This window comes from Durio zibethinus, chromosome 19 (assembly GCF_047325235.1).
Source record: "Durio zibethinus cultivar Kanyao isolate XHJ-2024 chromosome 19, ASM4732523v1, whole genome shotgun sequence".
NCBI lineage: Eukaryota > Viridiplantae > Streptophyta > Magnoliopsida > Malvales > Malvaceae > Durio > Durio zibethinus.
The window spans coordinates 5,779,975-5,924,153 of record NC_143180.1 but is presented as its reverse complement, the minus strand read 5'-3'; the positions used below and the strand labels follow the sequence as shown (position 1 = coordinate 5,924,153).

The 144,179-nt window shown below is 30.8% G+C and overlaps 6 protein-coding genes, 1 long non-coding RNA gene and 7 pseudogenes across 8 annotated transcripts; 3 read left to right on the top strand and 11 right to left on the bottom strand.

The window, feature by feature from the left end:
• Positions 1–38,813: 38,813 nt before the first annotated feature.
• Positions 38,814–41,291, bottom strand: LOC149513395 (uncharacterized). The gene is made up of 2 exons (XR_016330343.1): positions 40,569–41,291; positions 38,814–40,424 (listed from the first exon to the last, which is right to left on the bottom strand). It is a non-coding gene; the product is annotated as an uncharacterized LOC149513395 (long non-coding RNA).
• A 13,490-nt stretch (positions 41,292–54,781) lies between these two features.
• LOC111309847 (serine/threonine-protein kinase-like protein CCR2) lies at positions 54,782–72,659 on the bottom strand (annotated as a pseudogene).
• A 19,429-nt stretch (positions 72,660–92,088) lies between these two features.
• On the bottom strand, positions 92,089–92,886 carry LOC111309535 (auxin-responsive protein SAUR64 pseudogene; annotated as a pseudogene).
• Positions 92,887–93,611: 725 nt separating this feature from the next.
• On the bottom strand, positions 93,612–94,204 carry LOC149513394 (auxin-responsive protein SAUR68 pseudogene; annotated as a pseudogene).
• A 778-nt stretch (positions 94,205–94,982) lies between these two features.
• LOC111309534 (auxin-responsive protein SAUR64 pseudogene) lies at positions 94,983–95,345 on the bottom strand (annotated as a pseudogene).
• Positions 95,346–96,575: 1,230 nt separating this feature from the next.
• LOC111309533 (auxin-responsive protein SAUR64 pseudogene) lies at positions 96,576–97,086 on the bottom strand (annotated as a pseudogene).
• Positions 97,087–97,986: 900 nt separating this feature from the next.
• LOC149513393 (uncharacterized) lies at positions 97,987–100,662 on the top strand (annotated as a pseudogene).
• A 1,416-nt stretch (positions 100,663–102,078) lies between these two features.
• LHCA1 (chlorophyll a-b binding protein 6) lies at positions 102,079–103,434 on the bottom strand. The gene is made up of 4 exons (XM_022908850.2): positions 103,063–103,434; positions 102,866–102,968; positions 102,478–102,766; positions 102,079–102,351 (listed from the first exon to the last, which is right to left on the bottom strand). The coding sequence occupies exons 1-4, from the start codon at positions 103,257–103,259 to the stop codon at positions 102,200–102,202; spliced, it is 741 nt and encodes a 246-aa protein (XP_022764585.1). The 5' UTR covers positions 103,260–103,434; the 3' UTR covers positions 102,079–102,199.
• Positions 103,435–109,031: 5,597 nt separating this feature from the next.
• Positions 109,032–110,064, top strand: LOC149513392 (uncharacterized; annotated as a pseudogene).
• Positions 110,065–113,588: 3,524 nt separating this feature from the next.
• On the top strand, positions 113,589–118,000 carry LOC111309845 (rhomboid-like protein 19). Its single transcript, XM_089748426.1, has 8 exons — positions 113,589–113,780; positions 113,894–114,018; positions 115,263–115,323; positions 115,420–115,586; positions 115,912–116,017; positions 116,121–116,323; positions 116,418–116,552; positions 117,328–118,000. The coding sequence occupies exons 1-8, from the start codon at positions 113,769–113,771 to the stop codon at positions 117,428–117,430; spliced, it is 912 nt and encodes a 303-aa protein (XP_089604552.1). The 5' UTR covers positions 113,589–113,768; the 3' UTR covers positions 117,431–118,000.
• A 58-nt stretch (positions 118,001–118,058) lies between these two features.
• LOC111310303 (MLO-like protein 12) lies at positions 118,059–122,463 on the bottom strand. Of its 2 annotated transcripts, XM_022909615.2 has the most exons (15): positions 122,172–122,463; positions 121,757–121,814; positions 121,415–121,644; positions 121,145–121,261; positions 120,990–121,050; positions 120,806–120,894; positions 120,537–120,611; positions 120,364–120,458; positions 120,231–120,280; positions 119,862–119,902; positions 119,588–119,761; positions 119,442–119,477; positions 119,280–119,347; positions 119,095–119,155; positions 118,059–118,776 (listed from the first exon to the last, which is right to left on the bottom strand). In XM_022909615.2, exons 1-15 carry the CDS (start codon positions 122,292–122,294, stop codon positions 118,342–118,344), a joined length of 1,713 nt encoding a protein of 570 aa, XP_022765350.1. In that variant the 5' UTR covers positions 122,295–122,463; the 3' UTR covers positions 118,059–118,341. The 2 variants fall into 2 exon arrangements, with proteins under 2 accessions (XP_022765350.1, XP_089604551.1); XM_089748425.1 differs by lacking the exons at positions 118,059–118,776; positions 119,095–119,155 and having other exon boundaries at positions 119,276–119,347; positions 122,172–122,462.
• A 5,254-nt stretch (positions 122,464–127,717) lies between these two features.
• On the bottom strand, positions 127,718–129,632 carry LOC111309844 (tetraspanin-6-like). Its single transcript, XM_022908848.2, has 3 exons — positions 128,859–129,632; positions 128,354–128,670; positions 127,718–127,911 (listed from the first exon to the last, which is right to left on the bottom strand). The coding sequence occupies exons 1-3, from the start codon at positions 129,348–129,350 to the stop codon at positions 127,872–127,874; spliced, it is 849 nt and encodes a 282-aa protein (XP_022764583.1). The 5' UTR covers positions 129,351–129,632; the 3' UTR covers positions 127,718–127,871.
• Positions 129,633–131,593: 1,961 nt separating this feature from the next.
• LOC111309843 (serine carboxypeptidase-like 28) lies at positions 131,594–135,343 on the bottom strand. Its single transcript, XM_022908847.2, has 8 exons — positions 134,859–135,343; positions 134,592–134,687; positions 134,381–134,473; positions 134,167–134,252; positions 133,592–133,855; positions 132,590–132,717; positions 132,342–132,437; positions 131,594–131,975 (listed from the first exon to the last, which is right to left on the bottom strand). Exons 1-8 carry the CDS (start codon positions 135,265–135,267, stop codon positions 131,714–131,716), a joined length of 1,434 nt encoding a protein of 477 aa, XP_022764582.2. The 5' UTR covers positions 135,268–135,343; the 3' UTR covers positions 131,594–131,713.
• Positions 135,344–138,163: 2,820 nt separating this feature from the next.
• LOC111309842 (serine carboxypeptidase-like 27) lies at positions 138,164–143,755 on the bottom strand. Its single transcript, XM_022908845.2, has 9 exons — positions 142,663–143,755; positions 142,485–142,580; positions 142,279–142,371; positions 142,087–142,172; positions 141,742–142,002; positions 140,435–140,562; positions 140,260–140,355; positions 138,904–139,009; positions 138,164–138,632 (listed from the first exon to the last, which is right to left on the bottom strand). The coding sequence occupies exons 1-9, from the start codon at positions 143,024–143,026 to the stop codon at positions 138,492–138,494; spliced, it is 1,371 nt and encodes a 456-aa protein (XP_022764580.2). The 5' UTR covers positions 143,027–143,755; the 3' UTR covers positions 138,164–138,491.
• Positions 143,756–144,179: the final 424 nt, after the last annotated feature.

The following is a 144,179-nucleotide window of genomic DNA, read 5'->3' as shown; positions in this document are numbered from 1 at the left end:
GTTAATTTGATTTAAAATCTAAATTTACACTTTTGTCAAAAATAAAGAAGGATTGAATTCAAACCGGGTTAGGCTTTAAAAATTTCACAACAAATCAAAAATTATCTCGACAAAATTAGATGTCTACAAAAAGTAATTTTTGTTTTTTGTTTTCTTAAAAAAACGTTGAAATGTGCATTTAACACATTCTGAATCATAGAAAATTGTCTAGTGGGTAACCTACACAATTAAAAGTAATTGTTCATTAATTCTTATCGCATGGTGAAAATAAAGTTTAATTTTAATTTTAATTTCTCAACATATTATACCAATAAAATTTGACCAATATCTTATTTTTATTTCATGAAAATAACAAATTTAACTAGTAGCTAAGTTGTTAGACAGCAGCAATTTATATATATTTTATAAAGTCAGACAAAATTCATTGTTATTTATGATATTGATTTGTTGATATATTTACAGCACTTTTCAATTTTCAATTTTTCTCGCATTATTTCTTTTTGGTCTATATATCTATCTATTTATATATATTATATCAAATCATATCATATTATCGTACAAAAAAAAACATTAGTAAGAAATAAAAAACACAAAAAAACCTATATACAGGCTTTAAAATTTAGTATGTAACTTTTTTTTTACTTTAAAATTTCCTCTTAAAAGGGACAAATAGATAAAGTCTAGAATACTATAAAGAGAAAACTTTACATCATGTTCATTATATCCCTGCCTACCATCCAATTTTTGCAGTCATAATTGTGGACATCAAATTTTTTCAAAAAAATATATATTATTATTAAATATGAAATATAAAAAAATACAAAATATAAAATACCAAAAAAAATATAAAATACAAAAAAAAAAATAGAAAAAAAATCAAGGATGGCAGTGGTGCCTTCCCCGGCACCACTGCCACCAAGCCCTACACCCCACCCTTTTGATCACCATACCCTATCCTCCACCCCTCCGATCATTTATCCCACTGATAGCCACTATCCTCACTATCAAATAAGACAAAAACAAATAATAGGGCATGTGGCTCGTGCTTATACCCCATGTCGAACCCTGTGCCCTTCCTCAAGCACACGCACGGTCGGAGCTCTATAAATAGAACTCCTAGCCAAACCAAAAACACACAGAGAATGAGAGACGCTGCAAAAAAAATACTACAAAAAAAATAAAAAAAACAGTCTTTCCCATATGGAGGAACCTCAGTGCCGAAGCTCACTGCAAGAACAAAAAATCATATTAGTTTTCGTTTTATAAAAAAAAAGGAAAACAAAAAACTCAAAAAAGTTTAAACCCCGATCTACATAAATCGGGGCATGTTGTCCCGAAAATAAGGTCGGATCTGTGTTCAAGAAATTGAGGAGAACATTTTGGTGTTTTTTGAAATTTTTTGACCATCGACAATGGTGATCGGTGATCGACAAACGGTGGTGGCATGACCGGTCGGCCACCTGTGTTTGGCCAAAGAAAAAAAAAAGAAGATTTTTTTTTCTTCTGGAAAGAAAAAATGAATGAGAAAAAAAATTTAACTTTTATATAGAAGACTAATAGTCAAAACGATGCCGTTTCAATAAACGCCCAAAACGACGTTGTTTTAAGCACCTAGGATCGACGTGTCAACCCGCGACCAAACCTGAGGTCCGTTCACCCGACCCATGACCTGCTTTTTCATCAACCTCTGACCGATCTGACTAAACTGAAACCGAATCGTTGAACCCGAATTGAATCGATACCGAACTGCTAAACCAACCAGATCGTGCCCAAACCGAGTCGAACCGTCAGACCGAACCGTCGAACCGAAGTACACTTGACCGAACCGTTGACCGGTTTGGTTCAGGTAAAATTTTTTTTTCTTTTTTTAGATTTTTTTAAAATATTATTTTTGTTATTTTAATTATTATTCTTAATATTTATGCATATAAAAAATATTTAAATTTACAAAATAAATCTTTATTGTTTTATAATATTAAATATTAAAAAATAAATAGTAAAATATATGATAAAACTTTTTTTATAATTTTATTAACTTTAAAATAAATCTTTTAAAATAATAGACTAATAAAAAATGTAGGAAAAGGAAATTTTTACTCGACGATGAGATTCAAAGGTATTTCGAGTAGTGATGTTTACGAAATCTTTAGGTGAGAAGATTTTTTTTAAAATACTACCAGTGTATTGGAGTATTTAAAAAAAATTCAATAAAATAAAATTTTTCCTTTTTTTTTGGATTATAAAATAGTAATAAATAAAAATTGATTAATATATTAAAAATATAAGTAACAAAAATGAGAAGAAAAGAAACTTTATCCAATGATGGGATTCTAAAAGTATTCCGAGTAGAAATGCTTTAAGAAATCTCTAGGTGAGAAGATTTTTTGTAAAATATTACCAATATATTGGAATATTTATAGAAAATCTGCAATATAATTAAATTCTTTTTTCTTCAAAATTTCAATTAAAAATAAATATTAATAAAATAATTAATAAAATTTCTAGCAAAGGAGAATAAAATGTGTGCATCAACATGGTAACATTTTGCATTTCATACATAACATTTTTTACGAAAAGTAAATTTGAGCATCTGAGGATAAGATTCTAAGGTATTCCGAGAAGCGATGCCTAAAAAATCTCTAGGTGAAAAAAAGTTCTTCCAATGTTACTAACGTACTGGAACATTTTAAGAATTATTTTAATAAAAAGGTTTTAATTTATTTTTCTCGAAAATAAAAAAATTTTTTCTAATAAAGAAAAAATCAAGGAAATTGTTTTTCGAACATCGAAAATTGGACTATTTTTATCAAAATAAAAGATAACACGTTGTTAATTGGTACCGTTTTTAACGGACGCTGTGGGGGTGCTAATCTTTTTTCATGCGTAACCGACTCTCGAAACCCAGACTGTTTCACAGATCGTAAAATTATCTTTTTAATAAATTTTAATTAATTTTAAAACTTTATTAAAAGGATATATTTTAGTAGGTGGCCAATCGCACCTAGCCAAAAAAAGATTGGTGGCGATTCCGTTATTTTTTATTTCGTTTTTAAATTCGTCGGGTAGATACAAAACCGTTATTATAGCTTGACGACTCCACTGGGGACGTCTTTTATTTTCGAGAGTCAGGCCAAAATTAACTAGTGTTATCCTCAAATTTTGATTTAAATAGTCCTAATCGGTTTCTTAGATTTTTATTTTTCCATTTTAACAATAAAAAAGGTAAAAAAACAACAAACAAAATAAAAAAAAAAATTCAAACACATTTCTTTTACTATGCCTCTTATGTTTTATTTTTCTGCATATATTACTCTCAATAAATTAGGATATATTTGCGCACAATGGCACGATGCATCTCATGCATGAGCTCTATACCCGGGTTCCATCTTTTATAGGAGAAAGTAAAGTACTTATGCTCTTGTGAGATGATAACCTTCGTAATGGCAAGTGAAATACTTCCACTAGAATTGAATCTTTTTCGTTCATAGCCTGTAATGGGTAAGGATCGGGATGCCTTACTAGTCTAATATGAACGACAGTGAGAAATAATTTGGGAACCTTTAGATCCTATTAATCCAAACTCAGCATATAATAAGCCTAAAAAACCAATCTTATGTAGAGCTTCGTCCACTTTCTTGTAGGAAATACCTAAGAATAAAAGTTGTGTATAATACAAAACAAAATAAAACAAACAAAAAAATCTCAAAACAAAAAAAAAAAAACACTAAAAAATAAAAAATATTTTTTTCTTAAACCACATCCTCACACTAACTCAATTTTGTTTCATTTTCTTTTTTTTTTTTTACATTAATCATATCATATAATTTTGCATCGAGATATTTGCTCTAGGACATATTTTTTTCAAAAAGTTTTCATGGATCCCATAGAACTACAGATTTGCTCATCCTCAGTCAGTGTGCCATGTGAGCCGTATAATGAAGTACATGTTTAGTTGAAAGAAGCTCAACAAAAGAATGAAGATTGTTTGCCTACCGATTATATGTCTGAATTATCAGAGAAAGTGCATTTAGATCTTACACAGAATGATTTAAAAGAGTTAGCTGCTACTTGAGGTCAGTTAAGTGAAGAAAGAAAAAAAAGCTTTTGTAAAAAGTATGGGCAGATTGCATCTCTCATTTCAGTAGTGATTGATGAACAACTGATCAAGGTAGCTATACAATTTTGGGATCCATCTTATAGATGCTTCACTTTTAATCAGAAAGATTTGGTGCCAACTATCGATGAGTATTTGATTTTACTCGGGATAGAACTACAATGTCCAGATAAAGTATTTATCCGAAAGCCAAAATCAAGTTATCTAAAAAGTTAGCCAAGTTTATGGAGGTTAAAGTAAAAACCATCGATTCCTTTGTGAAGCTTAAAGGTGAACATCTCGACGTCCGTTGAGACTTTCTTGAAACTTCATTCAGGAGCATTTAAATAATGATAAAGGTATGGTTGTGTTTGCTTTAGCATTGTATGGCATGCTAATCTATCTGAAGACTTTGGGTTACATTGAGATAACTATGGTAGACTTTTTTGAGCAAATTAAAACCCAATCAATTAATCTCACTCCAACAGTCCTAGCTGAAACCATCAGGTAATTGAATTTCTATCGATGAAATGAAAAAAATGATTCATAGGATGTGCATTTCTATTATACGTATGGGTTAGAAGTCATTTCAGGTATGAAAAGAGTGTATTTTTGAAACCATATCTTCAAAATAAAGCACCAATCGAAGAGTTTTGTAAAAGTCAATGGCCGACATTGAAGACTAAGGAAGAGTGGGTCCTTTTCTTGCAAAAGCTTACTGGGGATGAAATCGAATGGATGGTGCCTTGGATACCTCATGTGCCCTTATTGTGTCATGGAAAAAATGAGTCATGGATACCGTTATTAGGGCTATAGGGCGTTATAAGTTATGCTCCATTAATAGTGTTTAGGTAATTTGGTGCAAAGCAGTTTGTTCCTACTACTAATGACTTGATCTAAGTAGAATTCATTTATGGGGAACGAATCTATCAAGAACCTTGAAACAATTTATCCAAGCATGGAAGAGAACACGAAGAATAAGGTTAGGGCTTCTCATCGATAAAGTCACTTCTGATTACCAGATTTGGAAAGTAAGGTGACCTAAAGACATAGTACTCCCCTCTGATGACAGCTTATATTAATTGGTTAATCTTTCAGAAGTGGTGCAATTATTAGAAGTTGAGCTTATCAAAAAAGAATTAGAAGCTGAAAAAAAAAATAAGAAGAGAAAATTTGAGACTTCGTGAGAAAGTAGGGCAATTGAAATATGAAACAGAGATATAAGGGAGCAAATTAAAAAAAGTCATAAAAAAATGAGATCAGTCAATAGTAATTTGAAGGATCTACACCAAGAAAATAAGAGGTTACGAGTTCAATTCAAAACTAAAAAAGTCATTAAGTCTTACCTTAGTCGACAACGTGAAATGGATGAGCTCCGAGAGGAAATAAACCAATGGAATGGCAAAGCTCAAGAAAAGTAAGAGGAGACCACCAGAATTTTTCAAGAATGTTAGATTAGAAGGGATTATGCTCTACAACTTCAGCAAGATTGGTGAAATGCCAAAATGAAAAGGAAATGTTGAAAGTTATGTTCGTAAAAGAGAGAAAAAAGCACTTTAAGTACTAAATGAAAAAGAATCACTTCACTAGGTGATCTAGGGGTTAGAGATACAACTATAAGACCACAAGAGCCATATTTTAGCAATAATAGATGACTGGCATAGAAGGAAAAAAGATTAAATCTTCATATATGATTCAGAAAGAGATGCTTACATGAGATGGAAGGTAAAAAGCTTAGGGAGGTAACAGTACATAGAACACTTGACTAATCAAGTTTGTAAGGCAATAAAGAAAGCATGTGAGATGGTTGAAAAGGTAGAAGCATTAAGAAGAAAAGTCAATCCCATAGGGGAATATGGACAGCGCTTAGTGAACATTCTAGATAAGATGAAAGACTATTATGAGTAAGTCAAACACTTCTATGGATATAATTCTAGGATGATAAATCTCATATAATAAAGTTGTATGGAATCAATAAAAATTTTTAATGTTAAAATTTGTCAAAGAGCAAATATCTTCCACTTGTATTAATGCATCATATGCATCATTTTCATAAAATAAGTAAAAATAAAATTTTCAACACATATATTCTAATTTTTTTTTCTTTTTTTTTTTAAAATTTTTAAAAAAAATTGTGATAATAAAGGTTCAAGAATAGCTCGCCCATAAAAAATTTTGACCCAACGTACTCGTCATTCATACAATACTAGGACTCAGATAAGAATCATGGAGCAAGAGCAGGCCAGTTGATTTGAGAGAATAGAAAAAGTTTAAAAAGAACTAAGAGAGGATTTCAGTATAATAATGGATATGCTCAGAAAACTTGATAAAGGAAAAGCGGTGGAAGAAAATCTTAGCTTTTAAGAGTAATCGTTAGATATGGTAGATCCTGTCTTTCCTTCAGAGTTTGAGTGATGATCGACCCAACCTTCTCAAGGAACTAGAGTACCAATTCTTACTCCTGGTGGATATCCCAATCCTTATCCAGGAATGACATCCACACTTGCTCCAAGACAATTTCAAAATTTTGTTAATCCCATTATGATGGAAAAACCACTTGCGCCAATCTTAGTTCCTGATTTGGATGATCTCAAGGAAAGAGAAAAGTTAAGGATGCAGACACCTAAAAAAGTGAAAAATACCAGTGCCCGAGAAAAGATGAAGTTATTAGAAGAAAGGCTTCAAGCTATAGAGGGAATGAATTTTTATGGCTCCATAGATGCGGCTGACCTTTGTTTAGTTTCAGATATGGTCATTCTGCCTAAATTTAAAGTCCCTAAATTTGAAGAATATGATGGCACAAAATGCTCGATGACCCATATCATCATGTATTGTCAAACAATGGCAGCACATGCTTGTGATGAGAAGTGGTTAATGCATATATTTGAATATAGTCTTACGGGTTCTGTAGCTAGATGGTATGTTCAATTAGATATGACTCGTATTTATTCTTGGTAAGAGCTTACAAAGGTATTCCTTACATAATATCGATATGTCACAGATTTGGTTCCAGATCGTCTATCACTACAAAGTATGAAAAAAAAAGCAACTGAAAACTTCAAAGAGTATGCACAAAGATGAAGAGATGTAGTTGCACAAGTTTAACCTCATCTCACTGAAAAAGAAACAACTGTTTTATTTGTGAACACCTTGAAAGTATCGTACTATGAGAGATTGATAGGCAATGCAACCAAGAACTTTATATATATAGTGATATCAGGTGAGATCATTGAAAACATCATAAAGAATGATAAGTTCGATACAAGAGAGACAAGTGGAGCAAAAAAAAGTGGAGCTCTTAAAAAAAAAGAGAATGAAGCTCAAGCAGTGAACTATATGAGGTAACAATTCAAAGGTTTCACACCTTATCCTACACCAGTCTACCAAACCCATTATCCTTTCGTAAACCATGTTACATCCATCTCTCATTCATATCAACCGTACCAATCATTACCACAACCAACTTATCCACCCCGTTTTTAGCCATTCTTTCAGACATCATCTACAATCGTCTTACTGCACCTATTAGACTAGAATGGAGACCTAGTCCTAATAGTGGTTTGAGAGCCCTGAAAATACAAAAAAAAAATCACTTTCGATCCCATTCTCATGACGCACGCAGATTTGTATCATCGATTTGTTGAGAAACATCTGCTTGCTCCTGTTATTGTTGAACCCTTGAAACTTTCGTTTCTCAAATGGTATGACCCCAATGCACATTGTGATTATCACTATGGGAATCCAAGTCATTCCATTGAGAACTATACTATTTTAAAGCATAAAGTGCAAGGGTTAATCAATGAAGGGGTATTAAACTTTGATACCAACCAATAAGGGACTCCAAATGTTAATGGAAACCCTCTACCAAATCATACTAGACCATCAAAAATACTTTAATTAATGGGCAAAGAATCCACGTGAAGGAAAAAATAAATGAAGTTAAGACTTCGATGGTTAAGGTATTTGAAGTCTTGGTCAAAGCTAACATGTTAAAGCCAATAAAACCTTAAAATTACTCTGAAGTAATTAACTCAACTGAAAGTTATAATTATCACAGAGGTGTTTTAGGGTATTCTATCAAGAATTATCACCAATTTCATCAAGAGGTATAAAAGTTGATGGATATGGGTTGAATAGAGTTTTACCAAGAGAAAGAAGAGTTGATGAAAGCTGAAGTGTTTACCATTGATTCAAAGAATAAATTTGTATGTAGACCAGTAACTATCTATTATGATGAGAAGCCAACATCAAAGCTAAAAAAGCTTGTCTCTCGACTAGTGGTGACAATTAAAGTTTCTGGCTTTTTTTCATATCAGAATGATAAAGTAGTACCTTAGAAGTATGATTATGATGTCGTAGTTAACTCAGATACTACCAACATAACGTGTGTAAGAGGCATAACTTGAAGTGGGAGGTGTTATACCCCAAAGGTTCTAAAAAAGCTAGAAAAAAGAAAGCCAATGTAGAAGAAAAAAATAAAAATCATAGTGGTCTTGACGCAGCCCCAGAAAAAGAATGTCGAAAGCCAGTATCTGAGAGTAAAGCATGTAAATTTTTAAAGTTGATAAAACATAGCGAGTATAGCGTGGTAGAACAGTTTAACAAGATGCCAGCTAAAATTTTACTATTATCATTATTGCTCAGCTCAGAGTCACATCGTAATACTTTGCTTAAGGTGTTAAATTAAGCATATGTGTTTCATAATGTTTTTGTTGAATATGTGAAATAGCTTGTTAGTAATCTGACAATTTTAAATTATATCTCTTTTAGTGATGAAAAGATTCCTCTTGAAGGTAGAAGAAGTACCAATGCTATTCACATTACTGTGAAATGTAAAGGTCATCTAATGGCTAAGGTTTTGATTGATAATGGCTTATCTATCAATGTTATGCCTGTGACTACTCTGATAAAACTCCTTATTAATGGATCTTATATGAAACTTAGTCATATGATAGTGAGAGCCTTTGATGAAACCGGAAGAGAGGTGCTGGAGATATAAAAGTGTCATTACACATTGGCCCATGCACTTTCAACGTGAAATTTCAAGTTATGGACATCTCTTCTTCATACAGTTATTTATTGGGTAGATCATGATCCATATGGCAAGTGCTGTTCCATCCTCATTATATCAAAAAATTAAATTTATTGTTGAAAAAAAAGTTAACATGTGTGGCAGGAGAAAAAGATTTATTAGTAACTCAACTGATAAATACTCCTTATGTGAAATTAATAGATGAAGCTCTGAAATACTCTTATAGATCTTTCGAGATTGCCAATACAACATATATAGCTAAAAGATCTAACTTGTATTCACCACACTTATCTACGATAACTAAAATAATAGTCAAACAGCTTACTAAGATCAGATGATGAATTGAAGTCAAACTTGAGAAAAACCTACAAGGAATCATGAAGCCATCAACCATATATGAAAAGAGAGACAGATTTGGCTTAGGATATAAGCCAACAAGAGGGGACAGAATAATAATGGTGAATGAGAAAATAGATAAGAGGATAGCTAATCTTAGGAGATATGAGCCGAAGTCAGAGCCTATAGTCATTCTATACCTCTATGATTTTTTTCACTCGAGAGGATATATCTATCCAGATTTATCAAAAGTTCTAAATGCAGGATTCATGAAAAAATTTTTAGAGCTGGCCATTCAAATGGTGGATGATGAAAAAAAAAGAGTCGAAGTGAAGAGCTGTTCATGTACCCTTGTCTTCCAGATGTTGAACTGGATAATTGAAAAGTTACAAAGCTACTTGTTGTTTTTAAAACTTTGAAAAAGTAATGTACTATGAAATTTTAAATTCCTAATTACTTTTTACAAGTATTAGGAGATCTTTTGTGTTGTGTTTATGTTTATTGTTTTAATAAAAGACTTAGAAAATGCATCCGTATTTTTTCTATTATTTTCATCTTTATTTTGCTTTTCATTTTTCACATTTCATCATTTTCTTGCTATTCCATTTTTATGTGCTAGTATTCTCTTCATCTTACCCTTTTCAGGATCCCAAATAATAAACACGAAGATAATCATGACAATAATCTCGAATTTGATTTCAAAAACTTAATTCATGCTGATGAACTTGATAATGAGGAAGATTCAGATAACTACACATCGCGTCTTGATTTGTTAAAATTAATAGAACATGAAGATAAGCCAATTAAACCCCACCAAAAAATTATCGAATTAGTGAATTTGAGAGATGGTGAAAATAGAAAAGAGGTCAAAGTTTACCAACTGAAAGAGATAAGCTAGAAGAGCTACTCCGAAAATATGTAGATCTATTCTCATAGACTTACCAGGATATGCCAAGACTCAGCACTGATATTGTAGAGCATAAGTTACCTTTAAAACTAGGATGTAAGTCGATGCAGCAAAAGTTAAGACGTATGAAATCAGAGATGCTGTTGAAAATTAAAGAGAAAGTGAAGAAGCAATTTGATGTTGGATTTTTAGAAGTGACAAAATATCACGAATGGGTAGCCAACATAGTGTCAGTTCCTAAAAAGGATGGAAAAGTGAGAATGTGTGTCAATTATCGAGATTTGAATAGGAAAAACCCTAAGGATAACTTTCTTCTACCTCACATCGATACTCTAGTGGATAATACTGCTAGGCATTTCATATTTTCCTTTATGAATGGTTTCTCAGGCTATAATCAGATCAAGATGGCTCGAGATGATATGAAAAAAACTATATTTGTGACCATATGAGAGACATTCTATTATAAAGTCATGCCTTTTAGGTTGAAAAATGCTGGTGTCACTTATCAAAGAGCAATAGCGACTCTCTTCCATGATATGATGCATAAAAAAATAGAGGTATATGTGGATGATATGATTACAAAATCTTCTGAATGAAAATATCATATAGTCAATCTCAAAAAGTTATTTGATAGGTTGAAAAAATTTTAGCTGAAGTTGAATTCTGCTAAATGTACATTTGGTGCCAAGTCAGGAAAACTATTAGGCTTTGTGGTCAGTGAAAGAGGAATCAAAGTAAACCCGAATAAGGTACAAGCCATTCGAAACTTATCTCCTCCCCGTACCCAAAAAAAAGTCTGAAGTTTCCTAGGGAGATTGAACTATATTGCTCGTTTCATATCTCAACTCACCTACAAGTGCGATCCTATTTTTAAGCTTCTTAGAAAACATGATCTAGGAGAATGGAATGATGAATGCCAAGAAACTTTTGACAAAATCAAAGAATACTTATCAAATCTACCCATATTGGTACCACCTATTTCAGGAAAGCCATTGATCTTATACTTAACGGTACATGAAAATTTCATGAGATGTGTGCTGAGACAAAGAGATGAAACTGACAGAAAAGAACGAGCAATATACTACTTGAGCAAAAAATTCACTAATTCTGAGTCCAAGTATTCACCATTAGAGAATATATGTTATGCTTTAGCCTGGATAACTAGAAGGCTTAGATAATACATGCTTTATCACACTAATTGGCTCATAGCAAAGCTAGATCCTAGTAAGTATATCTTTAAAAAACCCTCATTGACAAGAAGGATAGCGCGGTGGCAAGTCATGCTTTTAAAATATGATATCATTTATGTGACTCAAAAAGCTATAAAAAAATGTTGTAATCGAGTTTTTTACTGATCGTGTTGTCTAAAATTATGAACCAATGAACCTGAAGTTTCTTGATGAAGATGTGATGGTCATTGAAGAAAATGAACCTGTTGAAGAGTCTTATGGAGCTGCTAATGCTTTGGGTCATGGTATTAGGGTAATTTTAATATCTCTTGATGGGCACTATTATCTAATTATAGCCAAGTTAAATTTTAATTACACAAATAATGTGGTTGAGTATGAGGCTATGTTATAGGTCTGCAAGTAGCAATTGAAAAAAAAATCAAAGTATTATATGTGTTTGGAGATTTAGCTCTAATTATCTATCAGTTGCGAGGAGAATGGGAAACCAGAGATTTCAAGTTGATACGGTACCATAAGCATATTTTTCAGTTGGTCAAAAAATTTGAAGAAGTTTAATTTGAGCATTTGCCTAGAGAGAAAAACCAAATTGCTGATGCACTGGCTATTCTAGCTGTAATGATTAAAATAAATGCAAATACTGAAATCTAACCCATCAAGCTGGATGTGAAAGATGAACTAGCACATTATTCAGGTGTTGAAGAAGAAGTTGATGGGAAGCCATAGTATCATGACATCATACAATACATTAAGCTAGCAATACCCAGAACATATAACAAAAAATGATAAGAGAACTATTAGAAGGTTGGCTATGAGTTTCTTTCTTGATAGAGACGTCCTCTATAAAAAGAGTCGAGATCAAGTACTCTTAAGGTGTGTAAATGTAGCTGAAGCGACGAAGATTATTGAAAAAGTGCATGATGGAGTTTGTGGGGCATATACAAATGGTCATATGATGGCTAGACAAAATATAAGGGCTGGATACTATTGGTTGACAATAGAGAGTAACTATATTGATTATGTTAGAAAATATCATAAGTGTCAGATTTATGCTGACAAGATCTACACTCTTCCAATAGCATTGCATGTTTTGGCTCCTCCATGGCCATTCTCTATGTGAGGTATAGATGTCATCGGTCCCATCATTTCAAAAGCTTCAAATGGACATAGATTCATTTTTATGATGATTGATTACTTCACAAAATGGGTAGAAACCACATCATATGCTAGTGTGACCCGATATATGGTATGTAAATTTATAAAAAGAGAGATAATATGCAGATATGAGCTTCTAGAGATAATTATTTTTGATAATGCTAAAAATTTAAATAGTAAAATGATAAATAAAGTTTACACTCAGTTCAAGGTTCGTCACTGTAATTTGGTACCATATCGTCTAAAGATAAATGGGGCAGTAGAGGTTGCAAACAAGAATATCAAAAGAATCCTAAAAAAAATGACTGATACTTATAAAGATTGGCATGAGAAGTTACCTTTTACTTTGCATGCTTATAAAACATCAGTTCGAACATCTATTGGAACCACTCCGTTCTCTTTGGTATATGAAATAGAAGTTGTGCTACCGGTCGAAGTGAAAATTCCCTCATTAAGAGTCTTGATGAAGGTAGAATTAGAGGAAGCAAAATGGGTTCAAAATTACTACGAGCAGTTAAACCTCATTGAAAAGAAAAGACTTACAGCACTTTGTCATGGTCAATTATATCAAAAGAGGATGATGAGAGCACATGACAAGAAAATTCATCCCCGTTGCTTTAGAGAATGAGATTTAGTGCTGAAAAAGATCTTTCCAAATTAGCATGATAATCGAAAAAAATGGATATCAAATTGAAAAGGCCCGTATGTGGTGAAAAAGGCCTTTTCTGGTGGGACATTAATTTTGGTAGAGATGGACGAAAGTGATTTACCTTTTTCGATAAACTTAGATACTGTGAAGAAATATTTTGCTTAAAAAAAAGAGAAAAAAGTAAAAAATAAAAAATAATGACTCATCTAAGCTGAAAACCTGAAAAAGGCGATTTGGATGTGAAAAAGAAGCATCATTCCATAATACAGGGGTAAGTATAGTTTGATGAACTCTGAAGGATCAAGAAAGTCATCTAATTTAGTTTTAGAAAAAGAATCTGAGAATGTTTTATTTATGATTATCTTATGATCATTATTTGGGCACCTTTGTTTTAACTCAAATACTTTACCATGCACTTGTTACCAGTCTATTAAAATATGTTATCTTTTCTTTGGAAATAACACCTATTTATTCTTTTATTCTCATTTTTGTCTGCCATAAGAATAGGAGAAATGTGTGATTGCATTTTATTGGTCTTGGACTTAAAAGAAAAACAAACTTTAAAGATCTTAGCATTACTTTTTAAAAGTTGACAAAGGCAAATGAAAAAGGATGAGAAAAACATGACAAGACATTGATGTTGCAGACTTTTGAAGAAAAAAAAAATTATGGTCAGATGTTAAGAATAGATTGATCATATAAGAATTCTGATAAAAGAAGCCAAATGTGAGAGATTTTGAGAACCCTTTTACTACAATAAATAATTTTGATTGTATTACATGCATTACATTTATAGCACTCAGTACATTCATCCATGAGCAGTTTTAATAAGGACAGAGACTTTTCATTTCTTGATTAAACAAAAGATTTCAAAAGAGAGAAATTTACTTCTTAAAAGAAAAAAACTCAGTTTTGAAAAAATGTGAGATTTTAAAGTTGTTGAGCCTCTGCTGAGATGAGGTTTTTTCAAGATGAAATTTTTAAAATCGTTAAGCCTTTGCTGAGAGGAGCTTTTTCAAGATGAGATTTTAAAGTTATTGAGCCTCTGTTAAGAGGAGCCTTTTTCAAGATGAGATTTTAAAGTTATTGAGCCTCTACTGAAAAGAGCTTTTTCAAGATGAGATTTTAAAGTTGTTGAGCCTCTGCTGAGAGGAGCCCTTTTCAAGATGATTTTTAAAGTTATTGAGCCTCTGCTGAGAAGAACCTTTTTTTAAGATGAATTTTAAAGTTATTGAGCCTCTGCTGAGAGGAGCTTTTCGAGATGATTTTAAAGTCGTTGAACCTCTACTGAGAGGAGCTTTTTTTAAGATGAAAATTTTTAAAGTTGTTGAGCCTTTACTGAGAGGAGCCCTTTTGAAGATGATTTTTAAAGTCATTGAACCTCTACTGAGATGAGCTTTTTCAAGATGAGATTTTAAAGTTGTTGAGCCTCTCCTGAGAGAAGCTATTTTCAAGATGATTTTTAAAGTTATTGAGCCTCGGGTGAGAGGAGCTTTTCAAGATGATTTTTAAAGTTGTTGAGCCTCTACTGAGAGAAATCCTTTTTCAAGATGGATTTTAAAGTTATTGAGCCTCTGCGGAAAAGAGCTTTTCAAGATGATTTTTAAAGTCGTTGAGCCTATGCTAAGAGGAGCCTTTTTCAAAATGAGAATTTTTAAAGTTGTTGAGCCTTTACTGAGATGAGCTTTTTAAAATAATTTTTAAAGTCATTGAGCCTCTGCTGAGAGGAATTCTTTTCAAGATGAAATTTTTAAAGTTGTTGAGCCTCTGTTGAGAGAAGTCTTTTTTCAGATTTTAAATTTTCAAAAGTTATCGAGCCTCAAGTGAGAGGAGCATTTTCGATTTGAAAAAAGAAAACTTTTTGAGTAGTCTATGTTCAAAAAAAAGAGAAACAAAAAAAAAGAAAAATTCATTTGTATTCTAGGAAAATTTATTATCTTTGCCCTATTACTGATTATCAGTAATGTGCAAAGAGGGATAACTGTGGACATCAAATTTATCCAAACAAAATATTATTATCAAATACAAAATACAAAAAAATACAAAATACAAAATAAACAAAAATACAAAATAATACAAAATACCAATAAAATAAAATAAAAAATAAAAAATAGAACAGAAAAATAAAATTGAGGACGACAGTGGTGCCTTCCCCGGTACCACTACCACCAGGCCTTATACCCTACCCTTTTGATCACCATACCCTACCCTTTACCTCTCTGATCACTCATCCCACTAACAGCCACTACCCTCACTGTCAAATAAGACAGAAACAAATAATAGGGCATAGGGCTCGTGCTTACACCCCATGCTGAGCCCTGTGCCCTTCCCTCAAGCACACGCACGGTCGAAGCTCTATAAATAGAACTCCTAGCCAAACCAAAAACACACAGAGAATGATGGATGTTGTAAAAAAAATACTACAAAAACAAATAAACAAAAAAAACACAGTCCTTCCCGTAGGGAAGAACCTCAGGGCCGAAGCTCCTTGTAAGAACAAAAAATCAGATTAGTCTTCATTTTACAAAAAAAAAAAAAAGGAAACAAAAAACTCAAAAAAGTTCAAACCCCAATCTACGTCAATCGGGACTTATTCTCTCAAAAAGAGGGTCAAATCTGTGTTCAGGGAACCGAGGAAAATATTTTGGTGTTTTTAAAAATTTTCAACCACCGATGACGGCGGTCGGTGATCGACGAATGACGACGACGACGACGGTGGCACGACCGGCCTGCCACCTGTGTTTCGTTGAAGAAAAAAAAAGGAAAAGGATTTTTTTTCTTCTGGAAAGGAAAAATGAATGAGAAATTTTTTTTTAACTTTTATATAGAAAACCAATAGCCAAAACAACGCCGTTTCAATAAACGTCTAAAACAATGCCGTTTTAAGCACCTAAGATCCGCGCGTCAACCCTCAACCCAACCCGGGGTCCGCGCACCCAACCTGCGACCCGCTTTTCCATTAGCCTCTAACGGGTTTGACTAAATTGAAACTGAACCGCTGAACCCGAATCAAACCGGTATCGAACCGCTGAACCAACTAGACCGTGCCCAGACCAAGCCAAACTGCACCCGAACCGTCAGACCGAACTGTCGAACCAAACCGCACGTTGACCAGACTGTTGACCAGTCCGGTTCAGGTAAAAAATTTTTTTTTTTAATTTTTTTAAATATTATTTTTGTTATTTTAATTATTATTCTTAATATTTATGCATGTAAAAAATGTTTAAATTTACCAAAATAAATTTTTATTATTTTATAATATTAAATATTAAAAAATAAATAGTAAAATATATGATAAAACTTTTTTTATAATTTTATTAACTTTAAAATAAATCTTTTAAAATAATAGACTAATAAAAAATGTAGGAAAATAAAATTTTTACCCGACGATGAGATTTAAAGGTATTTCGAGTAGTGATGCCTATAAAATCTCTAGGTGAGAAGATTTTTTTTTAAAATACTACCAGTGTATTGGAGTATTTAAAAAAATTCAATAAAATAAAAATTTTTCTTTTTTTTTTTTGATATAAAATAGTAATAAATAAAAATTGATTAATATATTAAAAATGTAAGTAATAAAAATGAGAAGAAAAAAATTTTATCCGATGATGGGATTCTAAAAGTATTACGAGTAGAGATGCTTTAAGAAATCTCTAGGTGAGAAAATTTTTTGTAAAATATTACTAGTGTATTGGAATGTTTATAGAAAATCTGCAATATAATTAAATTCCTTTTTCTTAAAAATTTCAAATTAAAAATAAATATTAATAAAATAATTAATAAATTTTCTAACAAAAGAGAATAAAATGTGTGTATCAACATGGTAATATTTTGCATTACATACATAACATTTTTTACAAAAAAGTAAATTTGAGCCTCCGAGGATAAGATTTTAAGGTATTTCGAGAAGTGATGCCTAAAAAATATCTAGGTGAGAAAAAGTTATTCTAATGTTACCAACGTACTGAAACATTTTAAGAATTATTTCAATAAAAAAGTTTTAATTTATTTTTCTCGAGAATAAAAATTTTTTTCTAATAAATAAAAAATCAAGAAAATTATTTTTCGAACACTGAAAATTGGACTATTTTTATCAAAATCAAAGGATAACACGTTGTTAATTGGTACTCTTTTTAACGGGTGCTGTGGGGGTACTAATCCTTCCCCACGCGTAATCGACTCTCAAACCCAGACTATTTTGTAGACCGTAAAATTATCTTTTTAATAAATTTTAATTAGTTTTAAAATTTTATTAAAAAAATATATTTTAGTATGTGACCAATCACATCTAATTAAAAAAAAAATTGATGATGACTCCGTTATTTTTTATTTCGTTTTCAAATTTGTCGGGCGGAATAAAATCGTTACGACAATAATTTATAATATTGGATTGAATTTCTTTATTAATAAATTGACTTTTGACTATATTTTACATCACAAAAATGATTTTGCAATTAAGATCACTTATGAGTAAAATCTTTTGAAGGTGAACAAGCCTCTCTCGTGGTATAAATCTTACAATTTTCTTCTCAAGATTCAAACTCAAGATTTTCAAATTAAACTCGTTAAGGATAAGCTTTGTAACAGATAATTGATATGATTGGAAAAGAATAAAATTAATTAAAGATATCATATACCATATTGGAGCAAAGTGAAATAATGAAAATTATGGTTATATAATTTCCATGCATGGAAGCTGCAGGCATGGGAGATGTACAAATCAAACAAGCTGTTGCAGCTTAATCTCAGAGCAAGAAGTGGTTCAATTCCTCACGGTGGGATTGCTATGCGTGCAGGAGAAATGTGGGCTTCGGCCTTACAGCCGAAGGTGATTAAGATGCTGTGCGACGAAATCGACATCCATGATTAGCCGATATCAAACCCGCGGCTCATCACCATTATCATGGATGTTAAAATAGGAAATAGACTTTCCTAATCGCAAATTTTACCAAAATGATAAGCCCTCAGTTGCAAACTACAAAAAAACTAGAATATTACATAGATTTTGCTTAGCTTTGATTTTTTTTTTCTTTTTTAAATTATAACGTTCCGTTGTCATGATTGGTAAAGTAACACGTCTTTTATTTAATAGTAAAAAATAAAAAAGTAATTAAAAAGGTAAGATACGTGAATACTTCTTATTTGTGGACTGTTAGTGTATAAAAAACAAACATTTTTTTCTTTAATTCCAACTCGTGATAGATTAATGTAAATATTAATTTTGGGGGGAAACAAATTAAATATAACGAAGTTAATTTTTGTGGAAAATCACCACCGGATTTTACCTTAATAAATCTTTTTTAATATCCATATGGAAAATATTCTGAGCAACAAGATCCCGGTTCTCTATGCTGTTTCTATATAATTCTATGAATGTTAGTTTTACGATGTTTTTGAATCAGAAAAATAATATTTTATGATTTCTAAGAAAACTGCTTTAAGCCTGATGATTTCAAATCAACCAAATAATATCGTTTTGAAGTTTTCATCATGAAGGAAAATGATGTTTGGATTCTATTGCTTATAGTTTCATAAATAGTTCTATGCTTTTAACTTTTTTAGTTCAAAAAGAGAAACATACATTCCAAGGAGTTAATGTTAATTAAGAATTTATCTTTGATCTGAAAAAAAAAAAAGCATCTTTTGTTTTGAAAATATTTCATTAAAAAAAGCCCTCTGCGCCCTTCCTTTATCTATTTTTTAGTTTTTTAGATTATTATTGGAGTTCAAACTTAAATAACATTTTTTAAATAAAGTTTATGAATTTTTTTATTTTTAAAATTGATTTAATAAAAATTTTAATAAAAAATCTAAACCAACAAATTGATAGAGTTAATGTAAAAATCAATAGTACATTAAAAAATTATTAAAAATGTGGTTAATAATTCAAATTTAATCATTACTTATTCAACTTTAAAAACTTTGTCAAAATTTTTTACTAAAAATATTTATCTAAAAAATATATCAAAATTTATTAAATTTTTTCAAAATTTGAACATTTTATTTATATAATAAGACTTTTTAATCTATTAATTTTTATTTTTGATTTTAAATTTCATTTAATGATTTTTACTTAGAAAATTTCACGAATTTCACTTGAAAATTTTCATTTAAATCTTTTTCCTACGACTCAATCTTTTCCTTTATCCTTAATTATTCTTGATAAATATTTCCTATTATCTAACGAATATATATATATATATGTATATATATATATATATATATATATATATATATACATGAGGGTAAATAGCACCTATAGTCTCTAATTTTGAGTCAAAATCTATTTTAATCTATAATTTTTAAAAAATTATAATTGCATCACTAATTACCTAAAATTATCTTATTTTGATCATTTCGACTATGAAACCATCAAAATTGACTATAAATACCACTTGAAGCCACGTGAATGGCACATGAATGGTGCAATTAGCATTTCATATGATAGATGAAAGATCAAAATAGAATTTTGCTCAACATTTAGAGATCAAGGATGCTATTATTTCAAATTTTTTATATTTTAAATATAATTTATAAAATATTAAATTTAAAATAATATTTTTATATTTTTAATTATAATATAGTTTATTCATTAAGTATTTTTTTTAATAGAAAATAAATTTTCAAAAATTAAAATTAATTAAAAATTTCAAAATCCTTTTGAAAAAATTCCATATCATTTAAAAAAATTAAGTAAACATTTTTATATTGGTTTAAAAAATTACCTAAAAAATTTTGTATCTTGTTAAAATATTAAGTAAAATTTTTCAAATCATTTTAAAAAATTGTTTTATTAATTTATTCATAATATTTTTCTTATTGAAAAAAATATTTTGAATCTATTCTTTATTAAAATTTTATATTTATAGACAATTAAAAAAAAAAGGTAATCAAAATGGCCCTTACCATCTTTGATCCGATAAGCCAAAGATATCCAGTTATTAAAAATAATATTTGTTTTATATAAATATAAAATTTTCATAAAAAACATATTGAAAATAAAATTTTGGGATAGAAAATAATATTTTCAATTATGATTTATTAGAAAAAATATAATATTTTTAATATAAAATATTTTTATTTTTAAAATGATATGAAATTTTTTCAAAACGATTTTAAAATTTTTTAGTTAATTTTAATTTGAGTATCTATTTTTCTATCAAAAATAAAAAAATATTTAACTAATAAATTATATTACAATAAAAATATAAAAACTTTATTTTAAATTTAATATTTTATAAAAATATATTTGAAATAAAAAATTGAGATAGTAGCACTATCGGTCCCTAAATTTCGAACAAATTCTACTTTAATCCCTTCATAAGCCAAGTGAGATGTCAGTTGACACTTAGGTAGCGCAACTTGACATTTACCATCAATTTAGGTGGTTTCATAAAAGAAAATATCAAATTAATGTGGACATCAATTTGTCTAGAAATATAAAATACGAAGTATAAATACAAAATATGAAATACAATAAAAAATATACCAAAACTAATACAAAATACGAAAAGAAAAACACAAAACAGAACAGAAAAATCGAGAATAACAGTGGTGCCGGGGACCAAACCCTACACCCTACCTTTCTGATCACTATACCCTACCCTCCACCCCTCTAATTACTATCCCGTTGACAAATTATCAAATAAGACAAAAACGAATAAAAAATGCATGGGGCTCATGCTTACACCCCATGCCGAGCCCCATCCTTTCCCTTAAGCATACGCAGGTTGGAGCTCTATAAATAGAGCTCTTAGACAAGCCAAAATGAGGGAAAAGAGACAGAGAAAAAACAGAGGGAGATTTTGCCAAAAACAAAAAAAAAACCAAAAAAAAATCAAGTAGTCCTCCCCGTAGGGAGAAACCCAGCGCCTAGCTTCCTGCACGAAGAAGAAAAATAAAAGTCGGTTTAAAAAAAAAGAGTCAGAATGACAAAAAAATATATAGTTTCATCGAAACTTCACCAGCAGATCTTGGGATTTTGGGACTCTTTTTGATGAAAAGGAGGTCAGATTTGTGTTCAGGGGGTCGAGATGAGTTTATGAGAGTTTTTTAAAATTTTTTGACACCGTCAACGATGGCCGGAGCTCGCTGCCTGCAAGGACTACGACGACCGTCACGACGGACGGCCACCGGCCCCAAGTCAGCATGAAAAAAAAATAGAGGAAATAAGGCTTTTTTTTTTTAGGAGGAAAGAATGGCTAAAAAAAATTTTTCTACTCTTTTATATAAATCGTCATAACCAAAAAGACATCGTTTCATTAAAGGCCAAAAACAACGTCGTTTTAGCCTCTGAGGATCTGCGCGTCGACCCGTGACCTGACCTGGGATCCGCGCACCTGACTCGATGACCCATTTCTTCATCAACTTCTAACCAGTTTGACTGGATCAAAATCGAACCGTCCAGACTGAACCGAATCAATATTGAACCACTGAGCCACCTAGACCATGCCCAGATCGAGCCGAACCGATGGACTGAACCGTTGAACCGAACCATGCGTTGATCGGACAGTTGACCGGTTTGGTTCAAGTAAATTTTTTTTTTATTTTTTTTATATTATTTTATTAATATTTATGCATATTAAAATATTTATATTTGTTAGATTAAATGAGAAAATATGTGGTTAAATTTTTTTTAATTTTTTTAATTTTTAAAATAAAACTTAAAAAACAAAATAATATAAAAATAAATTTAATAATAATACTAAACTAATAAAAAATGTAGGCAAAGAAAATTTTTATCCGACGATGAGAGTCAAAGGTATTTCGAGTAATTATGCTTACGAAATCTCTAGGTGAGAAGATTTTTTTAAAAATACTACTAGTATATTGGAGTATTTATAAAAAAAATTTTAATACAGTAAAAATTTTCTTTTTTTTAAAATAATAAATAAAAATTGATTAATATATTAAAAATATAAGTGATAAAAATGAGAAGAAAAGAAATTTTATTTGATGATGAGATTCTAAAAGTATTTTGAGTAGAGATGCTTAAGAAATCTGTAGCTGAGAAGATTTTTTTGTAAAATATTATCAGTATATTGGAATATTTACAGAAAATCTTCAATATAATGAAATTTTTATTTTTCTTCAAAATTTTAAATAAGAATATTAATAAAATAATTAATAAAATTTCTAACAAAGGAGAATATAATGTGTGCATAAACATTTTACATTGCATGCATGACATTTTTTTCACGAAAAATAAATTCGATCCTCCGAGGATGAGATTTTAAAGTATTACGAGAAGCGATGCCTAAGAAATCTTTAGGTGAGAAAAAGTTCTTCTAATATTACCAACGTACTGGAACATTTTAAAAATTATTTCAATAAAAAGGTTTTAATTTATTTTTCTCGAGAATAAATTTTTTTTCTAATAAATAAAAAATCAAAGAAATTATTTTTTCGAACATAAAAAATTAGACTATTTTTATCAAAATCAAAGGATAACACATTGTTAATTGGTACCGTTTTTAATAGGCGTTGTGATGGTGCTAATCATTATCCATACGTAACCGACTCTCGAACCTAGACTGTTTCATAGATCGTAAAATTATCTTTTTAATAAATTTTAATTAATTTTAAAACTTTATTAAAATGATATATTTTAGTAGGTGGCCAATTGAACCTAGCCAAAAAAAGATTGGTGGCGACTATGTTATTTTTATTTCATTTTCAAATTCGTCGGATAGACACAAAATCGTTATGATAGCTTGGCGACTCCACTGGGGATGCCTTTTGTTTTCGAGAGTCAAGCTAAAATTAACTACTTGTTATCTTCAATTTTTGATTTAAACAGTCTTAATCAATTTCTTAAATTTTTATTTTTCTTTTTTAGTAAAAAAGGTAAAAAAAAAAAAACAAAACAAAATAAATAAAAAATAAAAAGCAAAAAAATTCACACACATTTCTTTTACTATGCCTCTTATGTTTTATTTTTTGTATATATTGCTCTTAATAAATTAGGATATATTTACACACAATGGCATGATGCATCTCATGCATGAGTTCTATACCCGGGCTTCGTCTTTTATAAGAGGAAGTAAAGTACCTATGCTCTCTTGAGGTGATAACATTCACAATGGCAAACGAAGTACTTTCACTCGAATTAAATCCTTTCCGTTTGTAGCCTGTAATGGGTGAGGATCGGGGTGCTTTACTAGTATAACATGGACGACAGTGAAGAACAATTTGAGAACCTTTGGATCCTGTCAATCCAAACCCAGCATATAATAAGCCTAGGAAACCAACCTTATGTAGAGCTTTGTCCATCTTCTTGTAAGAAGTACCTGAAAAGAATAAAAGTTATGTACAATACGAAACAAAACAAAACAAACAAAAAATCTCAAAACAAAAAAAAACACTATAAAAAAATATAAAAAATATTTTTTTCTTAAACCACATCCTCACACTAACTCAAATTTATTTATTTATTTTTTGGATTAATCATATCATACAATTTTGCATCGAGATATTTACTCTAGGACATATTTCTCCCAAGAAGTTTTCATGGATCTCACAGAACTACAGATTTGTTCATCCTCAGTCAGCGTGCCACGTGAATAGTATAATGAAATACATTTTTGATCGAAAGAAGCTCAACAAAAGAATGCAAATTGTTTACCTACCAATTATGTGTCTGAATTACCCGAGAAAGTATATTTAGATCTCACATAGAATGATTTAAAAGAGTTAGCTTCTGTCTGGGGTCAGTTAAGTGAAGAAAAAAAAAGAAAGCTTTTGTAAAAAGTATGGGCAGATTGCATCCCTCATTTCAGTAGTGATCGATGAATAGTTAGTTAAAGCAGCTATACAGTTTTGGGATCCATCCTATAGATGCTTCACTTTTAATCAGGAAGATTTGGTGCCAACTATCGAGGAGTATTCAATTTTTTTGGGATAGAACTACAATATCCAGATAAAGTATTTACCCGAAAGCCAAAATCAGGTTATCGTAAAAAGTTAGCTAAGCTTATGAGGGTTAAAGTAGAAACCATTGATTCTTTTGTAAAGTCTAAAGGTGAATGTCTCGACATTCGTTGGGACTTTCTTCAAAACTTCATTCAGGAGCATTTAAATGATGATCAAGGTATGGTTGTGTTTGCTCTAGCATTGTATGGCATGGTAATCTTTTCGAAGACTTTGTGTTACATTAAAATAACTGTGATAGACTTTTTTGAGCAAATTAAAATACAAGCAATTAATCTCACTCTGACAATCCTAATCGAAACCATCAAGTCATTGAATTTCTATCGATAAAATGAAAAATGACGATTCATAGGATGTGTATTTCTCTTATACGTATGGGTTAGAAGTCATTTCAAGTGTAGGAAGAGTGCATTTGCGAAACCATATCTTCAAAATAAGGCACCAATTGAAGAGTTTTATAAAAGCCAAAGGCTGACATTAAAAACTAAAGAAGAATGGATTTTTTTCTTACAAAAGCTTACTAGGGATGAAATCGAGTGGATGTTGCCTTGGATGCCTCGTGTGCCTTTATTGTATCGTGGAGAAAATGAGCTGTAGATACCGTTATTAGTGCTATGAGGCGTTGTAAGTTATGCTCTATTAATGGTGCTTAGGTAATTTGAAGCAAAGCAGTTTGTTCCTGCTACTCATGGCCTAGTCCAAGTAGAATTCATTTATGGAAAACTGAATCCATCAAGAACTTCAGAGCAGTTGATCCAAGTATGGAAGAGAACACAAAGAATGAGGTTAGGGCATCTCATTGACAAAGTCACTTCTGATTACCAAATTTAGAAAGTAAGATGACCTAGAGACATAATACTCATTCCTGATGGCAGCTCATATCAATTGGTTAATCTTTCAGAAGAGATGCATTATCAGAAGTTGAGCTTGTCAAGAAAGAATTAAAAGCTGAAAAAAAAGAAATAAGAAGAGAAAATTTAAGATTTCGTGAGAAAGTAGGGCAATTGAAATATGAAGCAGAGATACAATGGAGTAGATTAGAAAAAATCATAAAAGAATGGGATCTGGTTAATAGTAATTTGAAAGATTTACACTAGAAAAATAAGAGGTTACGAGTTCAATTAAAAACTGAAAAAGTCATCAAGTCTTACCTTAGTCGACAACGTGAAATGGATGAGCTCCGAAAGGGAATAAACCAATTGTAGGGCAAAGCTCAATAAAAGTAAGAGGAAACCACCAAAATTTCTCAAGAATGTCAGAATTGGAAGAGATTATACTCTACAACCTCAGTAAGATTGGTGGAACGCCAAAATGAAAAGGAAAGGTTGAAAGTCATGCTCGCAAAAGAGAGAAAAAAGTATTTTGAAGTACTAAATGAAAAAGAATCACTTTACCAGGTGATCCAAGGGTTAGAGATATAACTACAAGACCACAAGAGCCATATTTCAGTAATGATAGATGAGTGGCATAGAAGGAAAAAAGATTGGATCTTCACATATGATTCAGAAAGGGATGCATACATAAGATGAAAGACAGAAAGCTTAAGGAGGTAACAGTATATAGAGCACTTGACTAATCAAGTTTGCAAGGCAGCAAAAAAAACGTGAGAGATGATTGAAAGGGTAGAAGCATTAAGAAAAGAAATCAATCCCATAGGGGAATATGGACAGCGCCTAGTGAACTTTTTAGATGAGGCGAAAGACCATTATGAGCAAGTCAAATGATTCTATGGATATAACTCTTGATATGGTAAATCCTGTTTACCCTTCAAGGTTTGAGCCACGATCATTCAACCTTCTCAAGAAACTAGAGTACCAATTCTTACTCCCGATAGACATCCCAATCTTTATCCAGAAATGACATCCACACTTGCTTTAGGATAATTTCAAAATTTTGTTAATCCCGTTATGATGAAAAAACCACCTGAGTCAATCTTAGTTTCTGATTTGGATGATCCCAAGGAAAGAGAAAAGCTAGGGATGCAGACACCTGAAAAAGTAAAAGATACCAGTGCCTGAGAGAAGATGAAGTTATTGGAAAAAAGGTTTAGGGCTGTAAAGGGAATGAATTTTTATGGCTTCACAGATGCGATTGACCTTTATTTAGTTTTAGATATAGTCATTCGGCCTAAATTCAAGGTCCTTAAATTTAAAAAATATGATGGCACAAAATGCCCGATGACCTATATCACCATGTATTATCGAAAGATGGTAGCATATGCTCGTGATGAGAAGCTGTTAATGCATATATTTCAAGATAGTTTTATGGGTTCTGTAACTAGATGGTATGTTTAATTAGATAGGACTCATATTCGTTCTTGACAAGAGCTTACAAAGGCATTCTTTACATAATATCGATATGTCACGGATCTGATTTTAGATTGTCTATCTCTACAAAATATGAAAAAAAAAACAACTGAAAACTTCAAGGAGTATGCACAAAGATGGAGAGATATGGTTGCACAAGTTCAACCTCCTCTTATTGAAAAAAAAATAACTGTTTTATTTGTAAATACCTTAAAAGTACTGTATTATGAGAGATTGATAGGCAATGCAACCAAGAACTTTACAGATATGGTGATATTAGGTGAGATCATTGAAAATGCCATAAAAAATGATAAGCTCGATACAGAAGAGACAAGTAGAGCAAAAAAAGGTGGAGCTCCTAAAAGAAAAAGAATGAAGCTTAGGTAATGAACTATATAGGGCAACAATTCAAAGGTTTCACACCTTATCCTACACCAGTCTACCAAACCAATTACCCTTCTGTAAACCATGTTACATCCATCCTTCATTCATATCAACCATACCAGTCATTACCACAACCAGCTTATCCACCCTATTTTTAGCCATCCTTTTAGACACCCACTTATAATCGTTATGCTGTATCTATTAGACCAAAATGAAGACCCAGTCATAACAGTGGTTTGAGAGCCTCGAGAAATACCCAAGAAAAAATCACTTTTGATCCCATTATCATGATATACACAGATTTATATCCTCGACTTGTTGAGAAATATCTGCTTGCTTCTATTATCGTTGAACCCTTGAAACCTCTGTTTCTTAAATTATATGACCCCAATGCACATTGTGATTATCATTATGAGAATTCAGGTTATTTCATTAAAAATTATACTGCTTTGAAGCATAAAGTGTAAGGTTTAATCAATGAGGAGTATTAAATTTTGATACCAACCAACAAAGAACTCCAAATGTCAATGGGAACCTTCTACCAAATCATACCAGACCATCAATAAATATCTTAATTGATGGGCAAAGAAGCCATGTGAAGAAAAAAAATAAATGAAGTTAATACTCCGATGGCTAGGATGTTCGAAGTGTTGGTCAAAGCTGACATGTTGAAGCTAATAGAACCTTAAAATTGCTCTGAAACAATTAACTCAACTAAAAGCTGTAATTATCACAGAGGTGTTCTGGGGCATTCTATTGAGAATTGTCACTAATTTCGTCAAGAGGTATAAAAATTGATGGATGAGGGTCGAATAGAGTTTTATCAAGAGAAAAAAGAGTTCGTGAAAGTTGAAGTGTCTACCATTAATTCAAAGAATAAGTTTGTGCATAGATCGATAACTATCTATTATGATGAGAAGTCAACATCGAAGCTAGAAAAGCCCGTCTCCCAACCAGTAGTGACAATTAAAGTTTCTGGCCCTTTTTCATATCAAGATGATAAAGTAGTACCTTGAAAGTATGATTATGATATCGTAGTCAACTCAGATACTGTCAACATAATGGATGTAGGAGGCATAACTCAAAGTGAGAGGTGTTATACCCCAGAGGCTCTAGAAAAAGCTAAAAAAAAAAAGCCAAGGTAGGAAAAAAAATGAAAATCAGAGTGATCTTGACGTAGCCCCAAAAAAAGAATGTCAAGAGTCAATATCTGAGAGTGAAGCATATGAATTTCTAAAGTTAATAAAATATAGCGAGTATAACGTGATAAAATAGCTTAACAAGATGCTAGTTAAAATTTCGCTATTGTCATTATTGCTCAGTTTAGAGTCACATCGTAATGCTTTGTTGAAGGTACTAAATCAAGCATATGTGTTTCACAATGCTTTTGTTGAATATGTGGAATAGTTTGTTAGTAATCTGATGATTTCAAACTATATCTCTTTCAGTGATAAAGAGATCTCTTTTGAAAGTAGAAAAAGTACCAAAGCTCTTCACATTACTGTAAAATGTAAAGGTCATATAAGGGCTAAGGTTTTGATTGATAATGACTCATCCATCAATGTTATGTCTGTGACTACTCTAACAAAACTCTCTGTTGATGGATCTTATATGAAACCTAGTCATATGATAATGAAAGCCTTTGATGAAACCAGAAGAAAAGTGATGAGAGATATAGAAGTACCATTACAGATTGGCCCATGCACTTTCAACGTGAAATTTCAAGTTATGAATATCTCTCCTTCATATAGTTATTTATTGGATAAACCATGGATCCATATGACAGGTGCTGTTCCATTCTCATTACATCAAAAAGTTAAATTCATTATTTAAGAAAAGCTAACATATGTGACAAGAGAAGAAGATTTATTGGTAACTCAACCGATAAATATTCTTTATGTGAAATCAACAGATGAAGCTCTGGAATGCTCTTATAGATCTTTCGAGATTGTCAATGCAACATATATAGCTGAAGGATCTAAACTGTATTCGTCACACTTATCTACGATAACTAAAATGGTAGTCAAACAACTTACCAAGATGGGATAGTAACCTGAAGCCGAACTTGGGAAGAACCTGTAAGAAATCACGAAGTCATCGGTCATATATGAAAAGAGATACAAATTTGGCTTGGGATATAAGCCAACAAGAGGGGATAGAATAAGAATGGTGAATAAAAAAAGAGATAAAGAGATAGCTAATCTTAGGGGATATGAGCCAGAGTCAGAGTCTATGGTCATTCCATACCTATATGATTCTTTTCACTCGGGAAGATATTTATCCAGATTTATCGGGAGCCCTAAGTGCAAGATTCATGAAAGAATTTTTAGAGCTAGCCATTCAAATGATGGATGATGAAGAAAAAAAAGTCAAAGTGAAGAGCTATTCATGTACCCTTGTCCTCCAGATTTTGAGCTGGATAATTAAAAAGTTACAAAGTTACCTATTGTCATTAAAACTTTGGAAAAGTAATGTACTGTGAAACTTTAAATCTCTAATTACTTTCTACGAGTATTAGGATATCTTTTATGGTGTGTTTATGTTTGTCGTTTTAATAAAAAACTTAGAAAATGCATCTGTATTTCTTCTATTGTTCTCATCTTCATTTTACTTTCCATTTTTTTTCATCATTTTCTTGCCATTTCATTTTTGTGTGCCAATATTCTCTTCATCTTACCCTTTGCAGGGTCTCAAATAATAAACAAGAAGATAATCATGACAATAATCTCAAATTTGATTTTAAAAACTTAATTCATGTTGATGAACTTGATAATGAGAAAGATTCAAATAACTACACACTGCCTCTAGATTTGTTAAAATTAATAGAACATAAAGATAAGCCATTTGAACCCTATCAGAAAATTATCGAATTAGTGAGTTTGAGAGATGGTGAAAACAGAAAAGAGGTTAAAGTTGGTATATCTCTTTTACCAGCTAAAAGATAAAAGCTATAAGAGCTACTTCAAAAATATGTAGATGTGTTCACATGGACTTACCAGGATATGCCATGACTCAGCACTGATATTGTAGAGCACAAGTTACCTTTAAAATCAGGATGTAAGTCAATGCAGCCAAAGCTAAGGCGCATGAAACCAGAGATGCTGCTGAAAATTAAAGAGAAAGTGAAGAAACAATTCGATGCTAAATTTTTTAAAGTGGTAAAATATCCTGAATGGGTAGCCAATATAGTGTCAGTTTCTAAGAAAGATGAAAAAGTGAGAATGTGTGTTGATTATCGAGATTTGAATAAGGCAAGCCCTAAGGATAACTTTCCTCTACCTTACATCGATACTTTAGTGGATAATACTGCTAGGCATTCCATATTTTTCTTTATGGATTATTTCTCAAGCTATAATTAGATCAAGATGACTCAAGATGATAAGGAAAAAACTACATATGTGACCATGTGAAGGACATTCTATTATAAAGTCATACCTTTTGGGTTAAAAAATATTAGTGCCACTTATCAAAAAGCAATGGTGACTCTCTTTCATGATATGATGCATAAAAAAATAAAGGTATATGTTAATGATATGATTGCGAAATCTCATGAAGGAGAAGATCATATAGTCAATCTCAAAAAGCTGTTTGACAGGTTTAGAAGATTTCAACTGAAGTTAAATCCTGTTAAATGTACACTTGGTGCCAAGTCAGGAAAACTATTAGACTTTATGGTCAGTGAAAGAGGAATCGAAGTGGACCCGGATAAGATACAAGCCATTCAAAACTTATCTCCTCTTCATACCTTAAAAAAAGTGTGAGCTTTCCTAGGAAAATTGAACTATATTACTCGTTTCATCTCTCAACTCACCTATAAGTGTATTTTCAAGCTTCTCAAAAAGCATGATCCAGGAGAATGAAATGATGAATGCCAAGAAGCTTTTGATAAGATCAAAGAATACTTATCAAATCCACCTATGTTGTTGCTGTCAATCCCAAAAAAACCTTTGATCTTGTACTTAACAGTGCATAAAAATTTAATGGGATGTGTGCTGGGCCAAAGAGATGAAACTGACAAAAAAGAACGAGCAAGATACTATTTGAATAAAAAATTCACTGATTATAAGTCCAAGTATTAACCATTAGAAAAGATATGTTCTACATTAGCTTAGATAGCTCGAAGGCTCCGACAATACATGCTTTATAATATCACTTGGCTCATAGCAAAGTTGGATCCTACTAAGTATATCTTTGAAAAGCCCTCATTGACAGGAAGAATAGCGCGATGGCAAGTTATACTTTCAGAATATGATATCATTTATGTGACTCAAAAAGCTATAAAAGAAAATATCGTTGCTAAGTTTTTTGCTGATCGTGCTGTCAAAAATTATGAACTAATGAACCTGGAGTTCCCTGATAAAGATGTGATGGCCATTAAAGAAAATGAACTTATTGAAGAGTCTTGGAGGATGTATTTTGATGAAGTTGCTAATGCTTTGGGTCATGGTATTGGGATAATTTTAATATCTCCTGATGGGCACTATTATCCCATTATAGCCAGGTTAAATTTTAATTGCACAAATAATGTGGTTGAGTATGAAGCTTGTGTTATAGGTTTACAAGCAGCAATTGAAAAGAAAATCAAAGTATTAGATGTGTTTGGAGATTTAGCTCTAGTCATCTATCCGTTACGAGGAGAATGAGAAACCAGATATTCCAAGTTGATATGGTACTATAAGTATATTTTTTAATTGATTAAACAATTTGAAGAAGTTCAATTTAAGCATTTACCTAGAGAGGAAAACCAAATTGCTGATGCATTGGTTATTCTAGCTGCAATGATTAAAATAGATGCAAATACTAAAATTTAACCCATCAAGCTGGAAGTGTTGAAGAAGAAGTTGATGGGAAACCATAGTATTATGACATCATGCAATACATTAAAAGCAAACAATACCCAGAACATGTAATAAAAAATGATAAGAGAACTATTAGAAGGTTGGCTATGAGTTTTTTTCTTGATGGAGACGTTTTCTATAAAAGGGGTCGAGATTAAGTACTCTTAAGGTGTGTGAATGCAGTTGAAGCGAAGATGATTATTGAAGAAATGCATGATAGAGTTTGTGGGGCACATGTAAATGGTCATATGATGGCTAGACAAATTATGAGGGCTAGATACTATTGGTTGATAATAAAGAGTGACTATATTGATTATGTCAAAAAATGCCATAAGTGTTAGATCTATACTGACAAGATCTACACTCCTCCAACAGCGTTGTATGTTTTGGCTTTTTCATGGCCATTCTCTATGTGGGGTATGGATGTCATTGGTCCCATCACTCCAAAAGCTTCAAATGGACATAGATTCATCTTTGTGATGATTGATTACTTTATAAATAGGTAAAAGTCGCATAATATGCTAGCGAGACTCGATCTATGGTATGCAAATTCATAAAAAGAGAGATAATATACAGATATGGGTTTCCATAGACAATTATCTCTGATAATACTAAAAATTTGAACAGCAAGATGATGAATGAAGTTTGCACTCAGTTCAAGATTCATCATCGTAATTCGGTACCATATCGTCTAAAAATGAATAAGATAGTAGAAGCTGTAAAAAAGAATATCAAAAGAATTTTGAAGAAAATGATTGATACTTATAAAGATTGGCATGAGAAGTTATCTTTTGCTTTGCATACTTATAGAACATTAGTTCGAACATCTACTGGGGCCACTCCGTTCTCTTTGGTATATGGAATGAAAATTATGCTACAGATCAAAGTGAAAATTTCCTCGTTGAGAGTCCTGATCGAGGTAGAATTAGAGGAAGTAGAATGGGTTTGAAATCACTACGAGCAGTTGAACCTTATTAAAGAGAAAAGACTTACAGTACTTTATCATGGTCAATTATATCAAAAGAGAATGATGAGAGTACATGACAAGAAAATTCATCCCCGTTGCTTTAAGAAAAGAGATTTAGTGCTGAAAAAGTCCTTCCAAATCAACATGATAATCGAAAAAAATGGACACCTAATTGGAAAGGTTCGTATGTGGTGAAAAAAGCCTTTTCTGGTAGGGCATTGATTTTGGCAAAGATGGACGAAAGTGCTTTACCTATTCTGATAAACTCAGATGCTGTGAAGAAATATTTTGCTTAAAAAAAAGAAAAAAAATAAAAAATGAAAAAATAATGACTCATCTGAAGCTGAAAACTTAAAAAAATGTGGCTTGGATGCGAAGAAGAAGCATCATTCCATAATACAGGGGCAAGTGTAGTTTAATGAACTCTGAAGGATCAAGAAAGTCATCTAATTTAGTTTTAGAAAAAGAATCTAGGAATATTTTGTTCATGATTATCTTATGATCATCATTTAGGCACCTTTGTTTCAACTTAAATACTTTGCCATGCACTTGTGACCAATATGCTATCTTCCTTTTGGAAATAACACCTATCCATTCTTTTATTCTCATTTTTTATCCTTCACATGAATAGAAGAAATGTGTGATTGCATTTTATTGGTCTTGGACTTAAAATGATGAAAAAAAAAAACAAACATGAAAGATTTTAGCATTACTTTTTAAAAGTTGACAAAGGTAAATGAAAAAAATGAGAAAAGCATGGCAAGACATTAATGTTGCAGACTTTTGAAGAAGAAAAATATTGTTGTCAGATGTTAAGAATAGATTGGTCGTATAAGAATTCTGATAAAAGAAGCCAAAAACGAGAGATTTCGAGAACCTTTTTACTACAATGAATAATTTTGATTGCATTACATGCATTACATTTAGAGCACTCAGTACATGCATCCATGAACAGTTTTAATAAGGACAGAGACTTTCCATTTCCTAATCAAACAAAAGATTTCAAAAGAAAAAAATTTACTTGTTAAAAGAAAAGAACTCAGTTTTGAGAAAAGACGAGATTTTAAAATTATTGAGCCTCTGCTGAGAGGAGCCCTTTTTAAGATGGATTTTAAAGTTGTTGAGCCTCTGTTGAGAAGAGTTTTTTCAGATGAGATTTTTAAAGTACTTGAGCCTTTGCTGAGATGAGCCATTTCAAAGATAATTTTTAAAGTCGTTGAGCCTCTATTGAGATGAACCCTTTTCAAGATGGATTTTAAAGTTGTTGAGCCTCTATTGAGATGAGCCTTTTCAGATGAGATTTTTAAAGTTGTTGAGCCTCTGCTGAGAGAAACTTTTTTTAAGATGAGATTTTTAAAGTTGTTTGAACCTCTACTAAGAGGAGTCTTTTTCAGATTTTTAATTCCCAAAAGTTGTCGAGCCTCAAGTGAGAGGAGCATTTTCGATTAAAAAAAATTTGTTTGGATTTCGAACAAAATTATTATTTTTTCTTTGTCCTATTACTGACTACCAGCAATGTGCAAAGAGGGGCAGCTATGGACATTAATTTGTCCAGAAATATAAAATACGAAGTATAAATAAAAAAATACGAAATACAATAAAAAATATACCAAAAATAATACCAAATACAAAAAAATACAAAACAGAACAAAAAAATCGAGGATGGCAGTGGTGTTTTTCCCGGTACCACTACCACCAGACCCTACGCCCCACCTTTCTTATCATTATACCTTACCCTCTACCTAATTACTATCCCGTTGACAAATTGTCAAATAAGACAGAAACGAATAAAAGAGGCATGGGGCTCATGCTTACACCCCATGCCGAGCCCCATGTGCTGAAGGAGATTCTACCAAAAATAAAAAAAAAAACAAAAAAAAATCAAGCTGTCCTCCCTTAATGAGGAACCTAGCGCTGAGCTTCCTGCATGAAGAAGAAAAACAAAAGTCAATTTAAAAAAAAAAAGAGTCAGAATACAAAAAAAAATATAGTTTCACCAAAACTTCACCGGCAGATCTTGGGATTTTGGGACTCTTTTTAGTGAAAAGGAGGTCGGATCTGTGTTCAGAGGGTCAAGAGGAGTTTGTGAGAGTTTTTTAAAATTTTTCGACATCGTCGACGACAATCGGAGCTCTCCGCCGACAAGGACTGCGACGGTCATCACGATGGATGGCCACCGACCCCAGGTCGGCTTGAAAAAAAATAAAGGAAATAGGGTTTTTTTTTCGAAGGAGGAAAAAATGGCTAAAAAATTTTTTTCTGCTCTTTTATATAAATCGTTATAACCAAAATGACATCATTTCATTAAAGGCCAAAAACGATGCCGTTTTAGCCTCTGATGATCAATGCATCGACCCGTGACCCGATCCGGGGTTCGTGCACCCGACCCGACGATCCACTTCTCCATCAACTCTGACCGGTCTAACTACACCGGAATTGAACCGTCTAGATTGAACCGAACTGGTACTGAACCGCTGAGCCACCTAGACTGTGCCCAGATAGAGTCAAACCGCTAGATCGAACCGTACATTGATCGGATCGTTGATCGGTCCGGTTCAGGTAAAAAAAAATTTTTTTGATTTTTTTTTTATATATTATTTTATTAATATTTATGCAAATTAAAATATTTATATTTGTTAGATTAAATGATGAAATATGTGGTCAATTTTTTTTTTAATTTTGTTAATTTTAAAAATAAACTTTAAAAAACAAAATAATATAAAAATAAATTTAATAATAATACTAAACTAATAAAAAATGTAGGAAAAAGAAATTTTTATCCGATGATGAGATTCAAAGGTATTTCGAGTAGTGATGCCTACGAAATCTCTAGGTGAGAAGATTTTTTTTAAAATACTACCAGTGTATTGAAGAATTTAAAAAAAAAATTTAATACAGTAAAATTTTTCTTTTTTTTAAATAATAAATAAAAATGGATTAATATATTAAAAATATAAGTGATAAAAATGAGAAGAAAAAAAATTTTATCCAATGATGGGATTCTAAAAATATTCCTAATAGAGATGCTTTAAGAAATCTCTAGGTGAAAAGATTTTTTTGTAAAATATTATCAGTGTATTGGAATATTTATAGAAAATCTTCAATATAATGAAATTTTTATTTTTCTTCAAAATTTTAAATAAGAATATTAATAAAATAATTAATAAAATTTCTAACAAAGGAGAATAAAATGTGTGCATAAATATAGTAACATTTTGCATTGCATGCATGACATTTTTTTTACGAAAAATAAATTCAAGCCTCCAAGGATGAGATTCTAAAATATTCCGAGAAGCAATACCTAAGAAATCTTTAAGTGAGAAAAAGTTTTTCTAATGTTATCAACGTATTGAAACATTTTAAGAATTATTTCAACAAAAAGGTTTTAATTTATTTTTCTCGAGAATAAATTTTTTTTAATAAATAAAAAATCAAAGAAATTATTTTTTCGAACACAAAAAATTAGACTAATTTTATCAAAATCAAAGGATAACACGTTGTTAATTGATATCGTTTTTAACAGACGCTGTGGGGGTGCTAATCATTCCCCACACATAACTGACTCCCGAACCAAGACTATTTCGCAGACCATAAAATTATCTTTTTAATAAATTTTAATTAATTTTAAAACTTTATTAAAATGATATATTTTAGTAGGTGACTAATTGCACCTAACAAAAAAAGATTGGTGGTGATTTCGTTATTTTTATTTCGTTTTCAAATTCGTCGGACGAACACAAAACCGTTACGATAATTAAGATAATTTTAAGCAATTGAAGATTCAATTAAAATTTTTTAAAAATTAAAATTAAAATAAAATTTAACTCAAAATTTAGGATCAAGGTGCTATTAAGATCTTAGATTTGTTTAAGCTACATCTACAAATAAGGTATCCCAAAAAAAAAAAAAAGTAACTTTTCTAGTTTAAGCCTTTTTCTTTTTGGGAAGAATGCATATTCTCATATCTAAAAAAATACTAACAAGGATATAAACCTAGCTAAATAGAAGCTGCCAAAGGAGATTCAAGAACAGGTAAGCTTTTTTTAAAATATTATATATATATATATATATATATATATATGAAAATGTGATCATTGATTAATGTGCATAAATATATATTCCATACCCCATTTATTACTTAATTAACCAAATATTAATTACTTGTTGAAATACTTTTGGCTTTTAGCTAAGTAAGAAGTGCATAATTTAAATGAGAAGAACCATATAAACTTCCAAAAACAAGAAGATTTTGGGCAGTCCAAACAAGTTTACTTGAGAGTTAAAAAAAAAAAAAGAATTAGAAACAATAGAGCATTTTGCAGATCAAGATTTAAAAAACATAATTCCAAGGCACATGCCTATCTATGGTTTACATTATCTGATTATACTATGCTTTAGCTGCATGCAAAGAAGAAAATGGGATTAAAAATCCATTAAAAAAAGAAAGAAAGAAAGAAAACGGACCTTCAAATTTTCTGTTAAATGAATTTTTCATTAAAATTAGTTTTTTAAAAAATATAATTGTATAAAAATAATTTCAAACTTATATTATTTTATGGACTAATAAAAGTTCATCTCTTTTATTGAATTTTTTTTCTTACTTAAAATAATTAATTTCAAAATTATTCACATAATATATGAAACAACTCAATAAGAAAGAGTATAATTAAAAAAATATATTATAATAAATTATTTATTTTATCTTATATTTTTTAACCAAACAAATTTTTGTTAAAATTTTTTTTAAAAATTTTTTAAAATTTTAATTATCCAAATAAAAATACCTTTATCATTTCTTTTCGTTTAAAAATATTTTTTTAAATTAATTAATTAATTTAGTAATGTTTATCTAGATATAACGAACCGACGGTACTATGCTTTACCCGCATGTAAAGAACAAAAAGATTCGAAAATCCATTTGATACAAGGACCTTCAAAATTCCTGGAAATCAACAAAGGTTTTTTTTTTTTGTTTACTATTCAAGTTGATGAGTTACCCAATTATTGATAAGACAGGCAATTGCATAGATGTGCCTGCCACAGTACAAACAAAGTCACCCCAAAAGAAATCCATGTAATCATGTCTTAAAATTTTCTTTTGGAGACATGAAATTATTTGAAAACCCAAAGCAAAAAAGTTCCCAACACCAATCCATACACCCCCCAAAAAAAGAGAGAAAAAGTTTCCTCTTTTTTCTTTCAAATTACCCAATATGAAATTGGGTTGATAATTTATGTAAATAAAATAGAATAGAATCTGCTTTCTATAAGATGAAAGGTGAAACTTAAAAACAGCAAAACACTTTGAGGAATATGGGCCCCCAACTGCCTATTTGCTTGTTGCTTGATAGGTAATTCTTTTTTTTTTTTTTTTTTTAAAGAATACATACATATTCCTATTCCAAAGCCCTAATCAATCCAAGGATAATGTTCTCTTATTAGGTCAGTGAAGCAATATTAAAAAAAGTTAAAAATTTTTAAATTAAATTTAATTAATTTATGTAATTATTTTTTAAAAAATAATATTTAATGCCTTTCTATAAAAAAAATTGATTAATAAATACATATGAATGAAGTTAAAAGATAATTAAAATATTATTTTAAGAAAAATTTTTACATTTATGAGATTATTTTCATCAAATTCAAACAGAAACAATATATTAATTATAGTTTTTTTTTAAATTAGACACATTAATGTATTTAAAAAAAAAACAATCTAAAAAAATTTTAGTAGGAAAATAACGAAATCATGAAAAATCTAGTAAATTGATTTTCAGGAGATCTCTTTATTACATGGATCCTTTGTTGATGCCTGACTCAGTTGTCCTTTTTTGACCTGCTTTGACCGTGTAGCGTTATTCCCTACAGGCCAATCAGACAACAGACTTTGAGAAAAGCCTCTGAGTAAAGAAAAAAAAAAGAAAAAAGGGAAAGGGGGTGGTCCAATATTTTCCTTTTTTTATTATTTTTCATCAGATTCCCCTACTTCCCCATAATCATAACCCTCTCTGCATTTGCTTTTCACAAAACTTTAACTTTTGCCAACCCCAGAATCCATTCTCTTTCCCTTCTTTTTCCTCAATCCCTGGCCAGAGATTGAATTTTTTTTTTTTTTCTGTTATGACTGAGAATCCTATCCCTAAAACCTCAGTCTCAGCATACAAAATCAAGGCTTTTGATTCACTGTTCATTTTATACGGCTATGGCTAGCAGCAACTATTATATAAAAATTCATGGTACACAAAATTGCTTGTTTCTTTAGGCTTTCTTCAAAATTTAGGCAATGGCAGGATGGACAAGATAGGCTGGAACCAACTTCTTGACATGTGCTTGATAAGGTTGAAAAAAAAAAATCTTAAAAACCTTGTTAAAGGCTTCAAATTTGATTATATTTTAATATACCTTCTTTATCATATGTCAAATGAATGAATGGTCTAGAAAATGGAATTTGTTCTAAATCTCCATTTTTTAGTAGTAAAGATTTGAGGAGATATAAGCTTTAGCTCCACTTAAAACCCCACAAAAAAAAAAAAAGCTTATAAAATAATCATTAGAGAAGTTTCAAGCTTAGAAAATGGAATTTGTTCTAAATCTCCATTTTTTAGTTGTAAAGATTTGAGGAGATGTAAGCTTTAGCTCCACTTAGCCCCCCCAAACTTGTTCTTTCATGCTGAAAATTGCTACATGTTGTAATACAGTTTATGTGTTAACGCATAAGGTAGCAGCTGAGCATACCATTAAAGATATTTTATAGAATAATTTGATCAAATTGTTCCATTATTCCAATTCCATATTTCCAATCCTTTAAAAATAGAGTAGTATATAATTTACTTGAATTCTACTAGCTATTTGCATGTGAGATATATATATATATATTCTCATAGAAACATGTAAAAAAATGAGAAAAATGGAAGAAGTAGACAAACCCACTTGTTTTTAAACTCTGAAAACTCCTTTGTTGTTTTTGATGTATATAATTTTTAGCTAATAATTAAGGGATAAATGGAGCTTAATTACGTGCATAATCATCGTATAAAAGAACTTGGTTAAGTGAAGAACTGGAGTATTTGTCTAATTTTAATTAATCTTTTTAAAAACATAGTGATATGATTACCAGAGATCACATGAAAGGTCCATCAGACAAGAGTAGAGTACTGAATAACAATTTACAAGATGGATAGGGCAACTTATGTAAAGTTTTGTATAACTTTGATGTTGTCAGGAACAGTTAAGATTTTTCTGCAATTTTAAGCTACAGATTTTCATAGTAATTCATATATCCTCGTTACAAGTGTTTTGATTTGATATTATGATCATGGAAATTACATGAAACCTTGGTAATGAAAAAAGTTTTTCTTTTTTTGAAAAAAAAAAGAAAATCAAAATCTTCCCAAGAAGCTGTTTTTTTTTTTTGAAAGTGTCAGTTGAATATTTTTATTCTCTCTCTGCAAGAAATTTCAGGAAGGCAATATACTCAATAGGCATAACATCAAGAGCAAAACCCTAAAAAGAGATATAATGATTAAAGAAGAAGATGAAGATGAAGTACCTTTTGATTCTCAGAGGAGGTAGAAGAAAAAAAACCTGGAAAAATTTACATTGGTGTGCTTCAGTCTGGAAAGCAAACCAAAAAGAAAAACCCTGCAAAAAAAAAATTGTTGGTGGAGATATATGAATATATACATACATGGAATATATGCTTGGCTCCTCATACGCCATCCACGGAGGCCATCGATGTTCGATGGGTTCTGCAAATGGCATACAGGGAGCCAGGCACATACATACATGGATGCCATGATTATGATGATGATGATGATGCCGATATGCATGGTGCATGTATATATGCACTGCATGTCATGGTTATGCTTTGCTTTTGAGTGAGAAATGCACGGAGAGCGCAATGCTTTTGGATGATTTTGATGATGATCATCATCATCAATCCCTTTTATCCAGAAGCTCATATATAGACAACTATAAGTGTATCTTCGACGGAAAAAAGCATAGGGGAAAGATTAATTGAAGCAATGGTGAAGGAGATGGAGAGAAGGGGAGAAGGAGGTATTTATGGAGATCTGAAGCCAAAAACAAAGCTGCAGGGTCACAATCAAATAAGAAAGGAGAGGGAAAGGGCAAAGGGATGGTGGGTTTTTTTTTTTTTTTTTGGTTCAAACCCTTTTGAATTGGCATAAAACAAGCAAAGAAGTGGCTAGAGTTATAGGGAGGAATTAGGGCAAAGGGGAGAGGGGATTTTTATTTTTCTTTGGGAGAGGGAAAGAAGGAAGATGTGAGGGATTGAATTTGCACTGTCCCCCATCTTTGGCCACTAAATATAGAAACCAAAGGCAAAGAGAGAGAGAGAGAGAGAGAGAGAGAGAGAGAGAGAGAAATGGTGGGTTGGGTTACTAACCACGCAATTTCCTAAGCTAACCCTAAGGTGTTTGAAATCTCCTTTTCTGGGTCGTAAAGCAAAGGTTACTTTTCTATTCTGAGTCTCATTTTTTGTCTGCAAGTGCTTGGAAATACTTGGATTCCTCTTTCTCCCCCTTCTACCGCCTCCTCTCCTTTATTTTTTTAAAGAATAAGAAAAAGAATGAAAAAAAAAAAAAGAAAAATATAACATATTCCTCTATCATCTTCTTTCTTTTTTTTTTTTTAATTTTTTTTTTACTTTTTCTTTTTATACCATCATTTTTATATTAGTAATGGATTCCTACTAGTACTACTTTAAATTGTTGATGAACTCAGATTCTCACTTGACCAATTTTTTTTAGATTGTGGAACAATCCATGTTACTTTGCTTTAACAAATTCTCCTGTTTCTTTAAGTCCACAAACCAACCAGCCCTCATAGGCCTACTTGGATTTCCCTACTAATACATGCGATGTAAACTATATATATAAAGAAAGCTAAAAAATTTTGTCTTTCCTTGTACTGTGGATATTATTTATCTTTATCAAAAGTCATATGATTTATTGATAAAGTATTATATTTTTAATTTTAATTACTAACGTTCAAATCTCGACTCCTCAAGCACCAAAATAGATATTAGTTATCTCAATTAAATAATTTGATTCAATAATCATGCATCCCTTTTGGACAAAAAAACATATATGGGAAGAGAATTTCTACAAGAATTGGGATATGATCAAATGTAAAAGTTTTATCCCTGCCAAGAGGTTATACTTAGTTGGGTCCTTGTTCTCATGGCTTATACAAAAAGAAAAGAAAAGAAAATGAAATTTATGTTTGGATAGACAAGCACAATATGATGGTTCAAACTTTTGCAAGGGTTGTGAAGCTGGCTTCATTCGTGAACATTAATAGCAATAAAAACTGGACTTGACTTAGAAAAAAAAATGATGGTTCAAACATCAAAATCACAAGGTGTGTAGACGGTACTTGACTATTAGATCGAAGTGCCGTGATCAATTTGTTATATTCTGTCTCCCTTTTCTTTTCGATAAACTATTACATAGATTTTTCTTTCCTTTTTCTTTTTCGAATATAAAAAAAAATTATAAGTATTTGAATTTGAATTCAAATTTATTAAACGATAATTACATGAATCAATAGAATTATATTTTAAAATTTAGATTTATTTTTATTATATCAGTCATAAATTCAATAAATATAAATATTTCATCTCTTTTTTATTTTTATAAATTGTATAATATAGTATTATTCTCATGTTTGAAAACCTTGTGATTCACTTATATCTCTAGCCACATATTTACCCTAGTTTTTCTCCAATCTATATATAATTGATGATCTCTCTCTTTCTCTGATTCTTTGTTTTCTCTTCTTTGTTGGATTTTGGTTGTTTCTTTGCAGTAACTTTTCAACCCCGTATGCAAATTTAACTTGTTTTCCAGGCCAGCACTGTGAATATCCCCATTTATACGTGACAGACTAACCAAAGTTTTCCAATAATACTCCTAACCTAATGTGATCCTTCTACGAATAGTCAATATCTTCATGAGAATCTTTTGCTGTCATAGTAAGGCCACCAGTAGAATTTTTGGGTTGATATAAAAACTTACATCTTTTTTTTTTTTTTGTCAGACCTAAATTTCTATATATCTTTGTAGACCATTTTTACTTAGATGTTGGTTTTATGTCTAGGTTAGAATAAAAATAATGTGAACATGTAATAATGCTAATCAATGCCAATAACCGATTTAAACAGCATTCGATTGATTCCACAGTGAAATATATAAGATATTGTCAGTATATATATTTCATACATCATAAATATATAAATCACGCACTACTATGTTATTTGTTAGAATAACAACTTTAAAGTTTGAAATGAGATTGATTTTGAAAGGTGATTATAGTATTAATATACTGAAAATTCTTTTTCTTAAAATTATTATTATTATTATTATTATTATTATTATTTTTACAAAAGAGATTGCAGTTTGAAAATAAGAGAAAAATTTGATAGATGTTGGAATTTGAATATTAAAATTGTTTGGTTCCACTTTTTAAATGTGATTATATAAACAAATTAACAAAGCTAAACTCAGAGTTCTCTCAAAATCAATTAATGTCTGATATTATAGTAAATCTTTTTCCGCAAAGTAGGAAAGAAAAAAAGAGCTAGAGTAGGATGAAATCAATTGACATAAAGTTTTTAAGTCGTTAGGTGAGGATGCAAAAAAGTGAAAGTTTTTATTAATCTTTAACAGCATTACTATAATGATCATTGATGGGCAAATGCCTTTTGTATTTGTCTGCTGTTTCTTTTTTTGCTCTTTTTCTCCATCATCATTTTTCTTTAGTTAATGCTTATTATTATGCTTAAAGAATAAATTGTTCCTTTGACTGTCAACATGAAAAAAATGATTAAAGAATTTTAATGAGCATTGTTCATTGATCCAAATGATGCACATAGAATTTACACAATCATGTAATAAGGGGACCATTCCTTTGGAGCTGTTGGACTCTTGTTGGAGTTGAATTTGGGAATATTTAGGTAGCCTTTTTAAATTTATAACATCTATATATATATATATATATATATATATTGGTTTATTATATGGATAACACCTGCTTGAAAGGGATGATTTGGCATTTGAGTCTTCATGACTATCGATTAAACTTGTTGGTTTTTGGATTTTTTTTTGCAAAACTTTGAAAATAATATTTTCATGTTATATCATAAAATTCATATGATTTTGAACTATATAATAAGGCATAATAGTCTTCTCATCCTATAAACTCATGTCTTTCTCATATCAAGACTCGAATTCAAAATCTTTAAACCGTTATTATAATATTTCTTGTAAAAAAAAAATTGAAATGGTGCATTATTTACTTCCTCTATAATGATTTACCAATTCCTTAATTAAAAAAATATATTGAGTTTGATTGGTGATCACAGTTTTGATCAGCTGTAACAATGAAAATTAAAGAGACAGTACTCTTTTATGAAAATCATATATACAATTAATTGATCGTCAACTATATTCCCAAGAGGTAAGACTTATCTTAGATAAGAAGAAACATTAATCATTGAATTTGAGTTGCTTTTGACTTTTTGAATCTAATATCATGTATTGTCATTGGTTTTGCTTATTCTTTTGGTAGCATATCTTTCTTTTCTTTTTCTTTTTACCCTTCTTTCTCCTTTTGATACATGTTTACAACTTTATTATATTTCAGCATACTAACATGCTGTGTTCTTTTGATTACTCTATTCAATCAATAACATTCACTATATATCTATATATATATATATAAATATATGTATATATATATATATATATATATCAGTTCTTGGTTTCCAGCATTACTTTGAATCTTTGATAGAAAAGCCCTCCTTAATCAGCCAGATCAAAATATTATATAATTTTTGAATTATCTTAATATATAACTTCAAAACTTTTATTTAATTATAAATTGATAATTGATTCCAATACAAAGAACCTCTATATAGAATCTTTAGTTTTCAAGTTTGAGCATTATAATGAGTTTAGTCTAATTTTATACTATTCGTTTGTTGATTAATTTACTTATTTGATTTGGACTATTTCATGTAATATATAGTTATGTCAAACGATATGGTTGTAATTTTAATTTGTATATTTTATATCATGAGGGGAAAATACCTAATCAACAGACAAAAATTAATTTAATTAATGTACAAATTAAATTCTAGTATTGCAAGAAATTCATAAACTTAAGAACAAAAAAAAAAGAAAAAAAAAACCTTAACTTAGACTACATTTGGACGGGCAATGAGATTAGCTCTATTGATATTAAAAATTATAATAAAAATTATTATAACTGTAATTGAAAAAAATTATTATAATTGCGATTGAAAAAAAAAATAAATAATTTATATTGAATGAATTTTACTGAAATTAAGATTTAAATTTAATTGAAGTATGATTAACTCAATTACACTACTCCAAAAATGCATTGGAATCCAAATCTAGGCTTAGAGCTCTAACATTTTTTTTTTGTTTAAATTTCTTTATATATATATATATATATATCAGTCCTTTTACTTTTGGTACATGTACTTTTATATGTTCAGTGATTATGAATATATTGGGGAAAGGGCTTTTTCTCTCCATTAGAGATTTGAAAAAGAAAGATGGGAGCATAGGGGGTCCCTATGGTTCATGCATGGATAAAAGTATCCAAGACAATTTTTTTTTTTTTTTGGGTTGCAAGTATCCAAGACAAAATTAAAAGATTAGTCAAAGCATAAATCCAATTCCAATGTCATAAGTAGTGGATTAATACTATTACAATTTAATAGTTATATTACACAGTTTTTAGGTTTGTGATTTTGACCTAAAACTAGCTTCTTTTTTTTTTTCTCAGCCAATCCTGATATTTCATTAATAAAAGGATTCCAATATACCTAAAGCTATATGACCATTAATGATAACTAAAACACCAGAGAATAGTAATAACTACTTTTTTAAAAAAAATTTATTTCTTCTGATATTTTCCTTTGTCTGCTCCCACTAATTTATGATTATAATGATAAAAATTATTGTAACTGAGGCTTAATCAGAAGTTTTGGGTTTTGTTAGACTTAAAATTTTAACAATGGATCCTATTGGTAATTGGTGAGAGCCCTATTCTTTTTTTTTTTTTAATTTATTATAATTCCTTCAAAAGAAAGAATTTTGGCTTATACTTTTTTTTCTTTAAAACTTTTCTTAGAAGTCTATATTCTTCCAAGCTAATTAGTTTATATATAATATTTTTATGTAATTAACTAATTAATGAATTTATCAAAAATAATTGTAATTGAAACTCAATATTTTTAATTTTTTCTTCTACTTAATTTATTAAAAAAATAAAAACAAGACAGAAAAAATTTTCTAATAAGAGAGACTAAGAAAATTTTTTTCCAAATCATGGCAGTTTTTTTATTTCTTTTTCTTTTGGAAACATAAATCTTTATCTATCAATGAGGAAAAATTATACAAAACAAGTTGAAAATAAAAAACAAAAAAAAAAACCACCATCGGGAATCCTCAATAAGTGGAAAAGCAAAGCTTGAAAATGAGTAAAAAATGGCAATAGAGAATGAAAGAAAAACCCTCAACCACATTACAATTTACCGTATTCTTCGGTTTTTCTGCAATTTTCTTTTATCTTTTTTTTTTCTCAACGAATATTGGAATTTCATTAATAAGCAGCAAATTAAACATTACGAAACTCTAATTAATCCATGTAAAAATAGGGTCCAAACCAAAATAATACAAATGATAGCTAAAAAAATCATAGCCATTACAAAAACAAAACGCGAAACCACCAAGCATAAGAGATCAAATCTCTTCAATCCCATCGTGAAGAGAGAATCTCGATCTAATTAAAGCAACTTTAATGACCATTATATCTGAAACATTATTATTCAAATCTTCAAGCCGAAACATTAGACTTCAGAACCTTCTCACAAGAAGAAATCCAAGCTACCCCTCGTCCAAAAGCCTACACCAAAAACACATGCACCGTCCATCCTCAAAGGAAGCACCCCAAGATGGAAAAACACTCCTAGCTGAATAAAATCATTAAAATCTGCTGCCCCACTTCCATCCTAGATTCATTCATCCCCTCATCAGTATATCTTATTGTATTAACATCCCCAGTAACACACCAATTTTTATCCTTTAATTTATGACAACTTTATTTTTATGGTTTCTTACTTAATTTTAGATAAATTAATCAAGGATAAGGTGAATTAACAGAGGATTGATTTAGTATGGGTGAGTACATGTTGCTACTCACATGATTTTTAAAAATTATGAGGTGGCATTGTTTTAATAGATACCTAAAAAAACTAATTAAAAAAAATGTAACATTTGTTAATTTTTTTTAATTTCAGTTGTAAAATTAAAATTTTACGCTACCAACATATTAAAAACGAACTCCATACATATATATTAAAAACTCGTGGGATTGACTATATTATATCCTTTGTCAAAATACGGCAAAGGATATATTCCATTTTTGCTCTGTCCTCGACCAATTATTGTGTATGTTCACTGAAATTTCGCTGTCCTTTCCAAATTCCCAAATAAAATTGTTGAGTATGAAAAGTGAGAAGCTGCAATATTCAGTTTACACATGCATGCACAATTTCAGGTTTGATTTCTTCTTGGTCAATATAAAGTGAAAGGATAGACCTTTTCTTACAATTTCTTTGCCCTTTCTCCTAAATTTTTTGCTTTATAGCCCACAAAATTTTCACTCTCCCAAATCGTGAAGAAAATCTTTTTCATACGTTTTAATTACTTCAAAAATTAAAAAAAAAAAAGGAATAAATTGTTTAATCAAATTGTTCCAAGAAACAGTTGTTATTATTGATCTTATTCTTACTTTGTTTTAGGTGAAATTTATTATTTTTGCTTGTTATGTCCTTAATTTTAAACCTTTGCTGTTAGAAAACAAATATTTTAGAATAAGTTAGTAGTTATACAAGATTACTTGTTATGTCTTTAATTTTAAACCTTTTTACCTGTTATATCTTTAATTTTAAAACTTTTCTAATGTTTTTAGGTCTTGATCTCTTTTGTATAAATAAAATCGAGTTGAAATTCTTTCTTTTAAATGATATTCATTAGTTTACATAAATATAGTCATTGTATATATTATTTTACTTTATTTGTACTCTATTAAACTATATAAATCTCATTAATCTTGCAACAGGCATACGATTGTATGCAAAAAAATACAAATTCTTTTGCTTAATTATTTATCAATATCAATATATGGGTTGTAAAGTTATAATAGATAATCAATAATTTTTCCCTAATTAAACATGAGTTAGATGGCATAAAAGGATGATAAATTGTATGTAGATAAAATAGGGTTGATGTTCAGATTTTGTAAAAAAAAAAATAGAAAACAAACATATATCTCTGAAATTTTATAAAATCAAAAGATATTGGACAAACTAAAACATGTGCACATGATGATGATGATGATAAGAAAAAATTAAAAAAAAAAAAAAAAACAAAGATAGATCACCAATCTTGTTTCTTTAATTCAAATAATTGATCTGAAAGATGTCATACAAATAGTTTTAGGTAAGTTTTAGTTTTATTCTCGAAAATTGCAAATGTATTTCTCTTTTTTTTTTTTTTTCTCCTGGCAAGTGCTGCTATTATGTTGAATTGAAAGGTCAAGCTCACTGCATATAAAAAACTCAACAGGATTCTCAATCATGGCCTTTTCTCTCTGTCCACACATTTATACATATCTATACGTTCTCTTTACCTGTTCCATACTTCCAAATTTGCATACTGTATAAGCTCAAGTGCCTTTTGCTTTGTTTCCTTTGTTTTGAAAGCAAAAATAAATTAAAAAAAATAGAAAATTAAATGTCGAAAAGAATGTGTAGTAAATCAAACCAAATGTTTAGCAATCAGCCCTTCACAAAGTTGGCCTTTGCATAAATGTAAAATAAGTTGCCATTGTTTGGCAATTCTCCCCATATACATGAGTAAAGTTATATTATTCTAATATTTTGATTTACTGCATGGGAAGTATTTGATTCAATGATAGGTATTTTTTAATTTATATCGAAGATATTCAAAAGGGAGACATATGTATTTGAATATTTTTAAGTAGAGATTCTTTTGTATTGAGGTTGCCTAAGATTGACTTTTGATTTTTAAAATTAAGAGTTTAACACTATGATCATTCGACTATTGACTAAGTAGAGGTTATAAGATTCTATATAGAATATATATATATATATATATATATGTATATGATACTTAAAACTCCTCAGGTATGTATTTATGAATAATATAAGTGTTCTTATTGTTATAGAACCTATATCTTGAGTGAACTAGGTAGGCAATGCATACATACATATATATATATATATATTGATACTAATGAATCTATTTTTTGAGCCTTTCACATTGGAATGTTTGTTGTTAGAATTTAATTAATTAGGGAAGGGCAAAATATTCATGGAAGTTCAAGGAGGAAAACACCCAATAAGCATATTTTAAAACCATTAATAATTAATTACTCAAAAACGAGTAGTTGATTCCTTTTCCCTCATAATCTATGGATTAATTGATAGGTAATAATGAACAAGTTAAAGTAAAACCTAATGTACACTTACAAGGGTTACAATTGGCTATTAAACCCTAGCAAAATTTGGTATTGGTAGTTTTGAAGGTGGTTGGAAAGTCACCTCAAATATTCTATATATATTAATGTTCAAACTTAGCCGATGACAGCGTAGAATGTTAGTAAGAGTACTAGGTTTTTAATTTAATGATTAGATTAAAATCATGATATTTTCAAATAAAAAAAATGTTCAACCTAAAAATAATACAAATAAAAGCAACACCCAAGGCTAGCTCTTGTCATTTACTAACATAAAAAGCCAGATGAAAGAATGGAATAGCAACAATCTTTCTGCATGCTTCTTCTGTATGTAAAACCATCAGAAAAGTTAAAACTTCATGGACAACTTAGCATTGGAAACAATAAACAAATCAAATAAAAAAAAAAAAACCAACAAAGCCTTATAAGAGAAATGAAATGAAGAAGAAATTTTGAAAAATGGTGAAGAAATGGGAATGAATTCAAAGAAAAAACAAAGAGAAAGAGAAGGCAAAGCCCTGGGGGAGAGAGAGAGAGAGAGAGAGAGAGAGAGAGAGAGAGAGAGAGAGAGAGAGAGAGATTTTCCATTGGGTAGAAAAGGCTGCAAAAACAAAGGGAATTTTCCTTGTATGTAGAAAATGGTAAAGGATTAAAAAGAAAAGGAAGAGGAAGCACAATATTGAAAATGGAAAAAAGGGTTTTTGATTTTGATTATCAATGATAATTTTATCGTGTAGAGTGTTGGAAGCAACAAGTGTGGGAATCCTGGTGTCAGAACAACGGGGGTTCAGCTTCATCAGCTTCAGCTTCTTCTTTTTGGAGAGTTTTCCTTTGTTTGTTTGTTTCTTTTTCCTTTCTCTATTCTCTGTTTGTTTCCCTAGTGCATCTCTCACGGTTAGATTCTACTCCAATTCCTCTCTCTGTCTCTCCTTTCTATATACGTATAATTTTAAACCTTTCTTTTCTTTTCTTCTCTGCCTCGAACTGCACAAACTCAAAAAAGAAAAATACTAGTCTGTTTTTGAGAATTATGATGATAATGATGATGTGAGGTATTCTGTGGCAGAGAGTCATGTGCTCTGCATTTTCTCTTTCCTTTGCTTTGGTTTTTTTATGAGCTTCAATTTGTTGCATGCTTATAATAATTAATGAAATTTTTTACATGATTTCATTTTCTTCTGCATCTTCTCCTCGAATTTAACCCAATCCAACACGCATGTTCTGCTACTTCTTCTACCCTCCCAATACGCATACCTTGCTCCCCTTTTGAGATAAATAAATATTTATACTATATTTTCCTGCCTATTTGTCTTCTTTTTTTTTTTTTTTTTTTTCTGTAAACCCTACTTACCTTCTTTCTCTTTCACTTTCTCTCATATTTATATACACACACACGCGTTGTTCTTTTTACGTAAAATGTTGATTCTTCAATATTTGTTCATATAGATGCAATAATGAGATTATAATGTGTATTGATGTTTAGAAAAATTTTTTTAGTAGAAGAGAAAACTATATATATACTTATTAAAGTTTATGAATGAAGAATTGATCTTGTTATTATCGGTGCTTTACGAAATGAGAAATGATAAATCCAAATTACATTGTCAGCAGACGAACATATTCGAGATTTACTAACTCTTCTCTCCGTTCCATAAGTTTTAAGTCTTTTTTTTTATGGTTAAATTTTAAATATTTAATTAAATTAACTTTTATAAAATTATATTTAAAATCTTTCTAATTCAAGTTTTTTAGAAAGTATATATATATATATATTCATATTTTAATTAACAATTTATTTAAAAATAAATAAAATCAAAATTGAAGAAGTTTGCTCCTAATTAAAATCCAAATTAGGACCTTATTTATGTGATAAAAGAGAGTACATAATCTTGAATTCACAACAGGAATTTAGAGGCCATTACGGGTCATTATTAGGGCAGATATGACACTCTCTGAACCTATTCTCGATTATGATATTTATATCCGTTCTTATATTTGTATTCATAGGATAATATGTTTGTATATTTATCCCCATACGTAGCAGATAATGGGTAACCTAAATTTTTCTCGAATATCTGATTATAATTTTAAAAAATAATAATAAAATAATTAGAAAAACATGTATCATAAATTTACACTAAACAATTGAATCAAATCCAAAAAAATAAATCGGTTGATAAAATAGTATGTAAAATTTTTTTGTAACATATATTATTTTAATTATAAAAAAGAAGAGAAATAAAAAAATATTTTTATATATGTTAGGTAACGGGTGATCTTCAGGACAAGTATTACCTCATTCGTCCCTATTTCCAAGCCCGATAATACCCAAATCCTGTTACCCGATTATCCTGCACAAAATTCTCCACATATCTATACTTATTCGAGGCGGGAAATGGATAACCAATCAGACAAAAGTGAAATTACCATCTCTAGGTCCCATTTCATTCTTTATTTTTTTATTTTCTATTTGTATTAATTTTAAGATTTATATTTAATATTCAATCAGTGTAAAAATATCATACACTAGCGATGCGCCACTTCATTAATAAATAAAGTTAAAATTTAAAGATCTTAAAAATTAAATATAAAAAAATATAAAATTATAAGATATTTTAAGGATATTAAAATTTTAAATTTGCTAGTAGACAATGAGATAATTTGTGGTGCTCTAATTGAATCTAATATCTATAAATTGATAAAATATTAAATACTAACAAATAATTGGTTTAATCGATTAAAATTATTTTTTTTGACGAAAAAATTTTGGATTTAAATTTTGTTGGTGATCATTTGTTGAAGTCATCTCAAAAATATAATCTGTAATTATTTATTTTAAATTATTAAATATGATACATTTTATCTTAATATAAAAAATTGAATACTTCATTTTTTTTTTTAAAAAAAATAAAATATTAAATATATTCATTTATTCCTATTCATCAATAAAGAAAAGTAATTGATTTGAAAACTTGAAAAAAAAAAAAAAAGGCATTTATTAGGGGGAAGGCAGTGGGAACCCTAGCTAAAATGTGGGTTAATGGAGGGTGACGGGAGAGTCAAAGAAACTTTGGGACCCCAAACAAAACAAAAAGAAAAACACATCAAATTGTATGGATTTAAGGAGGGGGTATAATTATTTTGTTTATAAAAATCCAAAGAGGAAATTATATGAAAAAACAAATCTTAAAAAACGTGTCACATGAACAAAGGGAGGCATGATGATTACAAGCTCAAAATCGTTGTCCTGAGGCAGACATTGAAATTTGGAAGTACCTTACCAAAGCATTGTCTGTCTTTGTGCCTTTTTGGTTTTTTAATATTAAAGCCATTTATAGGTAAATAGTGTCTGAAAATATAGGGTTATTTTTATTCAGTCATGTCTTTGTCTTACTTTTTTTTTTCTTTTAATTTTCTTTTTAGATACTGGTGTTCCTATTTTTGTACTGGTTATCAAACTGATGACCCTTGGAGGAGGTAAACATAAAGGTTGAAGTTGAGTACAATGTTAAACAAGAGGGATCGGAGGAATTAGTTCACGGAATATAAAGGAAACTGACAGTTAATTAATATTAGAAGGATAAAGTTACCCTTTGTCTAAATTTAGGTTATTATTTTTTTTATAGAAAATTATTCCTTTTTTTGGGTAAATAAAGGACTTAATGTAAAAAGAGAATAATAATTAATAAAATAAATCATATCATTGGTCATTCAAGTATGATGGTATTTTTAATGATCATTAAATTATTAAATTTTTTAATTTAATTACTAAATTTTGGATAAATATTTTTTTTCATCCAATTATTAATTTCTAACGATGTATTGACAAAATAATGTCACGTTAATAGAATGTATGTCTTTCAATATTTATAATGATATATAAATAATGTCACATGATACATAAGATGACGTGATAATGTCATGTGGTATTTAAAGGTTGATGTGGTATTGTCATATTTTTAAAAGCTAGCAATGATAAAAAATATATTTTACTTAAATTTAATGATAATAAAAAAATTTTATGATTAAATAATTATTTTAAAAATAAAAACATAATTAAATGACTAAAAATATATTCAAACATTTAATTTAATGATCAAACCCTATTATATATATATATATATTATTAACTTAGTTCCAAGAATTAGATTCGAACCGTATACTTTGTCAAGTGACACCAAGATCGTTTGTGAGGTATACAGAACACGATTGGAACCCAAACAACTCACCCTTCAATCATTCAATATTCCTCTTGTAAAAAAAAAATTCATGGCTATTTTTTTTCTTTTGGTGTTCTTTGTTTTTGTATAAATTTGGATGACCCTCTTCAAATCTTTTTTTTTTTTATGTTTATTATTAAGTTCTTTTTGGATACATTGAAAGTAATCATTATTCAAGAAGCATTAATTTATTTGGCATCAATTGAATGTAAAAAAATCATATGCTTTTTGCACATATGCTTTTTGCCAAGTGCAAAAAGCATAGACCAAACCATACCTAACCTAACCTTGGTAATTTTTTTTTTAATTTTTGAAGTCAATGCTAACTTTCGGCCCAATGTTTTAAAAGACAGCTTTACTAAACGCTAGAGTGGATATCAGTTATATAGGCTTCCACTATGGTGCTCCAATATTATTTTCCCCCATCCATTTTCTCAACCTGGGCCTATTAAGGCTTCAAGCTTTCATTGATTATGTTGAATGCTGGCATTTGCAAAAGCTTTATGTAGTATTCCATCTCGGATCAACTTTAATATAACTATTATGGAAAAAAAAAAAAAAGGTAGAGTCACATGCTGACTAGGTACATGAAATAAAAACTTTTATAAGTTGAAATTAATAGGACTACAAAAAATGGCAATGTAAGAGAGTGAGATCGTATTCGAATAAAAAAAAATGAATACTTTAATACTTTATTGTCATTTTAATTTAATTGGGATTTTAGTTAATTCCAATTCGTTTTTCGAGTAATTCTAGTGCTTCTGTAACTTGTTTTCCAAGGAAGAAGTTTTTGTGATGGTTACTAAGTAGGAAATTGCACCTAGATTCAGCTCACATGGAGATTTCTACACTTTCCAACACATGAATCAATGATTGATTGCCAATAGCTTGGTCTGTTAGTAAATTATTAGACTCTTAATTTTAGTAATTAGGGTTTAACCCTTACCCAAATGATATCAATGATTGGATCATTCTATGGTGAAAAATAACTTTGCATTTATCCAAAAATTAATAAAACTTCTAACAGAGATTTTTATATCATATGCACTGACAAATATCATAAGAAAGCTTAGCTTCTTAACTCTTAGCAGATGAAAAAAAAAGAGAAGGAATATGCAGTAGTTACCTCCTTCACTTTGTGAATTGGAGATGAAAAAACAGAAAAGGTTTGAAAAAGTATGAATCATTGAAATACAAACAATATTGATTTTGAGAGATACCCTGCAATTATTTGAATTCTTGATAAAAGTTTCATGACAAGATTAATCCACACTTGACAATCTGATCTAATGAACTTACCAGGTTAGTCATGCTAGGTCGCTCGCTTGGATTTTCCCTTAATGAAAGCTCAGCCAAGTCAGCAAGTTTAAGCAATGGTTCTACATTTCTTGGTAGAGGCACATTTCGATCGATAGTGGCAGCTGCCTTTCCTTGCCTTATTATAGGCAATGCCTACTCAACAATTCCTGGAGGTGTGAAGTCTCTATCGTAAGCTTTCCTTCCACTTAATATCTCTAGCAGAACAATTTCAAAATTGTAAACATCAGTCTCCATATCTCCACTTAAATCCTTGTCTGTAGAACTTAAGATCCTAAAATCTGCTATTCTTGCCACCCATTCGGAGTCCAAAAGAATATTTGAAGTCTTCACATCTCGGTGAACAATGGGTGGAGTGACTTCATTATGAAGGTAATCAAGTCCTCTTGCAGCCTGCAATGCAATCTTCAACCTCAGGTCCCAACCTAAAGGTGAGAAGTCCCCATGAAGATGCTCATGAAGTGTGCCACGAGGCATATATTCATAAACCAGTAATCTTTCCCCCATTTCAGCACAATAACCCAGTAAGTTCACAATATTGCTATGCTTTACATTGCATAGTATTTCTAACTCTGCTTCGAATTCCCGGCTGTTGGTGTGAATTATTGTAGCAGCATTAGCTCGCTTGACTGCTACTTGCCTACCATCAGGAAGAACAGCTATGTACACAGAACCGAAGCTCCCTCGTCCTAGCTTACTGAATTCTTTAAATCCATGAGCAGCATCTTTCAGTTCTGAAAGCCGGTACACTTGGGTCTCTCCAACATATGTAGTTACAGATAGAGGTGGTAGTGGATTTGGATCAGGATCAGCCTCCACAACTGGTTTGCCTATGCAAAAACTGCATGGAATTATACCTTTCCTTCACCTTTGATTTTGATGATTCGTGGAAAAACACAACTAGCAACTAAAATCAGTAAGCAACCAGAAACAGAAGATCCAATGATGATCACCAGCTTTTTTATCTCTAGTTGCTCCTGTTGCCGAGTCTTAGATGATGAAGGAACTCTACAGACATACCAACAAGAGCTATTCTGGCAAAGTGAGCAAGGAGTGCATGTTCTATCTGCATTGGCACTACACATGCTTGAAGGAAAGTAGCCCTGGGAACAATTTCTCCCACAAGGCAAGCATATCTTCAACTCATTCTGAGCACACAAACTTGTCAGCTCTGGCTCATTAAGGATACTTGCATTGAATGCAAACTTTCCACTAGCACATGACCTTGGAGAACATACACCAGGGCTACATAGCTGCAAAGGTGGACTATAATCTGGCGAAGACTGCTCATTCACACCCCAACAATCAAGAACCAAGTCAACTTCTCGAACCCCACAAGTCGTAAAATCTGATGAAGCAATAGCCAAAAACCCAGAACCCTGTGGCACTGAGGAAACATTACTGTTTTTTCCCCATGATCAACTTCACGAATGCCGCCAAAATGTTGTCCACCAGCTGATAAACTAACAAACTGGGTCCCACGTGGCAGAAGCCCAAACTCACTTGAATCACCCCAACATTCAACTTCACCAGATATCCTAGAAATCCCACAAACTGAACTTTTTCCAGAAGCTAAAACCTCAAACTCACCGGACACATTGAAAATTCCCAAGTTGCCTGATTTCGGCCCCCAACAAAAAACCACCCCATTTTCCTTAACAACCCCACAACTAAAACCATCGCCAGAAACAATATTCTTAACAATAACATTGTTAACATAATGATCACTAATAAAACTCATAGTAACATTACTTTTATCAAACGTTTGATGAAATTCCCAACAATCTACATAACCAAAATAATTAGTACTTGAAAAATAAGACCCTTTAATAGCACAAACATGAGTTTTCCCTGCAGCTATTTGCGAGTAAGAATTATCTCTAAAAGCTTTAGGAACAAGATTTATACCAAAATTCAAGGAATCCCAACAAAATGCTTGTGAATTATTCGAAGTAATACCACAAAGAAAGCCTTCACCACCAGAGAGAGAAGCCATGGAGGGAATAAAACTGAATGTGGGTGCCATAACGTCTAGATTTGAAGATTTATTGCTAGACATTGACTGGAATGAGTCACCATCAATATTTTTTTATCTAGGTGCGATTGATCACCTAAGGAATCTATCATTTTAAAGAACACCCAAACTTAAGGGTCCCTAAAAGAATAGGTTCAGGTCTAATAACCAGAACAGGATTTAAAAGTACGGTTACGTGTGTAGCACCCTCACAACACCCATCGAAAGATGGTACCAATTTAATTTTATGTTATCCAATAAGTCTTAAAAATTTACCAAGTAATTAATTATTGAAAATTATTCTCAATTGACTCTAATACTTTTAGTAGAAAATTGAAAAAATTCTCTCACCTTAAGAGTATGCAAAAAAACTACTGTTTCACTTGCAGATGCTCTATCGTCGGATTATTTAACATTAAAAAAATTCAAGAAACAAAAAGGAAAAGAAATAAAAAAATGATTTGACTTTAGATATAAATCATTTTCTTTTCAAAAATTCATTGCTTTTGTATAAGAAAAATTGATACTTTCAACTTTTCTCAAAAATATTTTTCTGAAACTTTAATTTCGAGAAAAATTAATACTTTCAACTTTTCCTTAAAAAACCTTTTTTTAGAAAATTATTTTCAAAGAAAATTGATACTTTCAACTTTTCCTTGAAAATATTTTTTAAAAAACTTATTTTGAAGGAAAATTGATACTTTCAACTTTTTCTCAACAATATTTTTTCTTTTTTTTGGAATTTTATTTAAAGAAAATCATTTTAAAAAATAATAAAATAAAATAAAAAATACTAAATAATTCTAATCTAATCAATAAACAACAACAACAACAATAATAATAATAATAATAAATAAGAAAAAAAAACTTTTGAAATGGCTCGGTTCAAGACAGAAAAGACGGCTCGAAGACACGGCTCGGGGAAGTTGGCTCGGCTTCAAGAATCGACTAGCACGTGGGTTAATGAATCGGGTCGTGATCGGGTCAGGTCAGCCCAAACAAAAACTCGCGGATCCTGGTAACGTACTAACACTAAAACGACGTTGTTTTGCGCAGGTATAAAAGGCAAAGAACGAGTTTTTTCTTCAGATACACCTTCTTTCTTCTCTCTCTTCCCCTCAGCTTTTTCCTCCTTCTCTCTATGTGAGAACACAACCCAGAATTCGGTTGAATTTCCACCAGATTTTGGAAAATAACCCCAGAAACTTCAAAGTTGGTCGAAAACTCGTCGAAAAATTCAAGGTTCGCCGAAAAATTTTACCAGGTTCTAGAAAAATTCTGGAAATTTTTTAGAAAAGAAACTTCAAAAATTCTAAAAAATTTTCCACAAATTCCTAAAGTTGTATCTAAAGCACCAAAACTTTTTAGCTTATGTTTTCTCTCTGTTCTTTTCGTCTGTCTATGTGTTTTCGTTCATTTTCTGTGGATCTACATATAAGGATTGATCGAAGAGTTTCTGATCAATCCTAATTCTCTCTTGGATTGGGATTCAATCTTTGAATCCAATTTGGACTTTGATTAAATCCCAAATTCGCGGTAAAATTTCCATTTTTTTTATCAATATCCTTTAATCCCAGCCAAAAAAAAAATAGATAAATAATAAATATATATACTAATAGATAAATAATAGATAATAGTTAATAATAAAAATTTATATACATTAATAGATAAATAATAATATATATTAATAGATAAAAATATATATTAATAAATAATAATAATAGCAATAAACAAATAAATAAATAATAAATAAATAAGATACAAAATAAAAATACAAAATTGGCTTACCCATTTGGACCAGGCCCAATTAATCCGGGCCTAGACCAAATTAGGTGTCTACAGCTGGCCCTCTTTGCACATTTTCTGTGAAACAAGAATTGTACAAAGAAGTAGACACCCATTCAAGACTCAACTCGACATTCTTTTTTTTTGTTAAAATTTTGATCAAAACTCCTCTGAGTAAAGGCTCAACAACTTTTAAAAAAATAAACAAAGTTCCTCTAAATAGAGGCTCCATGATGTTGAAAATAAATGGCTCCCCTAATCAGAGGCTCAACGACTTTTGAAAAATAAACCAAGCTCCTCTAAACAGAGGCTCAACGACTTAACCAATAAACAAAGCTCCTTTACACAGAGGCTCGATGACTTTTGAAAAATAAACAAGGCCCCTTTAAACAGAGGCTCAACAACTTAAACAATAAATAAAGCTCCTTTAGACAGAGGCTCAATAACTTTTGAAAAATAAACAAAGCTCCTCTAAACAGAGGCTCAACGACTTTGAAAAATAAACAAAGCTCCTCTAAACATAGGCATCATAACTTTGAAAGTAAATGCTCTTTGACAATCATGTCCAAAGGAGTTAAAAATCGTGTTTGAAGGAATTTCAGGAGACTATGCTTAAAGATCTTACAAATAAACCTTGATACCGAGAGATATCCTATTTTAAGGATTAGAAACTTACTTGACAAGCTTTTTCTCAAATTTAAAAATGTCTTCACATCTGTCTTCTCCATGTGGGATTTTGGAATACCCCTACTTCTTGGCTTTATACACTATATTTTCTTGAATGTAGTATATGCTATGCAATACGTGTGAAATTCAATGCATGCTATGCAAATGTTGGCTAATTAATTCCTATTCAATTGTGGTACTCAAGTTTCTCAAGTTTTTTTCTTAGGCCTCGAACCCTTGATTCTTCAAATATCAAGTTACGTTATTCTTTTAAGATTAAGCCAGTGTAACTCTCAATCATCTCTTCCATTTAGTTTTTACATTCTTTCTGTAAGAAAATCTCTTTCCAAATTGGATGTCCTTATTAGGAACTGAACATCTCGATTCTACCTTTATCACTCTTGACTTCTTCAATGTAATGTAAAAATCTTTTATGCCATTATTCATTTATCAATCATTATTTCAAACTCAAAAGGTAAGAACATTTGCACATTTATTCCATTGTAAGGTATTAAGAAGAAAAAAATAAGAATGGTTGGAAAACAATCAACAAAAGAGGCACACAAAGAGTGAAATAGAATGTCTTTTATTAGCAAAAATGTTGGCAAACTTTGGCCAAGAAAAAATTACAAAAATAGGCATAGGGAGACAATGCCCAAAAATGAATAATTGGACAATCATGATAGCACATCTCAAGGTTCTTCTGAAAACCCAATCATATGATGCACTTAACAACTTAGAGCTCTTTCGAATTTGCTAGCCTCCCTACCAATAAATTTTCAGATTTGATGCTGTATTATTTTCAAGTTTTCAACTTAGATAAACCCCCTATGACTCAAACCGTCCTTTTAGGGTTTTTACCTTGAGTCCTCTTTTTTCATTCTTTTTTTTCTTTTTTTTTGTTTTTACCTTTTTTTTAAGCATAGTATTTCTTCACAGCATCAAAATTTATAGGATGAGGTAAATCATTTCTATCCATCTCAGTCAGTATCAGTGCTCTACTCGAGAAAACCCGTTTCACCACATACAGTCCTTTCCAATTCGGAGTCTATTTTTTTCTATTATCGTGCTGGGTTAGGAGGATCCTTTTTAAGACCAACTCTCATTCTCATAAGTAACGGGATCAAACTTTTTTATCATGAGCCCTCATCATTCTTCTTTGATATAGCTGACTAGGGCATAATGCAGTCAATCTCTTTTCTTTTATGAAATTTAACTGTTCATAGCGTTTTCGAATCCATTCAGCTTCTTCCAATTCAATTTCTTTTAGAACCCTCAAGGATGAGATCTCCACTTTCACTGGTAGTACAACTTTCATCCCATAAACAAAAAAAAATAAGATTGCCCCAGTAGAGGTGTGCACTGATGTTCGATATGTATGTAGTGCAAATAGCAACTTCTCATGCTAATCTTTATAGGTCTCAGTCATCTTTTCAAGAATTTTTTTTATATTCTTATTTGTCACCTCAACTGCCTCATTCATTTTCGGATAGTATGGTATCGAGTTATGATGCTTGATCTTATATTGAGCATATATTTTTTGCATCATCTTACTATTTAGATTCTTAGCATTGGTAGTACAACTTTCATCCCATAAACAAAAAAAAAATAAGATTGCCCCAGTAAAGGTGTGCACTGATGTTCGATATGTATGTAGTGCAAATAGCAACTTCTCATGCTAATCTTTATAGGTCTCAGTCATCTTTTCAAGAATTTTTTTTATATTCTTATTTGTCACCTCAACTGCCTCATTCATTTTCGGATAGTATGGTATCGAGTTATATGCTTGATCTTATATTGAGCATATATTTTTTGCATCATCTTACTATTTAGATTCTTAGCATTGTCTAAAATAATTCTCTTTGAAAGTTCATATCTGCAGATGATCTTTCTCTTTATGAACTTGTAAATTACAGATCTATTACATATGCATATGATGCTGTCTCCACTCATTTTATGAAGTAATCTATCATCACAAAAATAAACCTATGCACATTAGAAGCTTTTGGGGTGATAGGACCAATGATATCCATGCATCATATTGAGAATGGCCAAGATGGTGCCAAAACATGTAAAGTAGATTGTGAAACATGGATCTTATCAGTATATATCTATTATTTATGGCATTTATAAGCATAGTTAAAGCAATCACTCTTCATTATTAACCAGTAGTATCCTACTCTTATGATTTGTCTCACCATCATATGTCCACTAGCATGTGCCCCATATATTCTATCATCCACTTCTTCAATGATTTTTCTTGCTTCAGTCTTACTTATGCATCTCAGTAATACTTGATCATGGCTTATTTTATACAGAACATCTTCATCCAAGAAAAAACTCATAGCTAATATTCGGGTAACCCTTTTATTATTCTCTATTACTTAAACTAGATATTGTTGATCTTTAATATACTGTAAGATATCATAATACTAAGGCTTCCCATCTTTTTTTTTTCTACATTGGAGTAATGAGCTGGCATATCCTTAACATCTAATCTGATGGGCTGAATGTTAGTATTGCCATTAATTTGAATCATTACAACCAGAGTAGCCAAGGCATCGACAATCAGATTCTCCTTTCGAGGTAAATGGTTAAACTAGATATCTTCAAATTACTTTATCAACTCTAAAATATACTTATAATATGGAACGGGTTTTGAATCTTTCGTCTCTCATTCTCTTTTCAATTGATATATAATTAGAGCTGAGTCCCCAAACACTTTTAATGCTTTCACTCTTCTATTTATAGCAGCTTGTAAACCTATAACACATGCCTCATATTCAACGATATTATTTATGTAATTAAAATTTAACCTCACTGTTACATGATAGTATTGTTCTTCTAGAGAGATCAAAATTACTTCAATTCTATGTCCCAAGGTATTGGCAGCTCCATCAAAATACATTCTCCAACACTTTTATTTATGCTTTCCTTTCTCCAGTTGGAAAATAGTTATTAGATCTTCATCAAAAAATTTTAATCTCATTGGTTCATATTCTTTAGTAGCACAATCTGTAAGAAACTCTGTTATAACACTCTCATTTATTACCTTTTAGCTTACATATATAATATAATATTTTGAAAGCATTACTTGCCATCTAGCAATTCTTTCAGACAAAGAAGGTTTCTAAAAAATGTATTTAATTAGATCCAATCTTGCTATGAGCCATGTGGTATGATAGAGCATATACTGTCTAAATCTTTTGACAGTTCACGTTAATACATAACATATTTTCTCTAATGAGGAATACTTGAATTCATATTCTGTGAATTTTTTACTCAAATAGTAAATAGCTTTCTCCTTTTGACTAGACTCATCTTGCTACCCCAGCACACATTCCATTATATTCTCACCCACTGTCAAGTATAGAATTAAGGGTTTTTCTGAAACATGTGGCACCAATACTGGAGGATTTGACAAGTATTGCTTAATTTTATCAAAAGCCATTTAGCATTCTTCATTCTATTCTCTAGGATTATTCTTACGGAGAAGCTTAAATATGGGATTATATTTGTAAGTAAGCTGATAGATGAACCGAGAAATATAATTCAATCTTTTCAAAAAACCTCAAACTTTTTTTGGTGTACTCAAAGGTGACAAATTTTGAATAGCCTGTATCTTATTTGGATCTACTTCAATCCCTCTTTCGTTGACCACAAAGCCTAGTAACTTTCCTGACTTTACCCCAAAAGTGTACTTAGCTGGGTTTAACTTGAGTTGAAACCTTTTCAATCTCTTAAATAACTTTTTAAAGTTGGTGATATGATCTTCATCTTCATGAGATTTTATAATCATATCATCCACGTACACCTCAATCTCTTTGTGTATCATGTTATGAAAGAATGTCACCATGGCCCTTTGGTATGTTACCTCAGCATTCTTTAACCCAAAAAGCATGACTTTGTAACAAAAAGATCTCCACATAATCATGAAAGTAATTTTTTTCATATCATTTGTAGCCATTTTTTTTTTATTATACCCTAAGAATCCATCCATAAAGGAAAAAATTGAATGCCTAGCTATGTTATCTACCAGTGTGTTAATGTGAGGTAAAAAAAGTTATCTTTTGAGCTAGCCCTATTCAAATCACGATAGTCTACACATATTCATATATTTTTATCTTTCTTAAAAATTGGTATTATATTAGCTACCCACTTTGAATATTTAGCCACTTGTAGAAAACTTACATCAAACTATTTCTTCACCTCTTATTTGATCTTTAATAGCATTTCAAGCTTCATTCACCTCAGTTTCTGCTGGACTAACTTACATTCTGGCTTTATGGATAATCTGTGCTCTACTATCTCCGTGTTCAATGCTGACATATCCTGGTAAGATCAAGTAAACACATCTATGAATTCTCAAAGTAGATCTACCAAACGTTGCCTATCCCTTAATGAAAGTGAAGTGCCAATTCTAACATTTTTTTTATTCTCTTCATCTTTCAAATTCACTAAGTCAACTATCTCCTGATGAGGCTTAATTGGCTTATTTTCTTGTTCAATCAATCTCATTAGGTCTGAAGGCATAACATATTCTTCAAAATTCTCTTTATTGTCAAGTTCGTCAGTGTTAATTGAATTCTCAAAACTAACATCTTGATTATTATCATAATTATCTTTATGTTCGTTTAAAGACCTGAAATTAAATGAAATAGGATATATTGGTAGGATGTGTTTGAAAAAATGGGAATAATGAAGACACAAGAAGAAATGAATAAAAATGCATCATTTTTAATCCTTATTAGAATAATAAAAGATAAATGGTCTAAACAAAAAAAATTACCCCAATGCATTAGGCAATAACTATTGGGATGTACAATTACATTGAATTAGTTTTAAAGGTCAAAGGCATTTCAATGGCACTCCAATTGTTCACCTTATAATCTGACGGACAAAGGCAGATCCACCCTTCTTGATTAAGTCCCACTTCATCTTCAATAGCATGAATGGTTAACTGGACAAAAGCTCTTTCCATACTTTTTTTGTATCTGGGTACATGAATCCTTCAAGTCTGAAAGTTTTATACAGGTATGGGATAATCATTAGTCTTGTTGTTTTACCTATTGGCTTTTTTTTTATGTCCTATTTTGCTACTTCATAGCCTAAGCCTGGCCTTTCACTATTGTTTACCACTGTTGGGGGTTCCCTTATTCTCTGTAAGTTCTTGCCTAGTCCTATTTCTGGATACCAACCCTAATTGATGACTTGACTCATCACTATCTTTGAAAAATATTGATTTTTAAATCCTTTACCCACAGAGTTGACCAGTTTAAAATATTGATAAAAACACTCCTCCACTTCTTCGGTGGCTTCCACATATGGGGTATTCAACGGTTGGGTCACTAGCATGTCTTTCTCTCTAAACACTACCACTAACTAGCCTTCCATATTGAACTTAATTTTTTGATAAAGAGTAGAAGGAACAGCTTTTGCCATGTGAATCCATGGCTTTTCTAGTAGACAGCTATAAGACGGAGAGATATCCATTACTTGAAATTTCATATTAAAAGTGCACGACCCAATTTGCAAAGGCATATCGATATCTCTCAAGACTTCCCTTTTGATCCCATCAAAAGCTCGCACTATCATTTGACTGTCTTTCATATGAGAGTAGTCAATAGGTAGCCTTGCCAAAGTTGACTAGGCATGACATTGATAGCGAGCCATTATCAATAAGAACCTTAATCATGATATGGCTCTTATATTTGACTGTGATATACAAAGCCTTGGTACTTTCTTTTTCCTATGGGAGAATCTCATCATCACTGAATGAAATATAATTTGACATGACTAAATTTCCAGTCAAGTGGCTCACATATTCAACAGATACATTATGTGCCACATATGTTTGGTTTAATACTTTTAACAGGGCATTTTGATGTGGTTCTAAATTCAATAGTAATGATAATAATGAGATCCGTACTGGCATTTTGTTCAACTGGTCAACAACTGAATATTCACTATATTTTACCAACTTCATGAATTCACAAGCTTTTTTTTTATATCGACTTTAGATGATCCTTTTTAGGTTTTATTTCAAGGTTATTTCATCATTTTCCTACCTTGGCTTTCTCTCTTCTAGCCTTCTCTAATATTTTTAGAGTGTAGCATATTTCACTTTGAGTAATACCTCTTACACCAGTTATATTGGAGGTATCAGTCTTAGAAACATTCTCTTTTTGCCCTTAAACTACTATATCACAACCCTATTTTTAAGGTACAGCTTTATCATCTTTATATATGAATAGAGTCAAAACTTTAAAAGTTATCAGCCTACGAATGAGTTTATCTAGGACTAACTTTGGCTTATTCCCAAAATGAATCATCACCGACTTTAGAAACAACTTTACAGGCTTATCTGTAATGGATACTTTAACACTTTTTAAAACTTTTTCCTCTTCATAGACTTTCAACTGGTATAAATCTAAGAGCTTTTGCACCTCTTGATGAAACTGCTCACAAGTTTCGATAGGGTGACCATCTGCCCCATTATGATATTTACAACTAGTGCCTACTATATATACTCCATGATTGCTGCGCAGACTCACTGGTTGTATCATGTCAGCTTTTCATAAAATATCAAATAGCTGACTAAGAGGTGTCTTAATATCTACCACTTTTTTTTCAGATAGCACTCTTGTTCATTACTCAGAGCATTCACATTGTGATTAGGTAAAAGATTGTCACTAACATTTGGTGCAGTTATCTCTCCTGTATCAAAACTAATCATTCCATCCTTGATCAGTCATTGCACTTTGTGTTTTAAGGTAGTACAATTTTTAATAGAGTGACCAACGATCCCATAGTGATAGTCATAATGGGCTATGGGATCATACCACTTAGGGTAAGGTGACTTGAGTGGCTCTAATTTACTAGGAGCAATCAGATGACTGTTGTAAAGCTCACGATATAACTCTACATAGGTTATAGGGATTGGGTCAAATACAGGCTTTTCACGAGTGGTTTGTTGTTCCCGAGAACCTTCTATTGGGCTAGCTGGACGAGTCTGAGGTTTTGAGATAGATTGAGTGTTAGAATTGTATGTGGCATTCTGAAGTCTAAAAAAAGGTTAATATGTTTGGGGGTATGATGACTGTGGTATAGGTTGGTATGGATAAGGAGAGGTATTATTCACATCAGGATAATATGGGGGGTATCCTTATTATGGGTAGGGTTGATAACCCTTGAATTATTACCTATCAAAGCTCACAGCTTGAGCTTCAGTCTCTTTCTTCTTCAGGGCCTTTTTAATGGATGCTTCACCTCTTTCTAGCTTATCATTCTTGATGACACTCTCAATAATTTCTCCTAAAATTATCATATCAGTAAATTTTTTTATTGCATTTTTTATCATCTTTTCATAATAAAGAGATTTTAAAGTGCTAACAAACAGCACTGTAGTCTTTTTTTCAGTTAGAAGATGTTGTACTTGAAAAGCTACATCCCTCCATCTCTAGACATATTCCTTAAAAGATTCATTTACCTTTTTCTTCAAGTTTTGCAAAGACAAACGGTCAGGAGTCAGATCTATAATATGTCGATATTGACTAATAAAATTATGAGTCATATTGCTCGAAGAACGAATGCAAGTTCTGTTCAGCTAGACATACCACTTGGTAGCAGAGCCTGTAAGGTTATCTTAAAAAACGTGCATCAATAGTTTTTTATTATGAGCATGGGCTGTCATTTTTTTACAATACATGGTGATATGAGTTTTTGGACACTTTATATCATCATATTTCCCAAATTCTAATACTTTAAATTTTGGTGGAATGACTACATCTGAGACTAAGCACAGTCTAGCAGCATCAACAGAACCATAAAATTCAATCCCTTTTACGGCCAGCAATCTTTGTTCAAGCATACTAATATTTGAATCTTCCTGAGACTCCATCACTTTTACTTTTTCTTTCTCTTTCTCTTTTAAGTCATCTAGATCAGGAACTTGAATCAATTCTACTACCTTTTTAGTAAAGACAAGATTTACATAGCTATAGTAATGTCTTGGATTCGAAGCTGATGGTATTTCAGGGTATACAAGATATGTGAACTGTTGTGACAGAATATCTTGGGTAGGCTAAGCTTGTTTTGGACCAAAACTTGAAGGATACAAAGGGTCGGTCACTTTTTGTTGGCTTGTAGTTTCTTCTATTCTTTTTCCCTTGTTTAGCTTACTAAGAGCATCTAGAATCTTGCTCAACTTGTTCTCAATCTTTTCTTATGTTTTTCTCAGCTTTTTAAATCTGTGCTTGCTCCATTTGTCTAGCTCTAGCTCTTGTGTTATATCGATGGATAGGGTTCTCGTTAGATGGAGCTATCCTTGAACCTTGAATACCATATCTTAGAATTAACAAATTTATATGACTATCTCATGGTTACTTTGTTAAGTGTAAATGAATGAGAATACAATGAATGAAAATGCATGTATGCAAAGAACATTTGCCTTAAGACGATGCTTAACTAAAAGATTTCATTCATTCCAAATAACTTTTATTTACATTGAGTTTATCATCCTAGAGTTATAACTATAAAATCGTTTGATCTGCTCATACTGGGCTCTGGCTTCTTCGATAAAGTTTAATAGACACTGCCTATGTTCTCTTACAAGGGCCACCATTTATTTCAATACCTCTGCCTGTTCTACCATCTCTCTTATCTTGCATACCCCTTTATAAATTTGAGTCATTAGGCGTTCAATATATTTTTATCTTTCTAAGTTCTCTCTTTTACCACACCAGACTTGGTATGATAACTCTCTATGCTCTCTAACCAATGCAGTAATATGGTCTTCTTGTTCATTCAACTTTTATCTTAACCTGCTTAGGTAGCTATTTAACATGTTATTCTTTATCTGTACTTGGGTATTTTTTTCTTCCAATTTAGTATATTCTTATTTCAATCTTGCATTCTCTTCAGTCAACTTAATAATTGTTATCTCTTTAGCCCTTTCTCTTACACATAACCTTTTATGTTCTTGGTGTAGCTCTACTAGGTCTTTAACAGCTATATCATGTTCTCTAGCAACTTGCAAACTCTAGCTTCATGTCTTTTAGCTCTATCTTTCCATTGATATTTTTCTTCTCGAAGCTTCTGGATTTTTTGCTTTAACTTATCTTTTTTAGACTCAAATTCTTTTGTTGCAAGCTCTAATTCCGATAGTGTCTCTTCAAGCTTTCCTCTTATTGACGGTTGAAAGCTTTCATAAGTGAATATCATTTCCTATCTTCGTCTTGCTCTCCAAAGCAAATACCCTAGAGTGACTTTATCAATGAATGGTCCAAGACTCACTCTACGGGGATTTTTTCATGCTTTAATCACCTCATTCATCTTCTGAAATGCTTTTGGCTCACTATAAGAAAATTTTGATTGATGAAGCTTGTGGGTCATAAGAGTGAATTATTCTGCCCCAAACTATCTTTTTACTAGAAGTGACGCATAACTTGTTACCCCCCATAAACCCAGAAGTGAGACCACAATATTATCTCCACACTGATATAGTATAGGTTCACAATTCATCCATGTGACCAACCAACTTACTTTGGCACTTGTTAGTTATTGTAAGAAAACTATTTACCTTTTTTTTTACTTTTGTTCTGACCACCCACTTTCACAGAATTTCTTGATCGAAGCTCGATTACGAACATAAAGCTTCGAGAAAGCACATTTTCTCTATTCGAAATGGCTTTTTATCCATAAGTATAATAACTATATGTAGCCTATAAAACGCTTTCCATTCTGATAACAGTAACTCAACAATCTGATAAACTTTGCTAATATTACGGTTGATGGGTTATAACCATTGATCACACTCTCGAAGAAATCAATCATCGTTATTTCAATATAACCCAAAACCTTTGAAAATATCACCATTCTGTATAGCTAAGGCAAATACATCTAGCCCCCGTTCTTCGTTGGCATGTTGCACTAGAAACTCATGAAAGAACTTCCAAGATAGGCAAACCTGTTCTTGTTTCTTCTTTGTATGAGAATTCATAACTTTTTTGTCTATCCTCACGAGTCGAGCCAAATTTTTATGAAATCTTAACTTGTGTTTTTTGACATATATCTTATCAGGAGCCTTGAGGTGTAAACCTAACAAAGTCGAATATTCTTCGATGGTTGGTGTTATATCAACTTCATTGAAGATGAAACACTTATATGCAGGATCCTAGAATTATGTTGTAGCTCTGATTAATTGATTATCGACAACTACTGCGAGAAGGTGTGCTATATGCCTGTGTCTCTAACAAAACTTCTCTTGTCTAGCTGGGCTCATCTTCTTCCACATATCAACCAATTTTTTTAGATTATTTTGTTTGAGGAGGATAGATGTTTCTTGAGACAGAGTAAAATCATAACCGATTGGTAAACAATCCCTCATCTTTAGTTGAATCCTTTCTGACTGGACTTTTACTTCATCAGGTGGCTCACAAAGAGATAATACAGAAAAGGAGCAAACTAATCGTTTTACGAAATCTATGACAAACTTTTTGTTGAAGGCCATCTTTCAAGAAAATGTTCTTTATGCAACTTTATGATATGAGCATGAACCAATGCAAAAGAATGAGAGAAATGGTTAGTATGCCAAAAAAAAGAAATAAATAAATAACTAAGTAAATTAAAACATCACATAGAATAAGAAGAATGAACCATATGCTTTTGGTCAATTCTAAAAGGGAAAGATGATGGCCCTATTTATAGGTTAGGCATTTATAAGGTTCATTATATGTGGTTTGAGGTTAAAATCTAAAGGTTCCCAAATTGCTCCTTACATCATTATCCATCACAGACTAGTAACGCACATGAATCCTCACCCATTACAGGTTACAAGCGAAAAATGTTCAATTTGAGTGAGAGTATTTTGCTAGCTATTACGGAGGCATTAAACCTCACGAAAGCAATAGGTACTTTACTCCCTCCTAGAAGGACAGAGCTTGGGTATAGAGCTCATGTTATGCATATGCATATGAATGACATAATTAATAAAGTAAATAAACATGAATGAATAAAAAATCTATACAAAAGGTTCAATTTTATTAGGCTTTTGGATAACACAAATTTATTTGCTGGCCTGACTCTCAGATTGTCCCCAGTGGAGTCGTCAAACTGTCATAACGTCTAGATTTGAAGATCTATTGCTAGACATTGACTGGAAGGAGTTGCCACCAATCTTTTTTTATCTTGGTGCGATTGGTCACCTAAGGAATCTATCATTTTAAGGAACACCCAACCCTAAGGGTCCTTAAAAGAATAGGTTCATGTCTACTAACCAGAACAGGGTTGAGAGTATAATTACGTGTGAAAAAGGTTGTAGCACGCTCACAACGCCCATCGAAAGATGGTATCAACTTAATTTTGTGTTATCCAATAAGCCTTAAAAATTTACCCAGTAATTAATTATTGAAAATTATTCTCAATTAACTCTAATACTTTTAGAAAAAAATTGAAAAAATTTTCTTACCTCAAGAGTATGCAATGAGACTACTATTTCACTTGTAGAGGCTCCATCGTCAGATTATTTAACATTAAAGAAAATTCAAGAAACAAAAAGGAAAAGAAATTAAAAAAATGATTTAGCTTAGATATAAATAATTTTCTCTTCAAAAACTCATTGTTTTTGTACAAGAAAAATTAATACTTTCAACTTTTCCCCAAAATATTTTTCTAAAACTTTAATTTTGAGGAAAATTGATACTTTCAACTTTTTCTCAAAAAAACTTTTTTTTAGAAAATTATTTTCAAAGAAAATTGATACTTTCAACTTTTTCAAGAAAATATTTTTTTAGAAAACTTATTTCCAAGAAAAATTGATACTTTCAACATTTCCTCAAAAATATTTTTTAGAAAACTTATTTTCAAGAAAAATTGATACTTTCAACTTTTCTTCAAAAATATTTTTTAGAAAACTTACTTTCAAGGAAAATTGATGCTTTCAACTTTTTCTCAATAATATTTTTTCTTTTTTTTGGAATTTTATTTAAAGAATATCATTTTAAAAAATAAAATAAAAATAAAATAAAATAAGGAATATTAAATAATTCTAATCTAATCAATAAACAATAATAATAATAATAATAATAAAACAATAAAATAAGAAAAAAAAACTTTTGGAATGGCTCGGCTCAAGATAGAAAAGGTGGCTCGAAGATGAGTCTTGGGAAGTCGGCTCGACTCCAAGGATTAGCTAGCATGCGGGTTAACGAATCGGGTCGGGTTACCCCAAACAAAAATACGCGGATCCTGATAACGTACTAACACTAAAACGATATTGTTTTGCGCAGGTATAAAAGGCAAAGAGCGGATTTTTTCTTCAGATGCACCTTCCTCCTTCTCTCTCTTCCCCTCAACTTTCTCCTCATTCTCTCTACCCGAAGAACACAACCTAGAAACCTGTTGAATTTTCATCGGATTCTGAAAAATAACGTTGAAAACTTCAAAGTTGGCTAGAAAACTCATCAAAAAATTCAAGGTTTGCTGAAAAATCTTGCCGGATTTTGGAAATTTTTTGAAAATTTTCCAGAAAAAAAACTTCAAAAATTCTAAAAAATTTTCCCACAAATTCCTAAAGCTGTATCTAACGCACCATAACCGTTTTAGCTTCTGTTTTCTCTCTCTTCTTTTCGTCTGTCTGTGTGTTTTCGTTCATTTTCTATGGATCTATTTATAGGGATTAATCAAAAAAGTTTCTGATCAATCTCAATTCCCTCTTAGATTGAGATTCAATTCTTGAATCCAATCTGGACTCTGATTGAATCCTAAATTCGCAATAAAATTCTCACTTTTTGATCAATATCCTTTAATCCCAACAAAAAAAAAGATAAATAATAAATATATATATACTAATAGATAAAATAATAGATAATAGTTAATAATAAAAATATATATACATTAATAGATAAATAATAATATATATTAATAGATAAAAATATATATTAATAAATAATAATAATAATAATAACAATAAATAAATAAATAAGATACAAAATAAAAATATAAAATTAACTTACCCATTTGGATTAGGCTTAATTAATTCGGATCTGAATCAAATTGAGTATCTACAGTAAAAACTGAAGAATTTTGTTGGTTTTGTCCCAACAAATAATCTCTTCTTTCCCACCAGCATCGATGGCACAAAAAAAGCCATTTCCTCCAAAAAGCCGCGGCGATTGGACCTACTGATCCCTAGCCAGAAGCTGTCACAAATAGAAAGGGAGAAAGAACAATGAGGAGGGAAGAGATGGGTGTTGGAAAGTAGAATTTTTGGGTTGGCATGTGTTTTGGTTTATTGGTCTTTTGTAAGTGAATTTTGGTTCAAGGGAGGAGTTTGAGGGTGGTGTTGAAATTGTGAGGAATGGAGGATTGGTTTGAACCCATTTTTTATTAAGTAGTTTTTTGGAAAGTGAGTGAGGGGATGTGATGCAGATTCAGATTTCCGACAGTTATAAGTCAAAAGTTGGACATGTTTGACCACTGGGAGTAGTTATTTCAGTGTTAAACTGAAATATAAAATTCATTGGGCCAGCTGCCATGCGGGTAACTGGTTTAACATTTTCTTTTCTTGTCCTTTTAACTTTTTTTTTTTAAGAAAAAAAAAAAAGGTGAAAAATTCTTTATACAAAAATTTAATATTCATTTAAATTTTTAATATTTTATTATAATTAATTAAAAATCTGAATTTTTTTTGAATAAATTAACTTTTGAACATTTATTTATATTACAGTCGAGTTTTTAATTAAACAAAAACAAATATTAATAGTTAATCAATTTTTAAAATTAAATATTTGAAAATTTAATTGATTATAATAAAATAATAAGAATTAAAATAATTATTAAAATTTTATTAAAATTTTTTATATTTTTATATTTTTTTTTATTTAACGTTAAAAAATTTTTGAATTTTATGTGAAACATTGTTTTTATTCAATCCAACAAACTCATTGAATTCGTTTGGAATTAAATCTCCAAAACTAATCGATCGAATAAGGTTTTTTTTAATAATATCCAAGCATCATAATAACAATGATAAGTTCATTCAAGCTTGCGTCATTTGATTTAATTATACCCATGTTGCTAAATGTTTCATCAAATTTTCATCTTTTTGGCTAATGTTGATGTTTCCCCAAATGATCAGATTCTAAAATTACATTCTCAACCTAAAATCATTTCTGCAAAAAGGCTTTCCTTACCCAACAAATGACTTTCTGTTTGACTGACTTGAATCTTAAAATACAGAAAGTAGGTATGCTGCACAAGAAAACAAAAATGTCAGCATGATGTAGTTTTGATTGGAATCCAAAGGGAGTATCAAATACCATATCTGCACTCAACTTCAAATTCTTACAGTACAAGTCTATCAAAGTTCAACCCCAAGTTGTTCCTTTTGGGAACAAATTTTGGAAGATTTGGAAGTAAGAATTTGGCATGGACCCCCTGCCAAAACACAAACCTGGAATGATCCAAAAGCTAATATTGTTCTTGTTGCTGTTAAAATTGCAATCTGGTAAGAAATATGCATGGAAGGATTTGTTTTTAGCCTATATTTGCATTCCATCAGGTAATCCAGGAAAACTGTAGATTGATTGAAAGCATGGGAAGAGAATGAAATGACAAAGAAAGCTTGAAAACAAAATAGGTTGTTTGTAACGGGGAAAACGCCAGGTAATGTAGGCCCATTTGGTTCTGGTTATTTGTCTCCATGTCGCCTGATCAACCAAATTGAAGAATTAAAAAAAAATGAAACACAATTGTCATCTTTCTAATGGTAGGTTTTGTTCTCGATCTACAGTCAAACAAGAATCAAATCATTTAAGAACGTAATCAGCAGCAACATTTTGCCCCTAAACAGACAGCGAAAAGGAATTAAAACCTTGCAAGAGTTTCATAATTTGGTTAATAAGGAGATACTAACAAACCAAAATTTAGAATCGGATTATAGTCACTAATTTTGATTAATTAATTTTTTTATATAGTTTAATATTAATTAATATTAAAAAGAAGAAAAAAAAAAGTCAAAAAAAATCTTGGATTTTAACTCTAGCAACCGAAATCAAGCTGTCAGAGTGGTCCAAAAATTTTTTTGACATTAACTAACATGGCAGCATAAAATCTGATGATCAAAAGTCACCAGATAGACACCCAAATTTTTCACAATAAAATCTCAGAAGATCTGGGATCTTAGATTTCAAAAACTCTATAAATATAGCTAATCTTTGCAAGGAACAAGACACACAGAGAACAAGGAAAAAAGTGAAATACACAATAAAAAAAATCACATTCCTCTTTGAGAAACCAACAGAAAACAAAAAAAAAAATTTTCGAGAATAAAATTTGAGATTTAGGAAGTTTGAGATTTTTTTAAAAAAAAATCTGGGCTTAGAAAAGTGTTTAGAAAGCAAAAAGAATCATTTGGAGAATTTTTGAGAATTTTTGAAAATTTTTTTGAGTCATCGAAAAATGGAAAAGTTTGAATTTTTTGACAATCATTGAATTTTTCAACATCGAAATTTGAAAAAGTTTAAATTTTTCGGTGAACGTTGAATTTTTTGACCACTGAAATTTCGGGATATTTGAATTTTTCGACGCCGTTGAAGTTTTCGATCACCGGTGCACGGTGACGATCGATTGAAAATTGGGTTATCATGGTGGTTGGTGAGGGTACTGTGATTTTAGAGATAGGGGCTCTGGGGTAGAGAAAGAGATGAGAAATAAAAAATTAAAAAAAAAACTTAAACAGGCATTTTATAGGCCTTTCAAAACGACGTCGTTTTTGGCGTCTGAACTTGACCCGACCTGCGTAGGATCTTCGCATCGACCTGCGGGCCAACCCGACCCGTTTCGCAGGTTTTTTTTTTTTTTTTTTTCGTTTTGATTTTGATTTTTTTATATTATTTTTATGCTTTTTTAATATAATATTATTTTATTATTACTGTTATTTTATATTATTACTAGTAATATTTTTATTTTTTAAAAAACAAATAAATAGAATAAAAATAAAACTGAAATAAAATAAAAACCTAAAAAAAATAAATAAAAAATTTAATAATAATAACTACTTAAAATAAATAAAATTTTATTACAAGCAAAAATATTATTTAAATTTCACCAAAGTGTTGGGATAATTTAAAAAATTATTTTTGCTAAATAAATAATAATAAAATAAAAAATAAATTGTTTAAATGAATCTTTTAAATGCAATTTTTAGAGAAAGCTAAAAGAGTTTAATTTTTTTTAATTATTGCAAGTAAAAATAATTTTTTGAATTTCACCATAGAGTTGAAATAATTCAAAATTGTTTTTACTAAAACAAAGATTGATTTAAACAATGTAAAGCAATAATAAAAAAATAATAAAGAATGAAATTAATAATAATTTATATCTTGAATTTTTTAAAATATATATATATATAGAAAATTGAAAGAATTCGATTTTCTTTAAACAAGATATTAATATTTAGATTTCACTGGTGAGTCGGAATAATCTAAATTTTCTCTTATAAAAAATATTAAAGAATAAATAATACAAATTTTAAAAATAACCATAATATTTAAATTTCACCGAAGAGTCGGGATAATCTTAAAATTTGTTATAAATTTTGAGAACTCACCAAAAAGTCGAGATGTTCCTAAAATCTTTTTTTAAAACAAATAATTAAAATATCTTATAACGAAGTTTCAAAAATTTTACGAATGGTCAACTTTCTCGAAATACTTTTTAAATAGTGATTTTCTATAAATTCCACCAAAGCATTAGAGAATTTATAGAATACGAAATTGTAGACACCCAATTTGGTCTAGGCCAGGATCAATTAGGCCTGGTCCAAATGGGTAAGCCCATTTTATTTTTTATTTTTTATTTATTTATTTATTATTACTATTTATTAATATATTATTATTATTATTTATTTGTTGATATATATTTTATTATTATTTATTCATTATCATTATTATTTATCTATTAATATATTATCTTTATTTGTTTATTTTTTCTTTTCTTTTTCTTCTTTTCTTCTTTCTTTTTTCTGCTTACCCGATTGGAATTGGATTAGGATGAAAACTGAGATTTTGAAGTGAATTTGGGGGTGATAGAGTTGTGATTGAATTCAAAAATTGAATCCAAATCCCAGAGGAAATAGGGATTGATCAGAATCCTATAAATAGGTGCTGGAATAGAACATAATGGGACATACAGAGAAGAAACAGAAGTTAAAAAAGGGTTTTGGTGCGTTAGAACAGCACTAAGAATCAGTGAAATTTTTTTTTGAATTTTTTGATGATTTTTTTCTAGAAATTTTTGAAAATTTTCCAAATTTCGATTGAATTTTCCTGCGATGTTTGAATTTTTCGGTCAGCTAATCAATTTCTAGCGATCATTTTCAAAAACTGACCAACTTTTCGACAAACTTTCGATAAAAAACTCAGATTCTTAGGACATTTTCCTGAATCCGACGAGATTCAACTGAAGTTTTTTGTTGGTTTAGAGAGGGAGGAGAAAAGGAAAGGAAGAGAAAGAGAGGGGAGGAGAGATCTGCTGAAAAAACAAAAGGGATAGCCTTTTATACTCGCTGAAAACGATGTCGTTTTGGGGTTACTGTTCCCAGAGGATCCGTGTGTTTTGAAATCGGGCGACCCGACCCGAGCGCTGACTCGCGTGTGACCCGAGTGCTATCCAACCCCTGGAGTCGAGTCGATGCCTCAAGCCGCGTCTTCAAGCCGTCCTTTCTTTCTTAAACCGAGCCGAGCCGCTAAGCCTAGCTGTTCTCAGGTTTTTTTTTTATTTTATTTATTTATTTATTTATTTATTATTATTATTGTTATTATTATTATTTATTGATTAGATTATAATTGTTTAATACCTTTTATTTTATTTTTATTTTCATTTTATTTTTATTTTCATTTTATTTTATTTTTATTTTTATTTTTATTTTATTATTTTATTTTATTTTCTTTAAATAAAATTCAAAAAAATATTTTTAAGGAAAAGTTGAAAGTATCAATTTTCCTTGAAAATTAAATTTTTCAAAAAAAATATTTTTGAGGAAAAGTTGAAAGTATCAATTTTCCTTGAAACTAAGCTTTCTAAAAAAATATTTTTGGAGAAAAGTTGAAAGTATCAATTTTTCTCGAAATTAAAGTTTTTTAAAAAATATTTTGAGAAAAGTTGAAAGTATCAATTTTTTCTGTACAAAAGCAATAATTTTTTTTCTTTTTATTTTTTTGAATTTTTTTTATGTTAAATAATCCAACGATGGAGCATCTGTAAGTGAAATAGTAGTTTTCTTGCATTTTCTTGAGGTGAGGAGATTTTTTCAATTTTTTGCTAAAAGTATTAAAGTCAATTGATAATAATTTTCAATAATTAATTACTTGGTAAAATTTTAAGGCTTATTGGATAACACAAAATTAAGCTGGTACCATCTTTCGATGGGCGTTGTGAGGGTGTTATAATTTTCCTCACACGTAACCGAACTCTCAATCCCTGTTCTGGTTAGTATACCTGAATCTATTCTTTTAAGGACCCTTAAACTTAGGTGTTCCCTGAAATGATAGATTCCTTAGGTGGCCAATCGCACCTAAATAAAAAAAGATTGGTGGCGACTCCTTCAAGTTATATAAAGAACATTTGCTTGAAGGATGATCTTCAACAAAAATTTTTCATGGATTTCACAGAACGACTAGTTTGTTCTTCATCTGTATTAGCACCTTGTGAGTCACCCAACGAAGTAAGGGTCCAGTCAGAAAAAATTCAACTGAAGATGGGGGATTGTTTACCAATCAGATATGATTCTACTTTGTCTCAAAAAACATCTATCCTTCTCAAACAAAATAATCTAGAGGATTTGGTTGATATATGAAAGAAGATGAGTCTGTTAAGATAAGAGCAGTTTCACCAGAGACACGGGCATATAGCACACCTTCTCGCAGTAGTTGTCGACGACCAACTAATCAAAGCTGCAGCGTAATTCTGAGATCCTGCATACAAGTGTTTCATCTTCAATGAAGTTGATATGACACCAACCATCGAAGAATATTTGATTTTATTGGGTTTGCATCTCAAGGCTCTTGATAAGATATATGTCAAAAAACACAAGTCAAAATTTCGTAAGGGTTTGGCTCAACTCATAGGGATAGACAAAAAAGTTGTGGATTCTCATACAAAGAAGAAACAAAAACAAGTTTGCCTACCTTGAAAGTTTTTCATGAGTTTCTAGTGCAACAAGCCAATGAAGAACGGGGGTTAGATATATTCACCTTAGCCATATACGAAATGGTGATATTTCTAAAAGTTTTAGGTTATATTGAGATAACGATGGTTGATTTCTTCGAGAGTGTGATCAATGGTTGTAACCCTTCAACGGTAATATTAGTAGAGACTATCAGATCTTTGAATTACTGTCATTGAAATGGAGGGCGTTTTATAGGTTGCATACAGTTATTGTACTTATGAATGAAAAGCCATTTCGAATGGGGAAAAGGTACTTTCTCGAAGCTTTATGTCTGTAATCAAGCTCCGATCAAGGAATTCTGTGAAAGTGGATAGTCAGAACAAAAGTCTAAAAGGGAATGGATAACTTTCCTATAAAAATTGATCAGTGTCGAAGTAAGATGATTGGCCCGGTGGATGAATCGTGAACCTATGTTGTATCAGTGTGGAGATAATACAGTGGTCCCATTTTTGGGTTTATGAGAAGTGACAAATTATGCATGACTCTTAGTGAGAAGGCAGTTTGGGGCAAAACAGTTCATTTCTATGACGCATGGGCTTCATCAGTTAGATTTCTCTTACAATGAGCCAAAAGCATTTCAGAGGATGAATGAGATGATTAAAGCATGGAAAAATCCTCAAAGAGTGAGTCCTGGATCGTTTATTGATAAAGTCACTCTAGGGTATTTGGTTTGGAGAGCAAAACGAAGACAAGAAATAGTATTCACTTATGAAAGCTTTCAACTGCCAATAAGAGGAAAGCTTGAAGAGACAAAATCAGAATTAGAGCTTGCAATAAAAAAATTTGAGTCTGAAAAGAGAAAGTTAAAGCAAAAAATCCAAAAGCTTCGAGAAGAAAAAGATCAGTGGAAAGATAGAGCTGAAAGTCATGAAACCAGAGTTTGTAAGATTGCTAGAGAACGTGATACAGCTGTTGAAGACTTAACAGAGCTACACCAAGGGCATAAAAAGTTATGTATGAGAGAAAGGGCCAAAGAGATAACCATTGTTGAGCTGACTGAAGAGAATGCAAGATTGAAGCAAGAGTATGCTGAATTAAAAGAAAAAAGTACTCAAGTACAGACAGAGAATAACATGCTAAACAGCTATCTGAGCAGGCTAAGACAAAAGTTGAATAAACAAGAAGACTATATTACTGCATTGGTTAGAGAGCATAGAGAGTTATCATACCAAATCTGGTATGATAAAAGAGAAAACTTAGGAAGACAAAAATACATTAAGCACTTAACGACCCAAATTTATAAAAGGGTATGCAAGGTAAGAGAGATGATGGAAGAGACAGAGGCATTAAAACAAGTGGTGACCTAAGTAAGAGAGCATGGGCAGCGTCTATTAAACTCCATCAAAGAAGTCAAGGCCCAGTATGAACAAATTAAACAATTTTATGGTTATAATTCTAGGATGATAAACTCAATGTAAATAAAAGTTTTTTAGAATAAATGAATCTTTTAGTTAAATATCATCTTTAAGGCAAATGTGCTTTGCATACGTGCATTCTCATTCATTGCATTCTCACTCATTACACTTAATAAAGTAATCATGAGATAGTCATGCAAATTTGCTAATTCTAAGATATGGTACTTAAGGTTCAATGATAGCTTTATCTAGCGAGAACCCTGTCCACTGATACAACACAAGAGCCAGAGCCAGACAAATAGAGCAAAAAAACTCTCACAGATTTGAAAAGCTAGAAAAAGAATAGGAAAAGATTGAAAATAAGTTGAGTAAGATTCTAGATGCTCTCAATAAGCTGAATAAGAGAAAAAGAATAGAAAAAAATACAAGCCAACAAGTTCCCCTATTACAAGAAGTGGCTAACCCTTTGTATCATCCAAGTTTTGGTCTACCTTAAGTCCAATCTACACAAGAGGTTTCACCACAACACTTCACATATTCTACATATTCTTGAATGCCATTAGCTTCTAACCTAAGACATTATCATAGCTATGTAAATTCTGTCTTTATTAAAAAGGCAGTAGAATCGATTTCTGATCTAGATGACTTGAAGATAAAGAGAAAGCAAAAATGACAAAGTCTCAGGAAGATCCAAATATCAGTATGCTTGAACAAAGATTACAGGCCATAGAAAGGATTGGATTTTATGGTTCTGCTGATGCTGCTGGACTATGCTTAGTCCCGGATGTAATCATTTCACCAAAGTTCAAAGTATCAAAATTTAAAAAATATGATGGTACGAAGTGCCCCAAAACTTATATCATCATGTATTACCAAAAGATAGCAGCTCATGCCCATAATGAAAAACTCTTAATGCATGTTTTCAAGATAACCTTACAGGCTCTGCTGTCAGATGGTATGTCCAGCTAAACAGAACCCGTATTCACTCTTGGAGCGATATGGCTCATGACTTCATCAGTCAATATCGACATATTATCGATTTGACTCCTGATCGTTTGTCTTTACAAAACCTGAAGAAAAATGTAAAGAGTCTTTTAAAGAATACGCCTAGAGATAAAGTGATGTAGCTTCTCAGATACAACCTCTTCTAACTGAGAAAAAGATTACAGTGCTATTTGTTAGCACTTTGAAACCTCCATATTATGAAAAGATGATAGGAAATGCAACCAAAAATTTTATTGATATGGTAATTTCGAGAGAAATTATCGAGAGTGCCATCAAGAATGACAAGTTGAAAGAAAGTGAAGCATCTAGCAAAAGAGTCTCGAAGAAGAAAGAGACTGAAGCTTAGGCTGTGAGCTTTGATAGACAGCAATTTGGGGGTTATCAACCCTACTCACCATAAGGATACATTTTATATTACCCTACTATAAATAACACTTCCCCTTACCCATACCAACCATTTGTATAGTCACCTTATCCCCAAACATATCAATGTCCTCTTAGGCTTCAAAATACCACATATAGTCCTAACACTCAACCTACCCTAAGACTCCAAACTCGTCTAGCTAACCCAATAGGTGGTTTGCGAGAGCAATGAACTACTCGTGAAAAATTTATATTTGACCCAATCCCAATGACTTATACAAAATTATATCGAAAGCTTTACAACAGTCATTTGATTGCTCCTAGTAAGTTAGAGCCCCTCAAGCCATCTTACCCTAAGTGGTATGACTCCACAGCCCATTGTGATTATAACTATGGGATTGTTGGTTACTTCACTGAAAATTGCATTGCCCTGAAGCATAAAGTGTAACGATTGATTAAGGATGGAATGATTAGCTTTGATACAAGAGGGGTGACTGCACCAAATGTTAGTGACAATCACTTGCCTAATCATAATGTGAATGCTCTAAGTGAAGAACATGAGTGCCATTTGAAGAAAAAAGTGACAGATATTAAGACACTTTTTGGTCAGCTGTTTGATATTTTATGAAAAGTTGACATGATACAACTGTGAGTCTATACAGTTATCATAGAGTATATATAGCTGGCACTAGTTGTAAATATCATAGTGGGACAATGGGTCACTCTATCGAAACTTGTGAGCAGTTTCACTAAAAGGTACAAAAGTTCTTGGATTCATACTAGATAAAGATCTACGAAAAAAGAGAAGACTTAGAAGGTGTTGAGTGTCCATGACTGATAAGCCTACAAAACTATTTCCAAAGTCGATGACAATTTATTGTGGGAACAAGCCAAAGTCAATCGTAGATAAACTCATTCCCAGGCCGATAATTTTTAAAGTTTTGACTTCATTCCCATCTAAGGATGATAAAGCTGTACCCTAAAAATATGATTGTGATACAGTAGTTTAGAGGCAAGAAAGGGATGTCTCTAAAGTTGATGCCTCTAATATAACTGGTGTAGGAGGCATTACCCGAAGTGAAAGGTGCTACACTCCAAAAATGTTAGAGAAGGCTAAAAGAGAGAAAGCCAAGAAAAGAGAAAGATGAAATAACCCTGAAGTAGAACCTGAAAAAAATCACCCAAAATCGGTGTCAGAAAAAGAGGCTTATAAATTCTTAAAGCTGGTAAAACATAGTGAGTATTCAATTGTTGAATAGTTAAAATAATGTCAGTAGGGATCTCAACTATCACTGCTATTAAATTCAGAGCCACACCGAAATGCCCTGCTGAAAGTATTGAACCAGACATATGTGACATATAATGTATCTGTTGAATATGTGAACCACCTGGCTAGAAATTTGGTCATGTCAAATCATATTTCATTTAGTGATGATGAGATTCCCTTGGAGAAAAAGGGAAATGCCAAGGCTTTGCATATCACGGTCAAGTGCAAGAGCCATATCATAGCCAAAGTCCTTATTAATAATGGCTCTGCTATTAATGTCATGCCTATATTAACTTTAACGAGGTTATCCATTGACTACTCTCATATGAAAGATAGTCAGATGATCGTGAAAGCTTTTGATAGGACCAGAAGAGAAGTCTTGAGGGATATCGAGATGCCTTTGTAAATTGGGCCATGCACTTTTAATGTGAAGTTTCAACTGATGGATATCTCTTCATCCTGCAGCTGTCTATTGGGAAGGCCATGGATTCATATGGCAGGTGCTGTGCCCTCTACCTTGCACTAAAAAATCAAGTTTAATGTTAAAGGTCAATTGGTAGTGGTAGTTGAAAAGGAAGACATGCTAGTGACCCAACAATTGGATGCTCCGTATGTAGAGGTTGTTCAAGAAGCAGTAGAATGCTCATATCGATCTTTCGAGCTAGTTAATTATGTAGGTGAAGGACTTAAAAATTAGCTTTTTTCAAGGATAATGATGAGCCAAGTCATCAATAAGGGCTAGTATCCAGGATTAGGGCTGGGTAAGAACTTACAAGGAATAAAGAAACCCCCGATAGTGATAGACAATAGTGAAAGGTTAGGCCTAGGCTATGAGGTAGCAGAATGGGAGATCAAGAGAAGGCCAGCAGGAAAACAACAAGACTAATGGTTATCCCACACCTGTATGAAACTTTCAGACCTAGAGGATTCATGTACCCAGATACAAAAAAAAGTATGGAAAAAGTTTTTGCCCAATTAACTATTAATGCTATTAAAGATGAAGTGGGGCTTAATCAAGAGCAGTGGGTCCGCCTTTGTCTGTCAGATTATGAGCTGAACAATTGGAGTGCCATTGAAATGCCTGTGACTTTTGAAACTAATACAATGTAATTGTAACATCCTAATAGTTATTGCCCAAGGCATTAGGGTGATCTTTCTTGTTTGGACCATTTATCTTTTATTATTTTAATAAAGATTAGGAATGATGCATTTTCATTCATTTTTTCTTGTGTCTTCATTATTATCATTTTTTCAAACATATCCCATTTCATTCAATTTCAGGTCCTTAAATGAACATGAAGATAATTATGATAACAATCAAGAGGTTAGTTTTAAGAATTCAATTAACACTGATGAACTTGACAATGAAGAGAATTCTGAGGAATATGTTATGCCTCCGAACCTAATGAGATTGATTGAACAAGAAAATAAGCCAATTGAGTCTCATCAAGAGATAGTTGACTTAGTGAATCTGAGAGATGAAGAGAATTAGGCCAATTGAAGAATGCTGCAATGTTGAGTAACCAGAATCAAAGATCAAAGAAAAGTGTGTATTGATTTTGTAAGATCTCACTAGTGCTCATGTTATATGGAAAACTCCATGGATGCCACGAGAAGCCATGTTATATAGGTGTGGTGACAAGCCATAGGTTCCACTCTTAAGACCGTGGGAAGGTATAAGCTATGCTCTAGCACTAGCTCGTCGACAATTAGGGTCAAAGCAATTTGTCCCAATAACCCATAGGCTTCAAGAATTGAAATTCTCTTTTGAGGAATCAAGATTTTTGGAAAAGATAAAAGAGATTATCAAAGAGTGGAAATAGACTCAGAGAGTAGATTGTGGGGCATATACAGACAAAGTCGCACCTAGATATATTATATGAAGAAATCAATAGGTCACAAGCAAAGTTGGTCCTAAAGAAAATAGACCATGCCACCAAAAAGACACCTATTTTGAAAAGATTCATGAGCATATGAAGATTATGAAGCACAAATTTGAAAAAGAAAAAGAAATATGAGAGCTTGAAAAGAAGAGGCTTCAGCATGAGATTAATGAGTGGAAAGATAAGACTGATAAGAGTGAAGCAAAATCTCAAAAGCTTGAAAGAGAACAAGAAAATATTTTTGAAAGCTGGCATAAATCCATCACCACAATAACTACGAGCTTGAAAAATAAAAAAAAATACAAAACAGCTTCGGTCCAATTTATTATCTAAAAAAATAAAGCTTTGTCAATTTGTGGAAAAATATGTATTACAAGGTCTCGTAGATGATTTGAAATAGCAAATGCATTATCGATGTGAAGCCATTCAAGTTTTGAGAAAGGAACGAGATCAATTTGAACATAAAGCACAATAGTGGAAGGAAGAATGTTAGTTAAAAGAATTTCAAGCCACTCACCTAGTAGAACAGATAAGAAAAGTCAGCTTCAAAGCAAGAGACATGACCCAAGAAGCTAAACAAGTGAAAGAAGAGGTTTACCCAAAATAGCATAGCCAACGCTTGACCAATTTTCTAAAGAATACTTATGAGTAGTACAAGCATGTAGGGCATTTCTTTTGAAAATTTTAATATTGTAATGAAAGAGGTATTTAGTAAGGATAACAAGAAGTTATGATATGGAGGTTCAAGTTTAGACTTAAAATCTTTTAAAAATATTAGATATATAATAAGCACATCCTTTGCATTTATGCATTCATGCATCATATGTGTGTTTCATTTTAAAATAAAAAAAAAAGCATCGTGACTAAAAGAAAGAGACGTCAAAATAACAAATCTCAAAGAGTTTCCTTTAACTCAATTAGGTGCAAGGATAGTTAGGCCATCAAGAAAACATAGATCAGACCACTCGTCATCGTTACAACACTCGTTCACAAGTTAGAATCATGGAAAGTGAGCAAGCATCTAGAATAGAAAGAATAGAAAAAGCTCAATTTGATATGTAGAAGCAAATGATTAGGTCTCAACAAGAGTTGATAGAAAAAATGAGACTCAAGAAGACACTCGAAAAGGAATGGCTGTAATGATAGACATGATGAGGAAAATGACCAAAAAAAAAGGGGTAGCTGAAGAAGTAACAACTGAAAAAGAGCCTCAAGCCCAAGAAAATACCAGTGATAAGGAAGATCCATTGTATCCACCAGGGTTTACTCTACCTTATGCTTAAGTCTCTCATCAAACGCATCCACAAATGACACAGCCTGAAAGGTAGCCACATGTTCAGTTTAATTTACCTCATTTTACTGTTCAACCACGTAGTCAAGGACATGTTGGTTTAAATATTAGGACAAGTCATGTTGAGCCCATTATGATCCCAAATTTAGATGACCTAAATGAACAGGAAAACCTAAAGAACCATAATTAATTTTTAATTTATGGGTTTCCAAAATTAAGAAAACAATTTCTATCAAAATCAGATGCAACTCACACATGGCAAAACCAAAACCATGCATGAACCAACCAACTCTTCAAAAACATCAAAACACCTTGCTTGCATTACTTGTTAAAATCAATAGATCCGTAGAAGATCTAACAAACAAAAAAAGAACTATGTAGTACTGTATAGTAAAAAATAGGAAAAAATAATGTAGCAAATCATCATTCATTTTCAATGCCTTAATCCTAACGTTGCTTAAATACTGTTCAAACACATGACAAAATAAATAAATAATCCAATGATACTCTTCACCAAAACATTTTGCTATACCAGATGGAGATCTCAACCTTCTTCTCTTTCTCTCCTGTTCTTTCCCTCATATTCCTCTCCAAAATCCATCGTACGTTAGACAGTTGGAACCTTAAACTTTAAATTTTTTTTATGATACAATTGTTAATTTTTATTTTCAGGTTTTGAGCCATCACCGGCGCCAAGCTTTTTTTCTTCTTTGGCACCAGGGTCAGCGTCATCCCAATCGCTGGCACCAATTTCTGATAGTTCAATATATTACTAGAAAGATTTCTTCTGGGAACAAAACAATTGACAAGACAGAGGTAGAGTGGCTCTCCAATTGTAAATTTAGACTCTGTTCTTGGCGGGGCCAGAAGCTTTAGTCAAAACTATGTAACCAAGAGTGCAGGACAAGAAGAAGATATTCTAAATTTTACTTCCAACGGCCATAATGGAAACAAGAATCCACCAACTAATTGTTCATTACAAGGTTAGGACCTTGTGCTTTCTTGTACTTGAATTGTTAATGCAAAAATACTGTAGTTAGTTATATCAGAATAGTTTTGATTTCAACGGATACTGAAAAAGAAAAATAGGAAGAAAAAAGGTTTGACAAAGTGGTTATGACATATTGCCAGATTGCACTTTTGATTTGAATTATGACCAATTTTATCTTCTTTAAACCTCGACTTGCATAGTTGTGATCAGCGTTCGTTATGCTGTACATACCACAAACAAGTTACTGTTTGCCTGTCTGTCCTTGATGGAAAGTAGTTCAAAGGGAGTAGCAACTAGGAGAAATGGAACTAAGTAGAGCTTTCTCCAAGTGTATCATGACTTGATAGACCATACTCTTCCTCAGACAGCTTTAAGAGTTCAACAAATATGTTATTGCTGAGATATGATAAAGGTACGACATTGCGCTTCTGATCTGTGGTTTAGATGACGAAATGACCTTTTTCAGCCAATGATTCATCAACACTCCCTCCAATAACTTTTGCATTAAATAAATTCTTTTCCTCCCCATGACAGTCATTTTCTGCCACTTCCTTGCTATTCTGTTGAGTTTCTTGATGATGATCATTCTGGCTGTACTCTCTGTCTTATTAATGTATGTCTTTGCTAAAGAACCCTGAAATGATGTTCTAATTTCTATTGATGGATGGAAGCAACCAATTTGTTACTTCACCTATATATATGCACATACTGGATTGAGGAACGAAAAAGTTCCTCCACTCGAAGTTTTCCCAGTGTCGAGAATTTTGATGCAAAAGTATGGTTAGTAACTTCTATTTATTAAGAGTCAATAAAATTTCGTGCATTGCAATTGATATAAACTAAAGAGTCACAAGAAGTGGCATCTATCATCAATGCTACAGCTAAATTTGTTCCTATATGTTCGTTAAAACCTATGTATTGAAATTCTTGTTGTTATTGTTGGATGGTCATGCTGGAAAAAAAAATGATTCCACTTCCTTTGGAACTGCCTGATTACGTATTATGGCTTACAGGGGATATTGGCGTTGTTTAAACTAACTTCTTCATTCATTAATTCATTATATAAGTAGGAAAAAAAAAAAAAAAAAACCTTTAATTCAATTTTTTTTTAATTATTAAATTATTTGGACTTTGGTTCAAACGGAAATAAAAGAATTTCATTGCAACAAATATTTTTCTAAATCCTTTAATTTGACAAAATGGATTAAGAGGACAATTATTGTTATAATTTCTCTTCTTATTTTCTTTAATCTTCTTGTATCTTTAGCTTCACCTTTTTTCCCCTTTGATTTATTAGTGGAGACATAACTTGTGACTATGCATATTTGAAATTTGACTGACTATAGAATTAACACAACATTAGTAAAATTGGTAGAGTTGAATGTACATTCCAATTCCACCTTAAAACTTATATATTGCCTTTGAAATAGAAAGCCTAACCAAAGATTCACTTTGTCATAACAATTTTTCGTTCGAGAACTCGATCGTTAGACCTGAAAAGTTAAAGAATCACCACTAATTTTTTTTGTTAAGATGTGATTGGTTATTAGTCCTATTTTTAGTCTATGAATTTGATATTGGATTCAAAAGTGCGATTACGTATGAGGAAGATTATAATACTCCATAACACCAGTTCGAAAACGATTCTAATTAATCTTGTATAAGTCTAAATTGGTCTCATTCTAATAGTCTTTTACTTATACTTCATTATTTTTTATTTTTTATTTTATTATTTGAATATTGATAATTTTCTAAATTATTTCCTATACTTTCGATGTAACTTGAGAAAGTTTCTCATCTCAAGAGTGTTCAAAGAAATTTCTAATTTCATTGTAAAGATTCCGTCGTCGGATTTATTTTAATGTTTTGAAAGTAAAGTAGATTATAATTTTCATATATCAACCGTTTTGGTATGATTTTAAATTTTAGTGAAAAAAACACCACTTGTGACTACCTTTTAATTTTATTACTGACAAAAATTTTAATTTACATAGGAATGTTTATTTGTTGTTTATTTTATTATTAAGATAAAAATTTTAGTTGTTAAACTCTTAAAATATTTCTAGCACTTCTGGATTATTTTGAAAAAAATATCTTGCCTAAAAAATTTTGATAAAGTCACCACTTGTTACTTTTATTCTTGTAAAATTTTATTTATTTTGACAATTTAAATATTTTATATATTATTAGTTTTTATTGAAAATATTTTCAAAAATCTTACTAATACTTTGGGCACAATTTCGAAAAAAATAGTTTTTTAAATCACCACTTATGATTTTATTATTATTGTTATTATTATATTTTTTTTGTATTTATTTAATCGTTGCTAGTTATTAGAAATGAATATTATTGTTATTATTATTTTTACAAAAAAATTTAAAATACTTTCCACACTTTTGAGATATTTTAGAAATTTTCTTAGTATGAAAAAAAATTGTCACTTATAATTTCATTTTTATTAATAATGTTTTTTATGCTTTTTTTTATGCTCAAAAAATTCTAAAATATTTTTAATACTTTTAGAATTTTTGAAAAATTCTTGTGTAAATATTTTTAATAAAATTATCATTTGTAATTTCATTTTTTAATTTTATCATATTTTATTTATTTTTTATTATTGTTTTTTTATATTTTTCTTTATTCTTGTTCATTAAAATTTTAATTTTAATTATTTAATTTTATTATTTTAAAATTATTTAAGAGAAAATTAAGAATTTGAATTTTCCTAAATTTATCCTTTAGTAATTATTTTAAATTAATTTCAAAAAAAATTTAATTTCTACCATTTATTTTATTTTTCTATCAAAAGTTTATACAAAAATAAAATAAAATAACAAATAATTAAATAATTAAATTATAAAAATATATAAAAAATTAAGAAAAAAATAAAAAATAAAAAATAATGATAAAAATACCTAAAATGCCATTGATCGACACTGGTCAAATGATAGCTCAACGGCTTGGTCAATCAGTTTAGCAATTCTCTTATGGTTGAGCAGCATAATACTAGTTTAGGTGAATCGATCAAAGTCAACAAAGGAGTGCTTTGATGCGTGGACCTCAGTTTTGGTAACAGTCAGCGTGTGGATCCTCCTAGCAAAACGACATCGTTTTGCTTTTTTTTTTTTTTGCTATAAAAACCAAAATTTTTTTATTTCATTTTCTTCATTCTCCCTCTCACTCTAACTTTTCTCCCTCCCTCCCAGTATTCGGTTATTCTTGTCACCATCGCCACCAATACCAATTGCTGATGTCATCGTCGACCATCATCAGGTGTGCCAAATTATTCCAAAAAAATCCAAAAATCTTCCCCTCAACCCTGTCAATACAAGTCTGAGGTGAGAAATGACTCCAAATAAGGCAAATCAAGCTTAGAAGATTTAGTCAATTTGATTTTTTTTTTTTAACTCTGGTTTTTGTTTTTGGAGCTAGTCCTTGTTTCTAGGGGCCGTGGATTCTTCGGTGTTTGTGGTGTTTAATCTTTTCTTTTGATTTTGATAAAAAGATTTTTTTTTGGTTCAGCAGAACCTTTCTTTTTTCTTTTAATATGGTTTTTCATTTTGCAGGGTGTTTCTTAGATCGCTTTTCTTTTTTTTTTTTTTTGAGACTCTATTTATAAAATTAAATGAAGATTAAAATTTCAAAAAATCTGTAATTTTACGGGACTTTGATTGCTAGAATTAGGCCGATTATTAAAATGATTGTCGACAATTGTTAGAGTGGCTGCAAGAAGTTGTCGATAGCTGGTAGTACGACAGCATATAAAAAACGATACTAAATAATAATAATAATAATAATAATAATATTTAAATTAATAAATATAAAAAAAATAAATATTTACAAGTGCATCTCTTTATCTATTTCTAAAAATAAAAAATAAGATAAAAATAAATAGATAATCATTTTGTTCCAAAAGATAATACATTAAGCACAAAATTTTTTCCTTTTATTTACAAAGTCAAACGAAGATTAAAATCTTAAAAAATTTAAAATTTTGTTAAACTTTCACTGTTTAGAATTAGGTAGGCTATCAAAGTGACTGTTAACGACTGTCAGGTAAATGTTTGCCGATGTCAAGCTGGTTGGGGGCAGCTAACAGTGCGCGTGGCAGTATGACGTCAAATTAGAAAAGATGCCAAAAATAAAAAACGAAAAAAAAAAATAATAATAACAATAATAATATTTAGATTAACAGATACCGAACAAAATGGATATATGTACACTTAACATTAAATTCAAGGTTTCTTTTATTTTTTATTTCTTTGTTCAATGATTGAGGTTTCTCTAAATGAAACATCTCATTAATTGCCAAAAGGCAATAATCTGACATACAGTTACAGATTACAATAACCCTTTAATTTACAAGAATCATGGTATTATGTTCTGTTTCAGTACCCAGAAACAAGTTGCTGGCTTTAACGTCCTTGAAGCAAAGCACTTGGTAATGAACAGTAACTGCTCCCAATATAACCAATCAAAATCTTCTCCAAATTTTTTGCTAAACCTTGTTGGATCGAAGAAACTAAATAATCCATCGCAAGGCAATGTAATAGGCTGATTGCTTAGAAAGGTTAGTTAAGCCACTTTTGGGGAATTCTGAGACAATCTTAGTAGAATCACTTTTTCCTTGTATGATATGGTACCTGTACGGAAAATATTCATGGGGTTATTCTTTAAATTGATAAGATAAGATGCAACAATGACTGCACCTTTTTTTCCCCTTATTATAATAGAACAATACATGTAAAGAGAAACATATAGCTAACCATAAAGAGGTGTATGAGATTTGTGTTCTTATCTACACGTGAAGGAGTCTTCCAAAACGGCAAAAGATTCAAGCCTTGTATGATATATGCAGTCAAGAACATGTGCTTTCTTATTAGTGGCATAATAAATGAAAATTGTTAATAAGTTTATAAAAATTATGTGGAAACAACACGATTTAGAACAATTGCACTTGGGGAATTTACTTAGAGATGCAAAAACTAATGCAGATTAACAATATTCAAACTCCATTGGGTATAAAGTATGCTATCCAGTCTGTAAGCTATCCATGAGCATAAAGCTAATTAATGCTGGAAATATCTTATTAAGAGACATTCAGTAAAAGTTGTATACAGATGTACTGAATCCCCTCAAATTATCCTAGGTAAAACTTGCTTTGAAAATCTGGGATGTTGAAAGAGCTTCATTTCATGAAGTTACAATTCTACATTAATGAAACATCTTTTCGTATACTCTACAGTAGTTTTTAATCATTTACAAGTTTCTTATCTTTCCTTTTTGGGGTGCAGATAGCAGAATGTTTTACATGGTTAATTTACTCAGAATCCACAAACAAGTGACTGTTGGTCTGCATGTCCTTTATGGAAAAATGAACTGTATGATGAGCAGCGATGGCCGGAAATGGAATTGAGCACTGCTTTCTCCAAATCCTTAGCTAATCCTCGTTGTACCAACAAGACTATGTAACTCATTATGACTGAATCACATGGTAATGTTATAGGCCCATCGCTTGACAGACCAAACTCCTCCTCAGACATCATGAAGAGTTCCTGGAAAATGCTGTTGCTGAGATATGCTAAGGGAATCACAAAACGCTTTATATCCATTGTATAGACAACAAAATGGCCTTTATCAGCTGCTAATGATTTATTAGAATGACTTCGGTTAGTCCTTGGTGAGGTAATTCTTCACCAGAACTTCTTTTTTTTTTGTGCCAATTTTAGTTAAAACCAATTTACTTGCATCTGTTCTGCTTTCTAGAAGTGATCAATTTACTTGGAATGAAGTGAAGCTAAAGAAAACAAATTAAAGTCCTAGACAAGGTTAAGAACTTGTGCTTTTTTTTGTGGCGTGGTAATCAATGCAAGCCGTTAACCACATAGTTTGTCTTCCTCTATGAATGCTCATAGACAAAGCTATACGAGGAACCTAGGAGATTTAAAACAAGAAAGAAATTATTTGAAAATTCACTTCCTTGTTCCTTGATTTGCTCTGTCCCTATCACTTAGTTGGGAATATTATTATATGTCAGAAATTCTGTTTCTTTGAAAAAAAAAAAAAAAGGCTGGTTTCCCTGCATCTCACTTGCCATAAAATATAATCACAACGAACTGCATCTGGCTTATATGGAAAACAAATTATTAATTTATATAAAAATAAAATTAAGATTATATATGGAAAATAAATAGATATGCCACAGCAACAGGAGGTTTGGATCTCTGCCTCTGCACATGAAATATAATGGAACATTTTATTTTGTTGGTTATAGATCTTCTCCCACTCTACCAGACCAAACATAACTATCCTGTAATCTTGATTGATTGATGGTGCTAATCAGTTGAATATATTTTTTGTCTAACATCTTGGGAGCCCTCTTCATATATCATAACAGCCAGTCTTGGTAGGTCTTCTAGTTAGGGTACAAGTTAACCGGCAAAGTGTTATCGATGGTGCAAAATTATTAAACTGTCTCAAATTAATATACATGGGCCAAAATAGACCTTCTCAGTTAGGAATTCTGCTATCTAGCTCCATTTGGCTATCCAAGTGCATAACATTTATCATTAGCTGAGAAATATCATGTTAACTTCTAAAGATTATAGTCATTGATGCTAGAAACTTGCTATTTTCAGTGCATCATAAAGCAAAAGGAAGTTCTTCCTGACACGTTGTAAGAGATTCATGTTTATCAAGGAGACGGGCAATAACTGATTTTTGTTCTCAATAACGTCTATTGCGTTCTGCAAAGTTACTAGGATTTTTCAATGAAACATCTTCTGTAATACACTATGACACTTTGAATTATTTACACCTAGAAAGAGATTTTGTTTTCTTACTATTATCTTTTCTTATACAATAATTTTTACAAGATTCAAAGCCTATTCACTCAGAACCCACAAACAATGACTGCTGATCGGCATGTCCTTGACTGAAACAAGTATCTGATGAGCAACGATAGGTAGTAATGGAATTGAGCACTGCTCTCTCCAATTCCTTAGCTAATCCTTTTTTCATAAGGGAAAGAATGTAATTCATGACAACTGAATCACATGGCAATGTTATAGGCCCATCACTTGGCAGTCCAAACTCCTCTTCCAACATCTTGAAGAGTTCACGGAAAATGCCGAACATCAAGGGAATAACAAAACATCTCTTATCCATTGTGTAGACAACAAAGCAGCCTTTGTCTACTGCTGGTGATTTATTAGAATGATTTGCAGCAGCCATCCTTGTAGTAGTCCTAGCTGAAGTAATTCTTTTCCTTCCAATGGCTTCTATCTTCTGCCACTTTCTTGCCATTCTGGTAAGCTTCTTTGTGGTAATCATGGTTGCTTACTTTGTGTTGTGAATGGAAATTTTAGAGCAAGAAAACGAGATTGATTGATATGTGATTGCTAGTAATACTGAGGAAAAGAAGTCAGTCTGCTATTTATGTAGGAAGAACCAAAACTCCTTGCTATAATGGTCTTACTTGTATTGTGAATTTCAATGTTGAAGCATGTAATTACTTCTATTGGAATCTATGTTTGCAACTTTGCATGAGATTCTTTAGCTAAAAATTTAACGTAATCACATGGTTTATTAAAATGTGTCTTTTAGTGGATCCCAAGTCTGCGGATAAAACTATGTGAACAAGAAACTTGGAAATGACTAAATCAAGGCGTGCTAGATTTGGAACTTTACCTAAATGACATCCTTGAAGAAATTAGGAACATTATTACTTTCGACTGTCAGAATCTATGCAAGGTCAAACTTAAAGACCATGTGCTTTGCTGCGGTGGAATGTCCAATGTAAGATTGTAATTAGTTAGATGAAGATACAGAACAACAAAAGGACATGTGGAACCAACAGAACTAGAAAAAAAAAATGCATTGAAATGTTCTCTTCTTCTACCTTGATTTGGTCAGGTCCTGATAATTAGTGAAGCAGAACTAAACTGTGAAAACTAATGGAGATTAACCATATTTGAACTCCACTGGGTATAAATTCTTTTATCCAGTTCTGTCGCCTATCCATGAATGAACATAATAACATTCATGTGAACATAATTGCATTCACTTCTACAACGAAAAATATTTTGGCATACGCTAAGGAGTTTTATAATCACAGCTGTTTCATTTCACTGTAGTTTAAGAATTTTAGATTGGATACACATTCTATACATTACACTATGGTAGTTTCAATCATTTACATGATTGAACTGTGACCTGTTCAGTATCCACAAATAAGTGACTGTTGGCCTGTTTGTCCTTGATGGAAAGAAGTGCAAAGGGAGTAGCGACTTGGAGAAATGGAACTAAGCAGAGCTTTCTCCAAGTGTTTATCCAAGCCTGGTTGGATGATGAAGATTATGTATTACAACAAGGCTGAATCGCAGGGCAACATTATACGATCATAACTTGATAGATCAAGTTCCTCCTCAGACAGCTTTAACAGTTCAACAAATATGTTATTGCTGAGATACGATAAGGGCACGACATGGCGCTTCTGATCTGTGGTGTATATAACAAAATGACCTTTTTCACCTACCGATGATTTATCAGCGCCACCTGCGGTATCTTTTGTGTTAGACATCACCGGGAAAGATTCTTTTCCTACCCATGGCAGCCATTTTCTGCCACTTCCTGGCCATTCTGTTAACTTTCTTGCTGCTGATCGTTCTGGCTTTACTTGCTACTTTATCAATGTCTATCTTTGCCAAAGAACACTGCAATAATGTTCTATTTGAGGATAGATTGAAGCAATCAGTTTGTTACTTCACCTCTATATATACATACACGATTGAGGTACGAAAAAGTTCCTTCACTTGTAGTTTCCTACCATCGAAAATTTTGATGTAAAAGTACAGTACTAATGGTACTTACTATGTTTTAGGAGTTAACAAGAAGTGGGATCTACGTTCAATGCTACAACTAAATTTGTTTCCATATGTTGGTTAAAATATATGTATTTATTGTTATTCTCGGACGGTCATGCGAAAAATAAAATGCTTCCACTTGCATTACAAGTTAGAACAGCCTCACCACAAAGACAAAGGTTACAAAAGGAATAAGGGAGGTTTAAAACAAGAAAGAAAATCTTTGAAAACTTTTCTTCTTTGTAGCTTGATTTGTTCTGTCACTATCACTTTGTTGGGAGTCTATACAAGGTCGAAGAATATGTGCTTTGTTGCGGCGGAATATTCAATGTAAGATTGTAATTAGTTAGATGAAGATACTAAATAACAAGGGACATGTGGAACCAAAGAGAACAGAAGATGATTTCACTTCTGTTTTAGAGTCAGTTACATGTTTTCTCCCTCTTCATGTAACTAAATCACATATTCTCCTTTGAAGCATTAGCTCAACAGAAGTGCAGAGTCAATTAATTAGTACTCTGTGCTGCAAAGATGAACTGTCCCAGATTCACCAGACAGGTTTCTCTTGGCATCAGTTAAAGCATCAAGTAAACTCTTATTGCTACCAATTTCTGTTGGGAATCCACAAAAATTTTGATCATACAAAATGTTAAACGTTAGTATTACTATTGTTGGCATATCAGGACACATCCATAACATTAATATATATGAAATCTGATATTTCTACTTGTTGCATTTTTCATTATTCTGTAGCACAGTTCGTGAAACCTTATAACAAAGGAAGAACCATCAACTTTAATTATCAAAAGTGATAATATTACATTTCACATAAATAGTTACTTCACAGAAACATTTTTAATAACCACTACAGTTGTGTCAAGCGTTTACAGTATACTTGTTCTCCTTTTCCTAGAATCATTTACAAGATTCAAGACTACATACATTACTCAAAATCCACATACAAGTGACCGTTGCTCTGCATGTTCTTCATGGAAAAAGGTAGCACTATATGATGAACAGCAGTAGGTATTAAGGGAATTCAGCACAGCTTTCTCTAAATCTTTAGCTAAACCTCGTTGGATGAGCAAGACTATGTGATTCATGAACACTGAATCGCAACGATATAGGTCCATCACTTGACAATCCAAACTCCTCTTCAGACATCATCAAGAGTTCAAGAAAGATGCTGTTGCCGAGATATGACAGAGCGATTACAGAACGCCTCTTATCCATTGTGTAGATAACCAAATGGCCTTTATCAACCCCTGATGATTTCTTGGTAGCCATCATGTAACTGGTCCTTGATGAAGTAATTCTTGTCCCCCCAATGTCTGCCTTCTTCTGCCACTTTCTTGCCATTCTGATAATCTTCTTTGTACTACTTATGTTGCTTGCTTTGAGACTAGTAGATTTATGACTTGGAGCAAGTAAGTGAGAAATGATAATTTTGTGCCGAGATCAGTAAGCAAAAGGAGTGATATTTATGAACAAAGAGCGAAAACAACTTCTAGTAGAAAATAAGAAAAAATAGTGTAGCAAATCATCTTTCATTTTCAATGTCTTCATCTTAACGTTACTCAAGTCTTCAAACACATAACAAAATAATCCAATGATACATACAGTCTCCATTCTCTTCATCAAAACACTGTACTAGATGGAGATCTCAACCTTCTTCTGTTTCTCCCTCATTCTTTCCGTCACATTCCTCTCCACAATCAAAGGTAGCTTTTTTTCTTCTTTGGCAGCAGGGCCAGCTTCACTCCATTCGCTGGCAGTGAGTGATCTTTCTCCGCCGTCACCAACATCGTCACTACCTCCATCTCTGGCTGATGACGGCAGAGAAGGGTGGAGAAACGGATGTGGCTCCAGCACCAGAGGTGGAGGGAATTGAGAGTTTTAGAGGGATTGATCCAAGCACTAGCAGTACTCAAGAGCCAGACAAGGCTGGAGAGCAGATGGTGGTGAGAGGATTGTCAGTCTCTCGTCAGTGCTTTGGACCAAACTGATGATTACATGTGGAGTGGAAATACTTTTCCTTTTCAACTATTTTGGGTATTGTCATATGAATTTCATGTTAATTTTATAGAATACAAGCCTCCATGAATGCTGTTATTTATAATTTATAGTTGGAATGATTTTCAATGAATCTTAAAAGAAATCCTTGTTAGACAATTTCATAAACTGAATTAATAAGGTGACATGTACTCTCTTAAACTCAATTGTAGAATTTAAAAATTTTTGCGTAATTTTAGTGGAAATGGAGAATTTCTTCTTTAATTTTTTTGATAAGCAAATTCCCTAATTAAAATTCTTAATTTTATTTTGCTTTCCTTAATTTCTAGTATCCAAAAGACACAGCACAAGAATGTTTGGAGTCAATAAAAAGAGGGGAAGCAGATTAATTGGTTTATACTGCATTCATAAACTATTCAATGAAAGCCATTGCAAATAAGGTTTACTGTGATCATGCTAAAAGCTATCAAGCTGCTGCAGTTGCCAATATAAAAGTTAGGAAAACAAGGGAATCAGTTTAATGGATTTTGAAGACACAAATCTTGCCGTGCATGGTGGTTACTTCACAGCAGCTGGTTGGAACTATCCCATCAACCATATCAAAGAATCACTTAGACTCTCAAAAGATGAACGACCACGAAATCTCAACACGTTTTTTCTCTAAGATTTGTGCTCCTTCTTAGTTTTAAGGATCGGGAATTTGCAGTGGATGTGGCAATGAAAATGGTTCCTGCCATTTGAATAGCCCGTATTCCGGGGACCTTGGAGCCTTCAGGTGTTTGGTGGATGTTCCAATGTTTCTTCTTTCTTTCTGAAATTCTGGTATCTTTGTCCTGAAGGGGGTTGCAGAGAAATCAATGATTACCCTGGTTATTGCTCGTAAATCTTTTAATCCCCTTCAAATTTTTCTGCATAAAATTGTTTATCCTGAAGCTGAAGTTGCAATTTTCTGCATTTTCATTGCTGTTGATCAGATATGGAGCTGTTCCTGCAAATTTGATAATGCCAAGCAATTCTCTGCTCCCAAATAAAAAGGGATTGTTCATATTGCAAACATTGACCAATGCTACCTTAATGGAAGCTCTTCATGCAGGAAAATATGGTGCCAGTCCCCTACTTTGTCCAAGGTTTCATCCAGAATTTCATCTATTTATGTTACAAAAACTTGCTATCCCTACAGTATAGATTTTATAGGCCTGCCAAACGTAACAAAAGAAATCACCATCAATTTTTTTTATTTAAATATGATTGATTATCTAACCGAATCTATTCTATTTTAAAGAGATATCTTAACATTGATTTAAGTATTTTTAAATAGTAAATTCTAATTTACAAAATCATATCTAAGTCCAATAATACGAGTACGTGTGAGGAAGGTTATAACACTCTCATGACACACATCGAAGGAAAGTATCAGTTTGATTTCATGTTATCCAAATTTTAAAATATTTTTAAAATTTTAACAAGTAAATTTAATTATTAAAAATTAATCTTAAAATTACTCTAATCATACAATAGTGATTTAAGATAATTTTCTCACCTTAAGAATATTCATGGAGACTCATGTCCCACTTTGACATTGTCGGATTCATTAACATATTTTTTAAGAAATCATTTTTTTGAAATCAAATAATAAAATCCTTTAATCGTTTGACAAAATTTTATATCAATGCATATCTCTCAATCGTTTGATGGATTTTTGTTGAAAATCTTTTTATGAAAATTTAAAAAAAAAAAGATCATTAACTCCTCTAATAGCTTGGTAAGATATAACAAAAATTTGAATCCTCCAATTATTTAGTAAGATTGAAATTTTATTTTTTAAAAATTTATTAAATAATCCAATCGTTTAATAGAATTTAATTCGAGATTTAAGTTTTTCAATCGTTTGGTAAGATTAAAGATAATTTATTTTTATTATGAAATTCTCCAATCGTTTGGTAAAATTTAATTTAAAATTTTTAAACTCAAGAAAATCTTCTAATAATTTGATAAGAATCATAAATTTATTATAAAAATTTATTTTAAATATGCATAAAAGAATAAAAAAAACCAACTTAGTAACATAAATAGATATGTAAATAAAGAAAAAAACATAAAAATTATCTTGTCTTATTTCTTATTTCTCTATAAAATAGCCTATGGCTTTGCTAGTGCTCCTAGCTTGCGATTGCTTTTTTTTCTAGTTTAAACAAAAATAAAATAGAAATCTAAAATATATATACTCAAAATTCTCAAAAATTTTATTATCAAAACCTTTTGTTGAATGACTCTATTTTGTATTTTTTTTCTCAACCCCTTTCCCCAAAACAAAACTCTAAAAAAAAAATCATAATTATTTAAACCCAAAACACTAAAAAAAGACTATAAAATAAGGTTTTTTTCTAATTTATTCTTAATTGTTTCTAATTAATCCTAATAAGATCTTTTTATAGGCTTATAATCCCAATTATAATAGAAAAAATATTTTTTTTTATTTGAATCTTCTAATCAACTTCAACCTTAGATTTTTAATTTAAATCCACCTCAAACCAGTTTTCTTTTACAATTCTTTTCAATTAAAACACTTTCAATTCAATAATCCAATTAAAATTAAATTCTCTTCAAGTTTTAGCAAAATAATTTTTTTTCTTCTTTTTTTTTAAATAATAGAAATAATTCTAAATTAAATACAATATCAAAAATAAATTATAAAAATTTAAAATCTAATTTTAAAATATAAATTAATTCCTGATAAAATAAGATGTCTATAATCCGAAGAAAATTTAGGCCTTTTTTTCTTTTTTCAGTACACAACAGGAAGCTGTGGTCAAGAAGCTTATAAGGTCTTACCTTGGGATATCCGCATCAATTTCGCAAAGCATACAACAATTATATACCTCAAATAATCAAACTGCTCCATCTACTGCAAATCCAGTCTCGGGTAGACATACTTCCTCTCCAAGAAAAACAACTTTCCGATTTGTGGGAATGCATGAATTCCAGCTTACTTTATTAACTTTTGATGATATTTGTCTTTGACAGATGTGGCATCTCAATCATGTTCATGTAATCAGAATTCTCTAGTCGTCAAACTCTTTTCAGTCCTAACAATGCTTTGTTACTGGCAGTCACTCCCATATAAAGCAAGAGTCATTTTTTTTTTATTTGAGGATCTTTGAATTTAAATCTTGATTATTGAAATTAAGAATCTAATATTTTATCAACAAATTAATCTATTTTTGACAAGACGTTTCTTTTTCATTTACCGTATTAAGAGAGAAAATTGATCAACAGAAGTTTAGACTAGCAAATTGTGTTTGTAGGTATTTGAATAAAAATTGGTTGAACAGTAAACTACACCAGAATTACATGCAATACTGGCGCACATAATACGTTTGGCCTAATTTTTGGAAGATCTATTTATTTATTTCCTTTATTTTCCATACTTTAAATATAAGTATCACATGAAAAAAATATATAAATTTATCTATTTAAAGTCTTTTTTTTTTTTTGTAATTTTTTAACTTCACAAGTATAATTAAAAAACTGGACACATTTTTTTAATTATTTTTTATTTTTTTAATATACCTAAAGAGTATAAATCACTTTATTAGTCTGCTTGTAAAATTTAAAAACTTTTAATTTGTTGCAAGCTTTTTCAATTTACAAACTCTACCAACTTTATTATCTAAAATTTTTTAATTCACAATTCAGATTCCTTATTTAAAAAAAAAAAAAAGGCAAGAGCAATTACTCCAAATTTCCTGCCTTGTATTCATTGGTCGAAGCTCAGGATAGCCACATTTTGTTGAAAAAAAGGAAAAATATTAATCACCAGATTTACCAACCAAAACTTGTTGTAGTCAGAACCACCAAATTAACTCTTTAAATATCATAGTCTTGGTCTCGGTTACTCGAAATCATTACATTTTCAAATTATCACAAAAAATTCAAAGGAAAATTAAGCAAAGGTTTTGTTTGAGAGAAAAATATACTGATGAAGCCAAGGGGTAATAAAAGAATGATGCCAATGGCAATTGTTTTGGCTTTGGTAACCTTGACATTCATGGCTGCAGCACCAAAGCTAGCTCAAGGTGCTAGGGAGATTGTGATTTAATGTTCCCAGCCTGCTTGTCAGAACAAATGCAATGCTGCATATGGGAGTAGGCTGATTAGATCTGCATTTGAGAAAGACCCAACAGTTTTTGGGGGAACCATTTGTGTTTGCTATCACACTCCACTGGCTGCTGCTTCAGTATCACCTTGAATTTTCTTTCTCATGATGATAACTACTTAAACATTGACAAGTTTACAAAAAATGTAATAAAATCTTTATGTTTTTGTTGTCTCCATTCGTGGACGTAGGCTTTGTGCTTTGTGCTGAATCATGTAAAACTTCTATGTTCTTAAATGATACCATCGGCGAGTAAAAAGATCACAGAAAATGAAACTTGTAAAAAAAGTCTAATTACACATAACAAAGTCATGAATTCTGATTCATTACACATGATTACATGGAGTTTTACAATGGGTGAATGGAAAATATATTAAAATAAATATTCCATCATCATCATCATCAAGGCATAATTGATCTGGGGATGATGATATTTCCGATGTTGTTGTGCCATGGATCAGCCAAGTGAGTTGCCAAGTTCTCCAATGGTCCAGTGCCAGGGTAAGCTGATTGTTGAACACAGAATCCGACGAATGCCAACAATGCAAGACGACCTAAAAAACAAATCAATCACAAAATTGACAAATTAGAAACCCCCCAAATTTTGATTGTTTCAAATAATTACTTGTGACACAAAAAATATATATATATCGAAAATGGAAAAGAATGTAAGGGTTTACCATTCTTGATCTCTTTGACCTTGTATTCCTCGAACTTTTTGGGGTCCTTGGAGTATCCCAAGGGATCGAAAGCACCACCGGGGTACTTCTTCTTCTCGGTGTCCTTCTCCATGCTGCGTTGGTGCTCAACAAAGGCGATGGCTAGGAATTCAATGACCAAGATGGTAGGAAGGGTACCCCATGGAACAGGATTGCCTAAATAAGTTGCTTGTCCACCAGGAATTGCTGCCCATTCTTGAGCCTTTACCCAGTTTCCATACCCCAAGGCCTCTGGTACCAAGATACCAGGCTGCAAATTTTACATATATAAAAACTGAGCAAAATTTTCACCTATAAACAAAAACGTCAAGAAGAAAATTACACATTTCAGAGTTTAAAAAACACTTACAACAGCAAGCATGGCCCATCTGCAGTGAATCAACTCAGATTCCTTGTACCTCTCAAGGTTCTCAGGGACCTCACCAAGCCTTAGTGGGTCAAACCCAAAGTCACTGAAAAACACGACCAAAAAAAAACAGCTTTAAATGTAAGAAAGACTTTAAAAAATGGCTATAAATGTTCTTTTTAGCTACTTTGAAACCTCACCCTGGTGCTGAACCATCAAGGTAAGGTGGCCTAGGCTGACCAGGCATCCAGTCAGCTGACATGCTAACACGGCTAACATTGGCACCAGGACAAGAAAATGACACAGCGCCGCCGGTGAACTTGGACTTGGAAGAGGAAAGGACTGAAGGGAATGCGGTGGTGGCTATGCCACAACTCATTAGTGTGTTGGCAGCCATGATTGTAGTTCTTGGAGCTTATGGGAAAGGTTTTTGGGGGTAGCTAAGCTAATTGAAAGAAAGGTTTGGAATATGAAGGTCAAGGAAAAGGAGTGGATAAAGGATTGTAGTAGGATTTGGAGGGAATCTAAAAGTGGGTTGTTATTGGCTAAGCGATGGGAACAATTGTTTTGTTATTGGGCCAGGTGGAATTTATCAATCTTATATGGGTGGATGCCATTAGGCTCTTCTTGTTTTTGTTTGTATGGTGGAGGTTTCAGTTGCCAGAGAGAAAAATATCCAGTGGGGTGGGGTCGATTTCTTCTTTTATCCTTTCCATTTTACCTTAAAAGATTAAAAAAAATAATAATTAAGATCATATTTGAATTTGATACGATTCACATCATCAATTAATTTAAAATACTAATTTTAATAAAATTTATTTGATATAAATTTTTTATTAAATATTTTATTTTAATTATAATTATAACAATTTTTTTAATCATAAATATAATAATTATTATTATTATTTTTAATTTTATTAAAATTAATTTTATCATTCATCTAAATAAAGCCTAAAAATAATTGTTACACTAACATGTTTTTGTACTTTGAAACAGAAAAATTCAATCGAATCAAGTTCAGTTGATATTTTCACATGTTAAATTTGGGTTTGAGTTTTATTCCTTCAAATTTGTTTATATAAAAAATATAATTAAAATATTTTATTTTAAAATAAAAATTAAATAAAAATATTTTATTAACAAAATAATATCTCAAATTATACATGTTCAAAACCTGACCAGTAATTGGCTCAGTCCATGGATCAGTACACTTCCAAAAAAAAAAAAACATTTAAAGATTGAAAAAAAAAAAAAAAAAGAACTAAGCATAGGCACAGCCCATGAACGAAGAATCAACCCAAAACTCTTACTTGATCTCAAGGTTTTGTGATTTTTTTACCAAAAGAACACACCAATAATTTAAAAAAAAAAAAAAGTAATTAGTTTCTCTGGTATTTCAAGACCTAGCTGTGAGCACTATAGGAAAATGATGTATTAATGGTAATTTTATAATGATCGTTCATTTATAAATATCACTAATTTTTGTGTTTTTATAAAATTTCCGGCATTAAGTTGTTTTGCTATCTATACCTCAATGGACATTTTTTAAAAAAATTAATTACCCGTTTCCTTTGTTAACAATTTATCTAATAAAAAAAATAAAAGGTAAAAAATAAAATAATTAAAAAATAAAATAAATAGAAGGCAAAAAATGAAATAGGGTGTCACATGTACACATATGTATAAGTCTTTTTTTTTTCAAAAAATTGATCTAGTTAAAAAACAAAAAAAAAATTTAATGTAAAAAGAAAGACAAAAAAAAAAAAAAAAGCCAAGTTGATATGCAAACGATAATAAGGATGAGATTTTCTTGTAAAATTTATATAATATATTTATATATTTTGTTTTATTTTAATTTAGTTTTTCTTTTTATCTTTTTTACTTTTTTATTTTATATTTAATAAATATTTTTTATAGTTTTAATTTTTTATATGAGATCAATTTGATATTAACAATTAAAAAAATAAAAATTAAATAAAAATAAAAATATTAAAAAATATTTATTAAATATAAAAATATATTTATTTTTAATAGTTAGAACCATAGACGTTATTAACTTTTTGAACTTTTATATTAACTTCATTGATCATAATTTACAGTCGCATTTGATATGAGATAAAATTTTATAATATATTCAACTAAATTGTTGATATCTTCGGCAAGATTTTTCATTTACACACACAATCAAAAGTCAAAAAATTATAAACTCGAAACTTAATTTAATTCATTTGTATAATTATTTTTAAAAGATAATATTTAATAAATTTGACATTTAAATTTTAACACATATAACTTTTTCTCTTATCCCCAAATTATATCCTCATTTATAAAAATAAAAAATAAAAAATTAACAAACAACTTATCACACGTAGCTTACATCTGGTCGGAACAAAATTTTTAATTATGCCTAAAACAAAGTTACCTTCAAAAGTTTAAGCTGAAATATATTTTGTATTAGGGGAACATTAGGAATACATGGCCAAATTGGGCTAATATTTATTACGATATATAAAATGAATTGCCCTAATGTTTCATAAAATATCCGCTGTAGCATTTAGCAATTCCTTAAGATCATAGAGACTAGGTTTAAATCCTGGCAACGAAAAATTTTGTTTTTTACACTTTTTTTGGGCCATTCTGTGAAGGTTGATTTTTTTAAATCTTGAATTAAGAAAAGATTAAATGCAGTCGTATTCTACACACACACACACACATATATATATATATATATATATATATACATACAAATATTTATTTTTTAGCTATTCTAATGTCCAACTCTCTCCATCACCCTGATCCAAAACATTAAAAACCCAAAAATTATATTAAAAAACCCAAAAAGATTTAAAAAAAAAACTCGTTCTTTTATAGATTGAATTGGATCAGATTTAGTTTGATTTAATTTTTTTAAATAATACATAAAGTAATTAATTTTTAAAATCCAATCAAAACTCGAAAGAACCTCCATATGATCTAATTCGATCCAAACTGAATTTTACAAGTTTAATTCAGTTCATCAATTTTTAAAATAATTTTTTATTTTTATATATTATTTTAATATAATTTTTAATATATTTAAATTGATTTAAGTATAAAATAGTTATTTTTTGTTTTATAAAAATTTAAAATATATAAAAGCTAATAAAAATGTATAATTCGGTTTGGTTCCTTTTTTTTCACTTTTCAATCTGAAACCTAATATATATATATATTTAATATCTGAATTTAATCTAAACTGAATAAGAAAAAAATTGATCAGAACCAAATTTAACATTATGGTTTTGAATAGTTTTCAGTTTTCTTAATTTTTCTTACCCTAATGTTAACACCTTGAATAAAAGTCAAACAAAAATCAAAATGGGCAAAACTTATATAATGGATAAATGAAAGGATTATATTTTAATTATGTATAAATATAATATTTTTATTAAATTAAGATATTAAATAATAACTTTATTAATATAATACATATAAATAAACATAAAATTAAATAAATAATTAAAATATAATTTAATATATATACTTGAAGCAAACGAAATATCCTAAACTTGTCTCGACTCAATCCTGATTTTCAAAAAAATAATAATAATAATCCAATCCTAAATTAAAAAATGCTCCTATTGAATTTTGACGAATCGAAACTCACGAAATATAGTTTATTTTGTTATCCATAACTCTATTGACATTTTTAAAAAAAAAATTATTTACCAGTTTCTTTTGTTATAAAATTTATCTAATTAAAAATAAAAGGCAAAAAAAATATAAGGTGCCATGTGTACACATTTATTGGTTTTTTAATTGATCTAATTAAAAAACAAAAAAAAAATTAAGAAAAAAAAGTAAAAAGAAAAGACAAAAAAATAAATAAAAAGAAAAAAAAGTTAAATTGCTACACAACATTAACAATGATAGATCTCTTTGCAAAATTTATATCATGTGTTTATATTTTTTTTATTTTAATTTAGTTCGTCTTTTTACTTTTTTTCCTATTTAAAATTTCTTAAATACTTTTTATATTTTTTATTTTTTATATGAGACCAATTTGATATTATTGATTAAAAATATAAAATAAATTTAAAATAAAAAAAATGAAAATGAAAATATTAAAAATATTTATTATATATAAAAATATTTATTTTTAATAATAACAAATCGAAACAAATTTTGATCAACAAATCAAGTGCAGCTAAACTTTGAAAAAAAAGTTTTAGAAATGTTAATCAAACCTAACTTGTACCATGAACATTTTTAACTAACTTGAATTTTTATATTAGCTTTCATTGATCAAAATTTATAATGACCTTTTGTATTAGCTTTCATTAATCAAAATTTACAATCACATTTGATATGAGATAATATTTCATAATATATTCAACTAAATTGTTGATATATTTAGGAAGAGTACTCATAACACACACAATCAAAGGCAGGGACAAATGCATAATGGGGGCACTGGGGCTAATTGCCACCACTGAGATCTTTATCCCTTCAAAAATATATTATAAAAATATTTAAAAGGTTTAATTCATTTATAATGTCCCCATTAAAAATATATAATATATGCAAAAGTCAAACTTACATTAATTAGAAGTGATAAGTTTGTGAATAAAAAATATTTTTAAGGTTATTATCGAGAAAAAAAAAAAAAGCAGAGTTGATTTTAAATAAAATTAATCGGTTTTCCATTTTCCTCCATCTTCCTCTCTTTTGCAACTTTTACTTTTTCGAACAAAAATAAAAAGAACCGGAGAAGAAAATTAAAGAAGTAAAAAAAAAAAGAAATTCTTTAAACTAAAGAAACAAATTACAAGTTGGTTATATTCTTTTTCCAACAAGATATTCAAGTAAGTTAATTTTTTATATATTTTATAATTAATCAATCAATTTTTTTATATATTTTTATACATAGTGTTTATTTACTATTTGAAATTTGTTATACTGATGAAATAATTTGATCATGTATTCATGTTATCGATAACATTTATATTTTTTTATATGTTTGAATTTTTTATGTTTTATATTTTTTTTAGTTATTACTCATTCAGCTAATAACTTTAAGTTTGGTAAAAATTAATTTTTATATAGAGATTATAAAATTAGTTTGAAATTCTATCCAATTTCTTACATAGTAGTATAGTTACAATATGTAAATTGCATTTCTACTCATATATTTCAAATATAGAGTCAGTTGATCTTCATTAACATGCATAATTATATTTTGAATATATATTCTTATTTTTTATAAATTACATAAATTAAACTATTTAATTTAATTAGTTATGTAGAAATATCTTATTAAGAAAAAGTCAATTTTTGGAAAATAATTTGGAATAAATACTAGTAGTATACAACATTGTACAAAGCAAATTCGTGTTGAATTAAATTTAAACTATCTTCCTTTGGATCCTAGGTTACGAAAAAAATTTTGGACTATAATGGTAATGATAGAGACAAAGTTCAAAGAGCTTATTTGCAAAAAGGTCTATGTCAACCTTACTAACATAATTTTTTCCAAAGAAAAATTGGAAAGACATTACATTATTTTATTCCCACGTGGTTCAAAGATTATGTTAATTGGTTGGAATATAGTATAGAAAAGGATGCCGCATTTTGTTTGTGTTATCTTTATAGAATAGATTTTGGAAAACAAGTAGGTAGTGATTGTTTTGTTTCAAATCAATTTACAAATTGGCAAAAGAAAGAAAATTTTGATATTCATATTGAAAGTCTTAATAATGCTCATAACAAAGCTTGAAAATGTTGTCAAGACTTGCTATCAAAATCAACATATTCAATTTGCTTTTGCAAAAATACCCGATCAAGCATAAAAAGATTATCGAGTTCGCTTAACTACAACACTTGATTGCATTCATTTTCTTTTATGCCAAGGTTTGGCATTTCGTGGTAGAGATGAAACTGAGAATTCTTATAATTAAGAAAATATTCTTGAGCTTCTTAAATTTCTTGCCAATCATAATGAAACCATCAATAATGTTATTTGGGAGAATGCATTAGGAAATTCAAAATGATATTCAAAAAAATCTTATCCCCATTGCAAAAGTTGAAACTACCAATATTACCATAGAAGATTTTGGAGATGGATTGTTTTCCATTTTACTTAATGAATCTCATGATGTTTCAATCAAAGAACAAGTTGCTATTGCTTTGTGCTATGTGGATTCTAAAAGGCATGTTGTTGAACATTTTTTGGGTCTAATACATGTCAGTGATATAATCGTTTTGTCACTTAAAACAGTTATTGAAGCATTATTCTCTAAGTATAATTTGAGTATGTTAAGAATTTGTGGGCAAGGTTATGATAAAGCAAGCAACATGCAAGGTGAATTCAATGGATTGAAAACTTTGATCATGAAAAATAATGCATCTGCTTATTATGGTATTGTTTTGCTCATCAACTTCAATGGACACTTGTAGCAGTGACAAAGAATCATGTTCAAATTGCATTACTTTTCAACATTGTGACAAATGTGGTGAATATTGACGGGGCTTTATGTAAATGAAAAGATGTTCTTAGAGAAAAATAATTTAATAAAGTTGTTGAGGTATTACGAGTCAGTGAACTTTTTATGATAAGGGGTTTAAACCAAGAAATAAGTCTTCAATGAGCTGAAAATACACAATGAGGTTCACATTATAAGATTTTGATAAATTTGATCTTTATGTTTAATTCCATCATTGATGTGCTTGAAATTGTTATAGATGATAGGAATAGCTTGGAGCAAAGAGGTGAAGCTTCTGTCTTATTAAATTTGACTCAATCTTTTGATTTTGCTTTTAACTTACGTTTGATGAAAAATATCTTGGAGATTACAAATGAATTGTCTTTGGCATTATAAAGGCGAGATCAAAATATTGTGAATGCCATGGCATTAGTAAAAGTAGTGAAGCAATGACTACAAACGATGAGAGATGATGGATAAGAATCTTTGCATAAAGAGGTTTCTTTATTTTGTGAGAAAAACAATATTGGCATCCTAAATATAGATGATATGTTTGTAACTCATAGAAACCTTAACACAATCTCTAACAATGACAATTTTACATTATTATCAGGTTGCGTTGTTTTATATAGTAATTGATATACAACTTTAAGAGCTCAACAATCTTTTTAATAAAGTGAATATGAAGTTATTTCTTTGTGTGCCTTCTTTAAATCTTTGTGATTGTTTTGTAGCTTTTGATAAAGGAAAATTGATTTGTCTTACTCAATTTTATCCAACTAAATTTTCTAAGGTTAAGCTACTAGTTTTTAACAATCAACTTGAAACTTACATTGTTGATTTAAGATCTCATTATGAGTTTACAAGTTTGAAACGTATTAGTGACCTTTCCATGAAACTTATTGAGACATAAATATTTTGTGCATCCATTGATATACTTGTGGAATTAGCTGTGATATTACCCATTTTTACTACATCAATTGAAAGAGCTTTTCTATTATGAAGATTATGAAGAACCATTTGTACAATCGAATGAGAGATTCTTAAATGAATGATTGTTTAGTTATATATATAGAGAAATATATATTTTGTAATATTGATAATGAAAAATTTTCATAATGCTTTCAAAATATGAAAAGTCATAAAGAACAATTGTAATATGTTATTTTTATGTATATTAAAATAATTTTTTTATACATCTTAGTTAACTTATATGTATTAAGTATTATATGTATTTCTGCTCCCACTGAATATAAATTTCATCCCTAATCAAAGGTCAATAAACTATAAATTTAAAATTTAATTTAGTTTATTCATGTAATTACTTTTAAAAGGTGATAATCAATAAATTTAAAATTTAAATTTCAATATTTGTAACTTTTTCTCCTTATCTCAAGTTACAACCTAATTTATAAAAAATAAAAAGTCAACAAACAATAGTGACCAAACTCACGCTTAGATTATGTAAAAGCTTACATCTTGTTGGGACAAAATTTTTTATTAAGCCTAAAACAAAGTGACATTCAAAAGTTTAACCTGGAAAAATAAACTTGACTATTTGGTTTATTACGTTATGTAAAATTGTTTGCCTCATTGTAACACAAAAGATCCGCTGTAGCACTTGGCATTTCCGTGTGATCAGGGAAACCGGGTTCAAATCCCGGCAGCGGAAATTTTCGTTTTTTACACTTTATTTTTTTGCCCATCCAATAAAGGTTTAATTTTTTAAATCTTAAATTAAGATAAGATTAATTAAATGTAGCCGTATTCTACATGTACATATATATATATGTATGTATATCTCGTTCTCCATATTCCAATTATCAACTCCCTTCATCACTCCGATCCAAAACATTAAAAACTCAAAAATATATATTAAAAAAATCTAAAAAAAATATAAAAAAAAACCTCGTTCTGTTATAAATTAAATTGGATATGATTCAATTCGATTTTTTTAGATAATACATAAAATTATAAATTTTTATAATTGGATCAGAACATGAATCGAATTTTCATATGATCCAATTCAATCCAAACCGAATTTTACTAGTTTAGTTCAGTTCATTATTTTTAAAATAATTTTTTTGTGTTTATATATTATTTTAATATACAATTTGATTTAGTTTCTTTTTTTTTTATTTTTTGATACAAATTTAATATATGCATTTTATATCCAAATTTAATCTGAATCAAATAAGAAAAAAAATGATTTAAACCAAACTGAATATTATGCTTTTGAATTAATCTTTGATTTTCTTGATTTTTTTCTCACCCCTAATGTCAATACCTTGAATAAAAGTCAAACAAAAATAAAAATAAGTAAATTTTATATAATGAATGGATGGATTGCATCTTAATTATCTATAAATATAATATTTTTATTAAACTAAGATATTAAATAATAAATTTATTAATATATACATATAAATAAATATAAAATTAAATAAATAATTAAAAATATAATTTGATATATATATTTCGAGCAAGATGAAACATCCTAAATCTACCTCCGACTTGATCTTAATTATCCAAAAAAAAAAAACTTAATCCAATCCTAAATTTAAAAAAATACACCTATTGAGTTCAAACGAATCAAAACCCATCAAATACGAATTATTTTGTTATCCATACCTTTATTTGCATTTTTCTTTAAAAAATTATTTATCAGTTTCTTTCGTTGCATAAGTTATCTAATTAAAAAAACAAAAGGTAAAAAAAATGAAATAGGACACCTGTGTACACATATGTCGATCTTTTTTTTCAAAAAATCGATATACTTAAAAAAAACAAAAAATTAAGAAAGAAATATGAAAAAATAAAAAATAAAAAAATAGATAAAAGGGAAGAAAGTCAAGTTATCATGCAATATTAACAATAATGAGATTTCCTTACAAAATTTATTTCATGTATTTATATATTTTGTTTTTATTTTAATTTAGTTATTTTTATTTTTTCCTATTTTATATTTAATAAATACTTTTTATATTTTTAATTTTTCATATGAGACCAATTTGATATTATTGATTAAAATAAATAAAAACAAAAAAACCTAAATTAAAATAAAGTAAAAACAAAAATAAAAAATAGTAAAAATATTTATTTTTAATAATAACAAATCGAAACAAGTTTTGATAAATAGAAGCTAAACTTTGAAAAAAAGTTTTAGAAATATTAATAGAACCTAACTCCAACTATGCACATTATTAACTGACTTGAACTTTTATATTAGCTTTCATTGATCAAAATTTACAATAAACTTTTATATTAGCTTTCATTAATTAAAATTTACAATCACATTTGATATAAGATAAGATTTTATACTATATTCAACTAAATTATTGATATTTTGAGCAAGCCTACTCATAGCACACACAAATCAAAGGTCAACAAACTATAAATTTAAAATTTAATTTAATCGATTCATATAATCACTCTTAAAAGATAATATTAAATAAATTTAATATTTAAATTTTAACATCTACAACTTCTTCTCTTATCTCAAATTACAACCTCATTTATAAAACTAAAAAATAAAAAGTCGACAAACAATAGTGACCAAACTCACACTTAGTATCACGGTTCACATAACTTGTGAGGTATTATCTATTTTGACTCCTCTGGTCTCACAATTTTATTTCACAAAAGGTGTCTCACAAGTTGAAAGTGGTGTGAACCATTATATCTCAATATCAACTCTAGTACATAGTCGATGTAGGATTCATGGCTCTTTTCTATGATTATAACATCTTCTCCCACTCCAACGAAGATCCACTGTCTTCGATGACACATTACTAGTACCTTCAGAATTGACTCTGATACCAAATGTCATAGTCCACACTAACTTGTGAAATATTGTCCACTTTGATTCATTTGATCTCACGATTTTATCTTATAAAAAATACCTCACAAATTAAAAGCGGTGTAAATCATTATATCTCAAGATCAATTTTAATACACAGCTGATGTAAAATTTATGGTTCCTTTCTAAGACCATGACACTTGGCTCGTGTGAGAGCTTACATCTTGTTGATACAAAATTTTTAATTAAGCTTAAAGCAAAGTGACCTTCAAAAGTTGCTGAAAAATATTTTGTAGTTGGGTAAAATTTATTACGTTATATGAAATGGTTTGCCGCATTGCATCAGAAAAGATCCGCTGTAGCACTTGGCATTTCCCAATGATAATGGAAACCGGGTTCAAATCCCGGCAGCGGAAAATTTTGTTTTTTACACTTCTTTAAATCTTGAATTAAGAAAAGATTAAATGTAGTCATACATACATGCATACATCTTCTCCGCTATTCCAATTTCCAACACCCTTCATCACTCCGATCCAAGAACATTAAAAACCCAGAAAAAATTTAAAAAAAAAAAAAACCTCGTTCTTTTACAGATTATTCCGTCGTTCATCGGAAAAGTCAACTGTAAAAATTCATTGTCTCCACCATGAGCTCTCCGGTAATGTAATCAGTAATCTTACCCAAGTATCCATTTTAAAAAACAAGAAAGGAATATATGCAAATTCTTATTCTTTTTTTTTTTTTTTAATTTTGTTGCATTTGAATTTATAGGGAAGTGGAGTATTCAGTGGATTTACAAAGCTGTGTAAGGGACTAGCAGTGATACTAATTGGTGGCCACATTGTGGTTCAGCTTCTTCCTTTTTCTGTTACTTACCTTGCTCTTATTACCGCCAGGTTCTTTTTCCCATTTCAATTTTTTCATCAATTTTATGTTAATTTTAGTCAATTTCATGTTCGAAAGTTTGGGTCGTGATTTGATTTTGGTTTCGGTTGCTCTTTTGGTGAAATACCCATGTAGGATTTCAGTCAAATTTCATTGCTAATTGAACAATTTCTAAGGAATCATAGCATTTGACCTTTTTTCTTTGTTTCTTTCTTGGGAATCGGGTGTTTATTTACTGATGGGTTGATTCTAATTTCAATTAAACAGTTGATTTTTTGTCGTGATCAATAAACTGACTTAAGATTTTGTTATTTGGATGTTTAGATCTGGCTTTTAGAATAGTTTTAGCCTTTTCTCGAACTTGACTAGTTATCTTTTGATGGGTTTTTTCTAGTTAAGTGAAATGCCTATGCTTTTTGCATATGTTCAAATGGAGTAACTTACTACTTTGTTCATTTGAATGCTTAGATCTGGATTTAGGAACTCGAAATAAAACTGTTAGCCATCATTGTATAATTATGTTATATTTGTTTGAACTTGCTTGCCCTTTTTTATGTGAACTGTTTCTAGTTAAGTAGCAAGCTTATTGCTTTTATGCATGGGTGAAAAGAATGATGTACGATTTTGATATTCAGATGCCTGGATCTGGATTATAGTGCTTGAAACAAACTTTCAGAAATCATCATTTAAGCATCTTTCTGAACATGGCTGCTAACTGTTTGATTGGTTGAATCTTTATGTTTTACACTTGGCCAAAGGGAGTAATTTTCAGCATTTGTTATTTAGATTCTAGATCTAGATTTTGAGGCCGGAAGATAGATCTCAGTTTATAAACCAGTGCCAAACCTGTTATCGATTCGGGGAATAAAGCTCTAGCAATGGTTTTGGATGAATGGGAAAATCAATATTAGATCTTCTCTAAAGAATGGGTTTTTCATTTTGAGATTAGGCATCTGGTTGTTCTCCGTTTCCTTTGATGTTAATAAATATTGAAACAAGAAACAGCATGTTATTATAATTTACCTGCTGGATCATGTACAAATAGTATGCAAGTTGCCTATTATGGTATGGTTCTTTAGCGCTCATGATAAAGCACACACCTGTAACCTTATGTCTTTATCTGTGGTTGGTATTGGATTCTGATACATTGAAATATTCTTTTTCCTTGAGGTGTGCAAGAGACTAATGCTTTGGATTGCTAGTTTTATTTCAAGGACTTAAATTTCTTTTGTCCCACCTGAAACTTATTTTGCAGGACGATTCCTTTTGGTTGGAACCTCATAACTGCTGGTTACATTGAACAATCAGTACATGGGGTATGAGCATGTTTTATTCTACTCTTTATTTTTCCTAATTTTACGTTTCTTTTCTTTTTTACATATAGTTGTACTAATGGTTACAGATTTTGGCAGGTGCTTGTCAGCACTCTTGGTCTTCTTTTCATGGGGAAATTGCTTGAGCCTATATGGGGTTCTAAGGAGTTTTTGAAGTTCATCTTTGTAATTAACTTTCTAACTTCTGTCTGCATTTTCATTACTGCTATTGCCTTGTACTACATAACAAGGCTGGAAAATTACCTGAGTACTACGATCTCCCAAAGTGTTTAAGGAACTTTTATTTTTGGTTACTTATTCTCCTTATGCCCTTTCCTCTTCTTCTTGTTATTTTTTCCACCATTCTTCTTAATCAAATGTTTGAGAACTAAAAGAGAATAAATTTATAAAATGGAAGCACTCTTTTCCCCTCTTATTCTCTGACTGATTGGTAGGAAAATGGTGTATTTATCTCGAAGTTGATGAGAGTATATTGTGCAAAATTTAACGTAACTTTTTTGCCCATAACATTTTCAACTTTTATTCCTCTCAAACCTTGGTATGTTGATTCTCTTTTGGTCTTTGTGCTAGTTATATGCCTCTTTCTTGCTTCCATGGGGTGCTGGCTGGCTTCTTGGTTGGCATCAAGCAAATTGTACCTGAGCAAGAGCTGCCTTTGCTGAAAATAAAAGCAAAGGTAAAAATTTATATTGCAGGCACCATTTAATTTTGACATAAAATATTTTCTAGCCGGGAATTCACCCTTCACACTCTTTCTTGATGCTTCCTATGCGATGCAGTGGCTGCCATCACTTATGCTGTTGCTTTCCATTGCCATAAGTTTCTTCACTCTAGAGCCAGCAACATATCTTCCAACTTTGATTTTTGGAACATATATGGGCTGGATTTACCTCAGATACCTGCAGAGAAAACCAGAAGCAAAGCATAGGGGTGATCCAAGTGAAGATTTTGCATTCTCTACATTCTTCCCTGAATTTCTCAGGTATTCTTTGGCTTTCCTTTTAGCTCATGAAATGAAACGACAATTTCATTTTAAGCTCTTTCTCTCTCAATTGTTTCCCTGTGATTTGGTACAGACTGATCATTGATCCCATTGCATCAATATTTCACCGGATGCTTTGTGGAAAATCTGAAGCTTCCACAGATGCTCAAGGTTATACCTTGGGAGGTGCACCATTACCTGGTTCTCACCCCATAGAGGCATCAAGAAGGTACCTTTTCTGTTTATTGTCAAAAGTTCTTTATCTCTATTGTGATGGATTATCTAATGAGTTATACAATAGAGACATCATATATTTAAAAAGAAACTTTTATCATGAACTTTTACTCTCTCTCAATAGGTTGAAAAATGGTTAAACCTTGTTGGAAGAAATGAGACGAACAATTCGGAAGATGTTTGAACAACATGGTTTCCATAAGTAGGTTCATCATAGAATTTGGAAAATTGTCAATGCAAAAGTTGAAAGTTATTAGCAAAAAGATAATGTTTCTTACCAAGATCTTAAATCTAAAAGAATGTTGGAATGGCACGAGGCTTTACTTCAAATCTTCAAGTGACATAATTTCAAAGAAACACGTAGAATAAATTTGGCCTTGTAATATCTGAAGTAGGTTAATTTAGGAATAGAAAATATGAGGGGAAGCCAATTCCAGGTTACAATTCAAACTTGCCCTACGGTTGTAACAAGTCTGAAGACTAAACTCCCCCCAGTATGAGAGCACCTTCACGGTTAGGTTTATGAAACACTTGACCGATGCAATGACAATATTAAGCCAAAACCACTGCATATAAAGTAATAATAGTGATTAATCCATTACACGGTTTCCTCTAAGATCATTTATTGTAGTTATGGTAGCACCCTAGCAATCTAGGTGGTTTTTTTATTTGATGTATTCTCTATCTGTCTCAAGAAGAAGACAAAAGAAACCATTGTTTTCGATTTTGTGGGAAGAAAATTTTGGTTTATATCCTCTATCACCTTGCAGAAAAAGAGGGGCTAGACCACTGGAGGAGAGATTGGCAGCTGAGAGATTGGCTGCTGGAAAGAATTCAGAAGAGTCACAGATAGATGGCGCTGATAATGTTTGATTGCTCAGAAACTTCGGCATCATCTTCAACTACAGAGGTTATGCAATATCTGGAGAAGTATCTTTTTGTGGACGCTGGTTGACAGTTTTGTTATATATTCTTCTATGGATTATGATTCTAATAGTGCACAAATTGCTTTTCATTTTTCCTTTTAATTATTTTTTTGTTGTCTTTTCTTCACGGTGATCCATCTGTGCTCTTGCACCACATATATAGTGTAGAAATGGGAAGAAATCCTGCATTATATTGTTACCTTTCATTAAAATAGAGCCAAAATTCATTCTCAGTTTCTTTTTTTTTTTTGCTCTTAATTGAGTTTTGCTTTTATAATTTAATTTTGTACCATTTTCATTGCACCAAGTGTTCCGCATTGGGGACCTTTTTCTTTGTAAAAGTTCTCAATTTTTTCTCTTTACACTGTTACACTCACTACCAGGTTAGACAGGCTTATGTGCCAATTTATTATACAGTTTTCACTCCTTTGGTTTCTTTACTTGAAGATGGTTCATCGTTATTGTGATCAACATTCAACATTCCAAAAAAAAAAAAAACAAAGACACACCTCTACTAGACTATGGTTCATTGTTACATGTTGTATAAATTTCATGAAGTATCTTGACTAGTTCCATTAAAGAAAATAAAAATCAGGATGAAGTTGTATTCAGAACATTCAAAGCTGTAAATGAGAAAAGCAAGTACAATTGATGCTACACAGAATTAAAAAATTAAAAAAAAAAAAAAAGAATTAGTATATGTCAACAAAGAAAAAAATGAGTCAAATTTCTCTGCTCTCTTTTTGCCTTGTTTCCAATCTCCTTTGCCTTTGGTTTCCCTGCTGGCCGACTTCAATGTCTAAAAGAATGTACAGGGCAAAAGGATCTGATCAATCAGTTTGATCATTTTTTCGCAAACTAGAAATCTGATGGATTAATGTCGATTTCATGTTGTGTTCGAATTGTCCGAGGTGCTGGAACCACTTGTGAATAAGAGCTAGATTCTTCAACTGTCCTGTTTACTTCCCCCATTTCTAGCTGCGATCTATCATGAACACGATCATTTGTTTCATGGTGGCGTGGAGAATGGGAGGAGTCAGGATCCCTTTGATCATTCTCAAAGTTAGAATGCCATGGAGATGCATGGTAACTTTCAACACTTCGAGTATAGTTATCCAGAAGACGAACTGGAGACATCCCATGTGCTGGAGTTGCTGGCCTGCTTGAAAAAGGTGTTGTATTCTCAGAATGCATCCTGCTTTGTTTAGTGTGTTTCTTTGCTGTATGGTGCCAGTTTTTCAGTGCGGCTGCTACTCTATCGTTAAAGATTGTCGGTCTCATGTTACTTCCCATCTGTAAACAAACAAAACAGACAAATTCAATATAATTTTCATTGTTATAAACTCAATATTGAGCTTGACATTTCTTTTTTAGCTTAAACATTGCTTTTGCATCATGTTTTAATCTTTTCCAAGCTATCTCCATTCAGTTAACGCGGTATACGGTGTAAAGGGTATTAAAAATCTGTGCCAGCAGACTACATTAACAACTAATCCAGTCAGACAGCCTGGTCAACAGACCAGATCATCATCGCCGACAAATCAGCACAAGATCTGCAGATCAGAATAAAAGAATGGCAGAAGTTTTTGAAAGGCCTATTTTCTTTCTTACCTGAGTCACCAAAGCATAGAGTGGAAGAGTCAAATAACTGCAAAGAACCTGTATAATGACCCTGAAAGTTGAAAATTTTGCATTTTATCAGCAATCTTTTTCACTTTCTCAAATCAATAATCTTTATTTTGTAATCTTAGCCCTAAAAAAGGTTCCTGCCAATACTTGGAACGTTTCGAACTCACCCCATTGAGACTCTGATGATGATATCTTGGAGGCTCTTATGGTAGCAAGACCTAATGGAGAATTCATACTGAAAAAGATAAAAAAGTACTTAATAGATGAGCCAATCAAACAGTTGCATAGGAAGCAAAAACAGGAAGGACTGAACTAGTAGGATTGCTTACCGTGCTCCATGCAAAAAAGGCCAGTTGAAATGCATTCTGCAGAGGAAATCAAAAATCAATAGATAAGCATTAACACAGTGATGATGATGACTAAATGTTGGTGGATTAAAGGAATCCATGAATAGACAGAGATGAAGGAAAATTACCGTAAAGAGAACTAGGTGAATGAGAAAAAGAAGGAAGCGTGGGCGTCCAAACCAGAAGAGGTTATCGCCTGGTTGAACCAGAGGTGCACCCTTGACTACATCACCTCTATCTTGAATCCTCAGCCCCATTTTGGTTATGATCACTTGCAACTTTGTTCCAACCATTAGAATTATCTGCAAAGTGCCAATTGAGGGTATGAGATTCTATTTCTTCCTCACAACCTCAATACAAAAAGTGTGTAAATATAAATATCAAACTTGGTATTGTACTTACAATTAAGGGGATAAAGGGTAGCCACAAATAAGAGTACCATCCTGTCCATAAAGAGAAGAATTATTAGTTATCAATGAGCACCAAAAATCCACAACTATGTTCATATTTTAGTGTTGACAGATTCTTATTGCAGCAAAAGTAACAGATAGATAACGAATGTGGAAGCTTTGCAAGTCTAGTCTCCCAACCAAGTTAAACATGGAAAGGAAAACTCTTTTCAGAACTGGTTTTGTTGTGTCTGACCAAAAAAACGAGAAGGTTTGTCAGGTTGGCGAATTCCATTGTTACATGATTTTCTATTTTCTTCACAATTCTTTATGCCATGTGGGAATTTCTTTTAAAGAATGACTACCATGATGAAATCCTTACCATGTGTATAGGCAAGCAGGAACAAGACAGCAATGAACCATATGATTGGACTGCAAATGCAGCATTAAGTTAGTATTGTAATGTAACTAATAAATCTAAAGAACTGTCGATTTACATGCTTGAGAGCACCAACCTGATCCCAACTACAACTTTAAAATCTTCTTCTAATGATCTCTTGATGTACTTCTGAAAATCGAATCTGGTTTCATTTCCAGGAGCCAAATGTGCCTGAAAACATAGCAATGTAGTTTCAATTAGAAACAGGAAACTGAGAAATCCTTCTCTCTGTAATAGCACAGAAATTACCATGATAAATCCATGCCTTAGCGTCAGGTAATCAACCTTTGTAACTGATCCAAAGAATTGTCTAAAGAAACACACCTGAGAGTGAATAGAGAATTAAATCTGAATCAGAACAATAAAAATCTACCTAAAGTAAATATCTGATGGTGTAAATTCAAGGATTGATGGACTTTTATACTAGACTAATGATGACGATTTAAGAGTGACAGTGAAAAGTTTTCACGTAGGGTTAGTTTTTATGTGAATAGTAATTTTCATCTGATGGTACTTACAATCCAAAGGGATAAGGTTGAGCGGCTCCAGACGTTCAAATGTCTGCGTCCAAAAGAAGTGTCCCTTGTAAACCTGAACCTCTCAGGATCTGCATTAGAAAAGTCAACTTTTATCATCTATGAAAATTAACCAGTAACAGGAATCTAATTATACCCTCTTATGATAATCAAGTTGAAAATATACCATTGTAGTACTGATATTCAATTGTCTTTGTCTCATTTTCCCAGGCCTTCCATTTCCTCATCTGCAGTCCAAGCAGTATCGTTAAAAAAAGGGAAAAACATGCAGAAGAAAAACTGGAAAAGGCCCATAGAACTAAAAATTTCACTTGTTTTTACCTTGGTTCTTCCCAAAGCATAGGTTATGATACAGTAGAGAATATGAGAAACTGCTAACACAAAGATGAATATATGGAGCTGGTGGATACCGTAAGACGATACAAATGCAACTTTACCCTGAAATGAAAATTCAGTTCTCAGTCAATTAGATTCAACTACAAAAAATGAATCAATATAAGGAAACAGTTTTCCCATATAAACAACTTTGTCTCAATTTGTTCTACTACAATTACCAACTGTCAACTATCCATAGAACAGAAGTAATCTTGCCTTTTCTTGACATTTGTCATATTTTGATGCAAGACTGCGTCGAGGAATAGTAATGCTGTCATCTGAGAATTCAAGAAGTTTTCTACCAGAACTTTCACGATATATTTTATCCTCGGTTTTCTTATCACAGGGATGCCACGTGTCTGCTAGGCTTGTTGGTATACAAATATCAGATATGGGACCTTGAAGAACTGTCAGGAGAAAGGATATAAATCCCATGAGCATAAGCTCTACATGACAAAAGAAACTATTTGTTAGTTTTTTTATTGTAGTTTCGGTGATCTGGTTCGATTCCTGATAACTTCAAATATAGAAAAAATAATAATAATAATAATAATTTACCTGCTTTAACCTTCTCAAGTGCTTCATAGAGAGCTGTCTTGTGCCTTCTCTTGAACCACTGTGTAAAGGGTGAAAGAATGTCATGTTATTATAAAAAAAAAAAAAATGAAACTATGAAAAATTGAAAACCATTAAATTCTAATAGGTTTGGCCAGCCAGGTTTTGTTTTCCTGTTTTGAGAACTTGGGGACCTCCTTTTTAAAAACAGGTTTTTATAAAGAAAACTCTGGAGCCAGCCTTGAACTAACAAGAAAGTGTATCATTTTTGTTTTAGTTTCCGACCAGAGAACAAAGTCGAGGCACTGATGTCAAGAATGTCTGAACCAAATCAAGCAACTAACTAGTGTCTGAAAACATGAAAAACCAAAACTTATAATAATAAAACTACATATTAAAACATTGATAAAAAACTAACCTTCCCTAGAATGTGAATGGCATGTTCAATGAAGATTGAAATAACAACCAACAACAAACACACCACAGCAACTGCCCATGTTGGTGTCTCCTCCAATGAACGTGCTTTAGTTGCATCAGCCATTGATATATAGTTTGCAAGCTTTTGCAACTGCAACTACTTCAAATTCTATATATTCAACAACAACAAAAACAAAAAAGCTGTTTCTTCTTCAATTCCTTGTTTCTTCTTCAAAAAATTTGCTCCAAAACAAGTAACAAAAAGAGCAAGTTGAAGATAAATTTTGTTAATGAAATATTGTAAGAGGAAGTAATGGGTTATTTATATAGTTGAGTTTCTCTGATTCAATAAAAGAGAAAGTCAGAGAATCGTTACCAAAAGAGATGACTTTGACTTTTTCAAAGAGAGAGAGAGAGCCCTGTGGACTCAAACCCCCCACGGTTTTGCCTTAGTCTTGCCGGATTGACCAAAAAATAAATAAAAAATAGATATGATTTGGATAAGATTATTTACTTCTTTCTATTCAAATGGTTGCATATTTGAATATTTTATTCATGTGTAATCTACATTGATTTTTTTCTTAATTTTAATTACGTATAGCCTACATTAAAGATGATTATGATAATAATATATTTTATGGGTATTATTTGGATTGCAAGAAATTAAGCATGGGAATATAGAAAGCACTTTTACCATGAATTTAAGATTATTTCATGCAAGAATTTATTTGCTTCTGATCAATTAGGCTTGTCTTTTTGTTTTAGCAACTAGGTTTTTACTTTGAAAAACAGTCGTCTAGTGAATGGGTGAAGGTAATCGGTGCTTTGAATATTTGGTCTTTAAATAATACCCATAAAATATTTGTGGGAATCAATTTCTTTAGTGATTAAAATCAGCATTATTTGGTATTTAAATACTCCAATCTTTGAATTTCAAAAGAACCTGATGACAATTAAAAATTATTCCCCAATACTTAAGTCTCTTTCATATACATATATTTATATTTAAATCACTCAGCATACGTGCATAAGTACATAAGTACATATTGTTTGTTTTTTTATGGAATTTTCTTCCTCTAATCAAGGATTAATCACTAATTAATTTAGCAATTCCAATCCTAATTCCTTCATTTGTTTAACAAAAACTTCTAGAAAAATAAATGTTTTTGGGATTTTCTTTTATGTACCGTGTAGACTCGTTCACTTATATAATTATTGGAGCAGGTTATGGATTAATTTTTAAAATGTTGCAAAATTATTTCAAAGTAGAAGAGAAAGCAAAGAAAAAGACATACATGTTTTATATTTATATTTTTATGATCGTACACGTTCAATCTGACTAGAAATTGAAAACGACAGTCGCTTTATCACATTTCAAAATATATAATTTTCAATTTTCAGGATAGAAAGTGCCGTCACATTTGATATTTTATAATCTGATTAATTCCTAACTTAAAGACTTTTTGTATTTTACTCTACAAAATTTAAGGGCCAAAAAGCTATTTTCAAGCAGGTGGAGTCAAAGAGAAACGTTCAACTGATCAGGCGGCTCATTTTCATGTGGTTGTGCTAAGGACCCAAAAACAAGTAAAGTCTTATTTTGATCATTTCAAATTGAATTAAGTATAGAAAGTGGCCCTTAGATAGAAACTTAAACCTGTCTTAGAACTACGTGCAATACTAATTTAAATTTTATTCTTGAAAAATTTTCTTTTGACGGTTAAACTTTTAGATTTTATAATAGAGTTAGCAATTCAATTTGAATATGATGGATTTTAACTCGATTCATTTCATAAGGTCAATTTATAAAAAAAAATCAAATTTTGAGTCGAGCCGAATATTATTAAAAAAATATTGAAATCAGATCGAATTTGAGTTTTAGACAAATCCGATCAGATCTAACTGATATTATATTAAAAATTATTTTTTAATTATTTATTTTTATATTTTTATATTTTTAAAAATAATATTTTATATTTTAAAAATAATATTTTATTAATGTCAAGTCGGATCGAGTTGAGTACGATTTATATAATATCATGTTAGATCGAGTTCAAGTATTAAAAAATTAAAAAAAATATTATTTTGAATCGAATTCAGATTTTATGATTATAAAATCAGATTGAATTTAGGACGAAGAAAAAGCTACTCCAACCTGATTCATTGTCAACCCTAGTATTGATAGGATTATTTATAAATTTTAATAAATTAATTAATAAATGATAACATGTCAATAATTTTAATATTATTTTATTTGTAAATTTAAAATTTTTATTGCCGGTGTAGAGGAAATAAATTTTTTTTATTAGTATTTATTTTTACGTATTAATTCATAGATGAAAATATCATGCGAATATGAAGTCAATGTTTAACTTTATTTATTCCTACAATTATCCTTAATAAATGATATTAAATAGGTTTGAAATTAAATTTTCAATAGTTGCAACCACTTTTTTAATTTTTAAATTAGAGCCTCTTTTATATTGAAAAAGACGTCATGCCAACTCCTAAGAAAAAGAGATAATTTTTTGACAATTCAAAATTTCATTTATAAATTACAATGTTATATAAAATAAAAGACTTGACCTTTATTTTTTGTGTTAATATGAACAGAATAATGGACACCATATTGGTATAAGATTAATATATAATTTAATTTGCTTGAAACGATATCAAATTAATTGCATAACATTACGACATTTTCCTCATTCATTTAATTAATATAAAGTTTAAAGTCAAATAAATTTGAAGATTGTAACCAACGATTTCTTTTTTGGTCAACACGAAAGTAGATAAGACTTTCTCTCATAAATTCTCAGACCAACAAATCAAGCTTTTTCTTAAGCTTTGAAATACCATATCAATGTTAAAATATCATTTATTTGGAAAACATATGTAGCCATATATAAGTAGATGGCTATTTGGATGAGAATTTAGGTTGTTAATTTTTTTTTTAATCAAGTTAGGTTTTAAATTAATTATTAAATTTAAAATTTAATTCTTAACAATTTTAAATATAAAAAAAAAAAATTTTAAGTGTCCATGGAATGATTCGAGTATGAATAAATGTGGAGTTTTAAAGGGTTTTAATGTTGACCTATTCATGATAATTTTGTATCACAGGTCGAGACTTAAGTTTCAAATTTACGCGATTTCGAGATTCGAATATCCACTCATCTGATGTCTCAAATCAGCTTTCCTATCACGGTTCATATCCTTATGAGGTATTATCTACTTTGATCCTCTAATTTTAACACCTCACAAAAAAGAGGTAGTGTGAACCCTTTTATACTTCAGTGACTCTCTTATTATGTTTGATGTAAGATTCAAGACTCTTCTTTAAGTCTGTGACGTTCTCCCCACCCATCTTCCTTAGGTTCATGACATTTTCCTCCACCCAACTTCGTGACTCCCTTTTCACGGAAGTTGATCACCTTATCTACCTCCATTGAGGTGCTTGGCGTGAATCAAACAGGTTAGGGCTGACTCTAATACCACTTGTCACAGATCGAGACTTAAGCTCTGAATCCGCGCGACTTCGAGACCTGGGCATCCACTCATCCGAGGTCTCAGATCAACTTTCCTATCATGGTTTACATCCTTATAAGGTATTGTCCGCTCTAACCTTCTAACTTTACGATTTTGTGCTATAAAAAATATCTCACAAAAAAAAATAATGTGAACTTTTTTATACCCTAATGATCTTTATTTTATATTTGATATAAAATTCATGACTCATCTTTATATTCGTGACACTTAACCTCCCTTAGAGCTCTCACATTCAGAATTTGTTCCACCAATTGCAGAAATTATTACATTTTTTTTTGTTTTAATTAATTTCTGACTACGTTTTTTTAATTTTGCCCACCAAGTGTTTAAACTAGGGCTTGCTTGCTATTGATTGAATCATTGGAGGGACCAGCCGTTGGGTTAGGACCGCACTCACTGCCTTAACAAAAGGGTCAATTAATCTGACATTTAATTTCTTTTTCAAGAAAAATGCAGAAATTTCAAGATAAAAATGATTAAGTATAGATATTCAAGAATGAACTGATACGATTAATGTTTCATTTTCCTCCGAACTTTCGGTTAAAAATGTGCCTATCGTTTTGCATTAATTTTCCTATCCTTTTCTTCGCTGCCAAACAAACAACATAATTAAAAATGGTCCCAAGCAGCTAAACAAGAACTGAAAAACAAATTTAGAGAAGACCCTAAATCTTGATCCATTCCTTTTACTTTTTCTAGTATACAACCATATGAAAACCACACATGCACACTTGCTGATTCTCTAATATTTTCTATTTTTTAAAAAAATGGGAATCTTTTTGTTTAATTGTTGTTGTCTTTCTTCTTATTTTATCGCATTCCAATCATAGTAGTAAAAATGTTAAAAGATCATGCTGATGAAATTGTTATGAAATTATGTATAAATATTAAATTTTTAATTTCGGTGATTAAAATTTAATTCTTAATAATTTAAATATAAAAAAATGATAACATATTGGGATTTGGGAGTCATATTCCCCTTTAAGAAAATGCATGGGAACATCCCAACACCAATAAATTTTGTCATTTTCAATCAATTTGACCTAACAATTACTGTTACCTGCCTCCTAATTTCTTAATTTGTTCTTTTAATTTGAGGAAAGCCCAAGTGATTGATCCAAATTGCAGACATTTTTGACAAAAAAAAATATGTAGGTAGATATTAAATTGATAAATGAAATTCTAAAAATTCAAAAAAAATGAAAGAAAGAAAAACACTTACCTTGAAAAAAAAAAAAGTAAAATTGTAAATGAATGTATATATTAGCTTTATTTAAAAAAAAAAAAAAAAAAAAAAAAAAAAAAAAGGGCCAATCCTTAACCCCACCCGAAGAATCTTTGATAAGAACAAAAAATACAACTAAGCTTATGTACCCACCAGGTAATGGGGTACATATTGTCTAGTCATGAACCCACTTTATGCATTATAAGTTGCATTAATGTCAAAAGGTAGTATAAAGTGAAAAAACAATACTATGAATAATAATAGGATTAATGTTACAAATGATAATAAAATATTTAATATGATATTTAAATTATAAATTTATTAATTAATTTAATATTTAGAGAATTATTTATTCATTTGAAGCTAATCATGATATAAATAAATATTATCTTAATTAATAGATTCATAATTTAAGTATCATCTAAAAAAATTTTTCAATTTAAATATCAAATTTAATATTATATTATAATTTAAAAATTATTCATAATATTAACAATTAAAATTTTCATATCACGATTAATAAGGTTTTCAACTCTTACTAGAAGGTTAGAAAGAGGCATCTGGTTAAAATAGATGATATATGCTTATAAGATATATTAAAAATAATTAAAAATAAATATAACAAAAAATAGTTTATTAATCTTTTAAAAACACTATCAATATTAAATTTTTGGTTTCAATTATCGAATTTTACTTTTACAATTTTAAATATAAAAAACATAAAATAAGCCATTCTAAAGAAAAAAAAAAAAAGTTAAAGTGAAGCCATGAAGAAGAAAAAAACAGCAACCATAAACTCTGTTAAAAAAAAAAAAGTTGCAATGCCGTACACAGAGAAACAACTGCATTGTCGCTCTTTATAGAACCCATTGGAACATTGACCAATAAAGTTTTAGGGAAGATAGCAAAAAAGGAAAAAAAAAATAGTTAATAAAGCTGTTGTTTTCTGTCATGCCACCATCTCCACCTGCCAAAGAAAAAAATAGAAGAATTAAGCTTTACCATTGATCATTTATTTATGGACCTACTTTAAACTGGGCCCTTCATTTTTTAGAATGAAATGGACCCATAATCATGTTAAGTTCTATTAGGCCCAAAAACAGAATTGTTTATAATAAGAAAAGAAAAATATGATAGATTAAATCCATCAAATTAAATTTTGGACCCAATTCATGAAAAAAAAAAATTATATGGTATGGACAAAACATTCCTAAATTTTTGGACTTTTTTTCCACAAGAAATTTGATTTGTCTTATGTCTAATTTTTTCTACTTTTAATTGACTTGTGATCAGTAAAACACTTTTCTTTTCTCTAATTTACTTTCAAAAATAAATAATAATAATAATAATAAAGAATAGCAATGAAAATTTGGGTTTTTTTTTTTTTTTTATAACGATTGATTACTTACCAATAGTAATCCCATCTTGGTCTAACTTTGGACATCCTGTTTTGGCCATAAGGGTAATCAGTTTCAGCCCTCTTAGTGTTTTGGAAAGCACAGCAACCAATTGAAAAAATCCCAATCAACAGCAGAAGCACGACGATGTTTAGAACTGAGAGTTTATGCCAGTCCCTTCTCACAGATTCAAGCACCCCTGCTTTGCATGAATCACACTCATAGCAAAGCATGGTTGGAGCATTGTTCCATCTGTAGCAATCTGGGTTTTGAGCTACCATTGTCACCACGTTGTAACTGCATGATGTCGGTGGCTTACAGCAACCAGACTAAAGGCATTCAAAAACAATTTATTTCAATAATAATATTAAGTTTTATATTATTCAAAAACCCAAAAAAAAAAAAAACCAAAAAACAAAATCAGAAGAACTATATACCATATATACCACAAACCAAAAGGAAAATTGTTTTGTTAAAAGTATCAAAATTCACAAAAAAAAAAAAATGAAAATCTTACCTGGATTGGGGTCATGTCATTGTTAAGATAATCAAGAGGAGTCCAAAAGGCAATTTTGGCACAAGTCCTGGAATTCAACAAGCAACCCCTGATAGTATTCCAATACTGAGGCTCCTTGATCCTGTTTCTCAACCAAGGCGAATAATCTTCCAACCTATACTCCCTATAAACCCTACCAGGGATTTGCTCTCCACCACCTTGGCTTGTAACCACAATCCCAAATATGGTCAATCCCATCAAAGTTGCAATAATAAACAACATGACAAGCAAATAAACCCAAAGTGCCCAAACCACATGAAAACAAGCTCCAATGAAACCTGCCAATGAAATTATCAATATCACAAAACCTAATACAAGTAATGGGGTTTGAAGGAAATTTTCACAGGTTGTACTACTCTTTGCCATCCATAAACCTGCTCCGATGATCGGTATCGATGCTAACAGTGTGAACAGGTTCAAGAAACCTATCACAGTGTTGCTAAACCTATACATCTTCTTTGTATCTCACTGAATTTTTCTTTTTGGGAGAATTTTTTTTCTTTTGCACCACTTGAAGTGCTCTCTTCTTCTCTACTACTTATTTGTATCTTTATCTTTCTTTTTGGTTTTGCTTCTTTTCTTGTTATATGGTGTCTTCTTCTACCTTTTTCTCTTTTGTTTAATTGGGACATGCGCTAGTTGCTTTGCTTCTCCTTTTTTTTTTTCAAGTTCCTAAAAAGCCTTCAAGAATTCAAAATGTTTATCCTCTTTGCTGATCTTCTATATTTGCTTTTCTCTCTGTGGGTTTGATCACAAACTTTATTTATTTTGATGTGTGCTGAAATGACTAATCTACACTTCTTAGTGACTAAGGAACTTCATTTATTCTTTACAGTTCTGTCTAGAGAATGCCCTTCCACTATGCTGAAAAGGGGGGTATATATTTGGACAAGGAGCCCAAAACCACAAGCTAAATTAATTATTCTATACAATTTGCAACTATCTCATTCATACTTCAGCCTACAAATAAAAAAGTTGATTTCAGGATTGAGAGTATCAAGTTCGAATTCTCGCAGTCCGTTATCAGTAAATGATGTATAAGTTCACAAAATTTCAGAAGATTAATAAATTTTTTTTGAGTTAACAGCTTGTCCTGATCTTAGAAATGAGATATTTTTTCTGCTCTTAAACTTTATTCAACCAAAAAAAAAAAAAAAACTCAATCATAACCCAAAAACAAATGAAACAATAAGCCACAAATGCATAAAAATTTTGTTTAAAATTTTGTAATATAATGTTAAATTTCTTAATTGACCTCATGCATACATAATTAGCAGAAATTATTCATCTCAAATTAATAATTATAATGTCATGCAGCAAAAGAAAATGGTTGCAACTATCAAGAAAATGGGCTAAATATCATATATAGCAAGATAGGGTCAAGTTGACAAGATCGACCTTTGATCTTATCTCATAAATTTAAATTCTTGGAATCGATCTATGACTTTATGGGGTATATTGTCCCTTGAATTAACTCATCAAGACTCGATCAGATGGTTCATCTCCAAAAAGCATATTGAAAAGTTGATTCTGAAATCCTCTCTTCTAGTCCCCAGTAATACTACAGGGTTTCAGAATGAGATTCCAAAGGCATCACCAAAATCCAATTGACAAAAAACAACTGGTTTCGCCAGAAGCATCAATTCATAATGCAAGGCAAGCAAGGAATAATAGATCAGTAGTAACAGGTTAAACAGCTACAATTTTTTCTTATTTTTAATGAAATTATATGTTGAAATTATAATTATAATTATTGAGGTAATTTAGTCTATGTTCACAAATATTTTAATGCAAATAATATCAATTATCATGTGATTTTTTTTTGTATAAAGCTTGACCAAGTTCACAATACAGGATGTGAATTGAACATTAATTAATTAATTAAAATCAAAAGCTTCAAAGATTCTTCTTTCCCATTAAAATAATGTCTGGATAATGCTAGAAATAATTATTTACTAAAATAATGAAAAAAAAAAAAAAACATGCATTTTGGTAAATTACAAATTATGCTTTGAATAAGAAGTTGCTATATATTTGATGAATAGACTCATTTTCAAAGCATGATCAAAACCCATAATTGTGTTTTATCTTAGGTGGAGAAAGAATATTATATATATATATATATATATATATATATATCCATTCTCCTCCATTGACACTTAAATATTAGAAAAAGATTCCACCAAAGTTTCTTATCATTTCTTATCATTCGATATTCTTTTCTACTTGTTGATCACAATGAAAATAATTAGCAATTTTCAATCACTAGAATGATTCTTTGCTTTTTCTTTGCTCATTGCTTACGACATCAATAGTCCATTAGGAGAAAAAATTAGGGGATTATTATTTTACAAATCACTAATGAAGTTTCTAAATTCTATAAATCATAATTAAAATATTGTCACATATTCATCTAATTACAATAAAGTTTTATTATTTTTTTAATATATTTTGATAAAATATATAATAATCCTTCAATTTTGCTTATGTAATTTAAAATTTTCATTGACAATAGATACAATAATTAAAAATTTCATGAACTTAAAACGATAAAGAAATTAAGATTACAAGAAGCAAGTATGAAATTATAAATACATTAATCTAATTAATTTTATTTAATTTATCTGTTACTTTATAACACAACAAATTGAAAAGTAAATATTTTAAATTGTAAGACAAGAAATCACTATGTATAAATAACCCTGAATTGCTTTTTTTCTTTTTTTTGCTGTAATTTTCTGTTAATGGTAGCTATATAAAAACAATTAATCTGTGATGATCAGCTTGATCGTTAACAACAAATTTAACCCTAATTCCTAATCGAAAAGAGATCCTGGTAAGGGCAAATTCATCAAGAAGTACCTAAACAAAACCAAGGCACGTTGAGGCTGTGTCAAAGGGACTTCATGGCCTGCACCCCTCACTGTCACATAGGTCAAACCATTGTAGACTTCTGTCCATCCACCAACCTCTGCTTCATCATCTATCCAAGCATACCAGCTGATGTTGGTTTGGAGCTTCAGTGCTTTAATGGAATATCTGGTTGCAGTCAAAGGCAAAACAGCATCTGTATCTCCACTGTTAAAAAAAAAAAAACAAATTCTGTAATTAGCCTTCAGCTTTTGATTTTCGTTTTACTAAACTCAAATTAGGCTTATTTCTGTAAGAAAATTACAAACAAAAACTTCAATTTACAATTTTTTTTTTTTTTTTTACATAGGAGACAACAGTTTATGAGTTAAAAAAAAAAAAAAACGAAATTTTAAACATATTGAATGTCACCTTTTAAAAATAATTGCATAAATTAACTAAACTAAATTTTAGATTCATTCAATTTACAATTTTAAAAGAGAGAAAAATCGAATCATTTTTTCAAAAAGGAAAGACATACGTGTACTTATCATTAAACTAAATACAGAATTGTTGAATAAGAAGGAAAATTACCTGAAAATCCAAATTCTAATGCCAGATGCAATAAGCCTTTTGATTATAGGAAGCATGGATTTTGGAGAATCAGTCCAGTTTCTCCTAATTGCAGAGCTGCAAATATATATGCCAAAGAAAACTCATCTTAGCCTTCTGAAAAATGGACGGTACATATGTATATATACACTTAATTTAGTGAAATGGAATTTCATTAATCGCAGTGTAGAAATTGACAGGAAAAGGGAAAAAAAATTTGTGGATCAAACCTGCAAGTAGCCCAAGGATAACGAAGGTGAGTAACATTTGCATGAAGAGCCTTCTGCACCCGTCGATTGTTCATATATCTTTTCGTATACATTACTACACATTGATCGTTTCCTCTGTATCTCCATGGCTGATTAACATATACACAGGCTTTGATCATGTTAACAAATATATCTATGTTTCAGTCAAAGGTATCTCAAATTTTGTCTGAGTCTAATCCTCTTCCTAAATAAATGTTTATGTTCAGCTTACATATCGCAAATCTTAGCTATAATAACACTAGTAAATGTCGTAACAATTAAAGATTGAATGTCCATAATTCATGACTTGTTCTTAAGAAGAAATCTTCCAAATTCAATCTAGAATTAAAATTATTCATCAATTGAGTCAAATTCAATTAATTTTTTAAATTATCTATCCAAGATTGGGTTTGATCTCAAAAATTTCTATTCAATTAAAATCCAATCTAAATCAAATGAGACCCACGGATTAAACAAGATAACTCGATCCATTCAAAGACTCAAATTCTAGGAGATGATTATTATATTGGTCCAAATTCCAGACCTTGCCATGATCTATCATCATTAATAAATTAATATAGTCTCAAATCTCGAAGCAATGAAAGCGTGTAAAAAAGATAAACTAAAAAAGGTTTAATGAAAAAGTTGGAACTAGAATTGCGAGTTTTATATTTTAATACAAAAACGATATGAAACTCAGCAAAAACACTTTTCTTGGAATCTAATCCAAAAAAGAAAGGCTTTTATAAACAATCAAATCAGCCCATAGGTGAGGGCTCTATGCAAAAACCGCGAAGCTTACTTTCAATATGATGGATTTTGTTAATCAATATACTTTGATTATTGATTTACAAACATGAATGCATGTTTATGTGGTCCATGTGAACATCGTTCACATGGACATACACTGGACATGAAAAGTGGTTTTAAAATTCATAACACGAAAACAAAAAGGATGGAAGTTAGAATAGAAGAAGAGCTTACCAATGGCAGTTGACCTAAATTACGCTTAAGAGTGGCAGTTCCATTGCATGGAGGGCCATAGATGTTGTAAGGATTGATGTCTCCAAATTCCTCATAAGCACTACTTAGAGCTCTGTTACATCCATCTTTTGGGAATAAGAATGTGTCATTTGAACATGACTTTTTTAGGTCATCGTATGTAGAATCTGATATCAAACCATGGTTCCACCAGTACTCGTATGACCCCATGTTGTCATAATAATCATCCAGTAGAGGATTTCCCAACTGCTCCAAATTCATAATTAAATCAAAAATATATCTAAAATCATGTTCTAAAAACATAGAAAAAAAGAAGTAGTTAAATCTATAATCAAAATCATCTCGTTAACGTTAATTCTTAATATAATAGTTTTTATAGACTTCACAAGCAAAACTTATAAAGTAACACATACTTTTTTGTGATATACATGAATTTTTTAATTTCGTTCTTAGAATTAAAAATTATAATGATAGTGTATTAAAGATGAACGATATCATTAAACTATTGATGTAATTAAAGCGTAAGTTTAAGTTGCTAGCCATGAATTTTGACTGACCAAAAAACCTTTGAAGTTAAGGATGGGATGCTTGACTCCTTTATTGCGGCGGACGATAAGTTGAGATAGCTCAGGAATGTAATGACCTGAAAATTGACAGGATCAAAGAGTTAGGCTATTTTGGAAAAATAAATTAATTTACTAGATAATTAATGCAAAGATTAATATAATTAATCCAAATTAATTATGGGGTTGGTGATGAAATTAGAATAACCTGCATAGCTTTCTCCAGCAATATAGAAAGGCCTGTGCTTGTAATTGGGGAACCTCTCCAACCATTTGATGATAAATGTGTAAGCATCTGCAGCTGCATTTCCATGTAGAATTATAGACTTAGTTAGGGTTAGGTTAACTAATTCTTGACAATTATGTGCTTTTGCGTGACTCTCTTGCATGCCTTGTCTTTAACATTTATACATATGTACCTGTCCTCTTGTCACCAACCGTGTATATATCGGACGATGTATTTGAATAAGAAAATCCGACGCCGGCCGGTGAGTCAAGGAATAGCAAATTAGCCTCTGCAAAAAAAAAATTGTCATTAAAATTAACATTGTCTGGACGTTGCATGACTCTAAAAATATTTATATTAAAGTAAAGCCTTTAAAATTTATGTATCATGAGATTTGAATGTAAATTTTTATATAATTATTTTTTTACTTGAAAATAATGTAGTGCTATATATGCTTTACCTCGATTCCAAGCGTATGGATTCAAATGTAGAGTTTTCCCATTTGATCGTACTCGAAAGGGACCCACTTCCTCGGAGGCCCCATAAGCCACAGATGAACAGCCAGGCCCACCATTGAGCCACAAAACCAATGGCTTTGATGCAGGCTGACTCTTAACAGGGACCTGGATCAACCAATAAAACAGTGCCCGGCCCGCCTTTGGATCAACAGTAATGTAGCCTGAGTATTGAGAGAAGTTCACTTTGGGTGGCTGCCCTGGTAGCTTGATGATCCTATCTCTCTCCTGCTCTTTCCGGTTACCGGCGGCTGCCGCAGCCAAAGATACTTTGCAAAGAAGAAGAAGGCTTCCAATGAACAAAACATAGAGCAAAGAGAAAGAAGAATTCTTAATGTAATGATCTCTCATCATTGAGAACAGAAATGCAAATGCTATGTTCTTTGAAAATGTGAGGTCTAAGACTTTGGGGTTTGGACTCTTAAATCAAGTGTTTCAATTGGTTTGTTCAACTTGTTTTCATTGACTTCAATTAAACTAGTTGGAATTTATTTTTTTTTTTTGTCTAAATCATGTTTTGGGGATCAAACATCAAAATTAGTTGTTTAAATGTGCTTGGGAAGTTTTATAATGGAAGAATTTTTTTTTAATGCATTGATTGGATCACCATCCAAAAAGTCCATTAATATTGGTATCTTGACTTCCATTTAGGCCAAAAAATATAGTTTTTTTTTTTTTCCTTTTGTTCAACCGCACACGATTTCTCCTTAGTCTTTAACATTTTGTTGAACCATTTCAACACCCAAAACATCAATGATTTCTACCACTTTGATGGTTTTGGTTATGGTTTGTTCGTACAACAATTGAAAGCAATTGAACATATTGGATACTAACAATATGGGTTTTTTTTTTTTATATATAAAATGAATAAAGATATTTTTATATTTTACATAAGTTCGATCTTAAAAGTATATTTTTATATTAATATATTTATGATTTTCTTTTTTTAATGCTCCTCGCAATAACAAAACCCAAAGTTTTTAGTAACTATTCGAGGATGATAGACAATGGGGACCAATACAAATAACAATGGATAAAATTTGTAAAATAATACTATAGAAAATGACTTTTGCTTCTAGTGCAAGGTAAAATAGGAAAAATAAATGTTCTTCAATATTAAATTAAGACAATTTAAAAAAAATATTTAAATATATATTTATTGTGTTTTATAAAATTATATGATTTTCACAAAAAAAAAAAGTTTATTATTTGTTGTTAAGTAACATCATTTTTTTTTTACATCAAAAAAATAAAATCTTAATACAAATAAAAAAAAGATAAATTTATTCGAAACTAAGCTTTCGATATTTCTCCGAGCACGTTTAACCTATAAATTAAAAGTTTGAGAATTATATCATGTCAAATTTTATAATTTAGGATTAAAATATCATAGATTAGATATTGTTATATAAATACATAAATTATTTTGATGTGATGTGAAAATCATTTAAATCATATTTAATGTCATAAAGTAATTCATGTTTTAAAAAAAAAAACAAAAAAGAAGTTAATTGCGTGTAAAAATTGCAAAGGCAATAAGATCTAACTGAGCTGGATCAAGATTCAAGATCTGCCGCTCGTTAGTTTGACCAAAGATTGTTTGACTTTTCATAGATGGCATTGATGAACGACGTGCAGTTTCTGATAAGCCGCTAATTCCAACTGGGTCCATGTGGGCTTAATCGTTTCCGTCCAAACAATTCATAAAACCACCGTCGGATTTATTGCTGTTTGACCCCCATGATTTTTTTCCTTTTTTTTTTCCAATAAAGTACAGTTTTCTTGGATCAGACGATAGGGATCCGCTCTCTCGCCTTATCAGACGCCTCATATTTTTGGGTACTTGTTGCTTACGAAATCAATTTCTTTTACAAATTTTTTTTTTTATTTTGAGAATTTGATTTTTTTTTTTAATATGACGCATGTGTACTTACTATTAAATCTAATTTTTAATACAATTATGATTTTTTTTAATTTTTAGTCTATTTTTGAACTCTTTATCGTTATATTTAATTAACTGAAAAATATATTATACATATAAATTATTTCGATTTCAAAATCTCCAAATGTCAATAATAATATCATATCGATTTATCCAAAATTTAAATGATAACTGAAATTAAAAATAAATAATTAAAATAAGTTTTAATGCTTAAATTCATATTTTAATTAAAAATTATGATAAAAAAATCTTCAACAATTATCTATTAAAATTTACATAAAGATATGATTTTTAATTATTTATTTATATGTTATTAATCTATTTATGAATTTTATGAATTTATTGATTTTAATTTTTTAAATTTAATTTTAATTCATTCATTTTTTTTTAAGTGAAACTTCTTGAATTTCACCTAAATCTTCAATTAAGTCTTAACTTTTTAAAATACAAACTAGATTTGGCAAACAAATAAAAGATAGATTGAGTTTCGTTTGTGTGAACACTATTTTGTAAACTACTTCTACGTGACATTTATTTTAAAACTTTTAAGTCATTTTTCAAATGATTTGTTGACATAAAATGATGACATGCATCCATTTAATTACTATAAAAGTTTATTAATTTTCATAAATATACTTTATTAAGGCATATGTCAATCTTTATTTCTTTTTAAAACCTTCACACTGATATATAATTTTTTTTTACAAAAGATATTACAATTTGAGATAAAAAAAAATTATTAAATGTTACCTCTTGAAAACAGATTTTCCTAAACTAACAAACTAATTGACTTTCAATTAGAAGACAAAAGGCATCCAAGAAAAAGAAACCCTGTTTGATTGACCTAAAACAAGTATTGGATTCTCAAAGTTTGGGGAAGGGTAGTTTGAACTGAAAGCCTTATGAAGATCAACTTCCCAACCAAATCTTTATTTAATGTCTCATCAAGACATTAACCATCAATGTTTTGGTTTTGTTTGTTCAGTCAACAACAAAACCACCTAGAAAAGGGATCAAATGGGTAGGAAAAAGAGATTCAATCTGGCTTGAAGGTGTCAATGGATTGAATCAAGCCAGATTGAATCTCTAATAGCTTACTTAAGATTCGACTTAACTCGTCTATTAAACTTTGTTTAATTTCATTACTATTCATAATATTTCGAGTCAAGCTTAAATTCAAAAAATATTGTCTAAGATTTGATTTTAGTTGGGCCAAACCCATGGCCTTTCGAGCCACCTTATCCATGAACAAGTATAGGAAGTAGCATCCGATGATATCTGCCAAGATTTTGGTAATAAAGACAATGATGAAAGAATTAGAAGAGCTTAAACCCTTTTATTAACTATACTATCATTCCAAAAAATTACAGTTCTACCATGCAAGGCAATCGGAACTGAATTGAAGTCCTATAAAGAATAGATTTCATACAAATATTCCACAATTTGGCAGAGTTGTATTCTACTTCATACACCAAATCTCTCTGCATCAAGGAAAAGGAACTGAGTAGGCAAGAATGGAAGGGCACTCGAGAAGAATGCTTTCTTTTTTTATGAATTCTTTTTGTGGCCCGGCATATGAACAATTCTATAACTTTTTTTTTTGGCAGGGAAATGAATAGTAGCACTAACAGGACTTTTAACTTGGCATTGGCTTGTTCTCCAAAAATGATCTGAAAAGAATGAAAGCTTGACGGGGGCGATGGAGTGGAACCTCATGGCCTGCTCCAGTCACTGTCACAAATGTCAGCCCTTTGTATGCTTGGCTCCACCCGCCAACCTGGATTCAGGAAATAAGAAATCCGATCAGATGAGTATTGATTGTGGCATAGGAATAAATAGACCAACTCACTAATAACAGAAACCGGTATGGTACTGTCATGTTATTTGAGGATAATATTGATGATAATAGAACCTCATTTTTCATGATTTTGAGCTCAGCAGAATAACATTCAATGACTGTCTTTGATGATATAATGGCATCAAAAAGTTAAGTAATCGATTTTAGTAGCAACAATTTTCAAACAATGTCTCGGTTTATCAGTACTCACCTTCCCATTGTCATACCAAGGGTACCAATTGGTAATAGTTGCTAGCTTCAAGGCATCAATGGAGTATCGAGTTGCGGTCACAGGAACAACTGCATCAGTGTCTCCACTGGAGAGAGGGTTCAGTCAGATGTCACGTTCATATGCATTTTGCCAAAAAATATGAAAAGCATTAAGACAGTGCCATAAAATCCCATGTAGAAAAATAATACCAGCCTCTTATTCTAGATGGAGATGTAAGCTGTTCAAGCCATCACCACAGGGAACTCAGCTAAAATGAATCCTAATTTTCATATTCCCATTTATAATCCTGCAATCATCCTTTTCTTGGATTCACGACAGATTTCCCGCTATCGTCTACTATTTTACATAGGCTAACTGACTCTCAAACATATTATACTGTTCCTGCAGTTCTACTAATAGTGAACTTGTCTGGACCAGAAGCACTTCATGCTAGAACATAGTATTTTTCTCAATAATCAATTATTTTAGAAAAATTCCACACATTTTTCCCAACCAAATTTCACTACTTAACTTAATAATTAAGATACCGGATAAGAGTAAACTGCGTCATCCTGTTACAAGGAGAATAGACTGGAAGAATAACAGAAAGTTATTTCCACTTTCCAAGTTCATTTTAAAAGTTTGCATCCATAATACTTAGGCCTCCAGATGACCATGGTAGCGCATAGAGAATTGAAATCTAAAATACAAGTTTCAATTGTGAAAAAAAAGAAAAAAGTTAAAATAAATAATAAAACTACCAAAGGAAGGCCGAAGGTGCATCAAATCACAAAGAAAAACCCAGACCAGATGTCGAAACAGAAAAAAGTACAATAAACAAATCGAAGAATTGACTTTAATGAGAGTTGAGACCAGGGACCCTTAGCAAAGTTGCCCTACATCCACATGTGAAAGGTTGAACAATTTCCAGGAAAAAATATGAAACTTTGGGTCTCACCTGCTCATAACTCTCACAGCATCAGAAGACAGGTTTCATTTAAATGCAAGCCCCACCAACTTAGTCAAACAAAGAAAGCTGGGGAATTTTGGTCTGGCTAACATCCTAGAGTGGTAAGAGTCCTTTGGAGGAGCATGAAAAATTTATGAAGGAGTCTAACCATAGCATCGATGATTAACTCTTGGAGTAACAATGATAAAATTTACACTGAAACTTGGTTGAATTCAGTTATGTTAGCATGGGATTAAAGAGGGGGTGGCAGACAACAAAACACAGGAAAGGAAAGAGACAAAAGTAGATTCTTCAACATTTGCAAGTCACAAAATTCTCAATTACTGCTACAATAGATTCCACAATGCTAACTACAGCAACAACAACCAAAAAAAAAAAAAAATTACCTGTATACCCATATCCTCAGACCAGCAGCAATTAGTTCTTTGTATATAGGAAGCATAGAGAGAGGAGCATCCGCCCAGTAATTTCCAACGATATCACTGTAAAACAAAGATTTTGAGAACAATGCTACTAATTATCTAAAAGAAATGATCGAAAATCTATAAAACAATTACCCACCTGCATGTTTGCCAAGAATAAGAAATACCGGTTACATTTGCATGAAGTGCCTTCTGGACTTCTAGGCGATTAAAGTAGACCTTAGAATACCTCTCAGTGCATGGATCATAGGCTCTTGACATCCATGGCTGCATTTAAGTAACAAGACAAGGTCAATTGGGGGATTTGAAAGGAAAAAAAGGACGAAGAATTCCACTCAAACAGTTTGTTAAGTATAAGATGAGATCATATTCATACAGTAATTCAAAGCAAGTTTCATCCAGCCATTGCATTCTTGACAAAGAATCAGCTCAGGAAAAATGCATATCCCAATGAAATTATTACCAGTTATTATAGCAATGCAGATAATAGTTGGAAAGACCGAAAATTTAGCATACAAGGAAAAAAAAGTTTAATGAAAATTCAAGGTTCAACTATTCACATTTGATTATTTGGATCTAAATTGAATGCTTTAGGTACTACGTGCATAACAAATGAGCTTCACACATTACATTGGGAATTCAAGTTTAGTGAAGTTTACTCAAAATGTCCAAATTTTGTAAGCAAAAAGCACCTAATTAGTAGAAGAAAACAGCACAGATAAACAAAAATCTGTGAAGGTAAAACCAACCAAATAAAGACATGAAGTTGTCTCATCACCTCTGCCAATCATCTTATAACTGCAATCCATGGCCATAAAATGTTAAATGTGAATACATGTGCCTCTTTTTATCTTTTATTATCTCTTTATTGAGTGCACCAACTTTAACAGGAGAGTATTATGACTTTCAACAACTGCATTAAGTATCTGAGATGAGACCACAAATTTAATGCCAAGTCCCACTAGAAAACCAATCATAGTATGACAGTTCTCTCAATTTTCAGAAAGATACAAATTCTACTTAATGTGTATAATGAATCACAAATTATCTATATATAAACATCACATGCAGCATATATAACCTGCTTTTTATGTAAATGAGTCAGCTTAACTGCATATTAATATGATCATACACTGGAAATATATGCTTCTTTCAGTCCAAGACTCACCCTTTACAGGATGAGCTATCATCAGAATATTGCATATATATTAAGCATTATGGAAGACATCCAATTAAAACCACGATTCAGAGCTATACTAGTGACAGAAACTAGAAAAGAAACAAGACTGAATGTGAAGATAAGCTTCTAATATATATGGTTTATGTAAATCTATGCCAGGCTACAGATAAAACATTGGTAGAATGACGCAAAGATTCAAAATTGAGATCACTGGAAAAGCCCCATTATTATTGTTCATAGGGGAAAAAAGATTGATGAAAACTTACATAATGACCCCTAGTGTTGTGTCTTAAAGTTGCGGTATCCTTGCAGGGTTGTGTGAAGATGCTATATGGATCAATGTTTCCTTGTTCGACTTCAGCAACTTTGAGAGCATTCATGCATTGCAAGGATGGATGCATAGAGGATCCCAAGTCACAGGCAACTCGCAAACTTCTATACGTTGAATCAGATATCAAACCATGAGTCCACCAGTACTCAAATGTGCCAACAAAATCATGGTAGTCATCAGTGACAGCATTTCCAACCTATTAATAACAGAATAAAACAGAAATCATTTGCCATTAATAATTGAAATTGCAACTGTGTAATAAAAAATTTTCTTTTCTCACCAAAAATCCCTTGAAATTGATGACAGGATTCTGAACCCCTTTATTTCTTTCATAAACAATTTGAGACAATTGAGGAACATAATGACCTGAAAGTAATTTACCAAAAACATAGTCCTTTAGTTTTAACCTGCAGCCCTCCAGGCTCCAACCAAGAAGAAAATATTACAGCCAAAACTGGGATTGAAGTAACACCTGCATAACTTTCTCCAGCAATGTAGAAATCTCTATGCTTGTATTGTGGGAACCTTTCAAGCCAATTAATCAAAAAAGCATATGCATCTTCAGCTGCAAATTTACAACAGACAGATTCCAAACAACATCTAAAGATATCAAAATTCACTCTTTTAGAATCTAAAGCATCAGAATTCATGTACCGAGCACCTCATCAAATAAGTTACCAGTTCTCCTGTCACCGGCTGTGTATAAATCTGATGTCGTGTTTGTGTATGAAAAGCCAACTCCAGCTGGAGATTCAAGGAATAGCATATTTGCCACTGACAACAATTCGAAGTAGACAATCTTAAATGAAATTCAGACAGGACGCAAGTGGAAGAAATATCATAGAAGAAGACTTACAATTATTCCAAGCATAATGATTCAAGTAAAGGGTCTTTCCATCAGGCATAATGCGAAAAGGACCAATCTCTTCAGCTGCTCCATAAGCAACAGAAGAGCAACCAGGTCCTCCATTGAGCCACAAAACAAGTGGTCTTGTCTCAGGTCTACGATTTACTGGTGACTCAATCAACCAGTAAAATAATGCCCTTCCAGCTTGTTCATTTACTGTCACATATCCTGAATACTGATTAAATTCAACATTCTTTGGCTGTCCAGGTAACTCGGTGATTTTATCCAAATTTTGATCTCCAAAAGAAGAACAAAAACAAGTACGGCAAATTGAAAGAACAAAAGAAAAAACAATGAACCTTAACTGAGCCATGAATCAACCAATCAAGAAGTCACAAAAACAAGCAAAACCCAGAATCACAAATCCAAAAACACTTCCGGGTTTTCAAAGATGGAAATTTTGGTGAATCCTAGAACATGAGTAAAAATGTAAACTTGAACTGTAACCAATCAAGGAGAAACAAAAGAAAAAATCTATGGGTTTTCAAAGACGGAACCTTTTGCAAATCCTAGAAAATGGGGTTTAGTAAAAATGTAAAACTTGAACTGAAAAAATGAGAGAGACAGAGAAAATGACTAGTCAAATGACACAATGAAAGTACAAAACAGACAAAACAAAACATAAACTCAGGAACAACAATAATAAATAAAAAAAAATCACTTTGAAGCCTGCTCAAGGAACTTAACCCACAGAGTTAAACATGAGACTATTAAGAGCAAACTAGACTAAACTAACAGTAATAGGAAACAAAACTCAAGAAACCCAGATCCCAAAGTTTCTCCTGGATTTCCCAAAGAATCCTTATAAGTCAAGAGTAGTGCTGACATTTATAGCATTTAATTTTCACAATCTCCATTTATTGTGATTAGTTGTCATGAGGTGTAAAAATATATATGAAACCATTTAACCATGCAATTGGTTTTTTTTTTTTTTTTTGGCTCTTTATTGTTCTTGTTAGCCTGTTGATTAGATTCAAATGAATGCTTTGAATTTTGTTCTTTTTCTTTTCTTTCAATTTTTTTTTTTGGTTGTCTCACTCTCAGGCAATTCAGATCTCACCCCAACAAGTAACGGTGCACATGGGATTGTTCCAAGTTTCCATTTTTTTTTTTATTGCAAAGTTCCAATCTTTAATTTGAACACTGGAAAAAAAAAAAAATTTGCTGTTACCAAATTTTGGAACAATTTAAAAGGACAAAATAATTTATAGTCTGCAAAATATTTAAATTTGAATCTCACGATTTTTTATTGAAAGATGATTTATAAATTTAAAAAAATTTTAAAAAATAAAAAAATTCATAAATCTTTTACAAGTTGATAATTTATTTTAATCTAAGTAACCTCTCTTATTCCTAGATTTTACTGAACCAAAAAAAAAAAAAGGTTTTAAATTGAATCTTGAAAATTTTGAAGGCGAGCTGGTTTTTTTTTATTATTTTTTTGAGAACCTAATTAAAAAGTGCAA

Bases quoted from the DNA above. Each gene is read 5' to 3' on its own strand.
- LHCA1 (XM_022908850.2), bottom strand. From the start codon at position 103,259: ATGGCTGCCAACACACTAATGAGTTGTGGCATAGCCACCACCGCATTC. The intron at 102,767-102,865 runs GTAAGTGTTTTT...TAAAATTTGCAG, and splicing joins GATGGGCCATGCTTGCTGTT to CCTGGTATCTTGGTACCAGA. The intron at 102,352-102,477 runs GTAAACCCTTAC...TTTGTTTTTTAG, and splicing joins GGTCAAAGAGATCAAGAATG to GTCGTCTTGCATTGTTGGCA.
- LOC111309844 (XM_022908848.2), bottom strand. From the start codon at position 129,350: ATGTATAGGTTTAGCAACACTGTGATAGGTTTCTTGAACCTGTTCACA. The intron at 128,671-128,858 runs GTAAGATTTTCA...GAATGCCTTTAG, and splicing joins ATGACATGACCCCAATCCAG to TCTGGTTGCTGTAAGCCACC. The intron at 127,912-128,353 runs GTAAGTAATCAA...TTTCTTTGGCAG, and splicing joins CCAAGATGGGATTACTATTG to GTGGAGATGGTGGCATGACA.
- LOC111309842 (XM_022908845.2), bottom strand. From the start codon at position 143,026: ATGGCTCAGTTAAGGTTCATTGTTTTTTCTTTTGTTCTTTCAATTTGC. The intron at 142,372-142,484 runs GTAACTTATTTG...GTAAATTTGCAG, and splicing joins AGCCGGTGACAGGAGAACTG to CTGAAGATGCATATGCTTTT. The intron at 142,003-142,086 runs GTGAGAAAAGAA...TGTTATTAATAG, and splicing joins TCAATTTCAAGGGATTTTTG to GTTGGAAATGCTGTCACTGA.
- LOC111310303 (XM_022909615.2), bottom strand. From the start codon at position 122,294: ATGGCTGATGCAACTAAAGCACGTTCATTGGAGGAGACACCAACATGG. The intron at 119,762-119,861 runs GTAAGTACAATA...GGCACTTTGCAG, and splicing joins TACCCTTTATCCCCTTAATT to ATAATTCTAATGGTTGGAAC. The intron at 119,156-119,279 runs GTGAGTTCGAAA...TTCAACTTTCAG, and splicing joins ATCATCAGAGTCTCAATGGG to GGTCATTATACAGGTTCTTT.
- LOC111309843 (XM_022908847.2), bottom strand. From the start codon at position 135,267: ATGATGAGAGATCATTACATTAAGAATTCTTCTTTCTCTTTGCTCTAT. The intron at 133,856-134,166 runs GTCAGTCAAAAT...AATTTGGAGCAG, and splicing joins TTAACTTCAAAGGTTTTTTG to TTGGGAAATCCTCTACTGGA. The intron at 132,718-133,591 runs GTAAGCTCTTCT...TATGTTAATCAG, and splicing joins ATTTAGGTCAACTGCCATTG to CCATGGAGATACAGAGGAAA.
- LOC111309845 (XM_089748426.1), top strand. The intron at 115,324-115,419 runs GTATGAGCATGT...AGATTTTGGCAG, and splicing joins TTGAACAATCAGTACATGGG to GTGCTTGTCAGCACTCTTGG. The intron at 116,018-116,120 runs GTAAAAATTTAT...TATGCGATGCAG, and splicing joins TGCTGAAAATAAAAGCAAAG to TGGCTGCCATCACTTATGCT.